Below are 144,179 nucleotides of genomic sequence, written 5' to 3' on the forward strand. Positions count from 1 at the left end.
TAAAATATTTGGATTCTCTAAAGATCATCTGCAACCTTGCTTTTACTACATCATTTATTATAAAATGTATTGTCCTTTCTTATTATGTGACATGCATACAGATCCACAAATGAAGTGGTATTGTATGATAGAATCCTATCCAAAAAAGTGCAACTTTGTAGATGTAAATGTAGATGTAAGAGATTTAATAGACACTCGCATTCAGCCTGAGCCTTTGGGGTATGAAGATCCCCTAGGAGGCTTTGAAAATCTAAATTTCAATAAAATAGCATAATATAAAGTACAATTCTTTTGAGGCTTCCAATTGTTTAGCCCATAAAAATTCAGCAGTAAGGTGCATGACTGCAACAGAATCCAAATCAATGCATGAATTATGCTAGGGTGAGCAAGATTCACAAATTAAGGCTAAAATTTTGGCTCAATTGAAGTCAATTGACCATTAACTTCAGTTGCGCCTGGATTTCACCTTAAAAATGGGTCAGTTTGGTACCTCTTTTGGGAATGAGGAACTGTAAAATCCCAAAGGGATACAAAAGACTGTAATCTCTCTTGGAAAGAAGTCAGGCCATATAGGAAGTGTGAAGGCAGAGAAATTGATAGAAGGGAGACTGTGTCTGGAAGAAGCAATAGCTCAGTAATGAGCATCTATTTCGTGTGCATTTATAATATACTTTTATGTCAATAAGTTGTTCATTAAATAAATCCTGTGGCAGATTCTTTGCTACTGCTAAGAAAAGGAGACACAAAGATGGCTTTAGCTCATCTTTGCACCATTATCCCCAGGAGGGGTCTGTACTGGTCTGGTCCTTGGCAGAAATTAGAGCAGTCTTTGCCTAATCCAGCTATGTCCTGAAGGCCTGGTTAACTCTGATGAAAGCTGCAAAGATCAAGTCATTTAAGAACCCAAATATGGCTTCCACCCATCCTGGGACATCCTGTCCTGGGAGTTCATCATTAGGGAGGTCTCTGTGCTGTGTTCTGCTCTGAAACTCAGTTGCTGAAGCAGTCAGGATGCCAGCCAATATCACATATCGTTATAGCTTGGTTAACATTGCTTTCTTGATGATTTTGCCTGAGGTGCCTTCTCAGGAGTAGCTGCAGGTTTGCATCATAATCAGCTAGCGTCACTTTCTCCTAAAGTGAGGTGCAAGGCTTCGGTCCCACAGAGGCAAATATGGCTGCAAAGGCTCCTGAGAAAATATGTTGAGAGGTTCTGTAAGGTAGGTACTAAAACTGCATATAAGTGATTGTTTCCTGTTCCCCCACCCTCCATATGTTACTCGGTTTATTAGATTGTAGACTTTTCAAAGGCAAGATGATGTCTTCTAGTGTATTTACACAGCATTTAGCACAATGGGACTGGGATCCTGACTGGGGTGAGTGGAAGCTCCCAGAAAGCAAATGATAATAAATATCTCTGAATATGCCATACTTAGGAATATATTATTCCACTATAGCAGCGCAAAGTAGTCTGAGACCCAGTTTAAAGGTCCCAGCAAGTATTTTCTTCTTGTGGCTCTACTGAACATGGTTTTAGCTGAACCTGGCTGAAGAGTTCATCTGCAGCTGGACAGAAGGAAAATTAGAGCTCAGATCTACCTGCAATTAGACCATGTTTATGGAAAATACAGCTCCGGGGCTTTGGGGTGAGAGTACAGGAACAGATAAGACACAAGAAAAGACAGGAGAGAAAGATACCATGGATCTAACAAGGTTTGGACTGGCTACAGGTTTGGACTGTGATCTCTTTTGGCAAGTAGAATCCTCTGTGTGTAGCTCTGTTGGCAAACTCTGTTCAAAATGAACAGACTAAATTAAATTAGGAAATATTCTGACACTCCCTTTGCCACTATTTTCTCTCCAGTGAGAAACTGACTCACTAGAAAGCCCTCTCTCCCACCCTTCCACTCCCCTGTGGCTGCATTTGCTTGGCAAAGGGATAACAATAATAATTCTAATAATAATGAGAGAGAGAAAAATGAGATTATTACACAAATCCAGAGAATTCATTTAAAGGGTTTTCTTTTATGTTTAAATCATTCAAGGTTTTTGTTTTTATTATAATGTCAGAATCTGATTCTGGGTTGATTCAAAAGTTAATTTGACACATCAGTATTAAGGGCATGCTTTATCATTTCGTTGAAGGCATTACTTGTGCCATCTGGTGGTAGAAGCGAATAATGCAACATCAATGGTAATTTTTTGTTTTGCCTAAAAGAGTGCAGTATTTCAACATGAACATGGAGAGAGTGATTTTAGGTCAGCATATTTGATTGCTCCGCAGTCACAAATTTTCAAGCTAAAGAGGGAAGTTCTAGTTTCATTTTTTCCCCAACTAGTTTACTTTTAACACAGACAGTGAGATACCAAACAAAAAATTCTAACCGAAATTCTGAACAATTGTCAAAGCCCAGCTAAAGTGCCAAACAAAGCAACACTTTAGTATAACACCTGAAGTTTTTCTGCATTGTCATAGAGATATTTGGCATCATAAACTTTATTTATGCCAAAGTACTAAAGATGCTTGCTTAACTTGTTCCTGAATATCACAGTAACATCAGTACTTTGCATTCCTGTGCTGATCTAAAATTGAACAACATAGGATCCCAAAGGTCTTTAGCAATCAATTATATAACACAAAGAAGTGCAACTACCTCTGGGGTGAAACAACAACAATTGTAGCAGTGGATAGGAACACTGCACGAAAGTTTATGCTGATGGAATTTGTCAATGAAAAGTAATTACATAAATTGAAATCTGGCCAAGCACATTGGCATTAATGTGTTCATTTATTAATGCTATTATGAGGTATATAATTATCATAAATTTTCAAGAGCTCTATTTTACCTTATTCTATCTAAGCTAATCAATTTTTATTTGTGTTTTAATAATATCCTTTACTGCTGTATTTAGAAGTTGAACTAAATGTTATACAATAGACAAGCGGGGCTTATTCTTATTTACGTTAAAGTACTTTACACTACCCTGACAGTATAAACGGGTCCTTAAAGTGAATGTAAATGTAATTTATGCCACTTTAATGTTCCTTTACATTGTGAGAGCTGTGTAAAAGGTTCTTTGTGTAAATAAGAATCAGGCCAAACCCCTCTTGAAGCACAGTGTCCACTTCCTTTTGTTGCTATGTTGTGACACAATCTTAATACTATTTAAAAGCCGTTCTTGTCCCCTTGACCCTCCAGTTCTAAAAATGCATCTTAAGCATAAAAAAGTCAGCACAAAAGGTTGCCCCATTTTGGAGGGTTTTTCATATCTCTGGAGATGCTCAACTAAGGGTTTTTAGAAAATCTGGGTAACTGAGCTGATAGATATTAATGAGCAACTCTGAGTCCAAACTAGTCCTGTCTGTTATGTAACTATTGTGTGTGACCAAACACAGTGCTCTCTTGGAGTGTTTCTCACAAGACCATCTAAGATGGCAGAAATCTTATAATGGCTCTTAATGAGAAAAATGAAAAAAAAATTCCTCAGAAAATTATCACAATAATCAAAAGCAAAAACAAAAAACCCACTAACCAGCTGTAGCTGTTGTTTGTCTTGTTGATGTTAGACGCTCTTGCTGGTATTCTGTGATCTTTTGAAACACAATTCCTTCACTGCCTATGAACCACAAGGATTTTGGCTGTTCTTTCCCGATAAAAATGCAAAGAGGTAAGCGGTGGTAGGTGTTTTCTTTGGGGAAAGTGTCCATATTTTTGAAGTTTGAACCTCGGCTTTATTTTAGGACACTGCTAATAAGCACACTGATGACTGTGCCATGTTCAAGGTAACAAGAGACCAGAGGTGTCAGACGCTTGTTAGTTTGAGGCTGAAACACTGCACCCTCCTGCTTTCCATGGCTTTTGAAATACCTGTGCTGCTGAACTGAGCTTGTGTAATTGGAAACATTGGCTTCTCCTGAACACAAAGTTCATTTCCAAATGTCTTGGGGAACAGACTAACCTGAGTCTGGGGATAAGTTCCATCTCATTTCATTTAATCATGGGATGGCTAATTTTACACCTTTTTATACCCAAACACTCTTGTTATATGTTGGAAAAGGACCCGCTGTGGCCTGGATGAGATATTTGGCTTTGTTAGAGGAAGCTAAGGTTTTAAATGCAATTGGGTATGTGCAACTAGCTGACCAACTAAGCCAAATTGGGAGGAAAGTATAATTCCTCATGTTTAGTATGGGATGGATTTGGTGTATCACTGAGCAATCAGTAGAACAGCAGGAAACCTCTGGCCCTGCACCTTACTGACTGCTTCAAGAGCATGATTTTGGTTCTCAGAAACTAAGATTAAGAAATAATATTGATTAATAATAACAAAACAAACCCTGAAGTCTTTCCTTGAGCACTACTCTTACTGAAGCCAATGGAGAGTTTGCCTCTGTAAGGACTGAGTAAAAAAAAGCAAAGAGGGATTTCAGGGTTTGGCCAAATCAAAAGCTCTAGCAGCTTTACTGACAGTGTGTTTTACTGAGTGTTACTATAACTATTCCTTTCTCCCTATGTTCTGGTCCTAAACCTGTCATAGATACTTAAGTGACTGTCTCACTTTGGGTATTCTAAAGACTTGTTTGAGAATATAGAAGGGATATGTGCAAAACATAAAGCATGCCTTGTCATGAAAAACACCCATTAAACTACAGGAAAGCAGGGGCTAAACATGAGATCTATGTAAACAGGCAGAAAAGGGTGGGATCTGAGCTCTGAAAATGCAGCCCTATAGCTGCCTGCCAGATATCCTGAGATCACACCAAGTGGAGGTTGGATAACTAATTCATTCCTACAGTGTGTAACATGTTAAGCTCAGCTGTTTATGTTCTTGTTCTCTCTCATTTAAGAGTTTCTCCCATTCTGAACTGTGGGCCAGCCCTCACAGTGACCAGTATCATACATACGCTGTAGGTAGTTCCAGAGTAAAATCAAGGAGTTCTTCCAGTGTAAGGGCACCACACAACATGAGTAAGAGTGTCAGAGTCTTCCCATTTTTGTTCTATTAGCATGCTGACATTTCAAACTTGCTTCTAGTCTCTTTCTTAGAAGGTGTCAGATGAACAGACCTGGAGAATGGTGTCATCACCTGTCTGCCAACATTTATCCACCATAACAGGGACAGGCTGGGCAACAGCAGTGTGATATACCCAACACAATGTCCATCACTTCTCAGGTTTACAAGCTAACCCACTCTTCATGCCCATTCATTGTTTATGATAAAGATTCAGCCTCCCAATATTGGTATCAGTTAGAGCCAGTTGTGACATAGACATCGCAAATCACCAATTCTTTTCAAAACTAAGTCATCAGATATTCATGATTTTTACTTGTCAGCTTCTTTCTAAGGACCCACTACAAAGCCCACTGAATTAATTGCAAAGGCTTCCACTGACTTCAGTGAGTTTTGAATCAGGCCAATAATGGGGTTTTGACTTCTTATGAGCACGAACTTGAAAGTTTTTCGTTAGCCACAAACGCTTACATTGAATTTCTGGGATGCAAATACTTTCTAAAAAATCCCTTCTGGTTCCATGGTTGTTTTCTCCTTCACACTTTCTTCTACCAGGGGACACCTGTAGTTCATGGAAAGAGCACTCCCCAGAGGCAATTTATCTTGCGAAAGCTCTCTAGTGAATCCAGGAGTCCAGACAGTCTAATATTATGTCACCCTCTAAACTGTGTTGGTTTCTTTGCTACCCAAGATAGATTTTCATAGCATGATGCCTGCTTTTTATGATTTATGACAAGAATATTAATCACCCTCTGCATGGTGCATGCCTCATCAGTAGTGTGCATCATAAATCATTGAGAAGTACCTTCACATCTGGTTAGCATTACACCTAAGGTATCAAGCACAGCAGTCCTTCTCAGTCTGCATGGGCATCTTAACGTCACATATACACTGTGCCTTGACTGTTCTTTTCCAAAAAGCTTAATAAATCAATTGCCTGTTATTCAAAAGTCTCCCCACCTCAGTGCAGTTAAGAAGCTGTATTAACAGGCTCCAAAGAGAGCCCCCATCAGTCCTCCTGGACTAGAAGCATGGTGAATAAGTCATAAATCCTGAATGGTAATGGGAGTATGTGTCAACTGAGAGAAAAATAGTAGGATTTGGTGGGGCACCGAAGGGAAGGAATGATAAGAAATTTCTGCAAATTTCTCTTTTGGGACTCAACTATAGGAAGCTTAGTACTACCTTAAATGTAATGGAATCATCTTAGAGAGCATTAGTGCTTATGCAGGGAATTCCTCAGGGACGCAAGGGCTGGAAATCCTTTCCCAATCCATGGACAGTCTGGGACTAAAAGCAGATTCTCGCTAGCTCTTATGAATGGGTTCTGGATCCTCACAAGTGTCAATCCACTCTCTCTTTTGTCTGCTCCCAACAAGCTAACTGAATGCCAGTATGGAGCCCCTTCTTGGCACACATTGGGATAGAAACTCCTATGAATGGCATTCTATCCATGCTTTACTCCCCTGAAAAAGAGCAAAGTGGTGCAAAAGGTCAGGTGTGGGCATTTTGCATGTGAATGAACGCACTCTAAGCAAAGTTGTCTCTAGTTAGTTTTGTGGCCTGATTTTCAGAAGTGACTCTGGGTTTTCAGTACTTCTGAAAATGAGGCCTTATTTCTCCATGAAAAACAGGGTTACTTACCAGTAACTGTTGTTCTTCGAGATGTGTTGCTCATATTCATTCCAATAGAGGTGAGTGCGCGCCCCGTGCACGAGTCTCCGGAAGCTTTTTTGCCCTAGCAACCCTCGCAGGGTCGGCTCCGGCGCCCCCTGGAGTGCCGCGCTTATGTCGCGGTATATATAGCGCCGCCGACCCCGCGGGTCCCCAGTCCCTTCTTTCTGCCGACTCCGACAGCGGGGACGGAGGGTGGGTTTGGAATGAATATGAGCAACACATCTCGAAGAACAACAGTTACTGGTAAGTAACCCTGTTTTCTCTCTTCGAGTGATTGCTCATATGAATTCCAATAGAGGTGATTAATTAGCCATACCTTTGGAGGCGGGTAGGAGTCACTGACGGGCAGCCCTTCTCAATACGGCTCTGCCCACGACCGCGTCCTCTGTAGCCTGCTGCACAATGGCATAATGGGACGTAAAGGTGTGTACCGATGACCAGGTCGCTGCTCTGCAGATGTCTTGCAGGGGCACTCGTTCCAGAAAGGCCGCGGATGAGGCCTGGGCTCTGGTAGAATGTGCGGTGACTGGACCTGGGAGTCGCACCTTCGCCAGCTCGTAGCAAGTTTTGATACACGCGGTGATCCAGGTGGAGATACGCTGGGTGGAGACAGGTGAGCCCTTCATCCGGTCCGCCACTGCCACAAACAGCTGCGTTGACTTCCGGAACGGCTTGGTTCTATCAATGTAGAAGGCCAGGGCTCTTCTGACGTCCAGCGAGTGCCATCTCCGTTCCTCCTCCGAACCGTGTGGTTTGGGAAAGAACACGGGGAGGAAGATATCCTGGTTATAGTGGAACTGAGACACCACCTTAGGTAAAAAGGCTGGGTGGGGTCTCAGTCGCACTTTGTCACTATAGAAAACCGTGTATGGGGGTTCCGAGGTTAATGCTCTGATTTCGGAGACCCGCCTGGCCGATGTAATGGCCACGAGGAAGGCTACCTTCCAGGAGAGGACGAGCAGAGGGCATGTAGCCATAGGCTCGAAGGGGGGTCCTGTCAACCTGGAGAGGATCAGGTTTAGATCCCACAGAGGCACCGGGTCATGGACCTGCGGATACAGCCTCTCTATCCCCTTGAGGAACCTAATGGACATAGGGTGTGAGAAGACTGACCTCCCTCCCAGTGGCTCATGGAAGGCCGAAATGGCCGCTAGGTGTACCCTGAGGGAGGCCAAAGCCAAGCCCAGCGACCTCAAGTGGAGGAGGTACTCGAGAATCGCCTGAATGGGCGAACAACTGGGCGGGACACCTTTGGAGGCCGCCCAAATCGTGAAACGCTTCCATTTTGCCTTGTACGCCACCTGGGTAGATTGTTTTCTGCTACCCAGCAGGACTAATTGAACCTGCGCCGAACAGGCCCTCTCTCCCTCCGTCAACCACAAAGTCTCCATGCCGTCAGGTGCAGGGAGTCCAGGTCTGGGTGCAGCAGGCGACCCCGGTCCTGGGAGAGCAGGTCGTAGCGTTTCGGAAGCGATATCGGCGTGGCTATAGAGAGGTCCAACAGGAGGCTGTACCAGTGTTGCCTCGGCCACGCCGGGGCAATAAGGATAACATTGGCCCTGTCTCTCTTTACTTTCAAGAGTACTCTGAACAGCAGTGGGACGGGGGAAAGGCATACATGAGAGCCCCCGTCCACCGTATGAGGAAGGCGTCCGAGATTGAGCTCGGGTCTCGCCCCCTGAGGGAACAAAACCTCGGACACTTCTTGTTCGACGCTGACGCAAACAGGTCTAGTTGGGGAATACCCCACTTGCGGAAGAGAAAAGTTGTCACCTCCCCGTGCAGTGACCACTCGTGGCGGTCCGCCTCGTCGTTCCTGACCCCAGGGAGGTGAGAGGCAGACAAATGAAAGTTGTGTCTCACCGCAAGGTCCCACAACTGCGTCGCTTCCTGGCAGAGGGCCGAAGAGCGAGCCCCGCCCTGCCTGTTTATATAAAACATGGCAGCAGTGTTGTCCGTCATGACCTGAACTACCTGACCCCCCAGGAATCTGAGGAAGACCTTGCAGGCCAGATGGACTGCTCGAAGCTCCCGTACATTGATATGGAGCGTTCGTTCCTGTGTTGACCAAAGGCCCTGCGTGCTGAGGTCTCTGCTCATGTGGGCCCCCCAACCCACATCCGAAGCGTCCGTGATCAGGGTTATGGAGGGTGTCAACTCTGCAAAGGGGACCCCTTTCAATACCTCTGTGGGGTCCGTCCACCAAATTAATGACCCCAGAACCGAAGTTGGGACAGTGACTACCCGTCCGAGAGAGTGCCTGGTTGGAACGTATACAGAGGCCAACCACCCCTGGAAGGGTCTGAGTTTCAGACGAGCGAGTCTCACGACAAAGGTGCAGGCCACCATGTGACCCAACAATTGAAGGCAGTGTCTGGCTGTGGTCGTGGGGGACCTGTGGAGATTGCCTATGATGGTAGTCATTGCCTCGAAGCGGGGCTGCGGGAGGAAGGCCCTGGCTTGCACCGAATCCAAAGTGGCCCCTATAAAGTCTATTCTTTGTACTGGTGTGAGGGTGGACTTCTGCTCGTTTATGAGCAGACCCAGCCTGCTGCATATTGTGCAAGTCAGTGTCAGGCTGTTCTGGACATGAACTCTGGACCGGCCCCGGATTAGCCAGTCGTCTAGATACGGGAAGATCTGAACTCCCTGGCGGCGGAGGTGGGCAACCACCACCGCCATACATTTTGTAAACACCCTGGGCGCTGAAGAAAGGCCAAAGGGTAGGGCCGAGAACTGGTAGTGGCCACCAGCTACCTGGAATCGTAGAAACCGCCTGTGGCCCGGGAGAATGGAAATATGAAAGTAGGCATCCTGTAGGTCGAGGGCAGCAAACCAATCTCCTGGATCTAGTGTGGGGATGATGGAGGCTAGGGAGACCATGCGGAACTTGAGGCGTCTGATGAACCTGTTTAGACGCCGAAGGTCCAGGATAGGCCTGAGGCCTCCCTTCGCCTTGGGAATGAGGAAATACCGGGAATAGAACCCCCTGCCTCTTTCCTGAAGAGGAACCTCCTCCACAGCCCCCAGAAGGAGGAGGGCATTGACCTCCTGAATGAGGAGCTGCTCGTGAGAGGGGTCCCTGAAGAGGGACGGGGTAGGGGGAAGGTCCGGTGGGAAGGCAGAGAGTTGCAGGGCATAACCTCTTTGAATTATACTCAGTACCCAGCGGTCCGAGGTTATGCTCTGCCACTCGGGAAGGAACGGACGCAGTCTGTTCGCAAAGGTCCGAGTATTCCAGGAGATGGGGGGGGGGGGTGCCGCCCTCGAGCGTCCCGTCAAAACTGCCGCTTGGCACCCTTTTGCGGCCCTTGCTGGGAGCCCCCAGCTGGGCCTTGCCGGTCCCGACGATTGCCTTGTCGGAACCGATCCCTGCCCCGTCTTGACTGAGGGGGTCTAGGGGGTGGTCTCGGTGGAGGCTGCTGCTGCTGCTGCCTAGGGGGGCGTGGTCGACCCTGCCTCCTAGCTGCTTGTGGCACATAGAGACCTAGGGATTTTAGGGTGGCTCTCGAATCCTTTAACGCGTGCAGCTTCTCGTCAGTTCTGTCCGAGAAAAGGCCCGTTCCCGTAAAGGGCAAGTCCTGAATGGCCTGCTGCACTTCAGGCGAAAGTCCGGAGGACTGTAACCACGATGCCCTGCGCATCACTATTCCCGAGGCCATAGCCCTCCCCGCTGCGTCCGTGGCATCACTAGCGGATTGAAGGGCAGCATTGGCAACCAAGGAGCCCTCCTGTACCAAGGTAGTAAAGTCTGCCAACATATCCTGGGGCAGGCCTTGGAGAAACCTCTGGAGGGAGGACCACAGGTTAAGGGTGTAGCGGCCCAGTAGCGCCTGATAGTTTGCCATACGGAGCTGCAGCGGTGCTGTGGAGTACACTTTTCTCCCAAAGAGGTCGAGTTTCTTACCCTCTTTATTTTTGGGAGTATTCGCATGTGCCCCCTGCCTGTCTCGCTGATTTACAGCGTCCACGACTAGGCTCCCTGGGGATGGGTGGCTGAACAAGTACTCAAAACCTTGCAGTGGCACATAATATTTCCTTTCCGCTGTTTTAGAGGTAGGTGCCACTGAGGCTGGGTTCTCCCAGAGAGGCTTAATGAGTTTGAGCACACTCTCATGCACCGGGAGTGCGATCCTCGCTGGACCTGCTGGCCCAACCGCTCCAAAGAGGGGGTCCTCCTCCTCCACCAGCTCCTTGATGTCCAGTTTCTCTGCTCCGTATTGGGCGCGGAGAGGGAGAACGGTGCCGGCTGCGCCTTGGGGATCAGGACCGGTACCGGGAGGCTTGGGAGCGGGACCGGTGCCGGCTATACCTCGGGGAATCCGACCGGTGCCGGGAGTGGGACCGGTGCCGAGCATCTCTAGGCGTAGAGCGCCTAGATGAGCGGGATTCCCGCCGGGGAGATCGGTGCCGGCCGCTGGTGGGTGAGCGCACCGGACTGCTTCCCCCAGAATGCGCTCTCGGTGCCGTAGACTCCGGTACCGAGGCATGGGCTGGCGATCGGCGCCGGGACTGCCGGGATTGAGAGCCCTCAGAGGCCGAGCTGTGATGCCTCCTGCCGGCGTCTCGGGACCGCCCTGACCGGCGCGGTGCCGAGGGGCTCAACGACCCGTGGTCGGAGCTAGGAGGGGAGCTGTCGCTACCCCTCCCTGACCGTCTGGGGGGAGACCTCTCCTGTCGTCTCTGCCACCCACCGGGGTAACCCAGCGCGGGTTTACCCCGAGACGCTATTCCCTGGGCCCTCTGCCGAGGGGGGACGGAGGCGTGGGCATGCCCATGAGGGCCCGAGAAGCCGCAAACGCCTCCGGCGTCGACGGTCCCTGCAGGGGCACTACCCCACCCCCCCGGGGTCAGGGGAGGCTCCCTGCGAGGAGATGCCCGTGCCGAGATGTCCATGGCGTGGGGTTGGGGCATCTCCTGAATCGCCCCCAGCCGTTCCGGTCGCTGGGGGGAGTCCATGAGTACGGCTTTGGGCCGCTTCTTTTTCGCCGGTGCCGTCTTGGTCGGTGCCGAAGATGCGGTCGGTGCCGAAGATGCGGTCGGTGCCGAAGATGCGGTCGGTGCCGGTGGAGCGCTCTGCACCGACGAGACACTCGGTGCCGCCGGCGATCTGGAGGGCTCGGAATCAGGGCGAAGCGCTGACTCCATTAACAGAGCCTTCAAGCGGGCATCCCGTTCTTTTTGTGTCCGTGGCTTGAAGGCTTTGCATATTTTGCATCGCTCCTTGCGGTGCTGTTCTCCCAAGCAGCGAAGGCACCTATCATGGGGATCGCTGACCGGGAAGGCCTTCATGCACCCCACACAGGATTTGAATCCCGTGGATCCCGGCATGGTGCGCCAGCCCCGAAGGGCGAAAGTCCTTAACTATGAACTATTCTACAACTATTTGACTAAAAACACTATTTAACTATGTACAAAAAACACAAGGGTTGCTACTTGCATGTAACAGCAAGGGGCACTAGCGTTCCAGCTACCGTCACGGGCGGAAAGAAGGAACTGGGGACCCGCGGGGTCGGCGGCGCTATATATACCGCGACATAAGCGCGGCACTCCAGGGGGCGCCGGAGCCGACCCTGCGAGGGTTGCTAGGGCAAAAAAGCTTCCGGAGACTCGTGCACGGGGCGCGCACTCACCTCTATTGGAATGCATATGAGCAATCACTCGAAGAGAGAACCAAAATTATGAAAAATGTTATTGAAATGTTATCCAAATTGAAAACAAGACTCAGTAAACAAACGTATTTGTTCATCAGAATGAGGGCTCTGGTAAATGAAAAATGCCAGTAAGCATTTTGTTAACATTTTCAATGGTACATTTGATAAAAATTTTGTTTAAAACATTTTATGATAAATAGTGACCATAAAAAGTACCAGTTCTGAACCCTTTGAAATGTTAATACTTTTTGTGACATTATCTTCATTTTCTAGCCAATGCTACTCACTCCCGACTTAATTTTTGGTGTTTTGAATAAAATGGAACCAGGATTCACACAAATTTTAGACTCTGAGACTTCCTGAATAATTTTATTGCTTATAACCATCTCTCACAACTCTAGAATTAAATTGCCTCAGTTAATGGTTCTTACACATCTGAGAGATCAAAGCATCTCCAAGATAAATATTTGTCAGATACAAACAGTGAACTCCTAACTACGAAGTCAATGAAATTTTGCTGTTGACTTCAATGGGGCCAAAATTTTGCCCATAGTTTTCAGCTTGACAAAATTAATTTTGTGAAGGAATAGAGTTATACTGGGTACACAGATGTCCTTTGCTGTTGGCTCCTCCAGGTTTTGATGTGACAATAAGACGAGGCTATTTTGCAAACCTGTTCTCGAAAATCCCCTCCTGCCAGGAAACAGAAGAGAGGGTTGATGCAAGTATTAAGGCTACACACTGCTACCTCTATAAAGAACACGGTATCTGCATGCTCAATGGACCTACTGGCCTTGGGCCACAATGCTCTTAAGAAAATGCAGATGTTTCTTGACACGTGGTAAGGTAAATAAAGGAGTGCAAAAATAATCAGAGCAGAGTACATGAGCTTGGTAAGCTTACTCTTTTTCTGAAAGTGATGAAGGCCAGTCTTTTGCAGTGTCTTAACACTGCTGCAGTAACAGTAACAAATAGCGGTGAAAGGCAGCAAGCAGCCAGCAACCGTGCAACACATGGAAAGGGGAAGCGTTATATAGGTGGAGCTGGAAAACACATAAAGAGAGCAAATAGTTTTGTTGTCTGGGCATATCTGGGTGCTGGCAACATAGGGGACTGGCACGCTGGACAAGCTAGTCACTGCCCATATGGAGAGGCAAATCAGTAGTGACTGTTGTTTATTTAACAACCACAACGACTTTAGTGGATGCACTATGGCCAAATAGCGATCCACACTCAGACAAGTGACAAAGTAGATGCTGCAGTAATAGCAAATGTGATAAACTGTCCTGGTCATCTTACAAAGAGCATCTCCAAAGATCCAATGCAACTGGTTCAGATGGTAGTAGATCAGGAAGGGGAGGGTTAAGATCCAAGTGATGTCAGCCAAAACCAAGTTACAAAGGAAAATAGCACTCCTGTTCCAGCGCTTCACACGGACAAGGAGGATCCAGATGACGGGCATATTCAAAGTTAGTCCCACAGCCAGGACGAAGAGGAATGTCCCTGGGATGAGAGTCCTCTGGATGGTGCCCAGAATAGTGCCAGCACTTTCACAAAAGTCTGCCTCTGCTTTCTGTCCGAATACAAAGGAAAATGGTTTCATTGGAGCTCAACAATTTCAACTGAATAAAATCTGCTCTCCTCCCATCATATCCTAGAAGAGATGTCTGAGCCTCTGCTGCTTCATCTGGTAATAATGACAAGCGTGAGGAGTAATTCATATCTTGGGAAAATAAACAAATAAATCATTATAGTTCTGATGCAAAGCCCACTGAAGTCAACAGAGACTCCCCCTGACTTCTAGGGGCTTTGGATCAGGGCCCATTATAGTAAACATGGGACTGATTCACCTCTTATGTACACTGGTGTAACTTCACTGACTTCAGTGGACTCTGTGACCCATATGTGCCTAGATTAGCACACCTGAAAATGCCAAGGTCAAGGCAGGCTGCAAAAAAGAGAGTAGATTCTCCCAACACTGGTGGCTAACACTGAAATTAGATTCCCAAACCAGTCACAAACAGTGCTCCTGATTCCCCACACTGGTTATTAGGAAGCCTAAAAAAAGAAATACACAGCTGCCTTTATTGCATTTCAGTCTCTGGCTCCCAATTAGCAAGTAAGTCCAGGAAAGAGATCAGTTATTTTAAAAACTCTATTCACTTTACCAAAATGTTCTCCTGATCCCCAAAGAGTCAGTCACATTGCGAAATCAATATTGGTTTGAATCTTACCCAAAATATCACACTGACAGCCAATCCTTTAGTATCTAAAACTAAAGGTTTATTATAAAAGGAAAGAAACAAACTAGATGAAAGATGTTAAATGATCAAAGTAATCAAAGCAGCCACACAGCACATGGCATGGAAAAGTCCCCTATCCACAGGCATGTCCATTCGTGTCCCGATGACTCATAAAGTGTAGTCTCTGGGTTCTTTCATTGGATTCTTTGTATAGTTGATAGCCCTCGATGAGTCTTCAATGCTGACACCAATCTGCTAACCCAGTAGCACAGCACAAAATTTTTGGATACAGATATATCACACATATCCATAATTTACAATACAAATATGACATACACACACATACACAATATTATCATACTTAGCAAATTATAACCTTTCCAATGGTACCTGACATGGCATATCTTGCAAGAATAATTTCAATTTTGTCATATTGGTATCAAATAATATTATAAATGGTCACCCCAATCCAGACAGCATCACAGATTTAATCTTGATTTAAACCAGTGCAATCTAGAAGCGAATCAGCCCTTTTGACTCTTCTTTACTAGAGCTGGGTCAAAGTAAAAAGTTCTCATTAGTATTCATTTCATAGAATTCACTTAGATAGTGTTCATATCCATGTTGTGTTCGCTTTCTGAGAACTTCCAAGCAAACTAGTCTACTGGTGGGAGAGTTCCCAGAAATAGCAAAATTTAAGCAAATATTGGAGGATAAATGTGGTAAACACATTTCTGGTTTGTAGATGTGAATAACTGCACCAAAACCTATTTACATAAGTTATGTTCAACAACTAGGGGCCAAAAACCATGCTGAGTAACCTACGTGCCAAAACTAGTCAACAAAGCTTGAATTTCATATACTAGATAGTCATGACGAACTACCTGCTTGTGAAAGGAGCTACAGACCAAAATACACTTACAGAAATTACAATTATGAATAGCAAATACATTTGAGAAAACTGTGAGCAGACAGTTAATGAAGAGAAAAGAAGTGAAAATATATTGAATAAGGTAATCAACCACTACTATACATTAAAGTCACCAGCAAGACTTCTTCTTCTTCCCCAACAAGTGTCATTCTATATGGTCTTTTGTTTCCCCCTTGCTGTGACTATCACCTTAGACAGTAAAGAACCCTGGGGACTCCAGCTATCTGTAGTCCCAAACTTGTATTTCATCCTCTCTCACATCACAGAAATCAGTCCCACAGAAATCAGTGAGGGGACAGGACCTCTGTAATGGACTTTTCACCAGTCTCCGGAAAAAAATCTGTGACCTTATTCCCCTCTTACTCCAGTATAATTCCGTTGATTTCAGTGGAGTAACTCTGGATTTACTTCTGTGTTAGAGGTGAATCAAGACTCTTGCCAGAGTCTTCAAATCAGTCCTCAGTATCAAATGATTAGAGGCTAGACTTAGGCACAGTGAGCAGTACATTAATCCACAAGTAGCCACACAGATTTCAAAGGGAGTACTTTTGGAGAAAATTATTGTTCCTCATGAGTACAGACATCACATTTTGACCCTGATTCAGTCCAGCCATAATTTGTTCAACATTTGATTCACTTAGACATCTAGAAGCCCTTGATTTGGGGCACAAAATTGCAGGAACAAAAATGAACCTGCAATTTAATGCCCACTATTATGCAGAAATCTGGCTCGAAAAATCAAACTAAACATCATTTCTTACTATAAGAAATGATCTACTTGTGTTAAATGTACAATACTAAAGAATGAAACAGGGTTGTTTTTTTTACCCATTTCTTGTAAATGTTGTGGATTGTTTTAATTGTTCTGTCACCAACAGACATACTGTCTCAGAACTGCAATGAAGAGATTCTAAAATGAGTTGTAAAATTCCATGTTTCTAAAAGAAACAAATAAAGGATTGCTTTGATGCACTAAGAACTATAAACTGCTGATACCTTTTGCAGTAGTTAACTATAAAGTTCCAGAATTGCCCATCACTGCCTGGACTGTAGTAATTGTACTTAAACACTGAGTTAGGAAACCTCATACATCTAGCTTTATATGAAATCATGAACACCACCTCACCCCAAATAAGAGACATAGCAAACACTTACCTGGCCAGGTGTTCTCCCCATCCTCGTCCCAGATACGTTACTGTTTTGTAAAGCTGTTTGCTCCTGTAATTACCCACTTGCTAAGGTAACTGTCCAGATTCCTGACATGATAAATGTGTGAATAATATCATAGATACAGTGGCTTTGTGCCTGCACAGGAGAAGGGGAGGGTGTTCCATGCATAAGGAGGTGTCTGATTACACTGGGTGGAAATCTAAAACTAGTGTTTTTCCCACACCTGAAAGCGAATTAAGATAGATTTTCTGTGTGGTTCCAAATTCTGCATTTCCATCTAATTTCTTCCAGCTGCTAGTTGCAAAAACAAAAAAACAACCCCACCTCCCCCCACAATCAGCCTTTCGTATGCGCAACTTCAATGCTTCCTCTTCACTACCAATACATTGACTTCTCTGTCTTATTTTGTGTAGAAGACCAGAGTGATTTACTGCCAGCCTAGTTTGAATTTAAGACCTCCTCCCAGCCACAAGATAACAAGCATCCTGTTGGTTCCCAAAACCTTGTCTAGCTTCGAATACATCCCTTGCCACAGTTTGGACATGCCGCCTCAGTTTCCCCTCATTCCCTAGATAATCAGTCTTCACACTGCACATGTTTTCTGAATAGCCGTCCTTTTCGGAGAAACTAGTTCATTAACATAAAGTTGAAACTGACTTTTAATTTCGAGGTCGTTCCCTTCATGTGATTAACTGATGACCTTGGCACTCAGCACTTCTGGTACATTTTAATGAAGTAGGTGTCCTACTGCTTAGCAGCAGTAAGTATAACACTAGCTGTGACTCTTTCTGCAGGATAGCCGGAACAGTAAGTTAGTGTGTTACCCCTCTGCCTCAACAAGCGGTATGCTTTGCTGGGGCTTGAACTATGTGCCAACTCCCTGTCTGCCTCACCAGCAAACTCATAGAGACTCTGCTAGTCTTAGCTGTGCCTTGCGGGTAACAGTCAGTGAACCTGTGTCTCCAGAAACAGCTCTCTGCAGTGTCCAGCCCCTCTCATTGGACACTGACAGAAATTAAGTTGGCTAGAGACAGTGCGTGCTCCAGTCTGGTGGTTTAATCGAGGAATCTCACTTCAACTCAATATAACAGCACTGAAATGGTTTATAGTAAAACTAAGAATAAGTGTATTAATAAAGAACAGAGATTTAAGTGATACTAAGCAAGAGCAAAAGAAGAGGGTACAGTTACAAACCAACCCAAAACACACTTTCTACTGACTAAAACTCAGTCTTAGCAAGTTACAATCTTTACCTAAGCCTTTTTCTCACTTACATCAAGCCTCTCCAGCCCTAAGGATCCAACCTTCACAGAACCTGAGGGTGTTGTCCCCTTTGTTCCCTAAGTGATGGATAACGAAGGGATTCTTTCCTCTTCCTTTTAGAATCTAGCAAACCTTCGAAAAGTCATCTTTGCAAAGTAAATCCAGACAAATACAACCCCTGCTGATATGTAGATGCCATGCTGTTGTCCTCATCCTCTGATCAATTTGCTTTTTCAATTTGCCAATTGGCTTAATCACTGTGTTTACCTTAGTTGTAAATATATCTCCATTGTCTCCAGCCTCACCTTCCTCAGTTTGCATTGGAGACACAGGCAAATGGGTGAAACAACATGCTTTTGCTTATGACAAAGTTGTTTATCCTCTCTCTTCAGAATGCCTGGGCTGAACATATTTTAGGAACATACTTGCAGCACACATACATATTTCGTTACAAACTAACCGTACATGCATCACACAATAATACTAAAGACCAGCATGTCACCAGTTTTTACATGATACCTTACAAGACAGTGTTTGGCTAACTACTCTGATGTCAGTGTGTTAGGTGTGCCTTTTGCTAGTTGGTCTTAGAGTATGCCTACACTGCAATAACACTCCCTTGGCTAGCCTGTATTAGCTGCCTTAGTTTTGTGAGGTTTGGGCTGCAGAGTTATAAAACTGCAGTGTAAACTGTAGACACTTGGGCTTGGGTTGGAGCCTGGGCTCTGTTATCCCATGATGGGGAAGGGTGTCTACACATCACACTAAGACTGGGCTCAGACTCAAATTTAAGCCCCACCTTCCCATTATGTCCACACAAAAATTAGTCTGACTTGGGCCAGGAACCCCTATGGACTCATCCCTGAAGACCTTGCTAGGAGGGTGGGTCAGAGTCCAAGTTCTGCTGTAACATTGGTCAAAGCTTAGACATTTTTGCAGTGTGGACATAGCTCCGCATGAAGTTTAACTTATCATTCAAAAAAACCCAAAACTGCACTCATTGGTTGCAAAAGCCAGCCTTTTAAAAAGACCCAACCACAATACTTGACTGTGACCTTCAAGGCCAGTGAATACTCTGGGCTGTGTAAGGAAATATTTTCTGGTATTTATTTCTGATTTTCTTCACTTAGTTATTTTCTATGACAGAGTCAACACAAATATGTGTTGAATTTGCAGAATTATTTTGGTTTAAACCTCCCTCCTCCCTAACATATCCCCCCCAAAAAAAAATTTTAAAAAAAAATCAAAATGTTTGTTTCAAAGCGAAAAGATAAAACATTACATTTTAAAAAATGTTCTAAGACTTTTCATTTAAAAATTTACTTCATTTTGGAGATGGATTTAAATCTCTTTTTAAAATAAAATTGAAGTAAGTTTCGTTCAGTCTGAAACAATTTTTGTTTTTAAAGTTAGATGTTTTGGTATGGCCATTGAACTGAAAAATCAGTTATTCACACAGCTGTACTTTGATGGTATAGGGCTGGGGCTTGGGCAGCCTGTGTACACCAGTCAGCTGCTAAGTTGTGATCAGGGGGTGTGCGGCACGTCCAGGTGGTGAGCCAGGTCAGAATGCAAGGAAGTCAGGGTCAAGAACCAAGTTGTGGTTGGCAGGCAGATAGCAGAGTAAAGGTCTAACTAGAGTAGGAAGCCAGAGTCCAGGGTCTACAGCAAGCAAATTCTGAAGCAGAAGTAAACAGTCTGCCATCACGGGGCTTCCTGGTTTAAATACTAGGATCAGCCAATCAGTGGGATGTGAGAAGCTACCATTCAGGTCCTGCTGGGTAGGATTTCCTGCAGAGCCTAGCTGCTCAGGGTCCTCAAACAGAACCCACTCTAAGCATCCTGTGGTGGTTCGGCAGTGACAACAACCCTTTGAGCCCAGGTTCTGATCCCACAGCTTCTTACAGATGGGGGTCAGGATTTTGCCCAAAGGGTTGCTAGAATGGATAGCAATAACCTGGGAACAACTAATTGTCTATATTGCTACAATGTTTGCTGATACTCTGCTAATGTCAACTGAAACATTTATTCAAGAGAAACTGATAGTAAAGGGTTAAATTGTTACTATGTGGCAACATGACATAGAATTGTCTCTGCCCTCCCAGCAGTGCTTTCATTTTAGTGCATTCCTGATGGGTTATTATACCTTTTCCATTCACTACTCCTGAAACTATATGCAAAGAGTCAGACAGCATATGGTCCATGCTTCCTGAACATTTTCTCTCTTATTAAATTGCACAAAGCACCAGTTGCAGGAAATCAACAAAGGCCAATGTGATGAGAGCTAAATGGAATAAGGGAAAATCTGCTGTTGAACTAAAAGTTTTTGTTGCTGAGTGCAGGCCACTTCAGCTGCTGTACATAGCATTGATGGCAAGCACATCAGGTATGCTGAGATGGAGGAGGAAAACATGAAGCGTCTCTAAAATATCTGGTTACTTACTGCACGTAATCTCAGTAGAAATTACAATGTCCCTGCCCCAACATATTTCAATGCCATCTCCCTATGCAGAGTTACCTTTGTGTTTGTTGGAAACAGGAGGCCACTGAAAACTTCTGTTAAGTATGTTGTGAGAAATGCCAATCCTGTCTTGGCTGGGACAGGGGTAGCACAGTGGGGTTGACTAGACTAAAGAATAGATGACTGAAAGGCCTGGAATTGACAAAGAAGGAATGTTTGCATAGGAGGGATTCAGGAGTCTTTTTTTTTTTTTTTTTTTAATGTGAGAGAGTCACATAGGCCTGTGGAAATAAATTCTATGAGGATTAGGGATTTAGTGGGACAGATTCTGCTCTTAGTTACAAAGGTGTAACTGTTAAACTTCACTTAGGTTATTTCAAATTTCCACCAGTAAGATCAGAATTTGATCCAATGATTGCCTATGAGCACTCATTCCTGGCCTCCTAAATTACAAAGCTCAGAGTGTGTTTATCAGTACAATGCTAGCACTACACTGTATATAGATCAAGATGAATGGAGCTCATTCTGCTCTCACAACAATTTTGCACTGGAGTTACTCCTCACTACCAGTGTAAATGAGAATAGAATCAGATCCCGCAAAGTGTACTGTCACGCTGGCTGGATAAGGGGGGCCCTTGAAGTATATTCAGGAGCTCTGATTACTCCCTTCTACACCAGTCTCACGTTGGGGGTGTCATGCTGGCTGGATTTGGGGGGGGGCATTTATAATATTGTTTGACATCAGTATGTCCAAATCATAGTAATTCATGTGAGATATGCCATGTCAGGTACTGTTAGAAAGGCTATAATGTGCTAAGTAAAATGATAATGTTTATGTTCATGTGTTATATGTGTTATGGATATGTTTGATACATCCATATTTCAAATTGTGCTGCCTGGGTCACACCCCAGACAGGATGGCTACAGAACAAAAGCCTGCTTGATGGCCCATTAAGAAATTCACAGATGCAAGGGGCCCCAGGGGAGAAACCAGGGATATACCTGATGAGTCACCAGGACTTGCCCATGTGACTCTGGACTCCATTTTGGTTCCTGTGAAATTCCACAAGCAGCACGGCAAGGGCCAGAGGAAATAAAAGACAAAGGCCCAGGGATCCATTTTGTCTTCAATCCTGTTCAGCTTTCAGCCACCTATCTACCGCTGGATCAGTTCATCGGCAACTGAACTGAAGCTGTGAAACAAAGGACTGAGACCCATCCAGGTACTGGATGTACACCAGAGAAACTATACAAGCCTGCAAACTCCACAATTCTTCTAGAAACCTGATATATATGACTTTCAAATCATTTGTATGTATCTGATTGCTTTAATCCTTTAACATTTCTCTTACAGTTTTTCTTTCTTTGCATAATAAACTTTTAGTTTTAGTTACTAAAGGATTGGCTGGCAGCGTGGTATTTGGATAAGATCCAAATTTATATTGATCTGGTACTGTGGCTGACCCTTTGGGGTCAGGAGGAACCTTTTTGGTAAAGAGCATAGAGTTTAAATAACTGGTCTCTTTACTGGACCTAGTGGCTGATTGGGGGCTGGAGACTGAAATGCAGTAAAGGGGGCTGTGTGTATTTGTGTACAGGCTTCTTGATAACCGGTTTGGGGAATGAGAAGCACTGTTTGTGGCTGGTTGGGAAGTCTGACTTCAGTGTCACCCCCAGTATTGGGAGAATCTGCTCTCCTTTTACAGGCTGCCCTGAGCTTGGCATTTTCAGGTGGCTACCCTGGGCACGGAAGGGTCATTTTCAGCACTGTTTGCAGTATGTTACATTAGTAGTTTTCATTAATGACATAGCTATTTTCCATCTGTAAGTAATCAGCCATTACTTTAATTACCCTGTTATTGATTTAATAGTCTTTACAATGTAGCATCCAGACCTAAGGATCCTGGGCTAGGTTAGATTTCAGTTACACCAGTGTAAATTTGAAGTAACTCCGTGGACATAAATGAAATTATTCCAGATTTGACCATGTACCAAATCAACGTCTGGACCCTGGGAATGGAAAAAACACTCCACAAAGAGCTCTTGTACGTAGGAACATAGGAATTACCATACCATTGGCCTTTCTAATCTGGTATCCTGCTGACAGCAATCATCCAATTTAAATCACAAAGTATATCAAAAATCCACCTGAGATTAATAATAAATGGTTATGGTTTATATATATATATATATATAAACAAATGCTGAAAATCTATGGTGTGTGTATTTTATATAAATAATACACACTCTCCATAGATTTTCAGCATTTAAGAACAGAGCTATACAGATTTCTATTCCTTTCCTGACACAGTTAGTGCATAGTACTCTTAAGCAACAGCTGTGACTGTTTGACTACAAAATGGGAAAATCAAGGTCACTTTGTAATCTCCGAGAAAAAGCTGTTATTTCCCTGGTAACTGTTGCGGTGCTGCGTTGCCCATCAGCTAAAGAAACTGAGCTCATTGAATTCACATTTTAAACCATAATTTCTCATTAAGCATGAAGACTCAATTATTGGGGCAGGGGAGTGTTCTTAGGCATCTTTCAAAGTAGTGAGCTCCTTGTCAAATTTTATAACCCACTCATCTCCTAGTTGATTTCTCAATATAAGGCCTTGCACCACTGCAATGCAAATCATAAAACATTTTATGTATGGGCATAATCAAGATTAGGTAATTAACTATTTTAAACCAGAACAAAATCCTAAATTTTCATGTCACCGTTAAAGGACACCAAGACTCTGCTTAAAAACTGAGGGCTAGATTTTCAACTGTTGAAAATTTGTGTTGCTCCTTTTGACTTCCAACCCTTTCAGGGCATCAGGTCCAAAAGCCTCTCTTTTTATGAAAGCAGCTTCTCTTTAATTTTGGACAAGGTACTTTCCAAGTGCAGCTTCTCTGTGTGCTGTTGAGCTCCATTTTGAGACAAACCTGAAATGTGCAGATTCTAGATGTGGTAACATGCTACCGTCCAGACCTATCTGTAGCATCTGCTTTCCCACATACATGGGTCATTACATTTCTACAACTGAAGTACAATTAATTTATGTATAGCAGGAATTTGATTGATACATATGTTCATAACATTTTGTCCATCAGTACTGCCAGGCATCCGAATACATTTCTGTATAGGCCCAATGAGGAACTAAGGGAAGAAGGTTGACAATCCAGGAAGAGGTGCATTGGACAAAACTGTCACTATTTCTCTTCTTGTATCCTATGTAAAAACAGAACAGGTGTATTCCAAGTGCAGCCGTTGGCATTGGGTATTTGGTCATCACAGAAGGTAAATAAAAGCTCTGATCTTTTCCCTGTTTGAAAATTTTCCATTTACATTAATGGGGGTAATACAGGATTGTTGTCACAGTTCAGGGCAATTCTACCTGTATTTCCTCCCTTGTGGTCTGACAAGGGCACCTACTGTAGGCTCCTGGCTCAGCAGCCATCACCTCTCTTGGGTGGAGACCCCCATCTTTCTCCCTCCTGACCACGGTTTTTCCAGGCTGCACAGTTCCCTGCCTATGCTGACATCCCTGTGACAGACTGACACGATACTGAACAAACCTTATGGAATTAAGAGAAATTTTATTGAATAAAGTTCAACCTTATTGAATTAGGGTTAATACCTTTGGGGTACATGGCATTAAAAATGCAATTGTGTATGTGTCCTTGTGTATTCTCTAATAGAGACAGGGAAACACTTAGGTACGTCCTCCATTATCAACCCTTGGAAGCCACTCCATGGAGAGGTGCACCTACACTAGTTCAAACTGAATTCTCTAGGGATCAACAGCCAAATAAAGAGGTTTTGGATAAATAGCATGGTTTTAAACTGGCTCATGGCCTTTCACCTGTTCCAGCAAATGGCCTGGACCCCTGGTCCATGGAGAGCCCCCATCTTTAAGGTAGGGCTGGAAACACAGGGACCAACCATTGCCTCCTATGACCGAGTGCTTGTTCTGAGCTGAAGCTGCAATAAATTTGTCACCCCCAAGAATCCCCCTTAAATGGGGGTTTGAAGGACTACTCCTTCCAGAATACATTTTAAAACTGGGGTTAACTCTGGTGAGTTTATTAACATGGGTGTGGGTTCTTTGATTATTTTAATACAATTTTTCTGCAGTGCTTTTTATCTTGAGAATAAAGTAGGCTTGCATAGGAAGTGCTGTATAGTACCTTATAACTGTAGCAATTAGACTATTAACCGTCTCTAAAGAGAAGGCACGCAGGTGTTCCTGGGCAGCCTGTCTGTGCTTGGAATAACAATGTAGGTGGGGAACTGTGTAGCCTGGAAATAGACCAGGAAGAGAGGTGTGGGTCGCCATACAGAAAAGCAACATATGGGGAGCTGAAAGCCTCCATGTAGGTGCCCTTGTAGGACCACTGAGGGGAAATACAGGAGCAGTTGCCCTGGACTGTGACAATCCCCTGCAAGCCAGACTGCCTAAACAGGCCAGCATCTGCACTTTGCTTTCTCTGACCAGCTGTAATTGCCTGCAGTTATAGTTACTACATAGTCCTATATAAGCAAGCATATTTATTCTTAAGGTGAGAGTATTACAGAGAAAATATATTAAAAAGAATAAAAACCTACATGCATTAATATACATACCAGAGATCACCCCTGTTCCCACCTTCAACAAGGGCTCTGGTAGGAGTCAGTCCTTCAAACTTCACAGAAGGATTTTTCTCCCGTTAGAAGTTCGAAACAGCTTTAGCCCAAAACTCTCACAGCCATGAATAGATCAGTCTTTCCTTTATACAGCATGGACCTTTGATCTTGGCCTCGTATACTAGGTAATCAGCAAACCAAGGGGTACCTTGAAAAGGCTGGGTTTTTGCATAACCGGGGGAGGAATTTGTATTCACTGCCTCCTAGATATTTCTTAGCAATCCACTTCATACATATTGTCCCAAAAGACCATTCTTGTCTGGCACATTGTTCAGTATTGTCCTTTCATCCTCCCAGCCCACAATAATACATTACCTTTGCATTTAATACAATGGACTCCAATGATACTTAAACTTAATTCAATATGGTTTTTCAGGGATATTGCAGGAGATCACTATATCCATCACAACGGTAGACTAGGGTTCTCTGTGAGGTCCCATAATTTGTTTGTATGACTGAACAATGTGCCTCACAAGTTTTTATGAATTTTCCCCATTACAATTTACCACTCTTTGGGTGAAATCCTGACCCTACTGAAGTCAGTAAGTACTTTTGTCATTGCATTAAATATATCCAGGATTTGACCCTTTGTGTCTATACTGTTGGCCTTCAAGGCTAGGCTATTATTAATTGAGCGTGTCGAATGAGCCTGAATTCTTCTTCTTCTGGGAGCTCCTGAAAAATACCCTATCATAAAACATAAATATCATGTATCAAGGCATAGCTACATCATCTCCCTACACTTATTTTTCTGCTTTTCACCTAGCTCACCTTCTCTTGATTTTTCAGTTTATTTTTCTCTGCTGCTGCAGCTTTCCTCCCCCTCATTTTCCTACTACAGCTCTTACTTTACCTTTGGGTACCCTCTTAAGGAACCCATCAAACAGAGGGTTACAGACAGTCAATAGCATGGCAGATAACCACATTGTCTATTTTATCTTTTGTGTGGTATTCTTTGCCAAGCTAGGATCATTTTATGTTTGCATTAAAATGTCGCTGCACCTATACTGATTCATTTCTTTGAGTTAAATTCCTTTGAAGTCTGGACAGAGTCAATTCAAGTGCTTTTTATAGCTCATCTTCAGTTTTCCCAGAGAGGATCTGATAACATCTGATGTCCTGTTTCCTTTTGTACAGTAGTGGCATTATCTGATGAATGTTGAAAATAAAGTGAATTCTCTGGCAAACGATGGACCACACTCTAGCTTCACCAGGGGCAGTGCCACATACACTCTCTACAATGGATTCTTGTCACAACGGAGTTTGAAAGACGAGAATAAAATACGTTCATGTTCACAAATCAATGAGAAAAGCACTGCACAAATTCTTCATAAGGAACTTTACCTTTTCTTTCCTATGCTCATGTCAAAAGTTACTTAACTGCATATACTTTCTCAAGCACTCAAGGGGTCATAACAGTTGACACTGGTCAATCCTGGTGCCTCTTGCAGAGGCAATGGGGGTTGTACAACTGTAACTGAGATCACAATTTGATCCAATACCTTAACAAAAATACTTCAAAAAACGTGAATTACATATATGTGGTCCACTGGTGGTATCTATCTGGAACAGACTCTGGGAGCTGAAAGCAAGTGAGAAAATTGCCTTAAGTTATTGGGTTCAGGAAGAAAAAGACTGCTTCAAACAGTGCAGGGAAAGGTAAGCTGGCTGAGATGAGAGTCTGTTTGTGCACAGTCCTGTTTGCACCAGGAGCAAAAATATAGGAACATGGAGGGTATGGTAAACTTTTTCATGTCATTATGGTTCTGAGAAATAGTAAACAGAAAACATTCAGGGATATACTCCCCTTGGATATGATGTACATATCAGGCAAAGAGAGTAGCATACAAGAAAAATTTGGCCCTTACAACTGGTTTCTTATGAATCATGATGAAGCTACATAAAATCGTACTACGTTGTGATTTTGCACTAGCTCTTTCAAGCAAGATATAGGCCCATTCTCTCTTAACACACACTTTTCTCCCAAAAGATTATAGCATTTAGTATTTAAAAGGAATTCATCAGCAGTATATATTTTTATTGAATCCAAATAGTGTTAAATTTATGATCAAAGATTAATCATCTATAATATAAATATCACTTTTCTTCAAAGCACTGTGAACACACTCAGCCCTTCAACGCCAGACACATGCTGAATTTTACAAAACAAGCTACATTTAACAAAAAAAGTTGACAGTACAGTTGAAAAATAAACATTGCTTTATTCACCAATGCATTTTAAATTTCATTATTGTACACATAGATTAGCTTAATGCAATGTTTAAAAAATTATCCCAGGGTAAGTGTATCATATACATCAGCATGATACTTAACAGTCAAAAATACCAGTCCGTTTAACATGACAATACAGATTGGGAGCAAAACAAGCAAACAGATCAGGAAGCAAATCAATCCTTTCCTGCCACTATTTCCTGAAGTCTGAAACTGGTAACATTATTAAATAATTACATAAAAAAGTAAAAGCATAGTAATAAAATTTGCTAGAAGAACAGTATAGTGTTTTGTGGTAGCACTCTTATTTCATGGTCATTTGCTTGTATCATCACGTTAAATCTTTCTATAGCACAAATATAACCAATATATTGGAAAAAAATTCCTTGATCAGATACTCTTTATACTTAAAAGACATTAATCTTTCTCATGTACTAATTCTATTGAAGCAATCCACTGTTGCCTAAAAGTTACAGTACCTACAATACAGAACTAGTTTCATTTTGATTAAAGGGCACTTTTAGATACATATATAAAGTTATATATATATTTTGTAAATTCAGTATTAATTTTCAACATCAAAACCATATATTCAAATGTACAAAAACCCAACATAGAACATTTAATACTTTCAGATTTCTGGTATGGCTTTTATTTTTGCCACTTTGCAACACGTTTCAGGAAAAAAATATGTAAAAGGTTATGCTAATAAAAGTTCGTTGAAACAGTGCTCAGTGACTAACAAAAAAAACAAAAAAAAAACAGTTGTATTATGATACAGGTTAGACCATCCTTTGCTTATGTAACTTTAGCTGTTAATTACATGAAAATTTACTGTCTTTTAAATAGTATTTTTGTGCATACCAAAAAGTGATGCTTTAAAGTGTAAAATATGTATATTTAAATAAGCTGATCCCAGAGTTTTTCACTTTTTAATATATACTACAGTATGTGAAGAAAACAACCTAATGTTCCTATAGTCTAAGTTTACATAGAAAATGCTCTTAGAAAATGGACTGGAAGTAAGAAATGGGGTAAAGTTTTAAACCAACTTCCTTGTTTTACTTTCTGGTGCTTCTGCACATCAGTGCTGCGATCTAATCTTTAAGTTATTTCTCTGTTTCGTCTTTCTCTTGCTTTCTAAGCCAACACAACTACACCGCTGGGAACTTTTCAAGCGTGGCAAACTAAGCCTTTTTTTTTTTTTTTTTTTTTTTTTTTTTTAATTTCAAAGACTTGGAGTAACCGACTATCTTAAATCTGCAGGAATACAATATCGGATACTAAGTTTTCATATTTGGTTATAAACTTCAAAGCAGGCCTTTTGTGCATCCTGTACAGCGGTTACATCATCATTTGGTATCTTTTCACCTTACTACTTCATACATGCTTTGCCATTTGCTAACAATAACATTATGAAAATAATTTAAACATGAAAATAACACAAATACTACACAATCTCCATTTAATTTACAGTTTATCTGTAAGAAGCAGCAAAGTGCTTGTGGCATATACTGAATTACAGTGATTGTAATGAATCTTTGGCTTATTGCACGTCAGACTGCAAGATATGTTCTTAAGCAGCAGAGTTATCTTAGCTACACATGCAGTTCTACAATGAATCAGAGTTTTCAAGTTACATGAATGTTACAGAGCAATCTCAACTCATCACATATACTAATTGCCAATGTTACATATTTAACCAAGTAGCCCTGGAGACACCCAAGTCAAGGAAGATTCTGGGAAGCCTGAGAAGGAAGCCACGTGAGTATTCAGTCATCAAACGTGGTCAATTGCCACTGCTGTTCTTAAAGCACACCTTGCTGAATTATGATGGAAAGAAATGTACATCTGCTTAACCTTCGTGGCTGATAGGAGAATCATGTGATGTTCATTAGAGGTAAACATTTTACATTAGAAATTCTACCAGTAATATTAGTTATGCCCAAGACACAGATTTAAAATTTTGTTATAATCATCATCTTACTAGCCAGATATTTATTTTTTTCTGATTCACAAGTTTGCTCTGCTAAAACCAAAAGTGGAACCTAAAACTTGTGGATTTAGTAAACAATGAGTTCTTCAGCTGAAATGCAAAGCAGATGATGGGGTTTTGCTCTGGTACTTGTGAGTAAGTAAGTCTAACTTATAAATATCACTTACTCACAAGTATTCGTAAGTTATACTTACTGACAAGTATAACTTATCACTATCTAGCATACTTCAGCTTAGGAAAATTCAGCAAGTCCATTGCTCCTTCAGTTCACAGTCCATTCTACAGTGCTTTCCATTCTTTTGCATAGCACTGACAAACGGAAGTTTGCAGATGTACAAAAACCCAACAAAGAACATTTAATACTTTCAGATTTCTTGTATGGCTTTTATTTTTGCCACTTTGCAACACTTTTCAGGAAAAAAATATGTGAAAGGTTACGCTAATAAAAGTTTGTTGAAATAGTGCTCAGTGACTAACAAACAAAAGGCAAACAGTTTAGTATGAGACAGGTTAGACCGTCCTTTGCTTATGTAACTTTAGCTGTTAATTACTGTAAGCTAAGCCTACACTATGCATGCTATATGTAGGTTTGTAGTTTCATGATGCCTGCAAATTCACTTTTAAGATATGCTATACCATTTAATTATACATCTAGCATTTTCACATCGTGTCAAATGCATATAAACAAGGCACTAAGCATTGTAAGTTTGATATGTCTTTAAAAATGTAGTAAAATCATAAAAATATTAATAATTAAAATTATATAGCAAGGGCACTGCTCATAAACAGCTTTAGCTAACTTGCACAAATAGCTGACAACAAATATACTTCATACTTTTGCAGAACTGCCCCATGACAAAATAAAAAAAGTTTCTTCTTGGCAAGATTAAAAACAAAGACAAATAAGGGTTCCTAGTATAAGGACAATGGCTACATAAATGTACATTACTTGGCATTTTTAAAACATTAGGAATACTTAGGTTTATTGCTGTATAATCACATTCACATACAAACACAATGACATATGTAGATCATTCAGTACTGCAGTCGAGCTTCTCCATACTGCGGTCTGTTCAAAATTCACAGCCCTATGGTTAATTCCTGAAGAATCTCTGACTAGTCAGTTCAAATCATTTTATCCCTTTGCTGTCATTCTCAGAGATAACATGTGCACAGTCAGAAATCATATGACGGGACAGGCTCCTACTAACTTAGCATACAATTTTTCAAATGATGTCTTAGAGTTAAGAAATAGAACTGCTTAATTTCCTTAAAGTGTGTAGTCTAAAATAAAATATCAAACCCTGACCAAAGCACTATAACTAAAAGATTATTCCACATATTTTCAATGTTTAAACTTTACTCTTCAGTAGATGAGAATAATTAGGAGTAAAAAACTACTTTTTTTCTTCACTAGCCTGTATTAGTTCTGTGCCTTAAAAAAATCCAAAGGGGAATTAAGTCAATATATCTTTAAAAAACATGTTCCCCAAAAGATGCATAAAAGTTGTAAGCCTGTGAACAAATATTACATATGATATGTAGTGGATACCAAAAAAAAAAAAAGATCATTCGCCTCAACTGTTAGCTAATTAAGTTGTGATGTTATAGGATACTCATTCTCAATCTTCTCCATAGCAAAAGTTCCCCAATACACACCTTGCCATCTAGCTGGGAGCTAGTGGGGACTGCCCTTCCTTTTCTTCCCATTTAGCAATATGGGAAGGGCAGGGTAATCATAACTCTTTTGCACTTGATCACAATCTCTGGGGGGAAAGGGGGGAAGTGTCACAACCCCTAGGTTGGGAACCAGTGTTATAGGATTTCCAAATAATATTTTGATTTTCAGACACATGAGATTTAACTATCGTCCAGATGGATGGGTAGCTAGAAAACAGCACCCTCTAACAAAACAGGGAAATTGAGAAATAGCATTTACTAATCCTACAATGCTCAGTAACAGGTGTCTTTTAGAAAAAAATGTTTAAAATCTTTGGATTGAAAGCAAAGAGTTAAAACTATCATATGGCTTTCAACATACTGCATACTGAGCAGATCACAGATAAATAAGGATCAAAGTTTCAGGGACTAAAATCTACCAGATAGCTTCTCCAGCTACATTGCCTGGGATAACTCCACTTTTCCTTCTGTGGCAATTACTTCCTTTTCCATGTTTTCATAGGTTTTGCCTTCACACAGCTTCTGCTTCAGCTTATTGAGTTCATATTCATGTAGAATGTTTTGTGTTAAATACTTTTCACGTTTTACTCTGGCTTTCACCTCCGGTGGAACGTCTGGAATCATCCAGGCCACAAAGAATTTGACAACGAACACAATATGCTGTGGGGGAGGGAAAAAAAAAGGCACGGGAAAGTGTGATGATGTACTAGAGAATGAAGGAATAATTAGATCTTCAAATAAAAAAGCACTACAGAACAGCTAGCTATTATTATTATTATTATTATGTATTCTAATATAAAGTTAGCAATTTTCTCTTTTCCTTTAAAAATAGAGCGTATTTTAATATGATTGTCCTGGAACATAACATGTCATGTTCCAAATATTTAAGCATTTATTTTTCTGTATTTGAGAAGCATGCAAATAAAAGGTTATAAAACACCCTTACACTTAAAAACCCCATCTTTGATCCCAGCGTGCTCTATAACCAGTTTAGGAGGAAGAGTGTCACCGCCTGAACTGCCAGCACCTTTCTACTGAAACTAGATGGTTTCTTGGAGACATCCCATCCACATGTTGACCTAGCTCAACTTGTGAGAACTGACAGTATCACAGCAGGAAATGCCATGGATACAGCTCACAAACAATCCCCTTACTCCTTTGATTGCTTGCAAAAGGCTGTCTTACTACTCACAATGATTGACTTGAGCAATTTTATCTACTGCTCATCACCGTAAAACACTTTTAGAAGGTAGTACTGCAGTTCTCTCACAAGCAGCACTCCCAGCTAAATCAGTGGGAGTTACACATATGGGAGCCCTGCTGGTTTAGTTATTTTCTTATTTGCATAAAAAAGTTTAATGCTGCTCTTTTCTTTGGACCAAATCTCAAAGTATCTTGTCTTCACAGGGAATCTTGCCTGAATAACGACTGAGTGAAAATTGAGGGTTTGGTCTTCATTTTGTACAGCTGACATTTTCTTTGTGTTGCTTATGCAAGAAAATATCCTGTATTCTCAGAAGTTCTGTTTGACTTTCATAAAAATTAGCAACTATATACAGAATCCATAATTTTTCAGAATTTCAGAAGACTGAGTGGCACATACCTCCATTGTAATTATAAAGGCCATTTTGGCAGCAAGAATGTGCCAAAACTGCATAGTGTGTAAATACTTCTTCTCGTGGCTGGGTGGATATCGATAGTCTCTATACCTGTTAGATATAAATAAATGTAAAGGTGAAATGTCATATTCAATCTGAGATAGACCACAAGATCAGTGACATTTACATGCAAAGAGAGTTGTCATTGAAGGAACCTTTTGATCTTGTTCTAAATGTTTTGTTCTCTTTTGCATGAAAAGGTTGGCCCTCATAACTTGTTCCTATCTCTGGTTTGCTCAGACACCCTCGTTCACAACAACAGACGATGGCTAGGGATGTGTGAGATACATGGATTACTACTGTATACAGGTGGTGACCATATAATGTTGTATAGCAGGATGGAATGTAGCATAACATAATGGATAAATGTTAAATAACACAATGGAAGTTGATTGAATGGTGTCGGAATGGCCAGATTTACTGGACAAATGAAGGGCTCAATGGGTGATCAGGCATGTGTGTGTTCAGCATTAATATCTCTGGCAGGATAAAGACAGATGGACCACTGGAGCTTTACTCTGAGTCATGATCTATCTGTAGTTTTTTTTTAAAGTAGATTTGTTTTTGCATCAAATCATGTGTTTCTCCTTTGTTCAGGAAGTCTCTGGTGTTCCTTCTCCTACCCACAATTCCTTCATTATTGAAAAAAATCCATCCTTTTTCACCAACATATTGAACTCTTATGGTCAAAAAATTCCTCTGCCATTGGAAAAAATATGTAAGGTAAATTCCATGCTAATTTACACCAGCTAAGAACATGTCCCAATAGGTGTATACAGATATTGTTCTTTCTGTACAGAATGTCAAACACCTTGGCAAAGCCAGCCAGAAGAGTCATTTTGAAAATGCAGAGCTCCATCATGACAGGGTGCAGTACAACACTGCTCTCAAGAGACTTGTGGCCTTATTCTTTGGGTATTTTTTCCACTATGGCTGGGTGGATACAACACCAATTTTCCATAAAACGAGCTGTGCATGGAATTTCTTGCATACTGTAACAATGAACATTTGGTCCAAAGTCCTGGCAAACTGAGGCAGAATCCTTCAGTCTCAAACTCTACGGTTAAAGGAGAACTCTATAATCAGCTGTTGATCTAAACCATTGAAGAGCTAGCCTCTAAGTGACCCCAATTTTCACACTGTGCACACAGGTCACTGTGGTTTTCTCATGAATTACATAATATTAAGCAAGAAGTCAAAAAGGCTGGAGACCTGGTTGTGCTAAAGCTGCACAGCAAAAGTCTGAAAACAGCTCCAGGTCTACCTACAAACATATGCACAGATACAAAAGAAACTACAAGAATCTTCTCACACACAGAATTACATTGGCCAAATCATAGGCAAGAGAACCTTTCTGTGCAGTGAACTGGCTAACTGCTGACACACAAACCCTGTCCACTGCAAAGAAATTGCATCTTACTTAAAAGACAAAAAAATCAACACAATTAGACTGGGCCATACTGAAAGAAGTAATGACACCGGAACACCAGCACATGAGACAGAATTTGATGCCAACATCTAAAGAAAAACTGAAGTATGTCTGATTCATTACTGAAACTGATGCTTCCCTTCGCAACTAGTGAAGTCCAGCAAAAAACCCATCTTCCATCCTAAACCTGATTCGAAGGGGTTTATTTGCATCCAGTCAAGGTTCAGAAGCACACCATATGCACTGTGTGTTCAATCAAAACTCACCAACAGAGTTTGGATTTTGAATACTTGCACCAAACTGCTTGTGAACAATACATAGACCAAAATCAATTTTAGAAATTGAGCCAAATTCATAGGTGATAATGAGTGGTGAGTATCTGGGTTCCTTAGATTTTGTTAGATACTTTCAGACCTATTTCCAGCAATTAACAAAGTGATCTGGCTTTAAATCACACATTTAGTTTCTCCTGTTGGTTGCTTTCTGTGTTGCACCTTTTTTTATGCCTTTGCATGTGTTAGTTATGCCAACCTGGACTCACTTTGACTCAAATAATTTTTTTTTGATGGCTAGTGGGCTCACCTAAATCATTTTCTAAAGGAAGCTATATCTTGCAATAGTTCTGACACTGAAGAATTAGGCTCATCTATTTTCTAATTCATTTAAGTCTCAACTCTCTGTTTAGAAAATTGCATGTAAAACAGAGAATTATTTTTTTAAATCACCACAAACCTGCATGTGAGAAAGTTTTCTGGATTCTTTTCAGGCTTGGTTTCCTCTAGAAAATCTGAGATTTGGAACACAGATAGACTGTTGTTAATGTATCCAGACATGGGCGAATCTTCATTTGTAAAATAGGCATAATAGTAAACTAAGCGAGGGATCATATCTGACGTGAAGGCTACAATAAAGGCCTGAAAAAGAAACAGAACTTGAGATGCTGCTGCATTAGCTGTGACTTAGTGTTTTGCTTTAAAATGAAATATCTGATTCTGTTTGGCAGTCCAATGTGAAGTTGGCACACTAGATGAAGCAGTTTATTTGTTTTCAGTTTATGAAAAGCACCTTTCGCCACTGCTTCAATCTGGACATCCAGAAGCAGTTGAGGATCTAACTGAACCCACAGATTGCGAATCTTATTAACAGGCAGAAATACCATTCAACTGAAGGAATGAGGTCACCTTGGCCATTTCCTATGTTTTCCCTTAGCCAACCAGTACTGTCAATGCCTTATCTGGACTGAGCTTCAGTAAACTAACTCTCATCCATGTCTTAAGCTGGCCAGACACTGAGAAAGTCAAGTGAACACATTACCCTGGTCTAGTGAAATGGAAATGGAAAGCTGCATGTCATCAACATCATGGTAGCACCAACACAGATAGTGGTGTTATACACATAATCAACAAGTTCCATACAGAATGAGAAACAGTAGAAGCTACAAATCCTGGAAACAAAGAATCATAAGAAAATGGACTTAGCACAGCTAGTTTACTTACATTCGTGACAACAGACAAGATGGCCATTCCATTTAGAATTTCTTGCCAAACTCCTATACTATGGGCTTTGGCAGCAACAGGCCTCCTGAACTGAGTGGTAAGCTTCCAGGAATCTATGCGAATCTCCAAGATATTATTCATCAGAGCAAGAAGGGGAGCCAGTGGAAAAGAGGCCACAAACAAAGTAATAAATCCAAACTGAATGACTGCATGGGAGGAAGGAAAATGAACAACAGTTGTTTTGAACTCTAGGGAAATAATCTTTAAGTTCACAATTCATGCTATTGAAACACGAAAGCATTCAAGAGAACTCTACCAAGTGAAAAGTGATTCCAATGGAATGTATTAATAGGACCAATTTTCTAAGTTACCAAAGAACGCTAATAAAAGCATAGTATCCATGTGTTTTCAAACCAGAAAAGTGTGTGTGTGTGTGTGATATAACTCAAAGACTCAGTAGTTTTGAGAAGAGATTGAATACACAAAGCAGTACAAGTCTGACTGGCAGACCAGGGGTCGACAATCTGTGGCACGTGTGCCAAAGATGGCATGTGTGACCATTTTGAGCGGCACGCCGTGCCACTCCCGGCTCCAAAGCAGGGCTGCACGGCAGCTGCTCCCCCCTTCCAGCCCCACCCCTCCCCTACATGTCAGGTGGAGGCCTGACTCAGGACAGGAGGCTGAGGGGCCAGGTTGATGCGCCGGTGTCCACTCCCCTCTTCTAGGCCTGCCCCTCTCCCACATGGCAGGTGAGGGCCGGGAGGCTGAGGGGCTGGGTCGGTGCGCCACTGACCCTGACCAGGAGCCGAATGGCAGCCGCTCACCCCTGCCCCGGCCAGAGCACCACTGGGCCCACATGGGAGAGGGGCAGCTGCCGGGGATGTCAGTGGGGGGTGGCTCCTCAGAGGAGGGCCTGGCCAGTGTCCCCACAAGTATGCTGCTGCCGCAGCAGGGGGGAGGGGCAGAGCAGGAAACTGGCCCGCAGCTCCCCCTCCCCCTGCCACCTCCCCCTTCCTCCTGCCTCACACCCTGGCAAGGGCGCTGGGCCCACGGCACATAGGAGAGGGGCAGGGGGAAGAGCTGACACCCCCATTTCCAAAAGATTGCCAACCCCTGGACCAGACTTTGACTGATGCAAAACTTTACTTGCTGGCCCTTGTGCCCTCCAATTTATATAACTATTTTATAGACCTCTTTTAGCTTTTAATTCATTTTAATTCATTCCCAAACAGGAAATGGTTGAACATTTATTTTTAGCTTCTCCCTTGCGACCCTATTATTCCTGGGTTTATTTACGGTACTATGCATTACATATATGTTTAGTGCCACGGGTAAATTTTAACATGAATTAAAAAATTACTAACTATATACATAAATAATCACTTTAGCTACACCAAAATGAAACCACCCTCTGGGGTGGAATGTGGCAACCTTTTCAGCAGTGCCAACCCTACCCCAAAATAGTTTAGGCACCGGAAGTGAAAAAGAAACACTATATCTGCTTGAAGACACTGGAGAATGTATAACAACATAAAATTTGGCCAGGACACTGGTGTTAAATGCTGTTCCAAAACGGTCATGAACTCTCTAACGATCACATATATGATCAGGACTTCAATTTTCCATCACAGCCAAAAACCAGAATCTCCAACAGCCGAGTGGCCACTAAAACTATGCGGGGGCATTGGTTCAATTATGATTCAGGAGAAAGAAGGATGCCCACTAAGTCTTTACCTCCACCAGCAGCTACTGCAGCAGCTATTTTTTTTTTTTTTTAACCTTGCAGGTCTCCCATTCAAGTACTGATCAGGCTTGATTGCGGTGGGCATGTGAGATTTGATAAGATGTCAGCCCAAGGAAAAATGGCTGCATGACAAGAATGTGGCTGGTAGAGCCCAACAAGATTTCTATATTTACATGCACAGTTTAAAAGTAGCATTAAGAGGGCCACCACCAGGAAACCTTTTCAACACATTTTGTCCTTTCTATTTGACAAATATAGGTTGTTGGTTTTTTTTCCCCTCCAGTGTTTTCTGGATTTTGCATGGCTTTAATTTCTGTTTTTCAGTCACTCAGCTGTTTGAGAACTAGTACCTTTTGTCAGTCATGTCAGCATTGCTTTAGAAATAGTACCAGTTAGTTAGCTTGTGCTCCCTCTGCTGGTCAGCTGGGTAGTATAAGAGCACAAATTAGTGCAGATCCAAATCACAGTGGATTTTCTGATCCACAATGTAGATCTCATATCTGCAGTGCAAATTCTTACAGCACACTTAGCACTCATCCCACGGTCAGTTTCCACTGACATCAGTGGAAGTTATGCCTGGGAAGAATGACAGAATATGCACTAGAGAACTGCAGTGTGGGTAACAGATCCACCATCCGAGAAACAATTCTTGGATATATATAAGCCTATGAACAAGAACTTTGTTCACTGCATTATAATGATATAAAGGCAACTCCATTTATTGGGCTAACCTATTTGATTCCTTTTATCAGTGAATTTTCTGCTATTTACAATCCTTATCAGAGAACACGCCGACCTCCAAGACCCAAGTGGAAAGCTCTGTTCTTATAACCATCATTACAAAGTTTCTTACCCTCCTTTCAAAGCCATGTTTTCAGCTTACCCATTTCTAGATATTCGTAGAATAGCCCCAAGGCTCCAAAGCTCTGCAGATCATGGTCCTGCTCCCAGCGACTATACAAATTCTCTGGGTTACATCTGGCTTTCCTGCGTCCCCACCAATTCCAAATCCAGCTGTGAGTGGGGGGAAATGGGAGCAATATGGGGAGAGAGAGGAAATATGGAGTCATGATTAGAGAATATATTGTGCAGTATAAATTGATCCATAAACATCCCTTTCCACAAAGGAAACCAAACCCGTAGTCCCATGCTGAACAGCCTTTACAAACGTCTCATACAGAAGAGAAGCCACTAGAACTCTAAATATTTGATTTACTTTTCAGTACCTATTCAGTTAATTTACCTACAGCATTTCTCTCAGCTTGGTCAGTGAAACGATGCTACACATAACCCTTTCGTTAATTTCATCCATCTACAAACTGAGCGGCTCAATGTAAGGCATCACTTACGGTACAATGGCCTCCTGTATATTTCCCCAAATCTGTTTGCCGGCCATAACTATGGTGAGCTGCGTCGTCAGTTCAATCAGGCAGCCTGCAGGATCACACTGACCAGAAAGAAGTTGGGGGAAAAAAATAATGCAAGTTACCAAGTTGGCCTTCACATGAATAAAACACAATTTAATGCAAGAAAGAGCTCTTAAAGTGCTCAAGAAAAGAAGTAATTTGAACTCTAGCTCCCAGCTAAAAATTCACCGGCAAGAAGATTATCAGAAAAGACTAAACTGTGTTGTACTTTTGTACAAAAAGGCAATGTGCCAGGTAAAACATTTCAAGATTGAAATATACCGAGCATTTTATAGACAAAGTTACTCAACGGGGTTTAGGCTGGGCCCCTGGGTATGTCTACGCTGCAGTTGGGAGTTTGCTTCCCACCCCAGGAGACAGATTCATGCTACCTGAGCTCAAGTAAGCACACTAAAGAAAGCAGCGTGGATGCTGGGGCATGGGCACTGGCGTGAGCTAGCCACTGAGATGGACCCAGGGGGGTCAGGTGGGCTTGGTCTTGGGCAGCTAGCCTGAGCCATTGCCCATGCAGCACTGTCCACGCTGCTATTTTAAGTGTGCCAGCTTGAACAGACCTAGGACAAATCTGTCTACCTGGGCTTGGAGGCACAGTCCCAGCTGCAATGTAGACATACCCCGCATGGGTGCATGGGGATGGGTCATAAGCGGTCTTCCAACTTCCTCCAGTAACAGTTCCTGTCCTTCCCACTTGAATTCACTGAGATGCCGTTAGGGTACTGTTAACTACAGAGGCCAAATCCCAGGTACTGAACTCCCATTCACTTCACAGAGAGTCATGTCTCTCTCAGGATTTGGCTCTTGCTGCTTGCCAAGAATACTAGATTTTAACATGTCTGCTCTTTATTTGGGCCACCATGAGAATTTACTGGCTCTGAAAATATCTAGAAGAGTTCAGTGCCTAACTTTGCTCACATAGCTGCCCTTTGTTTGCCACAAGCTTTTTTCTCCCTCTTGCCCTCCAGACAACACTTAATACCAAATATTGCCCAGAGGTTTACACATAGCTTCACTGGCAGTCACGCATGAATATCCAAAGCCAGAACTTTCAGAAGTGTCTTGCATCCAGCAGTGTATTCTTTGATGCTAACCCTAGTATTCAAAATGCTGGTGGAGATATCTTAATGCCAGTGAGCAATTCCATCTACCCTGGCTTTAATCTGCCCACAGGAGTATCCTCTACCTGCACTCTGTACTCAGAGCCAGAGGCTCCACCAAATAGAACCAGTACATCACTGAGATAACTAAGGTGCCCATCAATGATTTACAAAAAATAATCTTGTTCATGGGGAAAGCAAGTCCAAGGTCCTCATGCTGTTTAAGGCCAGTAACTTCTCATGGTGTGTCTAATAAAAAGCGGACATGTTAAAGACTAGTATTCTTGGCAAACAGCAAGGGCCAAATCCTGAGAAGTGCTAAATCCATCCAGACCCAGAAAGGGATTTAGCACTTCTCAGGAGTCAGAATCCTGCACCCAGGCTTTTTCCCATTTATCTCACCTGCAGGGCCTGACCTGGTAGGCAGGCTTAGAAGTCGCATAAAATACAGCTGTGACAGATATGACAATATCCTAGACAAACCTTATGGAAATAAGTTTAATACTACTGGGGCCCTTGTATTGAAAATACAAACTGTTTGTGTATTATTGTGTGATTGTACAGAACTTCTTTAGAAGGAAGGCAGGATTAATGAAATCTCTGGGAGATATTAGGAACTTCAAAGGTCTTTTGGGGACAATAAGTGTGAAGTGGGTTTCCTAGGAAATACTTGGGAGGGAGGGGAATGCAAATGACCCACCTCAAATCCATCCTTTTGAAGTGCACTTTGAGCAGAGACCCACAGGCTGATTACCTAGTCACGATCTCTTCAAAGAGCCATGCTGGATAAATGAGAGACTCTCTTACTCCTGAGGGTTCTTGTTCAGAGCAAAGAGTGTGATGAACTTGAAACCACAGGAAAACCCCAGGTTGAAGGACTGCTCCTGCCAGAGCCCATGTTGCAGTTGGGGTGATCTCTGGTAAAATGATTAGCATATGTGTAGGTTTTTATTGTCTTTAATATGTGTTCTTCGTAATGCTTTTAGCTTAAGAATATGTACTTGCTTAGAAAGAACTGTGTGGTAATTTAGAACAGTGGCAATTACACTGTGTACTGCCTCTGAGAAAAGAATGAAAAAGAAATCTGCTTAGGGAGCCTGTCTTTTGCTGGGAACAACACAGTGAAAGTGGGGAACTCTTTATCCAGGAAATACCCTGGTCAGGAGGGAGAGAAACACACATCTCTCCCAAAGAAAGGTAACGGCTGGGAAGCTGGAAGACCAAGACTGGGTGCCCTTGATGGACCACTGAGAGGAAATACAGGTGCATTTGCCCCAAGCTGCGACAACAGTCAAGGAGGTGGTCATGATGCCAGTGCCACCGGTAGACCCACCAGTCCAGTGACATGCAAACTCACCCAGGATGCGAGAGACCTGGGTTCAAATGCCCACTCGGCCTGGTTCAGAACAGGGATTTGAATGCAGGTCTCCCGTCTCCCAGGTGAGTGACCTGACTGATGGGCTACACGGTATTCTGGGCCAGGTCTCTCTCAATCTCTCCTGCTGAAACTATTTCACATTGTGTACAACATTTAAACAGTCATGGGAACTGGAACCCAGGTCTTACAGGAGAGCGCATTAATTGCTAAGCTACAGAGTTATTCTCACACTCTGGTCCAGTGGGTTGGGTGCTCTAAACACTGGGCATTAGGCTGCTGGGCATAAGGGGGCTGCCACTGTCACCATCATTTTTTGGCAAGAAAGAACTGACTTGGCTTAGGTGCCTAACTCCGGGAGAGGGTTCACAGCTGTGAACCCCGAGTGGAGACAGGCACCTCCCTGCAGCATCTAACTCCTTTTGAGCAGCAGAGCTTAGTCTATACCGCTCTCCTCTGCATCTCCTATTGTGTGGTTTAGGTATCTCCCCTCTGAGTTTGCTGGCTTCTGTGAATCCCATTCTTAGCTACCTAGCTCTCCCCTTCCATTGTATAGGGAGCTCGGGTAGCTAATATAGGGCTGTGGATTCTACTGGGTGGCAGGGTGCCTCCATGTTAGGTGTTGCAATGCTGACCCTAACTCTCCTTTAAGGATGCCATTCTAGAGCTTCAGGTGTACCTGAGCTCCACTTTGGAGGAGAGGAAGGAGCTCTAGGTAACCTTCTGCTATCTTTTAACCCCTTTGATCCTGGAAACAGTCACAGGCTGGTTCGGTTCCTAGTGCCAGTTTAAAGCAGCTCTTATTCCAAGCACCTTCCCACATCTAGAACAGCTCTTATTCCAAGCACCTTCCCACATCTAGAAACTTCACCGCCTGCATCCCCTTGAGGCCAGGTGAGGATCTGGCCAGCTGTATTTATTATATATCCTCATCCTGAAGCCCAGATGAATCATACCTCTTCGTTTCTCCAGTGATTAAACATGTATGTGTATCTGGCAGGGTATCCCACAAACTTCCCTTTGAAGAAAGCCACATAGAAGCAGGATGAATAGTAGTTGACAAACTGGAACAGGAACATCTTCATAGTGAGTCTGTTCTCATACTCCAGGTGAGTTTTTGGGATCTCTGTGAAATCAAAACAAACAGATTTAAAATTTCCTTTACCCCATCTCAAACATGCAGATACGTAAATGTTTGTCATCCACAGCACTCGAACATCTCAGGAAAAAACATTAGGGTCAGCAGCTGGCATTCCTGTTGTCAGACAGCATATCCTCTATGCTCAGCACAGTTCTTTGAGCAGGGAGGGAAATGAGACTTATTCTAGAAATGTTAATCAGGTCAGATTCCCCCTTTCCACATACTGGCTATCATCACCAGCTTGACCTTGGGATTTTTCATTTCTAAATTCCTTAGAGCATCTTTGCCCAAACTGTTAGTTGTGCCCCACTAGGGTGAGAAGGTTTCCATTGTGGCAGTAAAATTGACACCTAGCACAGAGAATCTCTCTTGTGTTCTGAAAAAGAATCACTTGCTGCAGTTTTATAGGGCCAGATCTTCAAAAGTACTATGCTTTCATAACCTTAAGTGAAGTCAGTGGAAGCTCTACGTGATCAGCACCTCTCAAAGTCAGACCCACGGTGGGTGAGAGAGCAAGAAGATTCCCTACTTGTCAGGGATATAGTTGAACCAAACAGGTAACACACTGGTGTGAACACCACTAGGGTGCTACTGAGGACTCTGCTCGGTTTGTAATCATGTTTTCCATCATGTTTGCTTTTCTCTATAGTGGAAAGCACTAAATGGCTCCATTGGTAAAATGAACTGTAAAATATCTTTAGATAAATAACTATTCTGAGCAGGAGAGAGAAAAATAAAGCGCAAGAACTCAGAGTGGCTAGCAGTGGGCCAAATCTGCCTGCAGACACACTGGACTAAGCTGGCTTACGGAAAAGGCTACTTTGCAATTCCCTGCACCAATGTTGCTGAATTTGGCGTGACAAATAATTTTTCAAGCCCCATAAAGGGCTTGAAAGTAATTAGACAGTCAAAAACAGGGGAGTCACAACAGGGAAATGTTTGGGAACTCCTGTCTTAAAGCTACCAAAAGTGACACATTTTGTATTTGGGTTCGAATTTTGTCCTCAAACTTTAATTACCACTGGAGTCAAACATGTGCATCTCAGAGCAAAATTTGGCCTAATTGCTACATATAATCCAGGAATGAGTTAAAAGACATTCTTGACAGATACAGTCCATGTTTCATACTCCTTTCTTCCACTAAAGCATGAAGAGTCCTAGCAGAGTGCAGATTCTCTTCTGATCATTAGAGGGCAGTAGCCAAACAAAAGTGAAGAAGTCAGAGATGATCTTTTCTGATTTTAGCTGATCACCACAAAACAGTCTGAGCTAATTTACAGAGGTCAATGGTATTTCACAGACAAGGAATTAGTCCTTGATATTAACTGTGCAGACATAAAAAATATGATGGCTTGAGCTTTCACGCACATCTTAGTGGAATTTAACAGGATGCAATTTGAAGATGAAAAAACAAATTAAATAGGAATCATTTTCTCTTATATGCAAGTGGTTATCTTAGTAGTTTATTTGCACCTATTATCCTATTATTGAACAGAGAGAGAAATGAACGTTAAGAGCCTGACAATCAAATTTAGCCCAAAGAGGGAAGCAACACAGAACTACAGTTCTAGATGTAGTTTTCATGGCCCAGTTCTGGTCACACTGAAGCTGATGGCAAAACTCCCACTGATTCTATCATCCATAGGGGGTATGTAAGCACCAAGCATGTGAAGACAGACAGCAGCAAAGCGAGCTGCACTCTCACAGTGCACAGTCCAGTCCACAGAAAGTCTCTGACATGCTCCAAGACAGACACCTTCCTGTCTTTAAATCTAGAAATATGATGCCATGATTTAAAGACTATCTGGATGCTTTAGTGTTAGTTCATAAACTAACAAGCATGTTAGTGGACAGTATTTTGTTTGTTTGTTAAAATTGAACATTCTGCAACATACTCATTCTCTGTGTATTGCAAAGCACCTTCCACAGGCTGAAAAATAAGAAACCTCCTCCTGGGAAAAACACACAGAGGGGCCGTCAGAGAGGAAACTCCCATGTGGGCGATAGACCACCAGCAATATCCTTCAGTTCCTGGGGAGCTTGGGTGTATTGGAGATGCACTATCAAGGACCCCCACCTGGTCACAGCCATGAGGAAAAAGATGAGACAAACCCTAAGTCCACCTGTTTCTACCCTCAGCCTGTCTAGTCTCCGCTCCCTCCCCTGCATGCTTGCTGGGATCTGCAGAGGTAAGGGAGATGGTATTGTGGAAGCTTTCCCCACTTTGCTCCTTTTCCATAAGGGAGATCCATCTGTACAAATCTGGATGAGACAATTGTACCCAATAAAATTAGGTTAAGGAGCATGCTTATTTAACTTGTATAATTGTCCTACTTGCAAAACTTGATGTAGAAAACAGTGCTTCATTTTTAGAATCATAGTTAATTCATATTCAGGATTTCTAAAGGAAATTCTGCTAAATAAAGATGGCTTGATCTTGCTTTGAAGACTCTAATATTACACAATTATAATTTTTTTAATTAGATGCTCAGAACACGACGACTGCCTTGGTGTCAGAATAATTTAAGCATGTGCAAACATGATTTAAAACAAACAAACAAACACATAACAAGGCAAAGCCACCTATGATTATAGCTATTCAGACACAAGGAGACTGAAATTGCTAACTTTGCCCAGCATAGCCATAGTTACAAAACACAGACTCACCACAAACCTATAGGGCCTGGGTACAATGGGAACTGTTCATGAGCAAGGACAGCAGCATCAGGCCCTGATAGGCAGATTCTACTTTTAGTGACTCCATTATAAGAGCAGAATGTCTCCCTTACAATTATGTCCTCATGCAAGTTGCCTACCCATATCAGTGATCCAAACAGCTATTCTCTCATATAAGAAATTCAGTATCATGATGATGACAAAGTTCAGGCATGATGCGGTGACTGAAGTTGCCAGCTGTGGGGTGAGTAATCCACTGATGGGTTGCAGAGTTTGTGTATTCTCCATGATGCTGGCAAAGGCAGCATAGACTGCAAGACGGTACACTATCACAGCTATCATACTAGCTATGATCAGAGAGATCTAAGGAAAGGACAGATGTAAAGTAAATTTATAGCACAACACAACTGCATGCAAACACTTTAAGAACTGAAATTCATACGGTCATGCTTTAGCTTTTTTTTTTTTTTTTTTTTTTTTTTTCTTTTTGTTTCAGCTATGAGTTCAGTAGGACTGATATAAAAATTAAACAGATGAAATAGCCTGTTATATTAGTTACATAATCCACCAAAAGTATTTTATCAGCTCAGGAGTTTCAGACAATTTAATAATTCTATTCAAAATACACATGAGCAAAGACATTGGACCATAGACTCAGAGATGGAAAAGACCTGTTAAATTATTTGTTGTGTCCGTACAGCATCTAGCACATTGGGGTTCTGCTCCATGACTAGCGCTCCTAGATGCATGGTAGTAGAAATAAATTCATAATAATTATGATAGTAATATATAGTCCATCTCCCTGCAAACTCATTATATATATATAATATATATATAAATTGAAACAACATTTGATCTTAGCAAAAAAAATGCCCTTTTATTTTTAAACATGATAATCCATGCAGTTTTCTGCCTTAAAATAGATTTTTTTCAAAGATAACTGAGTTACACTAGGGTGTGAGCCATGGTGAAATGTGGCCCTAAACTAGCAAAACTCACCAAATCATTAGTTACTGATAGATCGCCAAGATCTTTATCTTCTCCTTATAAATTAAAGTGTACTTTGCATGACAGCAGGAAACATGCAGGATAATATTATTTGGGAGACCTACAACAAACACTGTAATACATGCTAATGTGATAGTGAAGATCAGCAACTGTAATACATGTTAAAGTGATGATTCAAAAAGATGCTCACCCAGAACAACACTGTAGTTCCTGAGATGCAGAACCGTACAGCCTGGCTAGTTAAAGGCAAATAAGGCTCCATCTCCTGAAACAGTCAAGCAAGCACAGCACAGTTCACAATCCACAATCAAATTTCTATCTCAAGCAGCACACAACGCTTTGAACAGCTGTATGAAAGGAAGCAAACATCCTGGGAAAATCATTTTTAACCCCCTTCATTCTGAAAAATGTATGTGGCATGGTTTGCATGTGGTAGCAGGAATCAGATGTGAAGGGGCCAATAAACAGTATCAATAATAAAGCCAATAACCAGGAAGAAAAGTTTAAACAAAATCAGTCACAGCGCCTGAAAGATGATTGTTTGTTTTCTTCAATTACCAGTATTTGATTTTGTGAACAGAAGAGAATTACTACTGTAGAGCCAGGTCAGTTGTAATACAGCTCTGGCTTCAAAATTTCACTACCATTCTCAGTGTTTTTCATGTTAAGGTTTCTTACAATAAATGTTTATTTGGATGTCCTAAGTCGTTCCACACAGCCACAAAGCATCTTACTCCACTCCTTCATATATTTTTTTCCACTGAAGAAATGGTTAAGTTTATTAGTTGCCAATCTAACTAAACTATCATGCAGCTATACATTACCCAGAAGATTATTCCCATATAGCACAAGACCAATTTCCCTTTTTCATGGAAAGTCCTCTTTTTAGCAACCATTTCTAACTCCTAGAATATCAGATCAAATGAATTAACAAGGGCTAATACCAAAGGCACAGAAATTATTACAGCACAAATAATCTGATATTGATGTTACTCAGGCCTGGTCTACACTGAAAAAGTTATACTGGCACAGCTACGTTGATCAAGGGTGTGAAAAAACCATAGCCCTGACTGACATAGCTATGCCAACATAACTCTCCAGTGTAGATACAGGTCTGTCGAAAGAAGACAGCTTCCATTGACATAGATAATTTCATTCAGGGAGGTGGTGTTTCTACACTGGACAGAAAAAAAACCCCTTTCTGTTGGTGTTGGCGCATCTACATGACAAAGCTATCCCGCTGGCATAGTCTCCATAGTGTGCAACCCTTTGGGCAAATACTGGTTTCTCATATGTCTGTGTACAGTGCCTTCCACAATGGGGCTCTGATCCCTGACTGGGGTCTCTAGGCATAACCACAATACAAATAATAATACTACTACCATATAACTACTGATAAATTTGTTTTGAAATTAGGTAGTATTGGACCTAAGGTATTTTCTTGAAATTACTTTATTTCTGTTATACCAAACCACAAAATTTGGACCAACTACTGCTCTCAGTTACACTGATGTAATACAGAGTAATTTTATTGGATTCAATGAACTAATCCCAGTATAACTGGGAAAAGCATTTTATTTTGGGTCACTCGCTCAGTATCAATAATTTTATCTCAGGGGTGCTCATGTCTGAGAAAATGACAACCTTCTTCAAACAGCTGAAGACCAATTTGTCCGTAAAGATACAGTTTGTATTTGAAGTGTACAGTGCTGAACATTTATAGGTGAGAGATCTGACTGTCTCAAATGTACTTATAATGAACTTTTATGTGTAATTCTGAACATTCTTGCAGCTTGGTTGGCATAAAGTTATATTTGGAATAACATACAATCAAAAGGCTTCCTCCTTAATAGAATTATAAAAACAATTGAAGTTAATGTGAGATGTAAACAGATGCTCAAGGACTTATTTAGGCCCATAATGTGCAGTTTAAGCAAGTATTTCTGATAAGGTATACACAATTTTGTTTTAGGAATGACTGTCTCAGAACCATTCTAGGCTATTTGACGCACAGTTAGTTTGCTACTTAAGAACTAATTTCAGATACTGATGCTGTGTAGTGACCAAGCCTTCAAATTTCTGGGCCAAATTCTTCCTTTATTTACACATATACTGAAGTCAATAAGAGCAGAATTTGACCTGCTATGAACTAGTTGAATATTTTCACCATCAACTGTGATGCTAACTCTGCAGAAAAAGCAAGCAAGGTGAAGATTACATTCTCACAATGGGTAATTTCTGCATCAGTGTATTCAGTGAGGAGCAAAGACTTTGAAACATTGCAAGTAGTGATGAGAAATTGGTTTTATAACTGAAGCAAAGCTAGACTCAGTGTTCTGCAAATTCAGTGAACTGTATCCATATTGCCTTTTCAGTTTGCAGAATTAATCTATTTGAAACCAATATCCCTTCTCACTTTCAGTATCACACATTAGATAATGAAAGGAAATTAAGTTGCAGTGTGGCTGAAAACCTGCATAGTTTTCTATGGCTGAACACTGACAAGGATTGCTACAAAGCCCCTGATAATCTGCAAAGATAACAAATGCTCTCTGTCATAAAGAAAAGGATCACAACGTGATTGAGCTTTTAATGGCAACTATCGATATATGCTCAAAGAAAAAAAAACAGTTGTAGATTGATTTCTTGTTCTGTCTTGTAATGCTTTACTGGATTTTCATGTCTGAGACAAGAAAATACATTGACGGCCAACTCCTGGTCTTTTGTACAAAGCCTGAATGAACAGTTTTGTACAGGGACAACCATGCTTTTGGGGGCAATGGAATCCTTTCTCTGAGACCAATGGCACCCAGCAAGTCTGCTCAAGATATGCTGCAACTATAGCCCATAGACTTTATAAGCATCTGTGATTGCTTCATCCTCCCTGACCCAATCCTGGGGGTTGAGGCTAGTAGATGTACATAATCACTGTCCACTAGTCATGCACTTACTTCCCTGTCTCAAACCCACAATGCTCTGTCATGGACAGTGAGAATGCAGCACACTGCTTTGCAGGACACAAGAGTTATGTGACTTTCCCATGGCCTTTTCTTCCTACACAGCAGAACTACAGTGATTCGACTGCTTTGTGGGTACTGTGGAGTTATGCAAGAAGGGAAAGTATTTAGCCCTAAGTACAGGCAGGGACACAGGTCAACATATATTACTAAACAGGCAGATATTCCTTTCCAATTAGTTTGATCCAGTAGGCAAAAACAGTTACTCACCTGAAATGTGTTCTCTAGATAAGTTTAAAAACAAAACCTCCACAGAGCTACAGTCATGGCACTGTGCTCAAGCAGTCATGCTGCATGATCGCCAGAGATCCTCTCGCTATTGGAGTGTATATCACACTGAGGTATAAAAATGACAATGGTGCCATTGCATAAAGGAAAGTAGAAAAACTCTCAGTGAGAAAAAGACCAACGAATATATCCCCTAAAAATAAAGGCGGTTTGAAAGGAAGGGCCATGTTGTTCATATAACACTATGCTCTTTTAACAGCCATGGCTAAATTTGGATTTCTCCCTCTGGAAAACATATATCCACTTGCATGACTAGTGAAAAGAAATTATTTAAAAACAGTTTCAGGGACAAGGTGTGTGACTAAAACAGTCCATTTTAAGATGATAGAGGCTATTCCAGAATGCAAGAAATATCAATCATATATTCTAGAGACCTGCAAATTTACTACTGCTTTAAAAATATAATGATAGTGAACAACTAACAAGCATGTAATACCTAACTGCATCCCAAATTAAAATTCAGACTCAGATCACAGGCCTCAGCAATGTTTACCTCCCAGCATTTAACACAAGCAAGTTTAGCTATCAGTTTAGCAAGCACAACGCCTACCCACCTTTTCTGCATCTTGTTTGTGTGAGGAGTTATTTGTGTTTTGCATAGAGCTTTTTTTGCTTTCTGCAGTGAAGACAACAAATGTGTCTTCTTCAATTTGGAAAAATTAAAGTTTGGTTCCAACTGAAAACAGACAGGAAGGTGCTGTATCATCACTTCTGTATTCAGCAATTCCTTTAAATAAACAAAAATGTGTAATGCAAGGAAACCCCAAAGCCAGCATGACTTTTGCTATCTCTATACCTTGTACTTTCCATTGCTTTGCAGTGTTCCTTATCATGTAGATAGCAAACATCTGTTGATTGTTTCTCCTTAGCTATATTGAGTGCATGTGTACATACATACGTGTGTGTGTGTGTGTGTGTGTGTGTGTGTGTGTGTGTGTGTGTGAGAGAGCGCATGTGAGATTACATTACATTCGTTTGAAAAGTGAAAACTTCAATACTCAACATGCAGCTACTTGCTGCAAGAAAGTAACAAATGACAAGTTATAGGACCAGATTCTGCTCTAGCTTACACCTGAGGTGTTCAGTAAGGTTGCGTGGGGTGTGGGTTGACTGAATTTAGTCCTATAATGTTCCATATGCCAACTCTCTCAGAAATCGTTCTGATGAAAACCAAGGAAAATAATTTCACCAAGTGTTTGCAAAATCTTTTTGATGCTCTCTGTGTCTTGGTTCTTTCTATAACCTTCATTACCATTATGTCCACGTGTTTATCCATTTTTCAACCAGCTCTCAGACATCACAGTAGATGAGAGAAAATTTCACTGACTTCAGTGGATTTACTTCAGATTGCTCCTGGTGTAATAGACAGCAGAACTTGCTTCATTGCTTTGTGTAGATACAGTACCTGAAAGTCTGCTTTGCCCTCATGCAAGTGGTTCACTGCCACCATTATGTAACAGATCTTTACTCAGCAATTAGATACTAACTAGTTCCTAAGACAGAATCATCACATTACAAAAAAGTGTTAGTATGGAATTTTATCATAAGGTTTCATTCATTTAGATGTCCACCCAACAGACATCTTCACATATGGAGCATTTTTTTTAAATTACCTGCGACACATGATTCTTTTTCTTTTTGGTACATTTGGCTTCATATTCTGGCCTCAGTTGGAGCTGTTGCTGTTCCTCTTCAAAATCAACCAAGTCCCATTCGTATTCTAGTCTAGCTTGTCGCCGCTTCCAAAACTCCAAGAAAAGTGTAACTGTGAGTGAAAAGTGTCAAGAAAAAAGAGCAAACCACCTTAGGAAAGATGAACTGACTGCTAGGTGCTACATACCACCCAAATTAAACCATCCCTTTCTCCTCTCTCTCATGGTCTCTATTCTATTACTTCCTTTCTCAATATGATTTGCCTGGTTTTCATTCAGTATGTCAGCTACACAATAAAGCTCAGTGCTAAGAGCTGTAATATGGAATAATTATATGTATTGGTAAATTGAAGTGTAAATATGGATAGAGAGCAGGATAACGAAGTAGCAAGCCCTCATTACCTCACTAGATAAGACACAAATTCTATTACAGTGATTGGCTCAAACACATGAGCAGTTACACAGAACTAACCAATGAGCTGGGATATTTCAGATCAGCCCTTTGGGCACGAGAATCTTTACTATAGATAAGCAGAGCTGCTTGGAAAACATTCTACTGAAAAAGTTTTCCATGAGACATCAGCTGCTCTTTTTTTATTTTGATAAAGATGGGTTATTTTGATAAGATGGCAATTTGAAGATGGTGAGCTTTTGATGCTTCTTAGAAAGTCAAGAGAGCTTGGATTAAGAACTTTCTTTTTGAAATAGGAGGGTGTAGAGGCTTATGTGTATATTTATATAAAAATGATGAGGCATTTTAAAAAAACTTCAAAAAAGCCTTTTACAAACTGATCTAAAATGCTGTACACCTCTGATAATCTGAAATGTCTGTATCTGAGTTGGTAAGAGTTTGTGGGTTGAACACACACAATGAGAGAGTGTCATTCTTCTCTATAAACCTTTGTATTTCCAGAATGCTCTACCACTGTATTATGCCATTCAAGGGACAGTGTTTAAAAGTCAGAAAGATCTTGAGGAACACAGGTTTAAAAAAATCTATTTAGTCTGAAATTTCCTGAAAGATCCCAGTGCAAAAGATGGTGCCTAGATGTTAGGATGATAAATAGACATATGATAGATAGACCTTCGTGGGATAATGAAAGCTCTGTAGTATGGTTATTTTTGTAAGCTAACATATTTGATACATTCTTCCAGGTTTTAGTCACCCAAATACACACTTCATTAACTAAGGTAAATAACAAGAAATAATAAGCATGCTCTCACAGACATTTACAAAGATGCATATGGAATTCAACAAAAGAACAAGTATTCAAGTCAATAGAATTTTGTACCTAAAGTGCATGTGCAAAATGGTATGAATAAAACAATGACACAGACAAGGTTACAGGAAGTCTCATGACAGAGAAGACAACTCTGTTAAATACATCTGTCTTCTGAATATCAAAATACACATGTTGTCTGACCTTCCCTTGTGCAAAAGTGGGACAATGGACTGGTCCTGGTCCTTAGGCTACCTACAATAATGCATCTTTGAGCCTATTTATCACTTTCTGCTTGTAACAGCCATCAATCAGAAGTGGACAAAATTTGCTTCATGAGATCAGAAAGAGAAACTTTATTGCAAGGACCAAGAGAGAGGAGAGAACACATTTTGAATTGCTTACAAGTGTGTAAAACCTGCTGTCATGTAGGGAAGAAATTAGAGTTGTGTTCACAACAAATTAGGTTATTAAAAGAAAATAATTGTAACATTAGGCATGACCTTCAGATAAACAATTATGCAAAAACACAGTCTTTTAATTGTATTGCACAAGGTATGTATGTTACATAAGGTACTAGGTTATGATTTTTATAAAGAGCAATTCCTCTGCAAAGTTTAGATTACTTTTATTCTTTGATCGGGTAAATATTTCTAGATTTAAAGGCAAAACAGAACAGCTTTCCCAATGTCCCTGAAAGTTTAGTCAATATCTCCCTATTGCTTTATTTAAACTTTATTATCAAATGTACTCACCCCATATGCCCATGAAAATTGCAAAAAAAAGTGTTGCCACGTTATCAAACAAATGGGAGTACTGCAAGAGAAACACATAGGGACAGGACAATTCAGTGACTGAAGAGTTTTAAATAAAGCAGAACATGATAAATAATTGCAGAGTTAGATACAGACCTCTGAGGATGCACATGTGGTGTTTAGCTTCCAGTACTCACACTGCTGGTCACAAAGAGGGCACATGATGATCTCTCCTCCAATCGCAGGATCACATATTTCTTTGCTGAGGAGGAGAAGATGGTTTTACATTTTCTTCAGAAGCTCTACATGGCATTTCTTTTAGAAAAAGGTCAAAGCTTCACTTATTCAAACTTAAGTGTTTTTAGCTTTGCTGATGACGTGCCAAGGCTACATCCACTGACATAACCTGTAGCGGAGTCAGGGAAACCTCCAGGAAAAAGCCAGTTGCTCCTGGAAATTGAGTTGGTGATTCACTCGGTGCCGTGCTCCTCTCTGTGTCAGAACTGAATCAGTACTTCAGCATTCTGTTCGGGAGGCACTGTGCTGGATGTACAGTCTTGCAGATGAGATATAAACCAAGGCTCTTTCTAAGCTGGTCACTAAAGCTCTCATAGCACTTTAGGTAACAGCAGAAGTATTAATCTAAGTATCTTTGACAAATTCCAACTTTGGTATTTACATTCTGCTTTTGTAAATTTCCTGCAAATTTAATAAAATTCCATGCCATGGATTTTTTTTTTTTTTTTTTTTTACTTCCTGTTCTATATTGTTGTATGGTGTTGCTGTATGATGTTAAGCAAAGCTTCCATTTTTTAAGTCATAAGCAGCTGTATTTCAGTGGCAGGTAAAGTGGCCTGTGTGTATACCTTTTAATGACCATTTAAGTCTGAATGTACATAGGGATCTTTCAGGAAGGATACAGGATGTTATGAATATAACACAAGTCTCATACTGGCATAATTCAGCAGAACAGGGCATCGAGGCACAAATTCCTGAATGTACTTTCTAGCTACACACTTCAGCGAACAAAGAAAACTTAGAATGTCCACTATATAGGAAGCCAGGAACACCTCTAATGGGGGATACTCTCAGTTCCTGGACATTTTTGGTAATTATTCACCATTGTTGGTCCTCTGAAGCAGGCAAATGGCTTTCACTACAGAATGGATCAAAACTGGAGGGTTTAAGGCACCTATGAACAGGTGATACATAAACACTCTTAATGGAAAAGAAGCTTAAGCAGGGGCAATGGTAGTATCCTTAGGACCCTGCTAACCACAGCATTTCACAGACATGAGCCTGGAGAGAAAACCCTTTGCCAAATTAAAACAAAAACATCAACTTCCATCTATATGTTAGATTTTTACTGTCTAGTGGACAGTTGTGATCTATTTGTGCAACCCCATTTAAGCCAATGGAGGTTGTCTGTGTGTAACAGAGCAGAATTTTCCCCTCTGTTTAAAAACTTTTTGCCCGCTGCTTTCTATAGTGAGCAGAACCATATTCTTTAGTTGGCTTTGTGTTTTCAGAATAATTCTTATTTGTGATTTTTTTTTTTTAACTAAATGCTAATTATGACTTCTCTACATATGTAACAAATTCTGACCATAGCAGTTATGAAAAGGAGATACTGTAAAGACACAGCATACAGCTAGACATTTTAAAACTAATTCTGCTTTTAATGAATGAGGTAAAGATATTTATTTCAATGTAATTTTGGCAGGTGCACTCACCTGCTCATATTTTCATCCATTGTAAACAAACCATAGAGAAAACAAATTAAGCCAACCACTGCTGCAAAGAACAGCATCTCTGTGTAGAAACCCAGCCAGGCAAAATAGATTCCAATCTTCTCTCCATAGTACTTCCTGCACACAAATAATACAATTGGGTTAGGGAAACACAGGAAGACTGCAAACCACAAAAGGCAAAACTGGCAAGACCCAAGCAAAAGTAAAGACAATGGGCCAACTTTTGACCTCAGAGAAGAGTAAATCCAATGACTTATGCTGTTTAAATGAGATCTGAATCTAGCCCATAAAAGAGTTACACACGCTGAATTAGCACACTAGATGGACCTTATTTAGGGAAAGGATGGAGCTACCCTTAGTTCTCCCTTCCAGGAATATCTTGCTTAAGGAACTCTTTCCCCCACCCTCCATGTTATGAAAATGCAGATTTACCTCTGTTATGCACTAAAAGGGGCAAATGGAGTATAAAATGTAATGGTTCACAATGGTTCCAAATGGTTCATGTTAAAAAAACTGGATATTTATCATAACAAAGGCAACAAGGTGTGTTACTAAATGAACAAATGGATTAAGAAGACACTGACTGGATCTCAGCCAGATTTATGATGGGTTTGAGGCTTAATTACAGTTAACTTTCAGGTTCAGATTCAATGTGCCAAAATCTCAATTGAAACATTTCTACCTTAAGCAGTGAAATCTCACAAGATCAACCATTTCACAAAATACCTGCAATCTTGGACCAAAATCAGATGTATACTCCTCATAACATTTTGTTTGCATCTGAAGCAGATCTGGAAAACTGGCCCAACTGCATTCGGCTGGTCTGAATGGCTTTGGATCTGAGGTAAAGAGTTTTGCCTGTCTCTAATAAAACATACACTATGTACTTGCAGCACGTGTCTGTTCAGGTATCTGCTTTTCCTCAAACATTAGAAAGGAATGAAAAAATCCCCAAGAGGAACAAACCACAAACAAACAACAATGAAAACCAATGAAATGTGGCTAGGTGCAATGAACGCTTCCCAGCCCATATCTTACCTAATGAGATCCAAAGGCTGCTCCTTGTAAAACCGTAAAAACCTGGCCCACTCCATGTACAGTGTGTATCTCTCATTGTCACAGTTGGGATCATTTGCCTTCTTCCAGTACTGGCACTGTGTGGGTGTTCACAGATCAGAGAAGAGACAAAGATGTTTGTCAATAGACTAATACATAACACAAAAATATGCAAACCACCACATCCTGGGGCTGAGTTTTCTAAAATTACTTGATGCTCAACATCATAACTCATCCCTACAACAGCTCTTTTAACACACCATATTTTAAAATATATGTATCTATAGACCACTTATCAACATTAAAGTCATTAGACATTAAGGAAATTTGCACTGATAGAGCTATTTAGTGTAACCTCTTAACATAGGGACGCTGCACTGGGGAAAAAGGGCCTTGCACTTCTGATTTGCTCTAGTAAGTTACTGGAGTAAGTTGCACTGGTGCAAGCCATGTTTTACAAAAATATGAGCCCCAAACAATTTCCACCTCATGAAACAAACTCAAGTCCTAATCCCTTGTAAGTTAGAATCAGGCTCTTGTGGTACATTCCGTAGTCAACAACCTTCCACTGAGAGATGCAAAGGTATAAACATAACACAATGTAAAGCTATTTTCTGTTTCTTCAGAGACCATCATACTGTGTTTATCACTGTGGTTTCTGAGGTTATAATGCAAACATCCACTAAAATAAGATGCCACACTAATACATTTCAAAGGTAGGCTGTACTTTCACAGATTTTCCTGTCGTATGACAGAATATGAAGAATAAGAAGTTTTCTGGTCATTTAAGCTTCCTATGAAATTAATAGGATGGAAGTACAGCGATGTTGTCAGTTCTCCTATATTTCATTGCATTTCTTAAAGCCCCAGCTCGTGGAGTCACACGTCTATGTATATTTATGTTCTGAACGGGATGTGTAATTCCCAGTGTGAGAAGACATATTTGCACTAGTTGTAATTGAGCTAGTGCACTAAAAATAGAGTGCAGCTGTAGCAGCTTAAGCAGTGGAAGCAGCTAGCTGTCCTGAGTACAGTCCCGTCCAAGACTTTACATACATACCTGGGGCTGCTAGCCCCTCATGTGGCTCACACCGCCATGGCTACACTCTGTTTTTAGCACACTAGCACAGTCACAGCCAGTGTGGTGATGTCTCCTTGAGCTGGGATTCACATCCCCAACTCTCAGTGTAGACATTCCCTTATTGAAAATCAATGCTCCTGTTTTTCTTTTAAAAAAAGCCTCATGATTGTGGAGAAAAGCTTGAAAATATGACCACAGGGCATCCACCAGGCTCAAAAATCAGAAAGTAAGTAAAAAGAACCCAAAATATTATATTTTAAATAGCTCATGATTTTTAAGTCAGTCAATCTCATGATTTTGCGAGCCTGACTCAATTTTCAAATCCTTAAGGTTGCTAATACTCATATTGTGTGGAAAGACATACCAAAACGTATTCTGGCACCACCGCTGTTCTTTATTATTTGTTTCTGAGATTGCTCACAATGTGATTGCTGCTTCCCAAACATAAAAATGACCCAGGTCCTATCCTGCCAAGCTTCAACTCTGAAAGCCACCAGAATTCCCCTTCACCCAAGGAGCCGGCATCATTCCTTTCAATAGACGTTTCTAGTTTTCAAAATCTTTTTTTCCCCTCAGATTTATCTTGTGACAGAAACTTTTCAAACGATTGTCAGAAACAAACAAGGAAATTAAAAAATAAACAAGTGATTTAAAATGCAACTAAGTCATTATAATTATCCTCAAATTATTATTAAAAAACAAATAAGGAATTAAATTAAAGAGCTTCAAAAAATTAATCATGCTTCTGGGCAAACTTTCAGTGCAATATGCTGGTATTTAGTAGCACAGCTCCCTCCTGTTTATGCTAAGAAGGGCTGCAACAGGGCTATATGCAGGTATTCTGTGTTTAAAACATACCCCAAAGCAAAAACCAGAGAAAGTTACCATCCTTACAGACTTTACAATACTTGCAGAATGCCACCAGAGGGCACCCTGGTGTGGAGAAATGACTGCACCAAACTTCAAGGTCAGATTTATCCCTGGTGGAACTACTTCAGTGGTGTTTTACACCACATATATATGACCCACAGTATCTATGTACAACAGGGCTCAGCTAAAGATATTATTAATTTCCTTGCTTTCGTCGGTCTTTGTAATAATGTTACTATTATAATTTATCTCACAATGAAAAATAAAAATATTTATAAAAATACATTGCAGTGTGCGTGATTGAAATACTTAGGTAAACACAATGTACTTGAGTGTATGGAAAAGCACTGTAGTGCCTACAACAGATATTCCTTGTGCATTACAAGGCAGGAGTTCAGAGTGCCTAGTAAAAGCCAAAGGGGCTGGGGACCAAATACATTTCAACTGGAAACAGTAATGTCATAGCAGGTAAAGCAAATGAGGGAGGAAAGCTGGACTGGGGAATACTTACATCATGGAGAGGATAAGCAGCTGTGTAGGAACCATTATTTAGCAATCTTTTAATCCCAAATTTTGTCTTTCCTTCTTCTGTTCCATAGGAGCACCGTGTTAGAATATAGTACACCTAAGATGCAAACACACAGTGCTTAATCTTCTGCTGTTATAATATGGTTTAACAGCACACCCAACTGATGGATGGAAGGAGCCATTGCTGATGAGTTTGTCCAATTCCCCTCATTGCAGCAATGCACTACAGTATCTGCAATATAGGGGAAATGAGAGGATCCCAAGGCTCCAGCTGGAACAAGGATGCCCCACCCCAGATGAGACGGAAAAAGAACTCAAATGCCATCTGTAACTAGGAAGATACACAGACATCAGATTTCATTACACCACATCCAGGGATACTGTACCATGCAGCAGTCAAGTAATCATGGCTATCTCAGCTGACTAACTGATAAGTGATCACACCCACACCCATCCACCCATGTAAACGGATGGGTTGAGATACGTACTATTCTGTTTCTCATGGATGGTGAGAAGAAAGTGCTCTGATCCCGAATGAGGTAGAGCTCCTGCCGATTTTTGCTGAATGGTGCTGTGAAATAGTCTGGTTCAGGATGCATCACCTTCTCCGGTAGCCTAAATGGTCCAAGCATACAGTCCAATGGGTTCTCTATAGTACAGGGAATATCATTTTCCTTGATGGGCATTTTGATGTTCAGCACTTCAGCGTATGTGATCAGAACCTCCCATGGGGCATGGATCTTCACAAAGTAAGTTTTGCCATCTTCTGATTCCTGCACAAGAAGAGGTAAAACTGAGGTCAGACTGAACTGTTTTTTTTTTTTTTTTTTGCTGTAGGATTCAAATCAAGCCAGATGCTGCTATTCAAAACTTTTCTTCTCTTTGTACTTTTATTATCTTAAAGGCTTACATTGATTCAGGCAATTTCCCTCCACCAGAAAGCTTGTATGATTGATGGTAGTGGTTAAATGTATTATTTGCACTGATTAAGGCTTATGAGGAAATTTTAAACCACATCAAACTTGTACATTAAAAGCCAAATCTTCCAGCAAATACAGGACCACAGAAGGCACAGAATGCACAGAATGTGTGGTTCTACTGGGCAGGGGATGCAGGGTATAGAAAACTGATACAACAGTCCAAACTTCCTGCATGCAATGGTGCTGTGCCATCTCCCAAGCAGAGAGGTCAGTTTTAGGATTGGCCTGCTGAAACTGCAGGTGTATTGACCATGAAATCCATGAGTATGCAGATTTCTCTGCAAAACATCCTGTAAATTAACAGTCAGGGAAGCAATTGCAACCCTGTTACTTGCAGTAGTGGTTAAGGAAAGATCCCCCCCAACACACATCTCTGAAGAATTTCTCTGCACGTAGTATATGTGAGGTCCTGACTCTAAAACTGTAATATTTAACCCATTGCTTACTGGAGCCCCATCTGTGGATCTCATGAAGTCAGCTGGGTTTGTCAGAGGTTATTTTGCTTCATCTGTTCTCAAGCAGAACAGGGATAATGTTGATCAGTGAAGCACTCTCCACACTGTCCCAAACATGAGGCAGAAAAGTAACACTAAACAAATGGACCAAAACTGCCGCCAGGCCCTTCCCCATCCTGATCCTACTCCCACTCAGGATATGAGTAATTCTCATTGACTTCAACAGATGTTATTTGTATGTTGTGTGGAGGGGCTAAAGTGGAGGAAGAGTCTGGTCCAAGGAGAAGTTTCTTTTTTACACTGGTGTCCCTGTGTGAATGAATTTAGAGTTCAGTTATTTTGGGACCATTTCCTTTTCATTAGTAAGTAAAACGCAATCACACACAGCGGCTCTCTTCTCATAATGCTTAAAATACTTATCAAGAAAAAATTGCTTCTATATTAGCATGGTTAGCCTGTTTAACTTCAGTTACTCACATGGTTTGAAGAACTGAAATCCCTTAGAATCACTGATACAATGGTGGATAAATCTGGTCAGAATAGACCAACGAATGCATTAACTAGCAATCTGAAAGTTCAGTTTTTAGGTCCTAGTTTGAATGAAGAGAACACTTTGGTTTTTTACCTTTTTGTCTTCTGTTTCTAGTTCCAGACCAGTCTTTTGTAGATTCTTCTCAAATTCTCGCCTTCTTTCCTGAGGAAAAACAAAGACTTTACTAAAAAATATGAAGCTGAGGCAGTTTTTACGTTATCTGTCAAGAACTTTATCCTTCCCTGTCTAATGGGTCTGATCTTGCTCCCATCAAAGTCCGTAGGAGTTTTAACCTTGCCTAAATAGAAGCAAGATTGGATGCCAAAGAGTATTTTTTCCAAAATTATACTCAGCTTTTTAAAATCACCAATATCTTTCAAAGTTGCTGTCAGAAGGTAGCTGGTCTCTGTGGAGTGACTAAACCTAGCTCCTCTGGACCAGCTCCCCTGGAGCCCAATCCAGCCAATTAAAGAGAGCTAGGCTACACCTGAGCCTATAAAAGCACTATTTATGGGCAGAGATGGATTGTAACAGCCACACTGGAGTGGTGGGTCCCTGGAGCCAGAAGCCCCAGGGGCTCTAAGAAGGAAGCAGCTGACCGAGACCAGCAAACTGCCAGGAGGCTCAGGAATGAGTTAGAACTGTTTTTCTGTTTGTTTGTTAAGCTCTGTTAAGAAAATAAACCTCCTTGCAAAAGACTGTGCGTAGCAGTGCATGCTTTGGAGCAGAGGTGAAGTGCAACCCTGGTGACAGTCACCAGTTACACTACATGCTGGATTCATCATTTAAACTAAAAAAGCAATATCGATCTTGCCTGCTCTAGAAGTCACCGGCAAAACTCCTATTGATTTCAAGATTAGGCCTATCATTAGATGCATTTTTTTAACCGAATAGATATTTCCACAAAATATTTTTGGGCCATGCATCAAAAAATGAATTATCAATCAAAATTTCCTTTAGTCTATTTCTGTATGAAGGCAATTTGTAAAGCAAGAGTGCCGTAAAGCACAAGGAAATGCAGGGTACTCCTTTTCATTTGACTATGTGTCATGGGGATCCCATATCTTATGGTACATCCTAAATAGATTAGTATGTTTATTGATCACAGTAGCCTTGCACTTTCCTCTGAAACAAGAAATTTTTGATTGTACATATTGAAGTTTCTTCAGCTGGAGCAGACCTGGGACTGCACTGCCTTCTCTCCCCAAATGCTGATCAGAGCCAAAAACTCCCGTGTGCTCCAAGTGAAAGAGTATTTGGTATACGAAACCACCATGGTTAGCTGGGAAGATGTGGGGACCAGGCAGGAAGTGGAGTTTAAAAAATTCCTGGGACTTTAAAGGATGGCTGCAGGGCAGCAGAGTTCAAACTGATGGCCAGGGCAGTCAGGATGGGCATTGTAAGACACTTCCTGGAGGCCATTTATCACAACATAACCAACCACGGTGTCTACACTGACGCTTTGTTGCTAAAACTTTGGCGCAAAAAGCTCTATGCCTCTCATTGAAGTGGTTTTATTTTGCTGCAAAATCAGGGGAGTTGGGTCGATGGGAGAGGGGGTGATTGCAGTGTGTACACCACCATTGTTTTGTTCCAAAAACTGACTTTGGTCAACAAAAGTCTGTAAAGTAGACCAGGACTAACACTTCTCAGAGTGGGCCTGAATTCAGAGATTAAAAAGCACTGTTTACATAGACCATAACATTCCACAAGAGTCATTACAGAATCAATAGTAGAGATAATGAGAATCAACAGGCAGAGGAGAACAAATGGCCAAAAAAAACAAAACAAAACAAAAAAAAGATCTGAGTCAAAACCCCAGATGCAAATACTTCCAGACTTTGGGAGGGTTTAGAGATATATACATCCAAACTTTGCCATTCAGGTCTATCCCCCGTTCATTTTGCATGAATGATAAGGAAAACTCTATTAATAAGAAAGCCTTTTATGGGTGTAATATTGACAAATATCTTTCAAAAGGTAATTTTGAGGATTCACCTCAAGACACCACCCTATTCACTCTGAATTGAACAAGCTGATTACATTTTAAGGGCTTGGCTTCGAAAGTATGACCATTTTCTTAACAGCAGATTTTTCACAAGACTTCACTTGGCAGATTGCCTAGTGTGATCTAGAGCCACGGTTCCCAAACTCTACCACATTGCATGCCACCAACATAAAACGCCACCAGCTGTAGTACCACCGTTTATAGCAGCGGGGTGAAAGGGCACGGCTGGGAGGGGGGAGCAGCCGCCGCACTACTTGGGGGCGAGGCTGGTGTTGGAGCAGCTCCTGGCTAGCCGCTTTGTGTCCGAAGGGAGGGGGGACAGAACGGCCAGGCCACTGCGCTGCATGGGGGCAGGGCTGGTGCTGAAGTGGCTCCTGGCCAGCCCCCCAACAGCAGGTGGACGTGTACCATTGGGAGATGGCCTGCATACCACCAGTGGTACGCGTACCACACTTTGGGAACCGCTGAGCCAGAGGGCTCTTGGAGATCAGCAAAACACTAACTCTGCAGAATCTGGATTTATTTTGCATGAAGCTAAAACAGAAGATGCTCGTATCATTTCTTATCTTAAGTGCCTTTGTCTGAATAACAATGTTGAAATGCCATAAAGAAGTTAATCCTACTCATATTTATGCAAAATAAACTTTCCCTGAAGCAAGCATGAGCAGTAGAAACCTGTTGTCTGAAATTGTATTCCTTTCCCAAGAATGTTTCTATTCTTAGCCAGTACAAATCTGCCAAGTCACTGTACTGCAGAAAGAGGAATGCACATCTCTGCCCAGAAATTACAGTACAACAACAAACTGTACTGGATTTCTGTAACCTTTCAAACAAAATCCAATGCCTGAGTCTGCACTTCATCCATATGAAATCACAGTTAATGATTTGATCTCTGTGGATAAAATTCATGCCTGAGCAGAGGGCGGCATAGCACCTATCAATCATGGGGCTTAATTGGGATTTCACTTGTTACATTCAGTTACATAGCTTGCATATCCCCTGTCGACTGCCAGTGTAGATCAGTCCCTAGTCTCCCTGCTGGGAGAATCAGTGAAGGGAAAAAGGCTTGATCTGTTCCAAATTCAAGATCTGATGCTCCCATTCAGTTTTCCTGACGGAGGGGAAGCGGGAGTGAACAGGATGGGGATATTGAATGGGGAAGTAGTAGCTTCAGTGCATATATTTCTAACTCTCAGAGACCTTTGCTGCACTTCAATGGAGTTTGAGGTTCAGAAGAGGGTTTGCTGGGAGTGGCAGGGCTGCGGGAATAGCTTTTTATTGCAGCAGGTTCCCTTGGCGGTTAGGCTTAAACAGTATTAACTCCTGCTCTGCAGGTGTGCCTCGATTTGCAAAGGGACTTAGGCACCTAGAAAATCACAGGAACAACAGTGCGATCCACACAGCCTAGGTTAGGTGCCTAGGTTCCCTATACAGTGTATCAAAAAAGACAGGTGTCTAAGAATGTGATCCACCTAAGCCAGTATGCTAAGCAGGGAGCCACCTAAGCTAGCCATGTGAAGGAAGAAGGTGTGTCTAAGCCGCATACCTTCATGGAGACAGGTGCGTAAGTCCAGGCTGCAGGGAGGTGCCTGTCTCTGCTTAGGATTCACAGCCAGGAACCCTCTCCTAGAGTCAGGCGGCTTAGACGCCGAAGCTGTTTCTTGTGAGAATGAGTTAGGCACTTGCCTCACTCCACACTGAACAGCTGGAGGAGAAGGAAGAATTGCACACCTAATAGCTTTTAGCTCAGTGGTTAGAGCATGTAAACACATCAGCAGTCACTGGGCCAGAGAGAGCAACAGAAAGAGTATGACTCTATAGCCGGATGGTTACAGCACTTACTGGGAGATGGGAGACCCTGGGACCAGGCCCCTTGCTCCAATTACTCTAATTATTTATACACAGTGGACAGCTTCAGGAGACTGTGAAGAAGCCCCATCTCAGAATATCCCATAGCCTTGGTCTCACACTTCCCAGGTGAGTTCTCTAACCATCGGGCTAAAAGTTATAAGGCTGGTAACGGAACCCCCCCCACCAGCCAGATTCTGAATGAGATCTGATCTAATAGATGGTCTCTGAGCACACCCCATAGCTGAAACAGATGCTTCTCCTCCTGTCTTCCCCTGGCTTGTGGACTGCTTTGAGGACATTGGTGTGAGGTAGCAGTGCACGTGCCCAGAGGCAAAAACTTAGGTGGTGAGGGAATTTTTACAGGTGACATTTTCAGCTCTGAGTGAGTTTATGCACTTATAGTACATATCTGCACTTTAATTCTTTTTTTAGGGGGGAGGGGGAAGAGGGTGAGAGAATCTAAAATAATGTGAAGGAAAAGTTCTAATTACCAAAAGGAATAGCTAAGACCAAGCACTGGGAAGGGTCTCTGAGCCTGGGCTCCACTCCGAGTGGGAACGCTTACACTGCTATTTTCAGCCCCCTAGCGCAAGCCCTGCAAGCCCAAATCAGCTGACCCAGGCTCTGAAATTTGCTGCTGCACTATAGATGTACTCCTAGGCTCTCTGTGCCTGTTTCCCCCCCATCTAGTCAAAGGGGTTGGTAGCTATAACACCTACCTCCCACAGACACTAACTAAACATTAGTTAGTGTTTGTTATTACTCTTCAAAGTGATATCCTCAGTGGGGACACAGATAAGAGATGCCACTGAGCAATGATTTTCATTACTGAAAGCATTTATGTTTCCACTATCTTTTCTTGGATAAATTCTTCCCTTCCCCTGCTGATTGAGTTGTACAAAGCAGCATGTTAGGGTTCGTCTGCACTGCCGCTGGGAGCAGCCTTCCCAGTGTGGGTAGAAAGATGTGCTAACTCTTCTTGAGCTACAGCGCTAAAAATAGCAGTGTTGCTGCAGCATCACTGATGGTGGCTTGGGCTGGCCCCTCCCATTACACACCCAGAGGGCGTGGGAGGGTGTGTACTCAGGTGGCTAACCCAAACTGCTACCCATGCTATCCACAGCTACCCTGCTATTTTAGCATGTTTGCTTGAGCCAAGCAACCTACCTACATTGGGAAGTACGCTTCCAGCTGCAGGGTAGACATATCCTTAGAGAGAAAGCGTTGTGTGCAGACTTTCAATTGTGCTTTTGAATTAACTACTGCCTTGGGTTTTTGTTTTATCTTTTTCCACTTGCAATCTTGGCTAAATAAGCCTTCCTCTCCTCCTTCATGTTCCCTGAGGGGTGACTGGTGCTGCCCAATGTGTAGGGGTTTGTGTTTATAGCAGAAGCGCTGAACCATTCATCATGTATATATATCTGTTTCTTTCTTTTCTCTATTGACTGGCCTCCTCCTCCATTTGATTCCTTTTGCTATGTAGTAGAAGAGGAAGCCTCTTGATAACCCTGGCTGGGGAATCATACTGCTGTATATGCAGAAGCCAAAGGACCAATATGAGAATCGAATACAGTGTCTTTAAACAAGCAAGGCCTTATAGGATTGCTGCTGTAATAAAAACCCTGCTCTCTCCAGACACATTGGCTGGGTGGGGCTCTTAAGGAGGGTAGGATTGTAAGATTGGGGAAGTGCAGAAAAGATGTGTTGATGTCAGAAGAAAGGACATTCTCTTGATTATTTGTTTTCTTGATGTTGCTTTTTTTTAGTTTATTAAGTTTACAAGAATAAAATTCCAGGCCTTTGAGATTCAGGGACTCATCTTTCCAGCTGTTCTGCCTCCTACAACTAGAACACACAGGACATTTTTGTTTAATAGGAGAATTAACATTTGCATAAGAGTGCAAGGAGCACAAACTCTTAAACAAGGCATTAATTCCTTAACAAGAAAGTATAAATTTTAGCTAATAATGTATGAAAGACACCAACCTCGAAGTTCCTTACTCAGAAAAAAATATGATTACTTATATAACATTTCAGCACCATATGCTTAAAATATAGTTTAGACCTATTTCTTATTTCAAATGCAACCTCTAATGACTCAAGAAAGTGAAGGCATATTTACAAAAAAGCCAAAATAAGGCCAAACTGACTATATTAAAAATATTAGCATTTTTAGGCCAATCTTGTGATTTTTTTTTTTTTTTTAAATGCCTGTGGTTGGCAATACTGCAGCTTAAAATGAGAACAACCCGAATCAGATACCAAACGTGAAAGTAGACAAAGAATAAATAGAAAATTCGTTTATTGATTCTTTCCAGAAATGTTGCCACATTTGTTATTTTGCCTTGGTGGGAACTTGAGTGTTGAGTTCCAACAGGAACTTTGCTGCAACCCCTCAGCAAGCTTGTACTTAATAGCCTCTTATGTGGAAGATTCCATCTTCATGGACACTTTAAATTTGCTTTTACAGGAATGAGAATGCTTTAATAATAAATATAAAGAAAATAAGTTACAAGTACTTTGGCAATGAGGCAAGATGCCAGAGGGTCTCAGAGCCTAGGCAGAGAGCCTAGAAGGGGCAGGCACTGAGACTGTTGTGCTGGGAGTATAAAGTAAGCAATTAGGAATAAAAGCTCTTCCACAACAGCCTGACCCAGACCTCATCCATCACACAAACCTCAGGAGGATGTGGGGTGATACAAGAGTCATCAATGAACTACACAGAAAAATAGATCAAATTAATTTAATGCTAGAGTGCCTGTAGGAGAAACCCTAAAATTACATTTTAGACACATTAACTGTTGAACAAATATTCTTGTGTTCAACTGCTGTGCAAAGGCAGGGAGGGCTCAGTCATTCAGCTCTTACTCACAGGAGTATGGACAGCAGTATCAAACTTGGACATTGTATCATCAAGTATAACTTTTTCTCTTGGTGCCTGCCTTACTTCGTGTTTCCCAGGCACGTTATTCATCATAAAATGATGGTTCAGATTTACCAGTACACTAAAACATTCTTAGTTCAATGCATTTAAATCAATTTCTTCTATTTTAAAGGGTTAACATCAATGTTTTTAAGAAGCTAGAACACTATTAATGCACTTACTAAGGTACTTATGAACATGCTATTGCCAGGAATAAATGGTGTCCCTAAGATCTCATCTGCTCATAAAGAAGTATTTGGCCAAGCCACTAATTCTTCTGAAATTGGATTTTTCATCCTTAAATGCATTAGTAATTGATTCTGTACTTTAAATAGTGGAAAATCTGAATCAAGATTCTTTCCTTTCCAATGACTACCAAAAGACTAAGTCAGCTCCACTCTCTGTGCATTATCAGCTTTAAGAGCCAAACATTTTCAGTGTTGCAAAGAGAAGGACACAACATTATCCCTTAGGTTGAGGCTAAATTATTTCCACTCCTAAACTAAAATGTTTAACAGAATCTCTTGCTCCTTTAAGTTCCAAAGTACCAAGGCATAGCCATCTTAATCTCAATAAAATCTTATAAAATAAGATTATTTTTATGCTATGCTTCCAAATGAGGAAATTCAGACCAATAGTTATGAGAACCAGCAGCAAACATTTATTAAAATGAAGGAGTTCAGTCTGGTTTCCCAAGGGAAAAGATGGCTACATTTATTTATGTATTTATAAATTTTATTGTTTTAAGGTTGACAGAATGCGCTAATCCATGTCTCTGGGCTCATATACAACACAATTTAAAAGCACATATATGAGATTTTCAGTTCAACTAATGGCCACAATCATGGTCCTTCTCAATCAACAAAACTATATCCATTTGCCATAGCCCCAATCAAACTACATAAGCCTGCGAAATAGATTGGCTTTACAGCATGCTCCCAAGTTCAATAAACCAATGAGCAGGAGTTAGTTCCAATTCAAGGGCCTTCCACAGTGAAGTCAAGCATCAGTTGATCACAACAGCCAAGGTAAAACAGGAGAAGAGAGGCAGCCTGTGTAATAAACTCTGGGCAGACAAATGAGATTTAGCACCAAGTACAAGAAGCTATTTCAGACAAAGTGTTTAAAGAGGAGCCTTATAATGAGGATAGAGTATCTGGAACTCTGAAGGTAGCTGAAGACAGCAATTTTAAAGAAATCTGAGATTTATGTCAGTATCATATAATTCAATCTCCAGTAAGCTAGAGTTGCTGCAAATTGAGTTTGCAAAATAATTCCTCAGTAACTTTAACTCAACTTCTTATGTTTCCACACTGCCTGCTGTTCCATTATCCATATTAAAAGGACAATTAAGCTAGTTCAGTGCAGCATCTAAATGTCCAGTCCTGCTCTTACTGAAGTCAGAATTCTACTGTCATCCGTGGGAGAAGAATCAGGCTGCAGTTCTTCTGTATGAAAGTTATTCAGTTGCTCCTGTACATCAGTCTACTAATTACAGTTCATGCTTCTTGAAAAAGGAAAGGCTTCATTAGACTACTTAGAAACTTTTCACCATCAATATACTAATTATATGGCAATATAATTAAATGAAGAAAATATCATCATTATTAGTTAGGTTTACAAAGCGCTGAGTGTATTCAGGATCTGAGAGTGATCAACACTTTGCTGGATCAGACCCTAATTCACAACAAAATTCCACACCAAGAACTTCAGTACATGACCTTTCTTTCCAAGCTATGAGTTTTTATGTAGTCAAATCAATGCAAATGATTCCAAGGGCTTAGTAATGAGGCTCAGGCCTACATTAGGTCATCAGTCAGAAGATGTCATGAAAGAAACTTACCACCTTCTTTTCCTCTTCTTTATTTGGATCATCCACATAAGAAAGTACAAAGTCAATTCTCCGGACACCATCCCTGAAGAAAACAGAATCTTTGCTTTGGTGTCGCTTGTCAATCTGTGGAGAATATAAGAAACACAATTAAAAAATCAACTCTTGTTATTGCTCTAAAACCAGGCAGGGGGAGGATTGTTTCCTCAGTTTGGTTCAATTCTTCTGTCTTTTCAGATCTGAAGAGATCAGCACCCAAGGTGAAATTTCAACAACAGCTCTACCTGTAACATAGAAGTTCACTTCAAAACAGACTGTATATAGGCATGGCCTATCTAGATAATCTATGCGTCACAAATGTTATATTCAGTATACAATGACATACATTAGTATAGCAATGCCTAGGAACACTGTTTAAAAGGTCTCTAACCATCTTCTGAAATGCTTCTTTTCAGTTTAAAGCTTTTCTGCAAAAACAATCATGGTAAGTGTTTCGATGTCTGTCAGTATGATGTTCACTGTAAAATATTAGCATGCCTCTTTAAACAAAGGCAAACAAGGACACAGTTTAAAAACTTGAAAGCAGGTGGCACAACAGCAACTCTAAAAGTAAAGAAAGTCCTATTTCAAAACAAGGCTCACTAAAGCAGCAGTTGTCCAGAAACATTGCTGAGCAACAATACTTAGATGATCACACATGTAATTAGAACACAAAGAACATATGGGTTAAATGAAATAGGTTATATAACTTAGTACTTGCTTCCTTTTTTTAAAAAAAAAGTCTGGGACCTAGACCAATGCATCAGGAGAGCAGAGAAACAGTACCTTTTAAAAAAATCTAATAGTTAATTTCACATTTTTATTTGCAGGATGCTAGAATGGCATGACTCTCTGTAACTGAGTTACTGAAATTATACTTTCAAATTAATGGAGTAAAGATCACTACCTCAGTGTGTCTGCTTTTGCCAATATTGGTTAGTCCTGGGTAATCTAACAACATTTTGTCTAGAAAAAACAACCTTTATTAAACATGATCTTTCTGATTATCCCACTCCAGAAAATCTGCTATGTGTTGAAAGGCCTTGACAAAATTAAGCAATCTATATAGCCTGACACAATTCAGCCCTGGCCTAAATAGGCGTATATGTCATAGACTTCAGCAACAGTTGCATGTGCTTATACAACGTTTGAGTTTGGTTTTTAGGGCTCAACTCTACATTCTATTAGAGATGAAAAAGGAATCATGTACAAAGGAGGTATGTCTCTGTTAGCTACCGATCAAATTCTGCCTTAAATTACACCCTATGCACCCCCACAGAAAAATGTAGTTTTCTAAAAAATTGCTAAGTGGTTATCTGAATATGAACTTTGCTCCCAATTAACAAAAGACATGACACACTGAAGCATGTTATCACTGAAGCCATCTAAGCCACTAGCAGTATCATTCATCACTGTTTTACCCTGAGACGTCGCTTCAGGAACAGATTGTATCGCCTTCCAATCTGTTGGAACAACCAACAAGGAGTTAGCAAGCAGGTCACCCCTTCAAGGACCCAAATCTTGATATTGTTCCAACCACAGAATTCACAGTGAAGTTAGTGAGAATTCTGTGTCCAAATCAAAGACAAGATAAGGCTCCAAGGATGGGGGGTGGTGGAACTATTAAAATATGCCCTATATGGCTATAATTTATATAATCCTTAATTATAACAAAGCTAATAAAGCAACTGGCATTCATCAAGTAAAAATGAGAAGCCCCCAAATTCTTTATTTTATTTCTATAATTCTATCTGCCGTTAACTATGAGGGCACTTAAAAAGTCAAGCAGACCAAAACAAGAGGCCAACAAAAGGTAATCAGAACACAAATGTAACAGCAAAACCAAGCAGCAGCTCGTGAAAACCATCAAGAATGTTTTTCTTAAGCTTACTTTATTTTGAAGCCATGCAGCACACAAAAAGCAAATGGGTAGCTTTATAAGGCTGTACCTGATAAAATTACACCTCACGGCATAAATTTACCCTTACATGGGAATCAAGAAAGAGATCTCCCTTATGTTCCACAGTAAAAGTAAATCGAGGGGCTGTTGTGTCTTCATTTTCTACTTGTGGCACTGGCAACTGCCAGAGACAGGATACTGGACCAGCTTAGACCATTTGTTCCGATGTACCAATTGCTTTGTTTCTTTAGAATATGCCAACCTTTCAGGGAACTACTGACCATATATTTCAAATTAGAGTAATATACAGAACATACAGAGACAAAGTAATCTTTTTCAGCAATGTTCTCTAATCCCCTCCTGGTCCTCTTCTTAATTAACTGGCAGTACTTGCTTTTGTGTATAATAATTATGCCAGACCAACTAATTTAGACTAATTAGTTAGAGAAGAAACATGGGGAGTCTCTTGGAGAAGGATTTTATTTCCATGTACCCTTGAAGACTGAGAAGACCACAAAAAGCATGCAATCCAAGAAAGGGAAGAAAAGACACCCAGGGTCTGAGTTTGTAAGTAGCATTTGCTTTTTGCACTTATAATTTTGTAGGTACAAATAAATAAGAGGGTGAATACTTACAGATGGAATTATTGTTATTTAGAAACATAATACTTGATTTGTACATACAACCAGATAGCCATCTAAATGGCAACAACTGCACACAAGTATTTGGCCTGAAAAAAGTGCACCAGCTATAATTTATGCACTCAGAATGTGAAGTCTCTTCTAAAAATCAGGCTCTATGGGCTAAATTCTGCCCTCAATTACCTGTGTGAAAAGACAGTGGGAGCTCACTACACTGAATAGCACTGGCTCAAATAACCTGATCAAAATCTACATAAACAAAGAAAAACAATCAAATTCTGCGATCCTCCTTCAGGCAAAACTTCCACTGAGGTCAGCAGTGTTCAGGTATTACAGTACACCTAGGACTATATTTGGCCTTCAATTACAGTGAAATCCACAAGGTAACTGTGGTCAGAGTTTGGTTCCTGGTACTGAACATCATTAAATTTGTTCTTGTCCCTGAAATTTATCAGTTTAGATACCTAAAAATCTTATAATTTCTGTTTGGATCCAATCTAGGAAGGGAAAAGTACTCATATGAATCTGTCTCTCTCTCTTTCTCTGTTAGCAAAAATAGAATTATCTGTAACAGGTAGTGGGTGGAAGGCCTTCTTATTAAGCACATTAATTAGGCCTTTCCAGCCTTCTGCTTTTAGATTTTGCAGCAAAAGCAAGACCACTCTTTCTTAATGTGTGCACTTGTGCCTGTGTGCATTTAGGGGCTCACATATAAAATCAATGAAGAATAATATGCAGCAGTTGTACATGTGAAAAGCAGTAGTTGGACAGATTAATATTTTCTCTTAACAGTTCTGTTATGAATTATGGCAGATATGTTTGATGTGATACAAACTATACATTACATTCAGTAATAGCCTGACTCAATTATTAATTAATTTTTATATTATATATAATGACCTTATTATATGATGTGATTTATATGGCTCCAGGAGGAACCTATAACTGAATTACAAGGTACCTCACAAGTGTTACATATGACTGGTAGAGGCTTGTGAAATGATGTCATCCAGAATGTTCATAGTTTATCAGTGCCTACAAGAACCTTATAAATCCAACAGTTAATAAGGTAGATTAGGAGTGTCAAATATCCGACCTGCGGGCCGGATACAGCCCGCCAACCTTTTTGGTCCGGCCCCTGGCGGCAGCAGATGCTGCCGCGACATCTCATGGCGTTGTACTCTCTGGCGGCGGCGGCGCACGCTGCGTGCACGAAACACAGCACTCGGTAAGTGGCTGCTAGATATTTAAACTTGTTTAACATTTTACTCACTGTTTTATAAATCTGTTTGATGCCTTCACGAGATTAAAAACAAACAATCCCAGTGGGGAAGGGAAAGTTAAAGTTGATAAAGGTAGGGGAAGAGAAAAAGAGATCTTTGAAATTCCAAAAAAAGGAACAAATAACTTGCTTGAATTGGTCATTTATATTCCTATAGGTACTGAAAAATAGGACTTGCTTCCTGATTTCCCTAGTAAAATGAGTGACTTCACACATACTGTAAACAAACGTTCAATTTAATGGTTCTTCAAATTCCTATTCTAATTTCTTTTCTTCAGAAGAGTTGTGTTATTGCTCATTCTTGGCAGAAATGCCAAGAAGCAAATTAGGTTTGATTATATATAATGAAATTTGTCAAACTTTATTATAATACAGTACAATATAATATAATAATTTTAATTAAAAAAATTTCAATTTATGGTATGTATGGTGCACTTGAAGTACATTTAATTCACATCTGGCCCGCCATAGGAAATGAGTTTGACACCCCTGAGGTAGATGAATAGAAACTAGTCTTTTTAAAAAAAAAACCAAAAAAATAAAATATTTGACTTTTTGGTTTCCAGTCCTCACCTACAGTAACTCTCCAATGATACAGTCCAATAACCTGTATGAGAGCTACCTGATTTTATGAGGTTTGGACCAGTCAGCTAATTGAGCATTATCACTCCCCTATTATTAAGGGCCACATTTTCCTTTCATGTAGTTATGCAAGTGCAAGCCTATTAACGTTAACAATGCTTTAATTGAGTTTTTAATTTAACCCTTTATCTTTAACTTCCACCTAAGCATCCATCAGAAGTTGGCAGAAGGGACTGTGTCTTAACAGTTAATTCCAAGAATGACCCTTCTATTAGTATATTGCAGTGTTCATACATGTATGATCTAAAGCCTATATCAATGACTTCAACGCCAAATGAAGGAGAGTTATAAACTGGGTTAAAATATAGGTCTGGAATTAAATAAAGCCTGGCCTTAAAGCTAAGGACAACCATAAACAAATTTCACATTCCATTTTGCCCCCAATGCATTACTGTAAAATGACTAAAAAGTGATTGGTGGTCCCTCCCCTTTAATTGCAATCTAAAAATCCCACCCATTAAAATTCTGTCACACAACTAAATAGCTTCTGTACAAGTCTTGACCACTCACTTCCTGGAGTGGTTCAAATATGCTGCCCTAGATCCAAAGCAAACAAGCCAGCCACCACTAATACAAGAAGGGAAAGCAAACTGCTGGATGTGGCATGAACCACCGAAAAATCATAACAGAAGCTACTTTAGAAAAATGACTTGGCTCTCACCTGGGATTCACACTGAGTGACCGAGACTGTTGTAAATGTTTACTTAACATTAAGTACCAACTAACATGCAAAGAGTTCTGACCTAAACTTATTCTGTCAAATATCTCTCATTACTGTGGCAAAAAACACACACATTCAATACCATTTAACAGGTGATGTTATAATAGCCACCGATGATTGAATCCTGTATGATTTCAGGCAGATTCTAGTATCCTGCATTCCAAGACATTAGCGTGGAAAACCAACATGTACATGCTGCTGGGCGCACCCATCTCTTTCCAATGGCAACATAGTTTCCTCAGCATTCATCCTGCCATTTAACATCTCCCCACCTTCATGTCTACACAGTAGAAGCCAAAGAGGAAACTCTGCCCTGAGCATTAATTTCCACATTTATTTCCAGTCAGAAATTTGTGTGGTCCTGAGGGTGGCATATTTTCGAATCTAGTACTTCCCAGCCTTGATTCGCTTTCAATCTTAGCACACACCCTAACATCCCACTGAGTCCCAACCTTGCAGACTTGGGACCAAAGACGTAACCTCTGCTCCTCCGGTCTACAGTTTTTTAATGTCCCATTTTATTTTCACAGGGGAGGGATACTTTGGGCACTTAATCAACTGTAATCTAAGAAGTACTTCAGTCACTTTCAAATATTTAGGAAGGACGCCTTGTTAATTAACTTAATCAGAGTTGTACTGTACTGAAGAACTATAGGATATGAAAATAATTTGTAAGTTAATTAGCAAATTATGTCAATAATGTTACCCCCAACACTGGCTCTAGGAGTTGTACAATCATTGGCCTCCATTGCCAATACCCAATGTCCCACATTCCTCGGAACTGAAATCTTTACTGCACCCATCTTAAAATAAATTCAATTTTTGAATATTTTGCAGATTTGCAAGGTCACTGCTTCAAATCAAATCTTTAATTTGTTTTTTTTTTATTGCATAGTTATGATTGTCTTACTTCTAGCCTGGTTTTTATCTCAGAGATAATATCATAACATTGTGAAATAAATACACTATAAATAATTTAGTTATTAATTAGTACAAATTAACAACCCACTCCCAAAATATTCCTTGAGGATACTGAAATGCTTGAAAATTAGAGAGATGTGAAAGCTGCATTACAGGAATCAGCTCTCTAATCATAGGGGTAAAAACTCCAGTGGCTCATAAAGCAAACATAGTTTGCACCATACGTTTAATTTTTTAATCTGATGTTTATACGAAAAAAAATCTTTAACAGAATTAGCTTAAATATTTACTTAAAACTAAAAGATGCTGATAAAATTCTTCCATGTTAAAAGAAACCTCTAAAATGAAAGTCATTCCTAAGAGCAAAAAGCTTCTGTAACTGCACTTAAAGGGCACATGCAAATGTATACGTGCTCCACCAAAAATCAATGAGCTAATTCATCGCTGGTATAGCTCTTCTGTAACGCCAATGGAATTATTACACCAGAGATTAGCATAAGGTCCTGTAGCATTTTCTTGCTTTAAGGAATCAATATATTTAATTGGTTATCAATCTGCCAGAAAACCATAATATAAACCTTGTTAATACCATGAATGTCCCAATTTCAAGTTGTGCTTCATACAAGCAGAACAAAGTTGCAATGTAGTTTTCAATTTAAAAAAAAAAGGAACATATGCTTATAAGCATTTCCTGCACTTGCATCACAGTTCTTACGATTTTGAACTACTTAGAAACTGAGATGGTGAGAAGGTACATTTCAAGTACTTGGTAAATAAAATAAGATTTTTGGTCTGAAGTTAAAATACACAGCAAAACTAGGAAGATACAGGGAAACATTTAAACAAAAAAGAAAAAGAATAAAAACTATGCTAAAAGAGAAAATGTGTGTTAATGTAAGACACCAGAGCCCAGTGTAAGTAAGCATACAATTCCAGTGCCTCTCAGCATGTAATTCTCCATTTATAGTTAAACTATTTTTGCTTTATAAAGGGAGTATGTATATTGGGTGTTGTAATGTAGCATATTTGGTGAGGCAAACAAGGAATACGTTTAAGAATTTTTCAATATTAATGAGCTGGCATTTGCTGCCTATATTTATTATTTACAACTTATTGCAATAAGAAACAATGAAATACTTCAAATTATGTCAGTGATAATTTCTTGATCTTTAACGCATTTTAAAGTATCAGACTGATTCTGACACAAAACTATAGATCATTATGGTAGGAGAAAACAAACTTTACACAGGTTAATAACACCAGAATTAGAACACATCCTACATAGATTATTTCATCAAACCAAACAATAAGTAAAAACAAAAGAAAAAAACTTTCCAGTTCTCTCAGTTAACATTTTAATTTTTGCCTATATTAAGTTATAGGATCCTTTTCAACTTACTTGTTTTATGGATTGTAACCAAACACAGCAAGTGCCCATAGGCCAATCTACTGTGAGAATACTTTCAAGACATATTTGCTTTCACATGCTAGAGAAAACATGATTAGCTTTGGAAAGATGTTGGCATATTTGAAAAACTGGAAAATTTTCAGGGGGGCTGTACTTTGGCACACAACAACAGAAGACACCAGAAATTTATGCAAGGAAGCAAGAATACTGCTTGCTGCTTACCACTTGACGATCAGGGATGAGTAAAGTAGTCTCAGTGCTGCTTAGGCCCTGGCAGTGGCATCATGGGAAAGACATAATGTTAGTGATGATGCAAAGGCAGCAGGATGTTTAAAAAAGTTATTTCAGCAGAAACAATGAAGCTTTGGGTTTGTTTTTGTCAAAAGTTGTGCTGAGTGATTGTTGGATTTCAGCCTCAGGAAACAGTACATTAACTATATCATTTCATCATCTTTATTTCTTCAGACCAAACAAGTTGTTTGGATTATAGCCACTGATGTTTTACATGGTTTAGTATAACACAGAAATATATAGTTAACAAGAAGAATACTTTTTAAAAGGTGCCAATCCAATATTTCTAAGCATTTCCATTGTAAAAATGACAATCAATCAGTAAATACTTTAGAATTGATTACAGTCGACCACACGTTAGAGGAAAGCGTTATAGAAACACATTATTTCTTACTTAATTTTGGAAAGGGTTATTTAGGTCCTTCATCAAGAGTTATTTTTCTCATGTAAACTAGAAGTACAACATGCACCTCACAATGAAAACAAGTATGATGAGAGAAATGACTGGGTTTCTAATGCAAATAAGGCAAGATAAATAATGAAAGTGAAGTTAACCATGTGGCCTGATCCCACCAATGTGAGTAAGGCTTGCTTGCGCAAGTGGGGTCCAGCCTGTAAAAATGGAAAAGATAATGGTTTGAAAAACAACTATAGAAAATGCTGTTCTAATATATGATAATCTTTTGTGCCATCGTTTTACAAATCTGTTTCCAAAGCTAAATCACAAAAAAAAAAGATGGCGATGAGCAATGGGATGTGGTAGGAAATAAAGTGGTGCAGCAACTGGATTGGATGACACATGATGTGAAAATATGGCAGTTGTCTACCAATTGGAATTGATGCTGGACAGAGTAGCCTACTTACTTCACATATCTTTGGGTTTTGGTACTGTGCAGTGATAGTATTTCGATAATGGATTTCCCATAACTCATCTTGCATAACATGTATTAAAATAAAGTAAAAAAAAACAAAAACAAAAACAACCAACCAAACAAACAAAAACACCTTGATGTCAGTCAATTGGAAAAAACAGAATTTTAGAAATTGAAATGAATTTACAATGAAAATGAAAAAATTAATACTTTTATTATTACTTTTCACTTTTTTACTTACTAGAATTCTACCTGGGGAAAACTACAGAAATATCTATATAATTTATTTAAAGCAAACACAAATTTTATGTCTGCACTGAAATTTTAAGTCAAAAAACAAACATTTGTCTTTCTTTACTTTGCTAATGAATCCTCTTCTGGATACTTTGTTCAAACAACAAAAAAGAAATCCTTATATCAAAGCCCTGCCTAGACAATGGTATGCAGATCAATCTGTTTGCTTCAAGTGACTCCACAAAGGAAAAGAGCATATGAGCAAATACAAGTAAATGCCATGCCATGATATGGTAAGCTAGGCCTGGTCTACAGTGCCACGCTGGGTCGACGTGAGATATGCTAGTTACATAACGTAACTAGCATATCTCATGTCGACATCTACAAAGCGAGGCATCTTCACAACGTGACGTCGATAGGAGAACATCGCCTGTTGACGCCACCTTCCGCCTTTCGGGGAGGTGGACTAATTCCGTTGATGGAAGAGCACTCTACCATTGTTGAGTGGGTCTACGCAGACCCGCTCAGTCAATGCTGCTGCATCAATGCCTGCCACTGTGGCAGCAGAGACATGCCCCATGTCTCAATTCTCCATTGAGGACTGATCCTGCTGCTGTTAATGCCAAACCCCATTATTGGCAGCAGTGAAAGAAGGCTTGAGAAGCACATTAAATCTCTGAAGTTCTGTCTTCAGTGGAAAAGCTTCCCCTTATTACATAGTTAATATGTTTAAACTGTAAAGTACTGTGCAAGTTTGAGAACAATAAAAGTGCTTATTCTTGCTTTTCTTTGTTCCCCTAAAGATTTCAGCCTCTTCATTTGAAAAATGTCCTCCTTTATCAAGTTTGCACAATTCTACCTGCTCTCCCTTTTGGGGTTCCTTTCTCCATTCCCACTCACACATTTTCCATTTCTTTCATGATCAGCTTTGAACATGGGTTTTAATCCCCATACCATCCTTTATTTGGTTTCTGCAACTGCTTTGTTTTAATAAAATCTTGACTTTAAAAAAAACTCAGATAAATTAATAGCACAGAAAAAAAGATGAAACAGGGTAGGATGAAGCCAGCAACTCAGTGTTAGTCAGGTCATTAGAAACACACACATATAATTTAAGACTTTCTCATCAAGCTGGGGACCTGAGTCTACCTTCACGGTATGCTGGTGTAAAACATGAATAATTTCACTGAACTTACTGGAGTTAAGATGTATCAAATCGGTGTGAGAGCTGAAATACCCTCTCTCATATACTTAGTTTGCAAGATCTTTTACATAGATCTGCTTACACGCCCATGTCTGTGTAAATTGCCTTAGCACTGTCACTATACAAACAACAACAACAGGAAAAAATATGAATGGGGTTTTCAAAAACACTCAGAACTGGCCTAACTCTATTCACACTGAAGTCAAAGATAAAATTTCGATTGACTTCAGTGGCAGCAGAATTAGCCCAACGCTGAGTGTTTTGGAAATCCTATCTTGTATGTGTTTCAGTACTCAACATATATATAGTATTCCTCTAGCAATGTTTCATAGATGCATTTGGCAGAGTTGTGCAAAAAATTCAAAAACCCTTAAAATTTTAATTTTTTAAATTCTGTTTCCAGTTTTTGAAACTGGTCTGATTTCACACTTACAAAAAGTGGCATTTTGCATTTTTTCTACTTAAAAATAGGTCTGTCTAAAATGGGAAAATAATGGGCATTTGATATTTTTTTCAAATAAAATTCAGCTCCTTTTGGGAAACATGCCAAAAGGTGCTGAGCACCTGCAGCTCTCATTGACATCAGTGGGCCAGACAGTCAATTGGTGCAAACTGTGTAGCATCATTACAGGCAATGGAGTCATGGCAGTTTACACTAGCTGATCACCTGGTTTAATAAGAGAAGATGATGCTGAGAGCCTTTCATTGTGGACATTTTAATTTGACCAAAAATTCACAAACCACAACATTTCTGACACACAAAATCATCCAAAACAATGAACATTTTGGTGTCTAAGTTTGCAAAAGAATTCTCATCACTTTCGCACAGCTCTAACAAATTACACTTCAGACACCTTATTCGTGTGAGTGATACCATTGCCTTTTATAGTGGTGGGAAACTTAAAATAACTAACAAACCAAAATAATGCTATTCAGGTAACATTAACCCCGTCATTGACTCTATAGGAGTAGATGGAGATTTAGTCTAATCTTTGTATATCTGCAAAGTACCAACTATATGTATTGTGCGGATATCACAGAGGTCAAAGAACAGTGGGTGATTTGATTTCCCTTGTGCTATGATTTATTCCGCTGTGCTGGTTTACTGACTAGGTATTAATTAAATAAATCCCATTTAAAATCCTTCTACCCAAAAAATTCTGTCCGTTTTTGTTTTGTGTCCTCTTCTCCCCTATTTTTGAAATGAAGGAATTGGAATGCAATAAAGTCAGTAGGCCGGATTCTCTACTTCCTCACATTTCATGTAATCAATTGCACCTGTAAAAAGTGACATAAAATACTACAAAATTGGAATGATAGCAGTTTACATTCACTTTTCACCATGTTTGCCCTCGTCTAAGTGATGAGATAGGATAAAATGCAGCAGAGAATCAGGCTCACTATAACTTAAATCAGCCCTGTTTTTTACTTGCTTGAGTACTATGGGGGACCTTCAGAGCTATTTATGTGTATCTTGGGAGTTAAGGATAATCCAGGTAGATCCCTTGAGCATCTGCCAAGCAGTCTGTTTACAAAGATTAATGTTGGACGCGAATAGTAGGCAGGGTTATATTCTAATCCATGCTATGATTGTGTCCAGTCTCAAACAGCAGAACCATAGAAAGCAAATTGAAACACTGTCCTCTCTGCTGTAGCTATTTACAAGAATCGCTTTCCTTTTCTCCCCAATCAGCTGTTTTCTGGCAACTTCTAAGATCTTCTTTTCCCATTGCACTGAAACCATCATGAGAGATTCATGGGAGTTAATACCTGTCATTTGAAAGTTACTGGTTTGAATTTAAGAAAGGGAGCATTTTGCACAATATTAAAACCACATATACACTATGGGTTAGAAAGTTCAACTCAAATGTTACTGAATTTGCATCCTGCTTGGGAGAGATTGAGAAAAGAAACAAAGTAGGTAAGACTTTTTTTTCCCAAAAAAATACCGAGTGAAATAAGAGGGGAAGAAATGGAGAAGTAATGCCAGAGTAGACCACAAATGCAGGGAGACTGGAAAAATAGGAAAAGAGTCGGTAAAAAAGAAAAAAATAATACTGTAGATATACCATACAGATGGCACCCAATATTGCCAGATGAGCTTTTGAGTGGGGTTTTTTTTTTTTTTTTGAGCTGTTATACATACATGTCTATCGCAGGCTTCATTTAAACTAGAAAAATCACGTTTTTATTTTTCTTTTGTGTTAATTAAATCATCCTTTAATGAAAGTACTGGTATAAATTACAGAAAGAAAAAAAAAGAATTCCATATAAATGTAAAAAACAAAGGAGATTATCCCTCCATAAGAAAACCTAAAATCCTAACATTTCATCTTGATAACTGACCAAAAACAAACCCATAGGTTTCTCTTCCACTGTGATCCTGAGCTGGTCATGCTTTCACTGTAGTGTGCACCTCTGTTCCCTTCCAAACAAAGCAGATGGCCCATGGAGAGTGATGTTTTGATATGCTTGCAAACAAAACCAAATGAAAGCTGGTAGGTCTAACGTAAGGAGTATGTGGTCTTCTTATTTCTTCTTTGATGTTATGATTTAATTCCTGTCTCTAAATTCTATTGCATTGTGGCTCTAAGTGGGACCATTAATATTTTCCTACTGTAACAATTTTTGAGGGACCAGTGCTAAGAAAATTGAACCAACTCTAAGTAAGTATTTTAGTGGTGCTAGGAGTCGAGAAGTTTTACCACCTAAGTGGTTCAGCAGTAGGAGGAAAAAGGCCTACCAATGTCCAAAGTTTGAAGGATATAGTTTCAGCTTAGTGGCTCATAGCAAGCATGTGAATACATTTCTAGGGCAAATATTTCTATTGTTATGACATTTGAAACTCTCAGGTGGTTAGATATCCGAAGCAGCCCCTAAAAAATCATTAAACCATTACAAAAAATGAATGTAATCTTCAATATTGTTTTTTTAAGATTTTTTTTAAACCTGACTTAAAAAGTAGCAAACATATACCTCCTTCTCTTTAAGTAAATAATGTTCTGTATAGACTTAGAAATGAGATACCTTTTGTTATCTCATTACATGGAACTGTACTATGAACAGATGGCTCACATGTGCAAATTAGACAATTTCCTTTACCCTTCTCATAACCATGATTAACAGCTAGCTCTCAAATAATTCCTAGGGCAGAGGAATGCAAATACACCTGTCTCTTTAACAGACCAATATCATAACGTGTAACAAAGCAATGTGCTGTGTTGTACTATGTTGTGTTTATACACGAACACTGTGTTTTCCCAGTTATCAAGGTATTGCACTATGGTTCTCATTTCAGACTGATACTGGAAATACTTTAAGTCCATATTGCTTGCCATATTTTTAATGTTGATATATTATAACACTCTTTTGCAAGATTCACGTGCACAGGGACAATATTAAGATAGGATTTGCTCACCACAAAACCAGTGAAGAAAGAAAATGTTTGCATAGATAATATAAGTATTTAAATCAGGATAGACAAACTAATGTCAATACATCCAAAGGCTTATTATTAAGCAAGTTTAATTCTATCTCCCACAATGGTGCTCTCCTTTCTGTCTACAACAGGTGTTCACAAACTTGGAGAGTGAATGGCACACATCCTGTACCTTACCTCAGAGTTGCTTGGAAGTTCTGATTCTGTGTTTGAAATGGTTTCACACAGAGGTCCATTGCTTTCTTCCCCTAAAAGGTGCAGAAAAAAAAATCACATCAAAATATATATTTCCTATTTAAAATCTTTTTATATTTGAAAGCAAAAGTGAAGCAAAAATTCAATGCACCAAGCTAGAAATACTAATTTTACATTAAAAAAAAAAATCAAAAGCCACATTTGGAAAATAGTTGTACTTCTCAACAACACCCGTAAACTTCCCTCACAAATTACTCCTTTAATCTCCGAGACAAAATACTTCAAGTGTTGTGCTCATGTTCCACTAGCTCATTGTAACCTTGCAGTCACAGAAACAAATTTAACTCTGATAAATGAATCTGTCAGAAATCTCAGAAGATCAAATCCATTCTTGCATAGAATGGCTCAGGTCTATAAGGGTCAGACATTGGGAATCCTGCTGCCTGAGTTCTGAGAGTTCAATTTTTCCTGAGGATGTTTGCTAGAAATTTAAATTGGCCTGTCATTGTTGGGGAATCAATGGAGTACAGGTCTGAAACTTCACAAGATGTCTTTGTGAATCACAGATGCGTGTGTAATGGAGATACGGCAAGAGAATCAGGAAGGGTAACTACAGCTCAGATTACTGAACGCCTTGTTGTTTAAAAATAAATAAGCAAAAGGGACTTCATGGTGTTACTTTGACAGCAGCACTGATCTCTGGCATTACCTACCACATGTACACTCAGCCAGTACACAATACTAGTGCTTTGTGTTGGTATCACTGTTCCATCTGTCGCACCTGCACCTGTGCTTGAACTGTAATACCAGAATGACTGACTGCCTCTCCTTGTTAGATGCTCTGCAGGGGCAGAGTTACTAAGTACCACCATAGAGTTAGGCTTTAAGATTGGTCCTAATTCTAACAAGGAGGCTGTGGACTCTATCCCTGTTTGAGTATTTTTTTTTCTTTTATTAATGTTTGAAGGTTGTTGACATATCAACTTTTTTTTTTAGTATATTCAGTTTTCATTCTAGAAAAAATAATAAAATTAATTTTATAGAACCTCCTGGTATTAAGAAAAATATTAAATGTAGTAAACCATTGTGGTTCCACATTCTGCTACTATGACACCGTATAGTCATAGAGCAAAACAAGTATTCACTATAGGGGTGAAATTTTGTCAGCTCAACATTTTACCTCTGCAGAGAGGCTTTCATGCAAAAGATTAACAGGAGGATTTGGTTTTGGCTCTGCATGGAAAAATATGCCTTTAAGAGAAACGAGAATTATTTTATCCACACATTGCAGCATTTATGCAGAGGGAAGAGCACCATCATTTTCCTCCATTTCCAAGAACACAGATGTGCACAGGGTCTGATTTTCAGAGGTGGTAAGCACTTGCAGCTGCCATTCATTTGAATTTAGCTGTGGGCGCTTAGCATATCTAAAATCACGCCTGTGCAGTTTACCAGAAGCACATGAAGAAACGCCACAGACAACAAGTATTTCACTGACTTGCTTTACAAGATGAAAGCATCAAGCACTGCATTATCAGCCTTTTTCCTTTCCACAAACTGTTCCAAATCTCTGAGCTGGTTTATTTATTTATTTTTTGTTTGGTTATTTTGCCCTCACTAGTACAAACTAAGTAACAAAACTATTACACTTCTAGTGCCTGCAAACGTATCCATATCTGATGCCAAAATCTCATCTGGCAGGGTAAAGCTGTATTGTTTTTTCCACAAGTTAAAATAAGCAATTCAGGGTAAAAATAAATTATTTACTTTAAGAGAAAGCTTAATGCTCTTGAAGTACTATATGTCTATTTAAGCTTGTTTCTAAAATACATTCTTTATATTTTCACTGTCTAAAGTGAGGAGATATTAAACAATGGAAACATTACTTTACTGTAACATCCAAAAGTTTCCTCAATAAACGTCAGCTGAAGCTTGGTCTACACTTAAAGTTTAGGTCAACATAGCTATGTTGGGCAGGGGTGTGAAAAATCTGCATCTCTGACCAATGCAGCTATGTCAACCTACCCCCAGTATAGACGCAGCTATATCAATGGAAGAATGCTTCTGCTGACTGAGGCTATGTACACATTGACTATGGCAAATTCGCCACCATCAGATCAATCTTTCTGGATCGACTCAGTGGTCAGTAAAGACCTGCTCAATTGATCAGGAAGTCAACACACTAAAACCACCCCCTCAAGTGGTGCAGCGCAGTGAAGACACCGCGCACCATGGAAGTTAAGAAGTCGATGGGAGTTTGCAAGCTACTCTGCATAGCTTGCGTAACTCCTGTTGACTGCCGCCAAATTCTCAGGTAAGCGTAGACCTGGCCTACGTTACTGTTGTTCAAGGAGGTGGTGTTCCTATTGTGATGGAAAACTCCTTCTGTAAGTGCAAGCTATGCCTATACTACACAGTTATGCCAAGCATAGTTAAATTTGTAGTTAGATATTGCACAATTTGCACATACAAGTTCTATCTGTGTAACCATATTTGGAGATCTGCACATACACATTTGTTGATGCAAGTTTACAGACCAGTGCTAAGCCATCCTTCAAAATTTAGCTCAGGAGTAACAAGATTATTTTCTTCCTTTCTTATCCCCCTATCCCATAGGTATCATTCTGAAGACCAGACAAAACTGTGCTCCTCCCAAAATAGATGTTAATAACCCCTATGGTAAATATTTGTTTCAAAAGAATAATACTAGATTTTCAGAAGTACAGACAAGGAAAAAGGCTTCTGCACTCAGCTTTTAATTCAAAACATTTTCAGCACAGCACAAATACTCAACACACAACAGAAAACAGACCTACACTTAACATGAGAGGCATGTCACAAAAAAGAACATTTGACTGCTTGATAGTTGTTGATAAAAAGTAATTAGTATTGTTATATTTTGGCCAATATATTTGAAAAACAAAGCCATTCATGTCACAAAATGCCTAAAAAGGAAGCTGGAACCTTAGACAATGATAGTCTTGGATGAAAGCCTTACTATTTTTAATTATGTAGCATTATCATGAATGTAGAGTTGGAGAGTTTAACGCTAAATTCAAGGGAAACTATAAGAAGAGTTCAATATTAAAACTATATAAGAGTTTTAATATTGAACCGATCTACCAGTAATGTAGCTGATTACACATGGTGGCAGTGAAAAGGGCTCTATCATCTCTTTTTTGGCAGCATTTGCATTTAAACAAAAGTGCAGATAGTGTTAATAAGGACCATCTCTATTTCCAATCAATAATTTACATTAGAATGAATGAGGTACATTATAAATTTAACATGGTTCCATGTATCTCACACTGAGCTATGATCTGGTTTTGTTTAGTATCTATGACACAACTGATTTAAATTCTAAATGTCAACAAAGAGAGAAACTGAAAGAATGACAAAAAAAGAGAACAAAGCATATTGCTGGTTAGTACAATACCTGTTGACCATGATGGCTTGAACTTGGTGAGAACTGCGATATTATCTTGAAGGGAAAAAACATTACAATAAGAACCAAAAGCCTGAAAGTCACATCCATTTTATATCATGATATAGTTAATATAGACCTCTCCTGTTGCAGTGGACAAAACTGCCATAACCAGAACAAGCCATTAGAGATAAAGGAATATCAAGGGCAAACAACATGGTTTTTATAAAACACCCTCCTAAAATAAAAATCTCCAGTATATATTTTTGTCCTTCACCCTCTCACACAAGCATTTTATTCAGCAGCCTAAAACAGCATGACAACCACAACGGCAAGAAAAGGATAGCTACATCTACAGTAAACATTACTTTCACTTGCCAAAGATGACAAAAGATGATTCATTTTTCCACACATACAGGGTACAACAACAGCAGAGGCCATGTGTTGCTGTTCAACACTAGATGGTCTAATAAAGGTAAACAGAAATCTAAAATAACTGCAGATTCAAAGAAGTATGCAATGAATACAACTACTGGAAAGTAAATAGACTGATTCATCTTACAATGCAGAATTCAATCAAATAAATTGCTGTCACCCTCTGCAATCGCTCAAGCAGTTAAGAAATAATCACAAGATAAGCTACACCTCTAGAAATCCACTTTAGGAAGATAAGAACACCTTTTTCACATTTAAATAGGAGTAAATGTTATTGCCCCTCCATTGCAGCAACATGGGGTTTCTGAAAGAAAAGCCTTCCCACTGCAACCACTGTTTCTGATAAGTCTTCAATTGTATACATATTGATAAAATTTTCTAAAGCAGCTGTGTGATTTAGGAGCCTACATCCCATTGTAAGTCAATGAGGCTTACGCGTTCATGAAAATGGGACTTATGCACTTTTTAAAGTTTTACCCCGAAATCACTATATCCCCCACCGACCCTTCCGAGGCCAAAACTTCGGTAGCACTAGCAAGAGCTGCAAGTTTGCAAGAGCTGATAGTAGCAATGTATTGCCAATCAAATCACAGGGCATATTTCATTATCTGTATGAATGAGCACTCACAGAATTACAGATACCTTCTATTTCAGTCACAGCCCAGAGAGTCACATGATCAGATTGCTGTACATGTACTACTACTACTTAGCCCATGTAAGTCAATAGTAGGAACAGAAATGTGAAGGACATAGAGCTGCTTTGGCACTTGAGTTGTTTTTTAGACAATATACTGTGCATAAAAAATAAGGCATTTATTCATTAGTGCAATCAGATAATATTCTATAATAAATGTGCAAAAATAAGGATTCTTGACTAATTACAGGAAATTGGACATAGCATTCTACATCTTTATTGAAAATGCACAAAATGTCTTTCTTATCTGTGCCAGGCAAGGAAGAAATAGAGCAACAAGCAAAAACCAAAAAATAAAAGCAATTTCATTTTACATAATTGCATCTCACTGTAAAGAAATGGATTTTTTAGATAATTCAGTGTTTCGGGAATCCAAATATTGGCTTTCTTCCAAAATCTCCCTATTCTGCTTGGCGCCATCACATTCCAGGAAATTCAGTGACAAAATCGTGAATGAGTTTAGACAGCAGTACACTCGCATATTTTCAAACTCACCAATAATGTACTCTTCCAATGAGCAACAGATGAGCTAGTTCAGTGTGGCTGATAGTCACATATTTGAAAAGCAGATACATGAGTGGGAGACTAAATTAATGCACAACGCTTAATATGATATGGCTGGGGGAGACAACATAGATTGCAGAATATTTTTTAATTAGCAAATAAAAAACAAATGCAAGAATTTTTTTTTTTTTAAATCATCATAAAATGTAATCTGTTCATTATGTTGACACGTGTAGTTTAGCGGTATTTATAAAGCTTCACAATATACTAGTAAATGTATGCAATGTTTTATGAAAAAAGTAATGAAGCCTTAGTAAGGCAAGATCTCACTGCCATTACGAACTATTACATCTTTTCTGAGAAATCGGATGAGCCAGCCAGCATACAGAGACAAAGGACTCCATAGGACTAGTGCTGCTATTACTGCTAGCCTATGCAAAGTGTAGGTGAGGGAAATCACCTTTCCTCCACACTAACCAGTACAGCTGGCCAGCTGCAGAAGTGAATATGCTCTGAACCCTGTTTAAGAATGAAATGACAGCTCTGCCATAAGACATAATGGGCCAGACCCTAGTCTTAATAAGGCTCTGACAGTGCTACACATCCTCCTTAACTCTGGCATAACCAGGTACATGCGAATTCTCCTGTCGTAGGCCACCTCATCACCTTCCGGCCACAGTGTCAAGGCATGCTGGCAGAGAGGAACATGACCGGAGTCATGCAGCACTTTAGCTGTCTTCAGCTGCAATAGAGACCTTTGAGGGCTTGTTGTGGCCAGACATAATTTAGAACAGCCTTGTGGCTGAGACCTGGGGAAGCATAATGGTGGTTTAGAGACATCTTTTCCTTCTTCTCCTATCACCCTGACTCGTGTGCACCAAGTGAAGCCTTTAGCACAGCCAAGGATCTAGCCCAATATATCCTCACAGCTCTACTTCACCCCGATATAGGGCATTGTCTCAGACACACACCATCCCTTAAAAGATAAGAGAATTACTATTAAAAAGCTCTTTAGTACCATGTGCAAGCAGTCATAATTTTATTTTACAAAGATACTTTTGTCACATTCCTAATGGTAGCATGGGTAAGATAACAATATTACTTAACCCCAACTAATCCTACTAACTCTCCTGGAAAGTAAATTTGTATTATTAGCCTCAATTTACAGATGAGTAAACTGTGTATGACTCCCCTAAGCCTACAAAGAAAGAAATTGTCAAACCAGGATTAATATGCAGCAACTCCTGCTTTGCAGTCCAGTGCTCAGACCACATCTCCCTCTAGCAGAAATAACTTATGGAAAGAATAATATAGGTAAACCCTGAGCCTATTGTCAAAGTAGGCTGCCTTTTATAACTTTAACAGTTAGTTAACTGTCCCTTTCAATTAAAAAAAACTGCTGGATAAAACATTAGTCCAGCCATACTGCTTTGTGCAAGTTTAGGGTTTGAAGCAAAACACAGGACTATGTGCACACAATATCTGCCACCCTAGGTCACATCCACTGGACTATCTAATGCAGTATTTTGTCTCTGGTCATAATCAATACTTGATGTTTCAGAGGACAGGGAAAAAACATAATGCATCTACTATGAAATAATTGCTTTGTGCTACACTCCCCAGCTTTCACTATGCTCAACTAGTGAGATAATGTTATCCTAGAAGGTCTCTAAGGTAACGGTCTTACCAAATCCTACTGACTGTTCTAGTGGTGTGACCTGTTCTGACACAAAAAGTAAATTAAAATTCACATCATGCTAATCTATCAGTGACTCAATGATTTACTTATCAATAGTTTGTCTTGTGTGCCCAAAGAATCACAGTAGAATCTGTGCAATACTTACCAGTGAATGAGTCATGATCTGACTGATTTCTGTCTTTGACCTAGGAGTCTGATTCAGCACTGTCACTCAAGACAGGCATGCCCAACAAATATTGCCCAAGTTTAAGGTCATTTACCCAAAGAAGTTTATGATGATTACTGTAAGTGCTTGCATGTTTAACAAAACTATGACTGCAGACTCACAAATGAAAGTGAGCAGGTCAATTCTCTTCTAGAAAAACATTAACATAAATGTTTATAGGGAACCTAGATGTACAGAGATAATTCAATAGATTCTAACGCCACGATTCTGAGTCATGAGAAAGAAAAAGCTTTATTAGCTAATACATGCAATGAAATGGCCACAAATTAAAAGAACACTGACAACCAGTTAGGGTTTCAATATGTACTTTCCTTTAAAGAAGATCAGTCAAATATAGCACCTTTTTATTATAAATATCTTTAAAAATATCATGGGGCTAGACTGTCTTTTTGAGTATTTGCCAGCAAAAGAACACCTATGCCCCCCCTTTTACAGGCTACCTTGACCTTAGGTCTGGGTGCATAGCAGGTAGGTTACCCTGGCCCTCTAGAGCAGGTGGGCTGGGAGAAGTGGATCTCTGATTCCATTCAGTGTGCTTAAACCAATATGGGGAGTGTTGCAACTTGCTGCTGGCATAAGCAACAAACTGCTATCTAAATCCCTGCAAGGGGGAAGCAAGGAGTGAATTGTGTCTCTGAGACATAATGCCTCCCAGGATCACGCCTACATGGTGGTTTACACACATTCAGAGCTGTGCCTAAACACGCAATCTATTTCTTAGTAGTTTTTAAAAAAACGTCGTTTGAGTTCTCAGTGATGTCATTATGATTTATTATGCTTATCTTGCTGGGCATGGATCCACGCTTACCCTGGTACAGCTTCACTGAAATCAATAGAGTTATAGATGAATTTAGCCCTTTAACTTAAGCATGTGTCCCCAAACGCAGTTACACATGCACACAGACATACACACACAGAAACTAGGTACTAGATCTACTCTCCTTAAATCAATTTCAGGATTTAAACAAGTGTCTTTTTATAAACCATACTCTTCAGCCCAAAAGGCTGCTGCATAGCCACTGTATCAGCAACCATTATATTCTTGAAAAGCTGGCCCAAATTTTCAAATTAATAAATAAAAACCACAGACAGAGCAAGTAGCACAGCCTCCTTTAAATATATGATTAAGAAGCCAGCACATCTGCACTGACACTTACAAATAATCTATAATAAATAAATAATAATCCTGTAAGAGCAAATGCTAATCAGGTTTTTCAGCATTCCTCTCTCTTTCTAGGGATTGCAGAGATGTCCAGTTAACACAGCCTCAAAAGAACTGAATTTCTATCAGACAATATATGAATTTAATATTGGACATAAGTAAGCTACAAAAAAAATGTTGCTTCTAAATCAGCAGAAATATAAACAAAAGTGTAAGGAACTGAAATGACCTCTTGTGTTCCTCGTGAATTCATAACAGATCTGATGAAAACCCTCTCTTTGCTAGAGATTTCTGTTTTCCTGAGCAGTTATGAAAAATATGCTGCTAGACACCATTTATATCAGTACCGCTATTTTGTAATGCAATATTAGTACTCTACTGCATCTCATCTCCAAAAAACAAGCCCAAATGAAATATAGTCGCTCTCTTTGTTGAACACAGGGATAAATTCTGCTCTCACTCACGCTAGTGTAAATCCAGAGTAACTCTATTAGCAGCAGGAGTTCCCATAGGCATCCCAAATGACTCAGGAAGAGGCCTAGAGGGTGAATATGCTGTTCCTCCCTTTAAAAAGGGGTAGCAAGTGTTACCTACTTGCACGGATACTTTCATTTACAAAAAAAATGCTTTATTTTTAAATTTTTCTACAAACAACCCCCTGAATTGTTCCAAAGAACAAGAAGTTATTCACACACCAGAAACAAAGCTTACAAGAATGATAGTGTAACAAGGCATCAACATTCGGGAGAGAAACATAGGCATATTCCCAGTGCTAACAAAATCTCATTTATCATTTTAAAAAGGATGCCAAGGGCAGCTCCAATATGTTAAAATAGATGCAATCCAGAACAATACATCAGAAAGGAAAAGTCTATTGTACAATGCCTTTGATCTCCCTATATGGTAGAGGTCAAATCTTAAAATTCTTACTCAGTTTTTACTCAGTCCTTATTCAGGAAGAATTCCCATTGCAATAAATGGGAATTTTGGTAGAGAGGCTTTGGATTTGACACTACATGTCTTTCTTTCAAAGGATTATAAAGCTTCCCTCTGGTATAAAAGGCACCAGCTTTTGTAAAGGTCTAATCTGTTTTTAGCAAAAACCCACAAACATGGGTCTAGTGGCACATTACTTAAATGGTATTTTAATGTGGCTATGCTGGCAACTCTTTTCAACAGTAAACAGTATTTGAACAGCCAACAGTGCTAGGAATTCTCTGCAATGTGGGTTATAATAAAATATCACTTTGTACATATTACACTTTACAGGTATAATCAGTTCATCATACATCTACACTGATAATAGCATCAATTACAGTTCCAAAATGGAATATTCTAAATTGTGGTAGTTGGGCATAGGGAGAACCTATGGTATTTTTAAACTGCTAGACATTTAGGTGGTATTTTAAATAAAGGGGAAACAAAATGCTGAAGAAGCCTCCCAAAGGTGGAGTGGCAAAATACCAAACTGTGGAATTCCTGAAAACCAATCTAATTCAGCAGTTCAGATGTAACAACTACTATGCACTTGTTTTCACTGTAGTGTACATCTTCTATGCCTTCAGGACCAGATGTGTCGATTACTATGTGGCTGCACAAGAAGATGCAAATGTTCTGGATATCTGCTCAACTTGAATACATGCACAGTTGCCAAGAACCACCCCAGTCTTCACATTCAAGAGAAGCGGGTCTGTGTGAGCATGCAGCCATGATATCAATCCCCTTCTACACTGGTCAGGGGAGTTAGCCTCATAGAGGAATATGTAACCTTTAAAATGTATAGACATAGCCTTGCTTTCCCTGTGCTCCCAGAAGATCTGGTCTTAAAACCTCAGTCACTACTGCATACTCTCAATTCCCCTCCAATCACTGGAGTTATATTGGTGTAAAAGAGAAGTAACACAGTGGTTATTTTTATTATTATTATTTGTATTATACTGGTGTCTAGTGGTCTCAACCTGGTGTGGGGCCTTATGCACTAGCAACTGTACAGACATACAGTAAATAAGTTCCTGTCCCAAAGAGCTGACAGTCTTGAAGACTCTAACAGGTGGCTGTAATGAACAAGTAGGCATGGATGGGATCACTATAATAGTAAGATGGCTTACACAAACTAAGAGGTGTACACTATTTGTGGGTGTAATACCACAAATACCACAAAGGAGTAAAAACAGAATCAGGTCCAAGATTTATTGTTCAAGTTGTTTGCATTTATTCCATTTGGACATTGAAATTCAACTGGTCGGTTTCACATTATATTTATGGTCTTCTTTACTTTTTGGTTCTCATGCACAAGTTCAATTATGTGTTTTATTTGTTTTACCTGACAGTTAGGGAAATATGAGTATAACCCAGGACCTATGGAAGCCACTGAAGGTTTTGCCATTCACTTCAATGGGGCCAGGATTTCACCTTATATACTTATATCAGCCATAACAGAAACAGAACACCACAAAACTGTCTTTGTTGTTTTGTTTTTTGTTTGTTTGAAAAATACCCAAAGAATCTCATTAAAACCTTCCTATTTCATTTGGTTTTGTGAACTCTCAATTTGCAAAGCTCACGTTTTGTGTCCACGGTATTTTAACAGAGACAGGATGACTTTTGGGAGCCGACACTAAATAACAGATCTGAGAGAGAAATGTAGCCCGTCAATCAATAAGATGAGTCGGGCAATGGACCATGGCGCTCAACATTTACAATATCTGATATAAACACTAGTCTTTAAAACTAAGTGAAGTGAGCACACATCCAACTTGATAATGGCCTTGAAAATGGCTGTCTACTGTACACGTCTGTTATAGTTTTTACTTGTCAGCATGATATATTTACAGAACACTACAAATTTGCCAACTCCAGGCTCTCCAATCTCCTAACTCATAGTTAAGAAAACTCTTTGAAGAGCAAACCACAGGGCACTCTGTTGTTAGAGGACAGACTGCAGAAAAATTAAAGGCCTGACTATGATATATTTGGATGTGCTGCCTGCATACATGTGCCCCACCTATAGTTTTAATGACTTGATGGTGTTCTGCTCTCTTGCCAAAGTGCTTGATAATGCTGAAATTTTACAGCTATCCTTGTAACCTTGCTGAGGAAGGCCGTGTCATCTCTTTAGATGTGGTGTAGTTTTATAACCAAAGAGATTCTTGCTTCTCATAAGAATGTGGTTGGAAGCTTTTAATCAGTAACCGAAACCCAACAGAGTATACATAAAGGTTCTGACCATATCAAGAACTCCATGCAGAACAATCAGTATGGTAAATTAACGAAGTTTTGATATTACACAGTTATGTACGTGAGCAACCCATATGCTCCTTTAAAATGTCCACTTTCAAACTGAAGCCTGAAATTATCACCATTTACACTAGCAAGATCAAATGTGACAGCTGAGAAAATACTATAATTAGTTCCTTACTCTAACATTTATTCTTCATCTATAGATCTGTATGTCACTGTTACATTACAAATGTAAAAACAAATATTCCAAGGGTTGTACAGTAAAGTCCAGATTACAACTGGGAAAGAGGGCACTAGCAAACCTTTCCTATTTGCTTACTTGCATAGGGCTCAGCAACAATCACTGGGAAATACAATCACTGACATTGGTTGACAGTGATTCAAGGATCCCCACAGGAGTTGAGTAGGGAAGGGATGAAAGCAGGCACAGAATCTACAACCAGAATCTAGCCTTAATATATAATTTAAAGTGAAAATGAACTCAATGGCCCAAATTTTGCTTTCAGTGACAATCAGGATCCAGACAGCCCAAGGCGAGAACAGAAGGTTTAAACCCCAGAAATAAGCAGGGAAACCAACTGATTGCATACTGTGTTATTGTACTATAAAAGTATATCAAGTAAGATCTTTTTTGAAAGCTTGTAAAGAACTGAACTTAATAGTCATTCTGAGGTATGTATCCTATATATATAAAATTATAATTGTAACTGTGGTGCAACTTCAGCATCATCTCACAACATGGCGGTGAAGCCATCAGGCTGGGAGAGGTTACCTCCCCAAGCCTATGGAACAGTTTCCACACCAGGAGAGACTAAAAAATTAGATCTGTTCATCTTAGAAAAGAGATGACTAAGGGGAAATATGATACAAGTCTACAAAATTATGAATCATGTGGGAAAAGTGAATACAGAAGTGTTGTTTATTCTTTAAAACAGGGGTTCTCAAGCTGGGTTCATGAGCCCTCAGGAGGTGCTAAGGTTATTAAGGGGGAGTCGCAAGCTGTCAGCCCCTGTGCACACCAGTAAAAGTGGCATGGCATGGGGAGGGCCATCATTTTGAGGAAGGGTCGTCACAGCCTGAAATATTTTCAAAGGGGTCCCAGCAAAAACGTTTGAGAACCCCTGCTTTAAAACAATACAAAAACCAGGGGTCGCCCTATGAAATTAAAAAGCAGCATGTTTAATACAAATAAAAGGAAATACCTTTTCACACGACAAACCTGTGAAACTCACTGCCAAGAGATGCTGTAATGGCCAAAAGTATGAACTGGGGTCAAAAAAGAACTGGATAAATTCATGGAGGATAGGTCCATCAATGGCTATTAGCCAAGATGGTCAAGGACATAACCCCATGCTCGGAGTGACTGCTAGAAGCCAGGAGCAGAAAGCAGAGTTGGATCACTCCATAATTGCCCTATTCTGTACACTCTCCCTGAAGTTCTGGCACAGAGAGGATACCAGGCAAGAGGGTGCTTGTTTTCTTATTATTTCATCTTTGAATCTGTGGGTTTTTTATTAATTAAATATTTGTTTATTTATACCCCAGCCAGGTCTCTGGTGTGACAACTGTGTATGAGCCCAAGTGAATAGATAACTGGAGGACTGGTTTCTCGCTTTCAGGGCGATGAACCAGAGGAGAGTGGTCCAAGAACTCGGTGAAGATAGACTTCAGAACACTCAGGATTACAAGGACTGTTGGTGTCACCCTGCAAAAAGTAACTAGGCTGGTGAAAACTGGGGTGAAACCTTATGCTTGTGGACTAGCTACTTGTGGCAGGGATCTGAACCATAGCCATATGACACAAAGACATCCTGAAGCTACAGGGCAGGTTGTGACACCCCTGATCAGTCTGGGTGATCCCCAAAAATCACAGTCATACCAATGTAAATCCAGATTAACTCCACTAGTTATTGAAATTAGGATGGATTACACACATGTAAAGGAGTTCCCAAGTATGCAGGCTCAAGCCCCATATTTGGGGGGCACTTCATCTTGAGAATGAGAGGTATTTCTGCTACCCGCTCTTGAGAAACACACACAGCCACGGTATTACCTCCCAAAGAAAGCTCCGTCCACCTTAGGTATTTTGCAGCATCTCTGACTATGATATCTAAATACCCTCATTACATGCAGCAACACCACCAGTGGAACTAACTTGAACCCTTTGCTAGCATCTTAAGCAGAGACCCACAATTGAGTTGGGGACACAGTATCTGGAGTACACTTACCCCTCAAGGTGGTTCAGTGGTGGAGCTATGTGAGGAAGCTCATGCTGTCACAGACCATATTAATGCCTGTTCCGTGGATTCTGACAATTTAACCCTTTTCACTAGATTTAAATTCACTTAAAAGTAAATTAAACAAAGTAAACAAAACAAAAACCCAAGCTTGAATGGAAGGGAAGGGTTAAAATAACCAAAGAAATCAAACCTCAAAGTCTGACCATTGTGTGCACATGAAAAAATATCACAGCATAGAAATTCAGTAACAATTAACCACAAAAAGCAGAAGTAAGAACTGCGGAACCTACTTCTATATCTCAGTATTCACAGTATATGAATGATATGTCTGATGGAACTATGCACAGGAAAATGAGCCTGTGTAATCTATTCACACCTTTTGGCAGGTTTCTGAAATGTAATATATTACTAAGGATCACAATAAGGAGGGTTCTACCATCTCTGTTCATATTAATTTCTATACATTTTTGAGAATTATGAAAGAGGTAAATGTTGCCTTAATCCCAACCCAGTGAGCAAAAAGCAAACCTGCTTCCGCTCTGATGTTCCGTGTGTGTGTGTGTGTGTGTGTGTGTCCATTAGCATCCTTCTCCACACATTCAACAAGAGAGCAGCCAATATGATAACACAGTGCATCAGTGGAACTAGCGCTCCACAGCCTGGTAGGAGAGGACTCAAGGTCTGCTTACTCGGGCTTTTCCAGGGGGATTGGGGGAGGAGAGCTCTAAACAATCAGAATGTTATTAGAGCACTTTGTACAGAAAATTCAGTGTTCCAAGATGGATCGCAAATGTGATTTTCTGTGGGCGAGAGAAAGAGAGTTTAAGAAATTATGAATTCAAATTCTCTCATTAGGAATAATGCTTGTGGTAAGTGAGGAGGAAAGGTGTGATCCAGTTCAGGATCACATCTTCCCTCAAAAACCCAGCTGCAAGATTTGGTCTACATTATAAAATGTTATCATGTTCAAACACATGTGTAAAGAGTTGAGTTAGCTAACACAATATGAACATCAATGACCAGTGGCTTGACCCATGACCTGAAGAGCCTAGGGCTAAACCAACCCTGATTACAGAATGAGCCCCACCTGAGGGGAATCAGGTGATTCCTGTATAAAAGGAGCCAGGTTTAGGTACTGAGTGGGCCCTGCTGGAGGGATGAGCTAGGTAGAGAGAAAGAAGGTAGCTGTGGGGAAAAGTGCACAGCAGGAAAAGAAAGCTCTCCATGCAGGGAGGCCTAGAAGAGACCTGATCAAACAGGGACAGGACTGGGAGACCCAGAGAGAAAATAAAGAGATGGAGGGGGGAACCTCAATAAAGCAGCTGACCATAGCTGTGTAGTACAGGGCCTTGGGCTGGAACCTGGAGTAGAGAATTGGACTAGGTTCCCCAACCAGCCCTGAGAATGGGGTGAATGAGTCTGTCACAATGGCTGTTGACCCTAGCAAGGAGGCAGTAGGTTGAACTGAGGACTCTCTATGGAAGGATTTTTGTTTCTGTTTTGGTTTTTCAGTTTGGACAGCTGTGACCCAGGAAGGCTAGACTAAAGACTGTGACCTGGCCAGAGGGCTGAGCCACTGAATGAGTTACCAGGCACAGAAAGTGCCACAGCACTGGAGTGACTGTAGAGGGGGCTGCCAGCCCAGTGAGGAGCTGCTATGTCATGCCTTGCCATGATGGGGGGGATGCCTAGTGGTAAGTAAACTTGGTTATGGTCAGCTTGTTATAATTAAACCTGGATGCTCTGAGGGAGGAGAGTTAATTTGGACAAGCCTTAAAGCTGTTTGGAAGCAAGTGTAGACAGCAAATACGTTATGGTCAAAACAATCAGTACTCCATCATATTTAACTTTGTTCAAATGCATGTGTATATGTCAATTATAAACCACCTTTCCATTAAATACACTAAAACTAGTATTGTACTAACTCAAAAACTTAAACATCTATTATATTTTAATAACCATTTTAGGGTATTAATGAAGACATCTGATACTGGCAAGTGCCAAAAATTAAAAGTGTTACTGTGGTATGTAGAAGTCATCTATTAACATTCAACTACTCCTGGTTGATGCTAAAAAATTTACCCATTGCTGATATGAGGTCAACAATGTGTGCAGATGAACTGGTGCTGAACACAGTTTAACTGCAACTTTAGATCAAGACATTTTGCTCACCTTTAGCTCAGAAAACTATGGTTAAAACCTGTCCCCATCACTTTCTGAAATGGCACTGAACGTGGTTTGTCCTGGTCTACAGCTACTGTTAAATTGTGCTCAGCACCTGCTTCAGTGCATCCATGCTGACATTCGCTATCAGCAATGGGTAATTTTCCTGGTGTAGAACAGGCCTAACTGACAAACAAACCATAGTTTTTTCTGTGCCCAATGTTTAACCAGCTGTAGACTTTTACTTATCTATCAAATGGTTGCATCTCACTGGGAGTATAGTACACTCCAGTATTTCTAAAAAAATAAGTTTCCATCCTTCTATAAATATTATCCCTGACTCATACTGTTCACCTTTTTGTATATTACTGCCTTACAGGGAACATTTCAAATGTTAGACCATACTATAATTGCAACAAATATCCAAAGCAATGGTGAGAGGAAGATTCCCTCCCACCCCTTCTTTCCATACGTATATACATGTACAACTGAGAATATGCTTATTAACTTTAACTAGGGCTGTGTGTGTGATGCAATAAAGTATACCAGGCAACCACATCACTAAAATTCAGCCTCTTGATAATAAAACAGTTAGTATCAATGTTCGTTACATTGCTACTTATCTCAAACAACAAAAGCCTGTAGAAAAAGCTGCTGTGTGTCAGAGATAATGTCACTTCTGCATTGTTAAATAAAGGTTTAGGTAACAATGATCAAACTACATTCTTCCAGCTCCTTAGAACGCTCATTACTCCAATAAAAGATATTCAATATAACAAAAATATCTTGGGCTGTTTACTAAATATTAGCTGAAAACATTTTAGTATAATTTTTAAAACGCATTTTCTGTCGAGTCCTCATTCCTTTGGATATGATTATCTGATCAGCGGAATAAGAGTACACTGCAAGCCTCCTCATCCACAGATGTGAAAGTGTCCTTCCATTTTATAAAGCTGCTGTTTAGGATTTCCCCAAGAAGTGCAAACTTTATACAGATAGCACAGCCAAGAATGTCTGATGGATGAAACAGACTCCTTTAGAAAAGCTTATCTCAGTGCTTAATCTTTTCTCCATGGCAACAGCAACAAACTTCTCATGCTACAATCCAACTTCCTGTAGTTAAAGGGTGTTGACTAAAGCCAACTAGTTTAGAGATAAATTAAATTTGAAAAGCAGTGTATTTGAATTTTTTAATAGTATGAAAAGATTTGCTCACAGGAATTTTGAGGCAGCTGCACACTTGTAAGTCAGAAAGGATTTTTTTTTGCTTTAGCTACATGATGAAAAATTCTTGGCACCTCTGAAGCCAGGGGTGGCTCAAATTAAAATGAAATCATCATGATTCTGCTGTGTGAGGAGAGCTAAAAGCAGAAGTCACAGCTTGTGCTGGGCCTATCAACAGCACCGCACTTGGAGAAGATGCTGGGAATTAACCAGCAAACTGTGTCCGCAAACTGTGTGAATGCAATAGCTACAAACCACACAACTGATGGCTTATACAGTGAAGTACTTTGGTACGATATTTATGTTGCTAATGCAGATGTTTACTGCACTGGTATTCTGCAAATGGAGCATGCTATTGTTTGCTAAGCCAGATAAGAATAGAAAAGAAAAGCGCTGGGAGAGACAAGATGCAATTTTCTTTAGCTTCACTGGATTTAAAGAATAGAATCATAAATGAGACATGCAAATCATAGGACGTCCCATATTTGTGGCCAATCTAGACTATGTGGTATAGGTAAACCTAACTTGCTTCAACAATTTTGGCTTCTAACCTCAAACTGCATTTTCATTTTTAACTACTCTATTTCTATTACAGTTCTCTACACGTATTGCTAGACTACAAAAGACCACTGAATATGATAACATTTGCACTACAAACCTTAAAAGCCAGATTTTCAAATAGTGTAAATTGGTCTAGTTCCATTGAAGTCAATGGAGTTACACTGACTTCAAGGTAACTAGACCAATTTACACCAGCTGAGAATCCAGTCCATAATGTTTACAATGGTTTAGTTTTTTAAACGTACAAAACGTTGCTTTTTGACACTGTGAGGCGATGGACACATCAGATGTACTGTATTGTATATGAGTCAGCTGCCTGGTTCAGTCTATATTTGGTAACAGTAAGCAGCAAAAAGCTCCCCCACCCTTTTCACTGTAGGAAGCTGATGCTTGAATGTGTTCATTAGATACTGAACTAACAGCTTTACTTCAGTGTTTTATTACAGGCCTCTCTCTAATGGTTTAATTTGAAATTTTAGACACAGATGGATAGGGGAGTCTTCCAAGTATGTAATATCAAACATTTCCAACCTCTGGAAGTTCTCATCCCATGTGCGCCTACACTCACCTTCCAACACACACAAACACAAACTCTCCTTCTGAAAATGATCTCTAATACATTTTCTCCAGCCTGAGGCGTATTCAGATTCCTCCCTAACAGGAGTGTCAACAATCCAATACCATCAAATACAGCTTTATTTTGCACAAGCTGACAGCAGTCCACCCTTCAGCCTTACTTGGCTACCAGTGTCATTCACCCACAACTGTAAAGTGCTATTGAAATGGCAGAAATTTCACCAGATAGGCTGGTGATTTTTGATGGCCTCTGATAGAAAAAGTCAAATGTGAAATTTATCATTTTGTTTCTCTTGTACTTGGTGGTGCATAATGAATGACTAGAGGGTTTGAAAAATCCACATGCCGTGGCAAGTAAGAAGTTTTCCTGGGCTAGAATGGAGACTAATGCTATCGAAGCTTTCATTTCTGAACTCTGGCTAGTAGTGAAATGACTACGAATCAGGTCAATTTCACTATGCTTATCACTGGAGAAACTATGAGCAGGAGCACAGACACTGATGCTATTTACTGGGAAGAGGAGACTTCTTCATCTAGAACAGCTTTTGGTTAGAAAAGGGGTAGAGAAGAAGAAACTTCACTCTCCAGCACTCCTGGCAGTGGGGGTTGTACTATATGGAATCTGCAACAAAGATATTTTTATTGTGGTAGTAGATGTCAGGTAATTTGTTTTCAAGCCCTGTAAATAAGCAAACTAAATTTCAAAGCCTAATTTGATAGACACTTGAATTAACAGTCCACAAGCAGATCATATTTTATACAGATTTCTTCATTATTAGAAATTGTGCAATGAACAGGTTATTTTGCAGAATCTTCATAGCAAATATACAATAAATTATTCAATATTCAGAAATTACTATTCAACCTAAGTCAACCTAGTGTTGGTTTCTGTTCCATCACTGAATGATCTAATGTTTGCAAAGTATACTTCTGCTTCCCATCAAGACAAATTCCTTTTCATCACAAAATGAATTTTGTTTCTTGATTAAAACAAATCTTCTCTATGGGTCCATAACTGGCTTTCTGAGAACAGTCACCCAAACAAAATTTTGCTCAAATGGATGTTCATGAAAACCAAATGAAAAAGGTAGCAAGCATAGCCTAATTCAAACGTATCTACAAACGTGTCACCTAACTAAAGTTAACTAGCAATGAATACACTCAAATTAACCAGCTCTACGTTAGACAAACTTGGGCTTATTTTTTCTCTCCTTACACGTGAATTCTGCCACTGAAGTCGGTGAGACTGCTTGCACGTGTAATGCAAACCTAATTTGGCCCACTTCCTGGTGAGCAACAATACATATAAATCATCAAACCACACAAGGCTAACAAAAGCACACAAAGACGGCATTAAGGATGGCACTGTATCATTAACTTATAAAAATTTTGCATATTAGAAATATGCACTATGCGCTGTACACATCTGGGTAAAAGGGCATATCATAGCAATATATTATTTCCATATGCAAAATGGTTATAAAGTTGTAACATTCAGTGCAGGGCTCTCTTGGAGCTAGTATGTGTGTATATTGTATTTGATTATATTACAGAACTATAATAAAACTAAGTCCTGTTAAAATGAATGATGGTGTATGCCAATTATAAGTATTATATACCATATAATTAGCTGTAATTATAAACAGCTTAAAAGCAATTACTATATATACACTACAGCATCTTTTCAAGTGTAAATAAATGCTGGTTTTTAATTTTTTTAAACAATTGTTGTTAATCCACAGTTCGAGCTAATATTATGTTTGAATGACTTTTTATGGGCTAAGACAATTTTTAGTTGAAGGAAAAGATTTAAACTGTTCAGTACATTCCCTGTCTTAATCTTTCCTTTTCAAACTGCCCTCCTGGCTTAACAGCCCGGTCCTAATGTAGTCAATAGGAGTTTTCCCCAAGTAAGAACTGCAGTGGCTCTAAGTTGATCTGCCTAATGTATTTAAAACGGGGGTTATTTTAAATCACATTAAAAGCAAATACTATGGAACTAAATGCTCGTGTTCCCTGCAACTTCCAAAAAAAATCTAAAAGACAATCACTGTATACAAGATAAAGGTTGAAATTTGGGTTCAATATTATGGCCTTGAAAATCAGTTTTTAAGGCTGTACCAAGGTTGTAAGAGACACTAAGTATGCTGGAATACACAATGTATTTTTCTTGTAAAAGAAACTCTGAAATAAAACTAGATAATGATTAACAAGTCCCTTGAACATATATGACACTATATCCTTAATCCTGATTTTAGGTCCTGATTCAGCAAAGCACATGCTGAAAGTTAACATTGTGTGTTTTTAAGTGCTCTGATTAATAGGGATGAACTAAAACCTAGGCCTAAAAGTTTAAGCATGTGCTTAACTGCTTTGCTAAGCTGGAGTCTTGGTAACTAAGGCCCAACTTTTCAAACATGGGTGTCTAAACTTAGTGTGCAACCAATTTTACACCTGAGTGAGCACAAGCTGTTTCTCACTGCACCACATAATGCAAGACAGCATATGGTTTAGGCCCCAATCCTGCAATATGTTCCACAAGGATGGTCCCTGCACTGACACATGCATATCCCACTGCAGGATTGGGCTTTAATCATTGACAATTGAATACTCTAAATGTGTAACATGTGCAGCAATAACTATACTCCAACAGGCTAATAAAAGGCAATTTTCAGTCTTTAAAAGGCAATTTTCAGTCTTTACTCTGACTCCCTTTGTTTTTGTAAGGGAACCATTTAACTGTTTGAAAAGGTTGGCAATTAAATAAATGAGTTTTCATTTAGATAGGATCAGTTCTAAAGAATCTAATTTGAACTCAAGCAAAATGTATGAAACCGTAAAATAAAATATAGTGAAATAGCTGCCTTCCACATGAGCACATCTAATCTCAGTGGAACTCAGTGTGGCCCATTTTCACTATTTTTATCAGGAGTCTTTTGGGGTGGTGTTTCTCTTCACTCCCCAGCTGCTGGAATTCTGGGGAGAATCTCAACTTTCGTTTTTTAAAGTTATGTAAATTTCTAGGCTCATGGTTGAGTTGAAAAGCTAGAAAATATGGCCTGTGTGTGCCCTAAAGGCTCGACGCCAAAAGTAAACTAAAAGAACTGAAAATGCATTATTTTTTTAAAAAATCATGAGCTTTAAACTAATCTCATGATTGTCAGACCTGACTCATAGTTTTTGATTGCTTGAGCTTGACAATATGAAGGAAAAAAGACTGACATGATAGGTTTCTGATACTGATATCAGACTATTGGATGTTGATGGGAAACTACAATGTCTCCATGAAAATCAAAGTTTAAACCAGAACTAACTGAAAGCGTGATCTAATACCTAGTGAAGTGAGTGGGAGTCTTTCCATTGACTTCAATGAGCATTGGATTGGATGCTAAAATGTATTAAAATAATGGGGCCAAATTGGAGTAAATTAGCACAACTCCATTGACTTTAGCGGAACTATATCAATGTCCAACAGAAAAGAATTTGGCCCACTTACTTATATTATGCACTGTCAGGCTGGATATCCAGGACTAATTTTTGGCTTGCTCCCTCATCTCCCATGATGGCAGAGGCCCCATGTAGACATACCTGAGCTAGCTTTGATCTAATCAGCCTGTGCCATGGTCCAAGCTGCTACAGCTATACTGTTGTTCTAGTTACCTTTGATCTAGCTAGAAACATCTCCAGTGTAGAGATACCGTACAGCCTAGTCTATACTAAAAATTAGGTCGGTATAACTGGGTTGCCCAGGGGTGTGACAAATCCACAGCCTGAGTGAGGCAGTTAAACTGACCTAATACCTGGTGTAAACAGCACCAGGTTGATGAGAGAATTCTCCCATCAACCTAGCTACTGCCTCTCAGGGACATGGATTACCTATGCCTATGGGAGAAAACCTCATGTAGACGTAGGTAGCGTCTTCGCTGAAGTGCTGCAGCAGCACAGCTATAACATTTGAAGTGCAGACAAGCCCTAAGAGAACTAAAGAGCTAGCACATTCAGACCTAATAAAAGGTAGAGGAGTGACACTATATGGTCATTCAGCAACACTTTCCAATCCAAGTATAAGATCCCACTGATTAATGACTGATTCTGAAAAGATTCCTTATTCAAATTCCTCAGAATGGAGGTAGGGTAAAATCCTGAAGACCCTGGAGCACACCCCATACAGTGCCAGCCAATATGATTTTAGAAGCACAGTAATTATCTTTTTAATTTGTACTTTTTTCTTTGAAATTAACAAAAGAATATGGATTTCACAATCCAAATCAAAGGACTGAATTCCATACAAATTTATTTTTAAATTGTTTTAGTTTTCCTGATAAACTTTAAATTTAATACACAATCCAGTTCTGGCCAAAAACTTGAGCGAAAAGTTTCACCTCATGCAACTTTCCTCATCCTGAAATAATGGTTTGATGTGGAAAGTGCACCATCCATAACTTGTCATAAGCAAGTCTGTAATTCTTACAATTATTATGTGCATGATACAGAATTAATAACTTTAACTGGCATTATCCAAACTGCATTTAGTCCCTGATTCAGCATAGCACGTAAGTTAGCTGGGCCCAGTTCCAAACTGTAAACTTTCTACTACAAACTACACTGAAGCTTTCTGTTAAAATATAGTTGTCCTTTTGGTTAGTCAAAATGTATTTAAGTTGTTCATCTACTTTTGACGCATGAAGCTACATCTCATATTTTCTATTAACCAAATTCCATCCACAGATCACGTCTACTGATTTTAAGGAGTTTTCTTCTGTGTTCTCTCTTATAAACATATTTTCTGAACTGTTTCTAAACTGTTTGAGGCTTGTTTTTCAACACAAGGATAATTTTTCAAACAGTGTTCAGGTTAATAAATCTTCACTGTTCAATTCTTCTATATGTGGAGAAGAAATTATTACACCTATCACTTCAGTAAATGAAGTTAACTGTAGTACTGAATATAGAACATTCCAATCTCAGTTACATCAGTGTAAATCCAAGTAATTAATGGAAATAAATGGAGTTTACCCTGAATTAAATGAGATCAGAATATGACCCAGAATGACGAGTTATTAGAATACAATCACACATTACAAGTGCACTCAGAGAAATCATTAACTTCTACTGGCATTTTATTTTAATTTCTCAAAGAGAAAAAGACAAATAAGATGACAAGCAATATAAATAAGTGTCCTGGAATTCAAGACACGACTGTCAAGAAATTCTTACTGCTGTGTTGTATTGATTATTGAGAGTTCAAATTGTATTTATGGATTATGCAAATGTTTTTTTCAAAATACAAAAAAACTATTCATGGCAAGTAATACACTCTGCAACATGGCACTGAAGTGTGTACCAGCTTCCTAACAGTCCAAAGCCTGGGGCTATACTCTACAACCATGCTACCTTCATCATTAATTTTTCATGTAAAAAAAAATGCAGAAAGCCAGCCAATACCAGAGAAATATTCCCAGCCAAAGACCACAGTCTCCTTCCTTTGATTATTAGTTTCAGATTTCCCAAGTGTTGTCTGGAATGCCTTTAATTCTTAATATTCTGATACGTTTAAAATTCTTCAGTAAATAACTTCATGTCAGACCCATGAAAATAGGGGGCCAGTACCCTACCCTTTGGTGGTAAACCCACAGGAGTGGGGGCAAGAAAGTCTAGGTAACTCAGTTTCCTTGCAGTGTCGCCCTCAAAGGAGAAGATTTGGAATGTGACTTCTAAACCCAGAGACAGGAAGTTGCACCCCTATGTGAACCCATGACTTTCCACCCCTTGTTTTCCCATTACTCAAGTGCCTGAAAGCAGTGAAGTTGTAGTACAGGCGCTAAGGCACATTAAGGCCTATGCAACTATGAACCAGGCTTAGAGGAAAATATGCTCCAGTTGCTCACCTTGCCTTGCCCCTCCTGACCCACAGGGCCCCAGCCCTTTGAATATAGGATGTATAGATGAGGAATTTTATATTGCCAGCCATCACTGTAGTATTTTAATACCTATAGCATGGAAAAGCTTTTATATGCTCAATGGAAAGCTATCATTATGATTAATTGTATTAGAATAGCACCTGACTCCAATCAAGAATCAGGATCTCTTTGTGCTAGGCACTGTACAAATATATAATAAAAAAAGCCTCTAGTATACGGCCTATTCCGCTGAGCTGTTGCCCCAATGTTGTTCCCATCCAGTTTTATCACTGAACTGGGGCACATAGGTCAAGATCTGTATCGCAGCACACCTAGGGAAAACATTCATAATTCAATGTTCCGAAATGGAAGGACAATTTACATGATCTGCATAAAAAAGAAATATTTTTAAAGTCAAAACTGGTCTTATCCCCCATTTGCTTCTTTTTGAAGAAGGCCTGAAAAGGTCTGTATATGTTGTCTGATTTTTTGTTTGTTTGTTTGACTGGGCAAGTGGTTTTGCTTGGCCTTTCCCTCAGAAGTACTAAGAATGTGATTAGACTTACTGGAACACTCATTGGAGATCTTAAATTGGCAACATTTACACACTTTAACTGAGAGGGGCGAGTGTGCTGATGTGGTGTTTATTTTTTAAAAAATAAAGGACTTCTATCTGTTTCTCAGACAAACAGTTTGAAAGAGTCAGGCTAAATATCTTTTCCCTCTCAGGCCTTGCCTATATTCAAAATTACAGTGGTTCAACTAAGGATGCAATTTTAAACCAATGTAGTTAAACTGGTGCTAAACCCTATGTGGACCTCTTAATTCAATTTATGCCTGGTTTATAGCATTTGATTTAACTGAGTTACTTATTATAAAATAATACAAATCAGACTCAAATTGAATTAAGAATGTCCACACCAGGTTTTACACTAGTTTAACTCAAATGGTTTTTAAACTCATTTTGAAGCTCAAATCGTGCAACTTCTGAATGCTGACATGACCTCAGTTTTCAGTTTCCTACTTTGTGCTATTATAATCCTACTGTTTTCCAGTTATCCAGAGTTCCAGAGGATCCAAGACCTAAATATCTAATCTAAACACAAGTAGGGCTTGGGGTAAGGTGAGGAGCAGAATCTTTGAGGGCTTCAACTGTGATTTTAGTTTTTCAACTCATCTTTATGTAATGGAGTATTCAGGTAACAACCATGATGAAAGTACAGAGCCCCAACATAGTTACCTCACTGGCAAGCACCTGTGGCTATTGATTAATAACTTGACATTTAGTACTGTACAAGTACATTCTGAATGTCCTCAACCCAACAGAAGATGTAACAAGGCCAATACTTGAGGTAGGAACTGTGCTTTTCACGGGACAAAGAAAGTACTTTTGGAGATATCATGACCTTAAATATTACGAGCTCTAACACCCTGGTGCTAGGTGATTATGCAGGTATTTACAAAAAGAATTTTAAGGAGCTGTTTGGATTAACTATATGCTAATGCTTTAAGAAGCACTAAAACCCAATGGTTACAAGTTTCTTTGCAAATGTGTGAAAAACTAATGCAATGAAAGGATTCACCATAATCCAAATCACTTCTTCCAAAAAAGTTTATAAAAAATGTATAATTTTTACCATTTGCTACGTGGTAATGCTTTATATGGTCACAGAAACTTAAACTAGCAGGAAGAGTGTGTGCTTCTCCTTACATTCCCTATTTATGACTAATACAAAACATACAGGAGACATACAGGTAAAAATTAGTGCAATGGGATTATTCCCTCCTTTTAATCATGAGGGAAACTTCATTACAAACTACAACATGAAAAATGACTAGTTGGAATAGTTGATGAAGTACTTTAGTAGTAGGCCAGTTTTAAGCACTGAAATTCATAAGACTGAAATTCACTAGGTGAAGTGAGGGAAAGATGATTCAGACAGAATTCCACAGATGACTCTGATAACATACTGCTGATCAGCAGGTTGATATACCCCACTTCTTCCAGTATAATCAAAAGTGGATATGGACAGATATTCACAGGGTATTAGCTTCAGAAGGACCAAATTTACTGTGAACCCATTGATATGTGAACTGTGTACACAGAAAAGCTGTAACTGCAAATAGCTCCTGGTGGTTAATTTTCAATTTGATATTGCTCACTATCCAACTCCTTAAAAGCAACACTGTCAAATGCTTTGAGGGCCAAGATTTGATTGACTTCAAAACTTTGAATCTGATGGGGAAAGTCCACTAGATTCTCAATAGGTGTTTTGGTGGTGTTGGTTTGTTTTTAGTTCTTATAGTTGCTGTTTTGGGGATGCTCAAACACTCTGAAACAACAGGAAACTAAAACTCTGGTTTCAGAATTCCTCTACTATTAATTTGGGATACTGGTGCACAAACAATGGATCTCATGCTGTCAGTGGACATTTTCTATAACTTCAGTGGGAGTAGAAGCAGACCACTGTTCTAGGCAATAAAGAAAGTTTTGCTGTTAGACAATGACATTCATGTAATTTCAACTACATTCAAAAGGAGAAAAAATATTTGTGGCCAATGCGATATGGCAAAACCTTCCTTTTTCAAGCTTTTCAGAGGGTCTTACTAAATAAATCAAATTAATTTTGTTTATAAATATTCCTCCAGTGGTTTTTATTTTAATAAAAAGAGAGGAGGGTACACACAAGCACACTGGGCACCTGGGAATATCAGCGTCGCGATTGCGTATCATTATAGACACTGGTTTTCAACCTGTGGTCCATGGACCCCTGGGGTCCACAGACTATGTCTAACGTTTTCCCATTTGAAATTTTTTAGGGATCCCCAAATGAAAAAATGTTGAAAACCACCGTTATAAACTAATCCTGTCCTCAAAATGCCTCAGGCTGAAGCGCCACTGCCCATGGCTCAAGCCAGGGGGGCTTCTCTGGGAGTCCATTCATTGGCATGACATGGTCTATAGAAAGCAGAGTGAAGTACACAGAGAGAGAGGGAAGCATCCAGCATCAGCCCCAGGTAGAGTTCTGCACCAGTGGTGGGAGTTGCATACCCTGGGGCTATTGAACCATAGGGTTGGAAGGCACCACAAGGATCAGGTAGTCTAACCCCCTGGATGCAGGCGTAGTTGTATCTAAAACCACTGAGTATGTGTTACACACAGGACGGGGGGAGGGGGACAGCTGCAGTCTCCCCTCTCTGAAGGCAAGGATGGTGAGAAGGCTCCCCAGGAAAGGAGGGGGTTCCTTACTCAGGCTGAGGAGGGCTTTCCAGCAGCCCCTAAAGCACTTCCCCCCTAGGGGACCCTTTCTCTGCCCAGGCCCGGGGGAATCTCCCGCCCTGGAGATCCCCGCTGGCTGGCTCCTGCCCAGCAGCTTTTACAACAGCAGCAGCAATTCAGGCCCCCGGCGCCGCCACAGCCAGGCACAGCCGGCTGGGTAGGGTAGGGTAGGGCAGGGCAGCCGCGGCTAGCTCTGATCACCCAGCGCCCCAGCCCCGCGCTGCCCTGCTAGCCCGGATCCCAGCCTCCTCCCACGCCCAGCCGCTCCTCGCCGGCGGCACCGTTAGGTCCCAGAGCAGGCGCTCCGCCAGCAAGGGAGGCTCCCAGCCAGGCCGCAGCCTGCTGCCTGGGCAGGGCACGCGGGGAGGGAGAGACCAGGGCTTTCCCCCCCCATGCATTGCCCAGGGGCTGGCTTGGGAGCCGCGCAGACCTCGGGGAAGCCCCTGCGAGCGCCTGGCCCTGGGGTGAGGCAGCCAGCGGGCAATACCCAGCCCGGGGCCGCAGGGAAGAGCAAACAGCAGCGCGCCCCATCCCTGCGCCTGCAGGCACCTACCGTCCGCGGCCAGCGACATCTCTATGAGGGTCTCACTCGCCTTTCTCCCCAGCCGGTTCATGGCTGCGCCGCGCGCCGGCCCCTGCCTGCCTGCGACTGAGACAGGCAGACCCGCCGCCTGGGTGCGGGAGCAGGGCGGGCGGTGGCGGCACCCCCACCCCTGCTCTTTCCCCTCCCCTCGCCCCTCCTCCGGCTGCTCCTGCTCCGGGAGGGCGCTGGAATGCTGCGCCTGGTTTCGGGTTACGCGGTGTGTCTGTGTCAGCTTCAGCTGGGGGCCGGGGGGGGGGCGCCGGGTGAGTCAGGGGCTGCGCCGCCCGGGCTGGGCTTGGGTTACCGGGCAGCACGTTGCATGCATGCGCATTTCTAAAGCTGGAGCCGGAGGAGGAGGAGGAGGCGGCGGCAGTGGCGCCTTTGCTCACCGCCTCTTTGCCTGGATGTGCTAGCCGGGGGTGGCCCTCCTTCGCCCACACGCGAGCCCTTACTCATGTGCTGTTTCCGCCAAGGGGAGGGAGAAACCTGCTGGCTTTTGTTCTTGGGTCAAACTGTCTGGGCTGAGCTGCTTTTTAATAGAGAGAAAATGTGACTTGAACGGTTAGTACCTAGAGCAAAAGGAGCACGGAGTCCTGGTTAAGGCAACCAGGCCGTGTTCCCGAGAGCTGCTCAAAGTGAAACCAAGGCAGCCAGAGCGCAGGAGAGACCAATAGAGAGACCCCTTCAGCTGAATCTCCTGTGAAAGAGAAAGGTAGCTGTAACCAGGCCCTCTGATTCACACGCCACCTGGGCCTGGCCTCAAACTCAGAGGCACCACCTTCGAAGTGGATGCTGAGCAGGGGTTTGGAGAAGGAGTGCTCTTGCTGCTTGAGTTTGTGTGATGTGTAAAGCCCAGCGGGGAAGAAAGTTCAGAAATATTTGTAGGAAAAATAGACAAATAAATATTCAAGGTGGGCATTATTGGATGAGCAGGGGAGCGTGGGGGCTGAATGATAAGAGAGCAGAGCAAAAACATAAATACAGATCTTTCCCTATTTTTCTCTTGTACCATAGAGCTGCTTAAAAGTTGGTGTCATACACCAGCTGTTACAGTTTAGTTTAGCCCCTGGGAGTGAATTCCCCCTTAGGGAGAATGAACACTATTGTAGGGTTAAGCATGTGGAATATATTTAAGATTAAACATTTATTATTATTGGCTGCACCTATTAAGGAGGAGTAGATAACCAGATGGGGAGCCCTGCAATCTGCATGACTGTCATGTCTCTGAGTAGTATGTGTATGGTATTTGGGCTGTTTGTACGCCTGATACTCCTATACCAGGTGCTCTTACAAATGGACTAACGACTAACATGGAATTTGACTAGAAGCTAATAAAGGACTAAGACCTGTATCACGCAGTGTCTGCCTTTATCCAAATGATCTAGGTCAGCGGTTCTCAGCCGGTGGTACGCGTACCACCGGTGGTACTTCGAAGAAGGCTGGGTGGTACGCGAGCCGAACCGCGCCGCCGAATCCGCCGCCGAAAGTCGTCCCCCCCCGCCGCCGCCGCCGCCGAACGTCCCCCCCCTTTTTTTCCCGAGTGGTACTCGGGTCAGGTACAGTCATGTCAGGTGGTACTTGACCTGACTGTACCTGACCCGAGTGGTACTCGGGGGAAAAAAAGGTTGAGAACCGCTGATCTAGATCAAGCAGAGCTGGTAAGAATGAGTGAGAAGTGAGCTCCCTGTAAGAAATAGACATCGGATAGTGGGCGGAGATTTTTTGTTTTGCTTACAAAGGCATAACAAGATCTAATGGCTGGAAAATGAAGTTAGATAAATTCAATCTTGAAATAATATGCAATTTCATAGCAGTGAGGGTGACTAAACCTTGGAGCACCTTACCAGGGGAGATGATAGACTGGATGCACCATTGCTGGCAATCCTTAAGATGAAATTCAATATCCTTCTTAAAGATGTGCTTAACTTCAGTTTCTGGGAGAAATTGTACAGCCTGTGTGCGCAAGAGATCAGGTTGTATGGTTGTGGACTTGGAAGTCTTCTGGCCTGGGAGTCTGTGCATCTGTGATTCCCTCCTGTTATGGGCCACGGGGAGAACAGGATTGCCTGCATTGCCCTCAACTTATGCATAACATTTACAGCTGTTTATTAAGACATTGACTATACATCTCATGCTTCAGAGGGTCACGTTCAATGGTTAGGAAGGAATTTTTTTCTCTGATGCACAATTACCCACATGTATTCAGGGGGGTGGGAAGGTTTGTCTTCTTCTGAAGCATCAGAGATGGCCACACTTGGAGACATGGCACTGAACGGGATGAGCTAGTGCTCTAAGGTGGTACAAAGAATCCTCTTTCTCATGCTTGGCTGATATACCTTGCTCACATGCTCAAGGTCTAATTGGTATCAGATTTAGGCTTGGGAAAGAATATTCTCTGAAATCAGATTGTCAGGGACCATGGTGGCATTTCACCTTCCTCTGCAGCATGAAATGTGGATTGCCTGCTAGGATCATCCAGGCACCTCTCTCCTAATCAGTTCCCTGCCATTGCAGGGGCCTTGGGCATTGGTGTCCCCTTGGTCTCCTCCTGTGCCACACAACAGTTTAGACTCCTGAGGATGGAAAACTTTGGTCTGACCCAAATTATTGAGCTCAGTATATAGGAGTAACTGGGTGAAATTTAATGGCCTGTGATATACAGAAAGTCAGACTAGATGACTTAATGGCCCCTTCTGGCCTCAAATGCTATGAAAATATGAATGGAAGGGTATGCAGGATGGGAGTGCCTGGAAAGAAAAGCCTGAGATTATTTGTGACTGTTGTTACAAAATGACTGTAATTAAATAAATGCAGATACAGTGAAATTGTTTTAAGGGGGCTCAGGGATGCCAAGAAGCTTTTCTATAACTCAGTAACTCTGAAAGTTGGGTGCAGTTCAGAGGTATCTGTAAGATACACATGAAGTTTTATTTATATATTTATTATGTGTCTCATTGTCAACAATTGTGTTCATAGTGAATATCAAAATATAACATTAGCAACCTCAAACAATGCCTAGATTAGATAAAGATTTATCCAGAAGAAAGACTTCATGAACATCAGACTTCATTTTCTCTATTTTGCTTCAAGAAGTGAAATGAAGTGAAATATTTCATTACATTTTAGCTAAAAAATTCTTCCATTAATGCATTTTAATGTTTCAGTAAATTACATGAAACCATCAGTGATCCATACTGCATGTAAAGTAATCACAAAGTGTTATTTTTTTTACCCTAGCCATTCAGTTCTACTTATGCACGTTCATTAGAACACTCTAAAGTCAGCGTGGATAACTTAAAAAAGAATAGTTAATTTTTAGTGGATGAGCTGTGGGATGTATTATAATGTGAATGTATTCTGTGTTTGATTGCAATCCCAAACCTTTTTAGAGTCAGTTCTGACAGTTCCTATATAATCTTTGCTGTAGGTGCTGCATTAGATAATGGCATTATATAATAAGCAAAAACACATTTCTTCCCATCCTCTAACTCCATTACCTTCCAGTTCATTTCAGGATTCAGTTCAAGATTGCTTGCTTGTTCTTGAAGTGCTTCAAAAATTTGATTTATATTGATTTCAATGGAAATTAGGTGCCTAACTATCTTAGATGCTTTGGAAATCCTGGTAGGTGCCTAGCTGCATCTTTAGGCAGATGCAGTTGCGCTGCTGTAACCTCTGTAGGGTAGCCTCTCTAAGCTGACAGGAGAGAGCTCTCCCATTGATTTAATTAATCAACCCCCAAAGACCGGAGGTAGCTATGTCAAGAGAAGCTCTCTCACCAACATAGTGCTGTCCACACTGGCACTTTAGGTCGGTGTAACTTATGTTGCTCAGGGATGTAAATAAGCCATAAATTACACCGACTTAAGGTGTAGAATAGACATAGCATAAGTCACTTATGGAAATGGGACTTAGGCTCCTAAATCATGTAGGTGCTTTTGAAAATTGACCTTGTTGATCTCTTATTCACTTCTCTCCCCCACCCATCTAGCATTAGTTTTCTGTTTTGTGTCTCTGTATACTATCTCTGCACTTCTGTCTTCTGGAACAGCCTTTCTGTATTTTCTCATCAGTAAATCCATCCCTTTTCAAATCTGAGCTGAAAAATCTACTCTCTTCTCTTGCTCATATTTCTTCATTTTTCTCTCTGCTTCCCTTATTTAAACTCTACGGTGGGTCATATTGTTCTAATGAAAAATGGAGGTCATCGTTTGGCTCAGTATTATTGAACTTTGATCTTGTTTATACAGTGGGGGCCAAGCATATTAGGGGACAGTAATTTGTAGAGCACTCTAATGTGCTGCACTCTAACTGTCCTGGATAGAGCCTGCTGGCATGAACTAAAAGGTACCTAGTTCATGCCAGTTTAGTTCATGCCAGCAGGTTCAGTTAGAGCACAGCACACCAGAGTGCTCTACAAATCATCACTCCTCTTACGTGCTTTTCTGCACCATGTAGACACATGTTTACAGCTTCCAGTAAAGGATGCTACACAAAATAAGGGCTCAGAACTAGAAACACTACCAAGCATACTACTTAAACTGCAAGCTCACTGTAGCAAGGGCTGTCTTTTCATTATAATCGTATATGCTGCCTGAAACAATTGGACCTAGACTGGGGCCTCAAGGGATCTAGCACAATACAAATAATAATAATAAAAATTAAAAATTAGAATAAGATTAATGTATTTATAACGTCAATGGGACTCCTTTTCATGGAGTAAGCACTATGGACCTGATTCAGCAAAGCATATAAGTACGTGCCCAACTTTAAAGCACGAGTAGTTCTACTGACGGGACTATTCATGTGTTTAAAGTTGCGTAAATACTTTGCTGGATTGTGGCCAATTGAGGAAGGCAATTAAACTGCGTGTTACTACCTACAATTCGCTGTCAGAATATTTTCTTTAAAAAGATACCGTTTTTTTTAAAGCCTTTAATTTAATCACAGTTTCAAATACAAGGAAAATGTTTTATGTAGACAGGGGACACAATTATAATGCTAAGATTCAACAAGAGCAAGGGACTGCAAGAATGCCAGTGGTTACAACTAGATTGCTTGCCTTCTAATTATATGCTGTCCCCTCCCTGCTCCGCCTAACATGTGCTGCAAGTTGTTCTTCATTATAGCCACATGTTATTCTACAGCTGTATAAGCACTGTATCTGGAATTCCAAGAATATTTTGCAAACCTGTAATTGAACTGGTTTATGGTTTATTGAGGTCTGGGGCCAGATAGTGTAAATTACACAGTGACCCATGCAGGAGACAGAGAGCTGTACCATCCAAGAGTATCTTCCAGAGCACTGGGAAAGTGTGTGTGCTGTACCAGCTCTTAAGATGACGTTCCATGCCCATCTGTCCATAGGCAGATAGTTGCACAGACCAGCATATGGGGAGTATGGGACCATCCTCCAGCCCCTCAGTAGGGGTGATTCACATCCCCTTTAGTATTAAGAGAAAGAAATCCCTGTGCTGTAACCCTTTATTCTTTGAAATTGGTTGGATTTAATTGGAACACTTTTACCTGATATATTTGCTTTTTGTAAGTATTTAAGCTTTAGAAAAGTTACCATGATATCTTCTACTTATTTCCATTTTGTGTATAATGTCCAATAGCATCACATGTCAGGAGGGACTGAACCTGGGACCTTCAGTATCACAGCATAGGCAGTGAAATAAAGAAGTAATTCTGATAAATATTAGCACTAAACTTTTATTCTCTATGGGGAAAATTTTAAAAGGTGCCTAAGTGCTTGTTTAGGTACCTAGAGCTGCAGATAGGCATTAATGGGATTTTCAAAGCACAGGAGTTATGCTCTAAGCTGCTTAAGTGCTGTTGAAAAGTTATAAGGGTTCACCACCAACACCACTTCCTCCCTCTTGGATTTTTGCAAGAAAGGACTTAGATGCCTAACTCCAAGAAAGAGTTTGTGGCTGGGAATCCTGAGCAGAGGAAGGTTCTTCCCTCCTGGCCCAGACCCTTAGGCACCTAAGACCTTTGAAGGGGCAGGGCTTAGACCACACCCTTTTCCTTGGCATTTTCTATTGGCTAGTTTTGGCAGTTCCCGGCTCAGCGTGCTGACTTTTGTGGATCTGCTTCCTAAGTGCCTAACTCTCTCTATGCCTTGTATAGGAGTGTGTGTGTGCCTAACTCAAAATCTCAGGCGCTCTGTACTTCTCAAGTACCACATGCAATCAGGATCTCAGGTATTGTGTTCACTCAGAATTTTAGATAATGTATTGTTTAAACAACATAGTTTTGACAGAACGAATCATTCTACCAGTTGGTTTCCTCCAAGGGGCCTGGAAACAATGTTTTCCCTAGTCAGACCTTCTCAGTAAACTTCAGAGTGACTGGATTTTCTAAGGAGGTAGTGTGCGCAAATCTGAGTTGCGAGGCTCCATCTGTACATACAGCTTTGAAAATGTAATCACAAGAATTGAAATAGAACTAATAGCACCAAGAGAGCAGACAATTTCCTTTTCAGTCTATTTTCCAGCCTGCTATATTTCCCCTAGTAATGTTTAACTGTCCCCCGATAGCTAAACCATCCACAGTCCTGTTGCTCTGACGTTCTTCTGCACATAAACTGCACTCCTAAAACTAATATTTTTATCTCCTACTCCAATATCATTAGTGTGCTCCCACCAAAAAAATTAAAGATCCCCAAGTTTTACCCAATTTGAGATCTTAATGATATCTTATCCAGTGGATTCTTCTGAATATATATAGTACCCGGAGAGACACTTAAACACTAATTCTGACTGGAATTATATTGTAACATATTATTGATGAGATGTATTTGTATGTAATACACTACATTTCTGAAGAAAGCTGCTTAAATTTACATACCACTGTTTATAGCTTCTGTAATCTACAGGAAATAGTTATCATGACAGCGCGTATTGAAGGTTTCCTGTATAAAGAGATGTTAGATGTAAATAGCTCTCAAAGGAAATAAAGGGTTCCACCCACTACATAACTATCCACTGTATTCTTTTCAAAGTCAGTGCTGTTCAGTTATCAACTATTGGCAGTTTGTGATTTGAGCTCTGGGTTGAAAACAAAAATTGGGCAGAAAGAGAAAAATGAGATTTTTGTAAAGAAGTAGTTTTTCAGATTATGGGTCAAATTCTTCTTTGTCTAAATTACTCCAGATTTGCACCAGTGTAACTGAAAGCAGAGTCCTAGACTGCACTCTCCTGCAGGGGAAGAAAATTACATGAGGCTGACTTTGTAGACCTTGTTCTGAATAATATCTTTGTGATGGATTGGCCCCAATGAAAAAAACAGGGTTCAGACCCCAATTTCATAATTCTCCTGAAGCTCACCCAAATCATGGAAGGTCCACCAGAGAGCAAGCAGTGTAGCCAGAGTTTTGTTGGGAAGGAATGCAGTGTTACATCATTTTGGGGGGCAAATGGCAGATTATGCTTTCCGTCTGTTTTAGAGAATCACAGCCACTCACTAACTTTTTGCCATTAGCCATAGTATAGCAAGCATATGACTCCTGGAACTCCAGGCTGGCAGGCACAATGCTTCCAGTTAGGAAAGAAGGGCACTGGGATCCTGACTGTTGCCTCATTCCCGTGAAGTAAATCAGGTATGAGTCAACCCAAGTCATGGGAGTTATACTGATATAAGAGAGACAAGATGGAGTCACTCCACGAAGGAGATGTGCAGCTATTTCTCTGCTAATTTATTTTCTCCAACAAACTCTAAAATACATGACCTTTCCCCATCCAAAAGAGTTACTCCAAGGATGAATTTGGCCCATTGCATAGCCTTGATAGGAAAGACTACTGATACATTGCCAGTTCTCACAATTTTACCATGAGTCTTGCAATATTAAATGGTTTTTGTTTTGTTTTTAAAACACCAGATCCTGGTGTAATCTGATTACAGGAAAATCTCTCTGTTTTCAATTTTCATGGAAATGGAAGTTTCTAGCCCTCACAATTGCAGAGAAAAGTTTGAAAATATGCACCCCAAATCTCAGAAACCAGACAGCAAATAAAAAGAACCCTCAAAATCTATTATTTTTATACAATTTCATGACTTTTAAGACACTTGATTTTTTTTCACAATATTTGAATGGTTGGGGTTGGCAATATTGTCAGACGAGGTTGAAAGGGATCGGATAAAGAGAGTGCTTGATATAATAACCTGTCACACTTGTAAGAGCCAATCTGCTGCCAAATGACTCACTGTCCAATTTCTGTTTGCTCAGTGTACAACTAAGCTACATCCTTAAGAGATAATCCCTTTCCATATGAGAAAACAGAGTGCCTGTCTAGATTTCACACATTTCTTGAAACCAATACAGGCTTTTCTGAAGGAAGGAGGGATATTGAATATTGTAATAAGGCTACCACTAACGCGCCTGCTAATTCTAATAGCTGCCCACACAAAAGCCAAATGTAATTGCAGTAGCTGCACTTGGCAGATCATAGACTGCTCGCCTCCGTTGCCAGGAAGTGGTGGGAAGTGACAAGGCAAAGGCTATCTCTGCAGAAGCGTGCAGAACAGCTTGCATCTTTCTCGGATAGTGCAGCCTGAGCACTTTCCTTACACATTTGGGAGCTCAGGGGCAGGGCCTAACTGTGCCTCAGCTTATTATAGGTGAAACCGGTAGTAATGCCTTTAGTGAAAGTTGTCTCATGCTTTCTATTATAAAACTCTTCTCAGTTACTTATAACTTCACCGGACTTTAACTGCTTGGCATCTATTTTCCATGTTGGGCGATAATAATTAATCATTCTGTATTCAGCTCAGGGTTTGGATCACGTAAATATGTAAATAATACACAAGGGCACACACAAAGGAATGAGGATAAAATAAACCTTTAATGGCTAACCATGAGCCATCCTGAGCAAGGCTGGGTTCCTGTGGAAAAAGTGATCATGCAATTAAACACTGCCTTATAATGCATTTATACATGGAGGCCGATTAAGGTTGCACAGAAAATGGGATGTGGCAGGGTGTCGTCCCCTCATGAGCCTCCCCACTTTCCTGTTGAGTTTTGTGGCTGTTCTGTTTTACCATGCTGCACTACTCTCTCATCTTCCTGGCTCTGTAACCACCACTGCACTGACTCCTTCTGCTGCTACATCCCCTCTTACTTCCACAGTGTGACATCCACCATCTCCATTCATTCATCCACATGGTCCCCCATCTGCACCCCTATCTCACAGCTCTTTCCCTGGGCCCTTTCTGGGCCCAAGCTATGTCTGCCATGAGCTTCCATGGGCATTTGGTATCTTTGTATCACCCCATCACTAACTTATATAGACACTTTATGCAATATAAGTTTGCATAAGCACCTATAATTCTGGCATATCCTAAATTTTCTGTTCTTAATTTTTACATTCTTTTAATGTGTGTTCTTTCAGTGCATTTATTATTTATATGGCAGTGCTACTTGAGAGCCCCATTTTGCTAGGCACTTTACAATATAATAAGACACAGACCCAGCTCCAAAGAGCTTATGTTCTAACAGAAAAGAAGTGGGATGGGAATTAGTAGCACAGAGAGGTAAAATGACTTGCTCAAGGTCACAGAGTAGATCAGTGACAGATCCAGGAATAGAATTCAGGTCTCCTTGTGTAGTGCGCCATCCACTCACCATGCTGCCTCTTACTTTTACTTCTCTGTAAAAGATAGAGACCTAAACTCAGCTGTCACAATGCAAGGCCACTGAAGTGGGGATGCACAAACATCAGAGAGTAGAATCTGGCTCATTTGATTAGTTATATAATGTGTCTACTCAAAGGCCAGATGGAACTTCATTGAAATTTGTTGTAACACTTCACTGCATTGTTTTGTTTTTTACTGAGTATCAATAATTAACAAGAAAAGGAAATATAAAATATTTATGATAGAATTACTAGCCAAACTTTTGATGTATTCTCCATCAGTGATATGATAAATTCGACTTCTGTTTAATGAGCAATGCATTTAGCATAGGATAGGTTTCAGTACGTAATACAAATATACGTATAATTTGGTGTTGTCCTCTAATATACCAGAGAAGACTCCCGTTGACTTCAGTCGGCTTTGGATAGGGCTCTAAAAGGATTTCTATCATACATCAGTGGAGTGACATTGTGAGTATCACACAAAGAGTTTTAGGCCCCAGCAATTCTTACTCACAGGAGTAATCCATACTTATACATGTAGGCTTATAGAAATCCATGGGCCTACTTGTGGGAATAAGGACTATTTGCAACAGTGAAGGTTGCAGCACTTACCCAGACAGACTCCTTTGTGTATACTATGTGCAGGGATCCTACTAATATTGTAAATTAACCTGTCTGTATTCTGTTAACAATGGAAACTAGGAGCATTGTGCTCAAATCAAATTAATTTCGTCTATATCAGTCACCAGAGGTCACCTGATCCTCTCCTATCAAAGATTTTGTTATTCAAACGTGACACACAAGCTGTCAAATGGTCCAACTTAATAAAGACTAATAAATAAAACGCTCCTTAGAAATTACCCCGGGGAACCTTTTTAAATTGAAAAGCGAGTAATAAATCTTGGAGCTCCTAATAATGGTGAAATTGTTAATTTGGTGGCCTCTACTGCGTGCCTTCCTGAGTGAAATTCCAAATGCTATCAGGGAGGATGGCTGCTGCTTGTGCTCAGTCTGACACTGTCTGCCTGCAGCAAGAGTTTCTAATCTGGAAGAGCTGTCTGACATGGGCTGTATGTACTAACAGTGTTCTGATGATCTCATTTTTTTCTTTACAGGTCTCTTCTACTGACTTTAGTAATACTCTTAAATGACTGCCTGAAATGACAGATAAATGACAGTGATAAATGTACTGATCAGATATCCCCAGACTACCAATAACTATATATGTACCAAAAATGTTGCTTACACAGCCTGCGGTTAGCAAAGAATGGGTCCAATTTACTGTAGTCCACACTGCTGGGCTAGCATTAATAACAATAACATCCCTTTCTTTACTGCATGCGTGAGGAAGAAAAGGTTTTTTGTTGTTGTTGTGTAAATCTGTCTATTAAGGTTAAGTCTAAAATGGATTATATGGTCTCCATTTATATGTTCTTTTAATCCATTTTCAACTCGGATGTCTTCTTGAATTTTTGACAGAAAAGTCATGTTGGAAGTAAGACTTTTTTCCCCCCTATTGTTGTGGAAGTGGAATCAGAAGTATTGACATTAAACAGTTTTCTTTGTATTTGTTCTTTTCTGCTACAGCTCAAACCTTCCCACGTCTTAAATCTCAGTTTCATCAAGTTCATCATATTACAAATGGCTGATACCCTATTAAGAAAATGTAATGGAACTATTTCAAACTGTCCCTATTTACAAGGTACCCCATCTACTCACTGTTTCTTCTTTGCCTGTTATTCTCATTTCATCCCCATTGTGGAGACAAAGTGCTGACATTAAAGGTGACTGAAAATATACATCTCCACTGTAATCTTCAGCTAAGAGGTAAAAATGATATAGGGATCTGATTCATTTTCTGTGTTTTTGTCATATGTCAATGTGGAATCCCCAGATGCTGCAGCATCAGGAGCCTAATTTGTCTCTGCACTGCTTCTATGAAGTGTTGATTCTCCGTTTTGGCAACAGCAACATTCATCCAATGCTGCTACATGTAGAGTAGTTTTTCTTCACTTTGTTCAGGTATGGGAAGGAAGAGGAGTATTAAGGTCCAGGAAATATGTTGGAGAGGGCACTAAACAGCAATAAGCTAGAGCTGTGGAGGGGAGGACCCAGGAAAGAGGAGATGTACCGTTTCCATAGTGCCTGCTTCATCCTCACATTATGATATAAAGCTAGCGAGTAGGCAGTAGCATGGAATTATGCAATATGCATAGCACATACTGCCAGCTGTATCAGAGCAAATGGTCCAACTTTCTGGTGTACGCAATGTAATTTATACATATGCTCAAAACAAATTTAAACACAAATTCTTTATTTTTAATTTTTATTTATACTACAGTAATGTCTACAGTCCCCAACCAGATCAGGATACCATTGTGTTAGCTACTGTACAAACACATAGCAAGAAATAGCTCTTGTCTGTAAGAGCTTACAATCTGAATAGATAATACTAACAACTGAAATACTATTTATCATCCCTATTTTACAGGCAGAAAAGTAAGGCACAGAGATATAGCATGACTTACCTCAAGTCACATAGGGAGCTTGGGGTAGAGCTGGGAAGTGAACTCAGGTCTTCTGGGAGATGTCTAGTGTTTTAGCCACATAATCATCTTATCTTTCTATGCATGTCCACCTAGGGACCAAACTTGCCTTATGTGGCCATGGTATTTGCAAGGATAAGGCATGTGCAATGGTATGCATGTAGTTGTATGTGTCTAAATTTCAAAATCTGGTTTGTGGTGTTTTCAAATGGAAACCTTTAAACATCTGACTATGATTAATTTTTTTCTTTGCATTCCTAATGGTGTAAGGTGAAAATAACTTGTTTTGTTTACTTTCTCCTTTGGGCGCTGGCGTCTCTCATCATGTCAATAGCTCTCTGAAGAATGTTTTTTGGCGTAATACTACTACAGAACCAGCAGGGGGAGCTCACTGATTGTTTTGTGCATCCAACAAAATGGTAGTTCTCCATGTGTTAGGACAAGCACAGAAGATATTTAGCATGCGCAAATTATTCCTCAAGATATATTCTATCAGTGTTAAAGCAGGTTACTTAGCACCACTTAACATTTTCCCTTTACATGTCCTCTTTAGATTTAAGTTATGTTTACTAATACTGTGCAAATAATTTTTAATGCTAACTGCAGGATAAAAATGGATGTTCCTTTTTATTTTTTAATTTCTTTTTAAGGCCTGACTGAGATCAAAGGCTTAAAGAGTCTCCATAGAATCAAATTTCTATCAAAAGTGATGGGTGTTCTCCCAAATCGACTCAGACTTGATAGATCAATTTTAGCATTGATCATCATCCACACAGTAAATAGATGAACACATGAAATTTCATGTCAGACTTTGTCCGTTACACCTTATTTGCCATGTGAGTTTATGCCGCTTTGGATGATTGCCTCCTTTTTATAGAAAGACCATGTTATGAGCATTGTCACGGTTGTTTTGTGGTGCAGTTGTCTCGAGGTGCCATTGTCTGACTTGAAATTGACTTTGCACAATTTCTCCCATATGCAGTAATTTGCTGTTTACTGCCAATGATGGAAGTAATTTAGGACATACATATTCTTTTATTGTTTTATTACTGACTGTTTTCTTTATAACATATGCAGAAAGTTGAAATTTGAAACCTCTATTGTTTCAGGAAATGCAAAAGCAAAGTAACTCAGCCCCTCAAAAGCTTCCTTTTCAAATACTCTGTGATCATATATTACTTGCTGCCTTCTAGGGGTCATCTTCCCTTCCCCATCTAGCAAAAAGAAAGAGAGGGACAGGTATCCCATGCTTGGGTCAGGAGCAAAGGCCCTCTCTGGAATTTTTGAATGTAACAGGGACAAATGACAAAACAAACACTATGCAGAATCATAGAATCATAGAAGTTTAGAGTTGGAAGGGACCTCAGGAAGTCATCTAGTCCAACCCCCTGCTCAAAGCAGGACCCAAATAAATCATCCCAGCCAGGGCTTTGTGAAGCCGCACCTTAAAAATCTCTAAGGATGGAGATTCCACCATCTCCTAGGTAACCTATTCCAGTGTTTCACCATGCTCCTAGTGAAATTGCTTTTCCTAATGTCCAACCTAGACCTCCCACACTGCAACTTGAGATCATTGCTCCTTGTTCTGTCATCTACTACCACTGAGAACAGCCTAGCTCCATCCTCCCTGGAACCCCCTTTCAGGTAGTTAAAGACTGCTATCAAATCCCCCCTCATTCTTCTCTTCTGCAGACTCAACAAGACTAGTTCCCTCAGCCTTTCCTCATAAGTCATGTGCTCCAGCCCCTAATAATTTTTGTTGCCCTCCGCTGTACTCTCCCCAATTTGTTCACATTCTTTCTGTAGCAGACCAAGTCATGGGCACTATTTTTAATCTGACTGATCAACACTGTGTGATTCCTTCCCATATGCATCAAAACTGCTCTCTCATTGGCCAAAATGGTCCATAATAGTTGGCGGTGCAGTACAGCCTCCTCGCAGCAGCACAGCTTGCTCATTAAAATGATATCAGTAAGACAGCAGCATAAAAAGCAGATTCTCAAGGTGGCACAAAGGGAGCAAAATCCTCACCTTAGTCCTCCGCTTGATATCCCCAGCACGAGGGAGCTGCACCAAGCATAGAGCTGACAGAGCCAGCTCCTATACCTCCCTCTCTGCAGTCTTGAGCATGGGGACAGGGAGTGTTTTCGGTCAGGGAGCAACACTCTTCGGCTATCCCCACCTAGTGTATGGTCTCTAAGGGACCATACCCAATTGGCTCAGGTTAGAGCAGCTTGCAGATTCCTCCTACCTGCATTGGGGCCAGCACAGGGAATCAGGGAGCTATAATTGCTCAGTTGCACCTAGCAGAAGCTGGACACAGAAGAGAAATTGCCCCACAAAGCCATAATAGAATAATAGAAACATAGGATTGGAAGGGACCTTAAGAGGTCATCTAGTCCATTCCCCTGCACTCAAGGCAGGACTAATTATTATCTAGACCGTCCCTGACAGGTGTTTGTCTAACCTACTCTTAAAAATCTCCAAGGACGGAGATTCCACAACTTCCCTAGGCAGTTTATTGCAGTGCCTAATTACCTTGACAGTTAGGAATTGTTTCTCAGTGTCCAGCCTAAACCGCCCTGTGACACTCTGTATCTCAGAGTGGCACCCTGAAACCCATATACAGGGTGCCACTGTCATATAATTATGATATGCCTTGTGAGGTATCATTTCAAAAGTCTTGATCTGTTGAACATTAGTATCCTGTTGGATTGTATGTGAGTTTTGAAGTATTGCTGTGTTACTGAAATATGTTGTGAGGTTGGGAACATCCACAACCAGCCTTTCAGGTGCAACAATGAAGTAGCCAGACAGCGATTAATGGCTCATCAACACCCATCAAGGAAGGAATCTGCTATCCCAGAGACTGTACAATGGAGACTGCTTGACCAATATGGACTGGTCACACATCACACAAAGACCTTTCCAGCAAGCTGGAAGAACATATAAAAGTGACATTATCACTTGGCCTCTCTCCCCCGCTCCATCTGAACACCTGGAAAAAGGTCTGGAAGAAAAAGACTTTGAACTGAGGGAGTTTGATCCCAGACTGGAAAAAGGGTCCAGTCTATGTATTGAGGATCTGTAACCTGCTTTTACCATTTGTCAGGATGAGACAAATTAGTTTGATGATTAGTTTGTGGAATTTAGATTGCAAATTTATTTTTATTTCTTAAATAACCGACTTTGATCTCTATGCATGCTACTAATAATCACTTAAAATCTATCTTTCTGTAGTTAATAAATTTGTTTTATATTTTACCTAAAACAGTGTGTTTTGGTTGAAGTGCTTGGAAAATCTCAGCTCAATTTACAAAGGCTAGGTGTGTCCTCTCCACACTGAGGGAGGAGTGAACTGGGTAATGAATTTACACTGCCAGGTTTCTAAGCTGTGCAGGATGGTACAGTGCTGGGATGCAAGACTAGGGAGCTGGTGGTGAAGTGACTGGAGTCTCTCTAATGTTGGTTCATGAATGGCTGGGAGAGCATTCCTGTAACTCAGTTGGGTGTGTCCCTGCCTGTGTCTGTATAAGTGCAGTGCCTGTCAGAAATTTGTGGCTTGACACTGCATCCTAGTGTGACAGGGATACCCCAGGCTGGTGGGACAAAGGACTCAGTGATCCCATAGTCCAGGCTGCACCCTGGGGACTCCGTCACATGCTCTTACTGCAATTTAAGCCCGTTGCTTTTTTGTCCTATCCTATCTTGTTAAGAAGAACGATTTTTCTTCCTCCTACTTGTAACATCCTTTTATATAATTAAAAACAGTTATCATGTCCCCGTCGTCTCCTCAGTTTTCTCTTTTCCATACTAAACAAACCCAATTTTTTCAGTCTTCCTTCACAGGTCACGTTTAATCATTTTTGTTGCTCTTCTCTGGACTTTCTCCCATTTGTTCACATCTTTCCTGAAATGTGGCGCCCAGAATTGGACACAATACTGTAGTTGAGGCCTAATCAGCATGGAGTAGAGCAAAAGAATTACTTCTTGTGTCTTGCTTACAACACTCCTGCTAATACATCCCAGAATGATGTCTGCCTTTTTTTTGCAACAGTGTTACACTGTTGACTCATATTTAGCTTGTGATCCACTTTGACTCCCAGATCCCTTTCTGCAGTACTCCTTCTGAGGCAGTCATTTCCCAGTTTGTATGTGTGCAACTGATTGTTCCTTCCTAAATGGAGTACTTTGCATTACACATCATAAAAGAACTGGAAAGAACAAAAGCATTTTACTTAGGTAAGGGAGCTTTGTAAAGTTTTCAGCATGTTTGCTCTTGCTGTTATTCTGCTATCATCTATTTTTGGTATTTTTATGGCCTTCATTACCATTTGTATTGTATTGGAGCACTTCATAATCTTTAAATATTTTTACCCCCACCACCGCCCACTGAAGCAGATAATTAATGTTATCCCCATTTTATAGATAGGAAATTTAGGCACAGAGAGGGCAAGTGACTCGCTCAAAGTCACACACAGCTGGAAACTGAACCAGTCTTACAAGGCCAAGTCTTGTCTCCTAGCCACTGGATCATTCTCCTGGAGTCAGTTTCCTAAAACACTAGGTTAGCAGAGCATCTGTTTATGTGGCTGTAGCTTGGCAACTAAAAAGATAAATATTTTGAAATGACTGGATAGAATTATTAGAGAATGCAGCAAACTTTGATACCATGAAATGGAGGTATGTGCCAATTTTGCACTCATGATTCGCTCTTGCTTCTGTTACTAAGGCAGAGTTTGTTCAGTTATTCGTTTGTTTTTGGAGTTTTTTGCCCTGTATTTCAAAGAGATATTTTCAATCTTCCTCAGGTAAATTGTCCCAGAAGTAGCTTGAAGAGCAGCAGCATCTGTGCCTTCAGACCCTTGATCAAATAAGCCCCATAATGTCACAGAGAGAACCGGGCTTCATCAGGCTCTGCCATTGCAGTGGGGTTTTATTATTCTGTTTAAGTCAAACATTATGATTAGTCAACCAATTGTTTTCACACTTACTCATGAGAGTATGCCTCAATGAAGTCTATTTACAAGCTCAGGGCCCAATCCTGTATATTTTTACCACTGACTGCAATGCTTAATGTAGTGAGTAGTCCCATTGATTTGTAAATGTTTCAGGATAGGACTCTAAGCTTCTTGTTTCCAGACATGTATTATCAATGTGCTTAACATATTATATATATATGTAAAAAACCCTAAGGGCTGGATTTTTAAAAGCGTTCAGTTGTCACTTAGGCAGGCACCCAATGAAGCAGGCAGATTACCTAGACTTCAGCACATTACATACTAAACAGAATGGGTCAGGAATTTTCTGGTGTAATAATTTTCCAATGGAAAATGTCCTTTTTGCAAAATAAAAATTTTCCACAGGCTGCCCATCTACCTGCCTGGAAGCATCTTGTCAATTTTACTTGCAGGGAGAAATTTTTTTAATTTCTTCCAAAAAGTGATTTTCATAGAAACTCCTTCCCATGAAAAGCTCCACATTTTTGAGCTTTCATTTTGATTTGGGACAGAAAAATTCAAATTTTTTCACAGGCACAGATTTCCATTTTCTGGACAGCTCTTATGCCAAGCTTTTTTGAAAATCTGGCTACAAGTCTCTGCTGGATGCACTTTGGAACATCGGGCCCATATTTAGAAACCTAAATGGGAGTTGAGCTCTTTTGAATATCTGGTCCCACAACAGTTTAAAGATTTTGCACAAACTAACAAGAGGCAAAAAAATTACCTTTGAGCAAACATGAAACATGGAAAATTTCAGTCCCAAAAGTGAAACGATTGGTGGCCTGCTTCTCCTCAGTGCATGCTTACAGGATGGACCCCCTCCCCACCACCTTTAAAAAATCCCACTTAAGGGCCTCCAGTGCTTCGCTATGAGCTAGGGCTCTGAACATCTTGTTAGCTGTAGGATAGCAGCAATGCTTAGGCTGCTTTGAAAATGCCAACCAGCAGAAACTTTGGTGGCTCCTACATAGTATATTTAGGCAATTGTCTGGTTAGGTGCCTAAATCTCTTTAAATCTTTAAAAATCTGGCCCTCTTTAAAAATCTGCCATTTGTGCCATGATCATAAATTTTATCCACATATCCTAAAGTCTTAGAATGAGATAAAGATGTAATGTAAATGGACCCTCTTGGCTTCAGACAAATTGCATCTGATTATAGTAGGTTTGATTGTGGCCCTAAAATTTTGAAGCAGTAATCTGCTATTTAGTGTTACATATACACACACTATATAGCTAGTCAAGGTATTTTCTAAAATAGATGTATGACTGTCTTGAAATTTAATTTAGAAATATTCTGAAATTTGTACACCTGAAAAAGGATGTCTCATTAATCGCACAAAAGCATTTCAGTATGTTTCCAAAGTCACAAAAGAGAGAAAGCAAGTTATGTTATCACTGGGAGTGGCATAATTTTGGCCCTTCTATTTCCAATTAAACTGAATATTGAAAAAATACTAGGTCCTGACAACCTGCAATATGAGCTGATATTTTGCTACTTCTCTCAGCCCGTGCAGACTTTTAAGGAAAAAATAACAGCATTTTGTTCATTTATGAAATGGTGCTTTGTTCTGTAGAATTACCTGATTTCAGACATTTTGAGGCAATATAGAATTGGGTCACAGTTTTACACACATGCTTGTTTAGAAATAACTAAAAGTCTACTAACGGTAGGTGTTTCATGCAAAGGTTTTGCAAACATTAATGTAGTAAGCTTTGCAACATCCCTGTGAGGTAGATAAATATTATTATACTAGTTTTACAGATAGGGAAACTGTGGCACTGATAGGTTGCTCCAAAGATGCAGCAAGTTGGGGCAGTCCTGGGAAATATTTATTATAATTATTATAATAATTATTATTTGTATTACAGTAGTGAAGAGAGCTCCCTACAGAGTTGAGGGCCCCGCTGTGCTAGGCACTATATATAAACACATAATGAGAGCTTAACATCTAAGAAGACAAGACAGACAGTATAGAACTCTCTCTCCAATACCCAATCCACTTGATCACAAGATTCTGGGAAAAGAAGCTAGGTTGGTCTTGATTTCCAATATCCTTTACCAGTAGACCATACTCCTTCCCAGAAGCTGGACACAGTACAAATCTAAATAAACCTGGACTTCTGAGCAAATAGTCGTTAGCCTAAACCAGGTCAGATTTGACACAATAGGCAACGGTCACATAAAAATTAAGGGAGGCGAATCTTTCTTACTTAACTCAATTTCATTCAAATTTAAATTAACGCATTTTGAGAAAGCTTAAAAAATGGAGTTGACTTTATCCTTTTCAGCAACAATTCTGATGCTTTCCAAGTAAATTAAAAGAAAGTCGCTCAAAACCTCGACTTGCTGTTTTTAGTTCATGTGAGAACCCTGTAGGTATCACAGAGATCACCATCTTGAATTGCATTTAGCATACTAGAGAGATCTGACCACTAACACAAAGATAAAAGCTGGCAAGGTGTGAAGGAGAATAACATTAATTTTAGTTCAATGACAAATTTTCTCTGACAAGGCATCAAATTACTTGTAGTTTTTGTTGTCCCCCTTCTCTGAAACATCCTCTTCTCATAGAACTGTACTGCGTCACCCTTACGAAGTGTGTTTTTAAATTCTATTAGCTTCTTTTTCCACCCTGCTTATTACAAATGGAAACTCAGACGGAACAAATGGAAACAAGCTTGCCACCCAATAAATCTAATAAATCTAATCTAATAAATCTGTGATCTAGATGATCTAATAAAATGGGGTAGAAAGGACCATAAGATCCAAAAAGAATATTTCTCTCTTTAGTTGACATTTCCAGGTGATGTGTCATAAGTGGCTCAATATTCAAGCTAGGTGTCATAGGAATAATTAATCTCTAGTGAAGATTATCAGTTTGATGCAATGTTCTGAGGAACGGTGGAATTGGTGTTCTTCAAGCCCAACTGTATTATAATTCTAGTGATCAAAATCTTCATTAGAATTATTCACTTATTCTGATGGGCTTTTACAGGTGCCATAGAAAGCTGAGTCAGTAACTGCACCTGGGTCTGGGATGAATGTCCCAAATACCAAGTGTCACAGTTTCAAGGCAGCTGAACCCATATTCCCCCCCTCTGTGGTCCACCAAGGGCACCCATTTGATGCTTTCAGTTCTCAGTTGTCACTCCAGTTTGTCACCAACATCTCATTCCCTCCTGACTGGCGATTTTAAGTCTGCAGAGTTTCCTGATTTACACAGTGATATCCCCAGTAAGCCAAACTGTCTAGTGGTACATCTACATAGCCCATGGCAGTTATCCTCACCCAAAAATATCTGTGTAGCTGTTGTGGCTCAGACTGGAGCTCAGATGCTGAAGCCTTGGAAGGGCTGAGATCCATGAACTTCAGAGGCTGAGATCCAGCCTGAGCTGCAACTACAAAGCTCTGTCTATGCCAGGGGTGGGGAACGTCATCATGTGGTCTGGCCCCGGCGGCGGGGGGGAATTTCGGCGGCGGGGGGACTTCGGCGGCGGGCATTGCCCCACGCTCCCCACGGAACCCCGCCGCCGACATGAAACCGCGCCGCCGCCAAATTCCCCCCCACCGCCAAATTCTCCCCGGCCGCCAGGGCCACCATCAGGCCCTTGATAGAAAAAAGGTTCCCCACCCCTGGTCTATGCAGCTGTTTTTAGAGCACTAGCACAGGCCCTGCTAACCCAAGTCTGTCAACTCAGACTGGGAGGCTTGCTGGGTTTTTGCCTAACCAGAGGTGGTGAACTTACACTAGCCTCTCCCTAGGGATTTCCTAGGAAATTCACTGCACACTTATTGTCCCAAAAGTCCATAATTGTCTAGTGCATTTTCAATATAGTCTTTTGAAATATGATGTCTTACATCTCTCACACCTCCCCACAAGAGAGGTTACATACAATCCCAGCCCACGATAATATGTTAATTTAATACAATAAGGACTTTCAACAATAGTGCAGGAAATTGCCATATCTGTCATACCAAGGTTTAGGCTTAGACCTTGTCTGTGCTTGGAATGAACCCTGATTTCAGCCATTGGCATAGCTGTGCTTTTAAACTATGAGTGTAGGCAATGAATGCCACAATTTGCACTAGTGGAGCTCCCCTGTTTGCTCCTTGGTGCAAATTGTGGCTTTCCTTTTCTACACCCAGGGTTTTCACCAATGCAGCTACTTAGGTGGCTGACTCCCCATGAGTGAAACCAGGGCGAATCCCCAGTGTAGACACAGCCTCAAAGGACTCCTCAGCACATTCCTTACTGGCTACTAGCTGGTATGAAAAACAGTAGTGAAATTTCCTGCAATTGTCTAACCAGCTACCTCTGAACTTTATTTCTTCTTCCCCAGGTCTTGTGTTGTCCTTGCACCACCAAAGCTGGCTCTCGCGTGATAATGTAATGTAATCACAGCTACCAGGGAATCCTACTGGAGCATAAATACCGCCCAGGAAAGAAGACAGAGAAGGGGAGGTCATGGAACACCCTCTTCCCCTCCATTTCCTTAAAGAGTCTTAGTGTAAGTGAAAATCTGGCCCCTAAACAATCTAGATTTTGCTATGGGCTATTTCCATGCTGCCATGATAGCCAGGATGTCTCAACATGGTGCACACTAGAAAGTTACATTGAACTAAAAGCCAGTAGGCTTCAATGGATTTTAGTATTTCAGGATCTGAAAGAATAAAAATAAACATTTAGGGAATAGCTTGCTGAATGCTCCTCATTGCTTCACTATTGGAAGCATGCAAAGCAGATGGGTAAAATTACAAAGATTTGGTAATTTACTTCATCAGGCCAAGTTTAAAGGCTACATAATTAATCTGAGTTTTCTCTTATTTACATTACTTTTACCCACTGTGTAACTCCAGTGGGTCAGATCCTCAGCTGGTGTGAGTCAGAGTAGTTTCACTGAAGTCAATGAAGCTTCTCTGTTCACTTGATGATTTGGCCCACAGACTTCAGTGGAGTTACTCTTAATCTACACTGGCAAGCGTAAGTAAGAGTAGAATCAGGTGCAATATTATCCATAGAGGTGGGCCCAAATCAATACCCAAGATCTGAACACACTCCTCCACTTCAGTGGATGTTCAGAACAAGATTAAATTCACTGTAGCCCTCTACCATTATGAGTTGAACCAAAAGTTGGGATCAGACAATACCATACCCTCAAGCTTTGAGGAAACTGAGATACAGAACCAAATCCAGAGTATGAACTTTTCACCTCAGGCCCCTTTCTGATTTTGATACTGATTTGTTCTATGTGACAGGAAAATCCATGGGGCATCACGATACATGTATATATTGAATACATTTCCTGTGCTCTCTGTAATGATTCCTGTGAAATGCTATTAATGGCAAAAGATTACTCTGTAAAGTTTATGATGGTAATCTTGCTGCTACAAGCAAATACCTTCTATTACATTAATGTTCCATTTCAATAACAGATTGCAAGCAACTAACTTTATGTATTATTCCTCCCATATATATGTATACACACACACACACACACACACACACACACAATGTGTATGCGTGTGTTGGATTAATTTAGCATCCAGTATACCTTTAATGAAAGATTATTTCAACATCTCTTTATAAGACTTGTAACTCAATGAATTGCATAGTACTTCATGTCACGCTGACTGGATTGAGGGGGAGGCATTTATTATGTTGTTTAACATCAGTATGTCAAAATCATAATAATTCACATGAGATATGCCATGTTAGGTACTGTTGGAAAGGCTATAATGTGCTAAGTAAGATGATGATATTTATGTTCATGTGTTATATGTGTAATGGAAATTATGGATATGGTTGATATATCTGTATTTCAAATTGTGCTGTGTCTGGGCGACACCCCAGACAGGATGGCTGCAGCACTAGCCTGCTTAATGGCCCATTAAGAAATTCACAGGTATAAAGGGTCCAGGGGGAGAAGCCAGGGATATACCTGATGAGTCACCAGGACTTATTCATATGACTCTGGACTCCATCTTATTCATGTAAATTTCCACAAGCAGCATGGCAAAGCCCAAAGGGCATAAAAGGCAGCTGCACCACATCCATTTTGTCTTCAGTCATCTTCAGCCACCTTCCTAGCTCTGGATCAACTCATCTACAACTGAACTGAAGCTGTGAAACCAAGGACTGAGACCCATACAGGTACTGGATGTACACCAGAGGGACTATACAAGCCTGCAAACTCAGCAATTCTACTAGAAACCTGATGTATATGGACTTTCAAATCAATTGTATGTGACTGATTGCTTTAATCCTTTAACACTTCTCTTATAGTTTGTTTGTTTTTCTTTTTATAATAAACCTTTAGTTTTATTTACTAAAGGATTGGCTGGCAGCATGGTATTTTGGGTAAGATCTAAACTTATATTGATCTAGTACTGTGGCTGACCCTTTGGGGTCAGGAGAAACCTTTTTGGTAAAGAGCATAGAGTTTAAATAACTGATCTCTTTACTGGACCTAGTGACTGATTGAGAGCCAGAGACTGAAATGCAGTAAAAGGGGTTGTGTATATTTTTATTTTGGCTTCTTGATAACCAGTGTGAGGAATCAGAAGCACTGTTTGTGGCTGGTTGGGAAGTCTGTCTTCAGTGTCACCCACCAGTGCTGGGAGAATCTGCTCTCCTTTTACAGCCCACCCTGACCTTGGCATTTTCAGGTGGCTACCATAGGCACAGACAGATCACGCTTCACATAAGTGATGTTTATAATTTTTACTTCCAAATCAGTAGTAAAAGTCAGATACGAGGTTTATTCAGGCAGACTCCACTGGGGAAAAAAAAAAGGAAAATTAAAGTGAATTAGGTCAGAAAACCTTTCAAGTCATTCAGCAGAATGTTATACACCATCATGACATTTTGTCCTGCTCTTGCTGCCGAAATATATCAGCCAAGCTGATGAGCTGTTTCTGCTGGAAAGCATAAATACAGAACTAGTCAAATATCCTTCCAAGCAGTTCACCTCATCACAATCTATTTGACAAAACACATAATCAAGGCCACTGATTTCCCATGATTCCAGAAAAATGGAAATAACCGAGAAGAGCAATAGGTTCTCGAGAATACTCATGTTGCACAGGGTGCAATGCAGAAAGCCTCTTGCACTGCTGTCTTTGTGATGGGCTAGCTAGTAAATAGCCCTTTTGCTTCTGCTGCAACTCCAGACTTCAATTCCCCTTTGTACAGAGATGGGAGGGGGAGAGTTTATTTGAGCAGAGAAGGGAGAAGAGGGGGAGGAGATAGTAAGATCTTTGGATCTAACTACAAGAAAGTGTGAATCTAAACCCAAAGAGATGTAGAGTTAAGTATAAGTCCTTTTAAATCATACATGGAACAGGACATTTTGTTGTCTGACTGCAGACTGTAGCCAACTCAGTTTGGAACATGAGACCACGCTACCTGCCAAAATAAGTTTAATTTTAAAGAAATTATATTATATTATATTATATTATATTATATTTATATTTCTTTATATTTCTTTATATTTCTTCAGGAACTCTGTAGTGAAGGGCCCAGCAGTAAAAAAATATATATAAAATAGGTATTTTAAATAAAAACATATAAAATATAAAACATATATAAAAATATATTGGTAACTGGGTTGAAGGGAATCTAACTGAGCCTGAGCTGGTGTAACTTAGATGCTGAGGGGTTGGCATAGTAATAAAATAGCTTACAGGAGGATGTGAGTTAAATGAATCCCAGTATTGTCAACCATCAGCATAATGAGAACCTGCAATCAAATTAGATGGGGTTAAAAAAAATTATAACAGGTATAAACAGTCATGCTTCATGGCGTAAACCAACTATTCACTAATGAGGGCTAGGCAGGAATATCCCCTATGGGCCGCTTATTCCCAAATTATCTACTGGAGGTTTTTTACACCCACCTCTGAAGCATCAGGTATTGGCCATTGTCAGAAACAGCACTCTGGGCTAGATGGACCACTGATCTGTTCCAGTAAGTGTTTCCTGCATTCCCTCTCCCTGCATTCCCTTCCTGTGTTTCTAGTGGCATTCACAGAGATGCCAATGTCATCTGTATCTGAGAAAGCGTATTTTAAAAAATAACATGATTTTTACTGCAATACACCCTAATTTAAAAGGGTGCATTTAGCACTATCAGTTTAGTTCTGAATTACTCATGCCTATACATTGACCAAACAATCCCAGATTATTATGCATGAAATGGCAGGAGAGAGTAGTGAAAAAAGTCATTGAGAAATCAATCCACTATACTTAGAAGATAAATTTATTCTTGAAAATTCAGGTGTCTCTTACCGTAGACAATGAGACAACTGATAGGTATTACGATAGAATGTTTAATATGTTTTTTTAAAATAGTCCTAACATACATCAATAGCCTCTTATTTCTATTAAGATCATTCAAAACTAACTACGGTAGGAGACAAAGCCTAACGACTATCGTTCCCAGCAGGATTTTGAGTCAAGAATGTATTTAACATGTTAACCAGTGAACTGTGCATCAGCTAAGAGCTGCTTTCTAGATCACTTTAATTTAATGAGGCACTTAAAAGGGGTTCACTGTACATTCCATTTATATTGTACACATTTTGTCCTTCTGCGAGTCACCGCTTTTGGGGCATTCTAGTATTGTTATGAACTTCTCTGTTTGTCCCTCTGTTACATCAGGTTCTGTTTAATCCAGTCATCCTGTGGTTAAAGTAGAAGAATGGGAGTCAAGGCATTTGGGTTATACTCCCAGGTCTGCCATTGACTTCTTTTGTAGTTTGCAGTATTGTTGTAGCTGTATTGGTCTCAGGATATTAGAGAGAGAAAGTGGGAGAGGTAAAGTCTTTTATTGGATCAACTTCTGTTGGTAGAAGAGACAAACTTTTGAGTTACACAGAGCTCTTCAGGCTGGAAAAAAGTAATCACAGCTAAATACAAGGTGGGACAGATTGTTATCATAAAGGGTTAACATATGTTGTAGGAGACCAGTTAAAGTAAAGTGGGCAATTAACATCTCTGCAAAAATCATGTGCTCAGCATAGACACTGGTTTTATGGCTCCTTACAACAGTTTGTAACCTACTAACCCTCCTTTCTCCTATGACTGCAGAGATGTTAATAGGCAGCAATAGGAATGATATTGAAGCAAAGGGGAAAGCATTTCTCTGATTTCTCACCCCATGATGATGATGCTGACAATCTAAAATTTAAAGGAACAAAAAGTGGATCCTAAACTAAAACTAGTCAAGATACTGTTTGCTGATGATATTTTACATATTGTCCAGGGGGCAGACAATTATGTGTCCCCCCACAAAACAACACTTTAAAAAATATTTGTTTAATGATGTATTTGCGCTGCAGAAGTAGCTGTAACTTGAGCCAACAAAACAGAAAACTTGAGATCTCATGCATTTGTATGAAAGAGTCCTACAATGGAATAGCAATGTGTAAGATGAGCTAATAAGTATTTCCCATTTCACTTTACTATGATTTATTTGCAGCTATTGTCTGAAAAAAACAGAAGGTGGGAAGGACTGAGGCACAGAGCTTGAGTGATTTGCCAAAGACCACATTGAATGTCTGAGACAGTGATGGGAATGGGACTCAGATCTCTTCCATCCCAGTCCTGTGCCCTAACTAAAAGGATCTCAGGCAGAGTCTCGCTTGATATAAATGATCATAGTTCCCTTGAAGTCATGACAATTCACAGCAGCATTCCCCCATGCTTCCTCTGCTAATCTACAATATATGCCCCTCGCTGCTGAGAGTTTCATTTTACACTAGTGTCTCTTAAGAAAAACTAAAAAAAACGGTTCATGCCCATCATCACCGATGGGGCATCATGTATTACTCATCATTTAAGTCACTGGATATTTTCTTAAGATTTCTTTTTTCCTTGATGCTATTCAAGTCTCAGCAATGCTGCTCAGTGCTGACATTTAGCTTTGCCTCTTGGCATTCAAGGTCAAGCCGCTTGTTACCTATGAGATATGAATGGGAAAATACAAACAAACCCTCTACTACAGTAATGGGATAAGGCTAACACAGACATACTACAGCTAAGAGCTGAAAAAAATCCTAAGTAAGCCAAAATATCAATTTCATTGATCTTGGTGCATGATTTGTGGTCATCTTCCAAAGCAACTCCATGCACTGTGTACTAGCATAAGAAATTGAGTTGTGGCATATCAGCTCATTTGTATGCATGTGTGGGTGGTGGTGGTGGATGTTATGTTAGGATAAGATATAGAATTGGGTGTATCATGAAGAAACGTATTTGTGAAAATAGTAGTGAATAACAGACTGATTTCCTTTGCTGTTCTTTGTGTGATAATTGTATTACTTATTCAAACATATGAGAGTTTATTAAAGAGTATAACTGACAGTTTATTTGTAAAAATGTTCACTAATACTGAAAGTTTTGCAAATTTTATCATGAATTTATTCATATTAAACAGTGCTTTATTTGCAATATCTTATTTGGCATTCATCATTCTTTATTCTCCTGTTTAAAGAGTTTGTCATTCAATCAAGGAAAGGAAACACCACCAGGTGATTTAGGTGTCCAGTCACACACTATGTATAACCAATAATGAATACTCAGGGAGAATAGTTCACAAATAACCCATATGCTGAAGATTGTTCACACAAACTATTCAGCAAGTACTTAAACATAACAGGCCAGATACTCATTTGATGTACAATGGGAAGTCCAATGGAGCTGCACTGATTTACAGCAGATCAACATCTGGTCCAATGAATACATTCATGAGTAAAAATTCATAACCAATATTATCCATGATGAATAACATGACAAGCTCTCACAAGAAGTGTTTTTATTGATTAACGCTTAGGGAAGCTACTTCTGGCTCTGAGTAGAAACATAAGGAGAGGTTGGAGAGGAATATTACAGCTTCACTTAAAAAACAAACAAGAAACCCATTTTACAGTAACTGTCCAACATAGTGCTGTAAACTCATGATTTTACCATTACAGTAGGAGTTATCTTAGCCATATGAATGGTATTAACTTTGCAAATGATGCATTTATTTCCCTGCCTCTACCTCTACCATTACTGCAACATGTGCCCTTATCACTACTGTACCTTTAATATAGATGTAATCCTACAGGCACTAATAAGCAAAGCCTCAGTGGGAGTTATGTCTGAGAAAACACTGCAGGTTTTGATTCTCTGATTGTACAATCTATTTCCTTTCTCCTATCTCTTTTTTCATAGCTAGAGCATTTTTCTGCCTTTCTTTCTGGTGCCTCATCAGCATTGTAGAAGCATCTGTCCTGCCTTTACTGTTGCTGCCTCTGTCATGATTGCGACAACATCTGGCTCACCAACTGCTTCTTTTCATGTAATTACTGTAACACCTAACTCAAGCTTTTTTGCATAGCCCCTTATTCATTAAAGGCTAGATTCTGACTAGGACTGCATGCTTGTGCAAAGGAGTAAGAATGCCACCTTCTGCTTCTATATAATTTCCTGGATGTAAGCTGTGCTACTGTCCCGCTTTCTTCCTACCTGAAACAGATGGATGGGGACTGGGAGCTGGGCCTTGGCTCCACCCCCTACTCTCTGGCCAAAGAAGTTGAGCAAGCAAGAGGTGAATAATAAATTACTGTTAAGATAGGCTAAACCATGGTGCCCGTAGCAGTACCCACATCACACACAATGCATGCCATTGATCCTCTGCTCCATCCATCATGATGGGGTTGGCAGAGCCAAAATTGGGTGAGTGAATTTGCAACTTGGTGCTCAGTAGCCAGAAGATCACTCAGGTTTGGCCACTCCACCCTTGTCTAGGCTTGTCAGTTTGGTTGGATGTATTCCTGGAAGTTTTGTCACATGACATAATCTTTAATTAAACTTTAATTCTTGGAGACTCCAGGCCAATCCTGGCAGGCTGGTGATCCTATCCCTATCATGACAGGAGGCCTATGGTTTCAAACTTGAGTGGCACTGCAACCCCCGTGCACCAGGTCACAACCCCACTCACCCAATTTTGGCCCCACCACCTCCTCCGTCATGACAGAGGATCATGCAGCCAAACCTGAGTGGGCAATGAGACTGGCTCTTGCACCATGGCTCCCCCAGCTTCAGCAGCCCATGTCCCCTCTGCTCTGCCCACAGGACTCACTCAGTGACAGCCACAAGACGCACTACAAGTATAGAAAGCTGCAGTGTGTGCCTGCAGTGAGGAGCTGGCCAGGAGTGAGGGGATGGGGCTCCCTGGCACATACCATGTGAAAAAGTTCAGGGGGGTTGCCCTTGGGCTAAAAGTAGATTATTATTCCCAGGAGGAAGCAGGGAGGAAATAATACCTCATAGGCGTGTCTGTGGGGCACAGTGCCTTCTAGGGTTACTCCTGGGGTGGTGCAGCTATGCCCTAAGTCACAATGTTGCCTTAAATGTTCTGGGTTTATTAGTGCTCCAGCAGGAGTGAAGCTCCTTCTCCCTGAACCCCACTTCTCCTTTCTCAGGTATTCACTTTTGCCCAGCTGTCCAATTCATGACACCATGTTACTGTTCCACTGACTCGCTATTCAAAGGAGATTTAAACTAAAATAATTTGCTCAGGCTCAAGACAGAAAACAACAGCGATATATACAGATGCTGCCTCTTACAAATACTGCTTATTTGTAACTCCATATACTGATCCTTTCTTGGTTCTCTTTAAAGATCTGGTCCAAAGTCCATTGAAGCTGATGGGACAACTCCCATTGACGTCATTGGGCTTTGGATCAGGCCCTAAATATTTATGGTAGGGAATATGCTGCAGGAGCATACAGTAAGAGGCAAAACTGCAGGTTTATTCTCAATGATCTTGTGTTCTGAAATATCCGCAATGTCACACTAATCAGTGCAAGGTCACTGCGGCCCATGTTTTCTTAGTACTGTCAGACACACATTCTATATGTTTCCTTGTTTGTATAGGTTCTGGGTTCTCGCACAGGGATCTTTTTAAAAAAAGTCAAATATTGATATAAATCTAAATGCTAACATAATTATAATGAAATTGGCTTCTCAGCCAGATAAAGATGAGCCAGAAATGGAAGATACAGATGGACATTTTAATACCTATTGCTCTTATCAAATGACTTGGATGCTGGAAAGACTCTCTGATATTAAGGGCTAATGATGCCTCTTGTGTGCAGTATGCAGAGCTTTGGTAAGAGGAGGCACCCTGGGCTGCCAAATACTGCCAAACAGTGAAGAGACAGGCATATAACTAAGGAAAGGTCCCAGAGTGTGCCGTATACAGCATCTCTTGAGACAGTTGTTGCTTTAAGTTATGCTTACTCCCATGACCCTCTGCAGGCCCTGGCTGGTATATGGAGGGTGGGATAGGGATGTTGGGAGAGTGAGTGAGGTTATGGCTATAGCACTAGCGAGCTCCCCAGGGCAGCCAACAAATGGTCATTGCCTTCTCCAGGTATGTGCTGAGGGGACAGAAGCAGGGGAGGAAGTTCCTGCATCCTGTTCCCCCAGCTATCACAGCCACGTAGGGCCAGCCATAATATGTCCCTACACATTCAAACTTGGTTTAACTCAGAGAGCTCCAGCAATAAATATGAAAATAGATGAAATCAGACTATTTTAAATAAACAGTCTTATTATTCATTCTGCATGGATAACCTCCTGAATGAGAGAACATTGGCTCTGGAATCTAGCCTGGCTAGATCATCACTTTATTGGTTCTCTTTTTGCTATAACTATGCCATATTTTTCTATCAGTGCCCTATATTTAGATTACACATTGCAATATCTTACAATTATCCCCTTTCAGTTTTGGTTTTGCATGTAGTATTCACTTGCTTTTTTTCCTATCAGTTTTTATCAGCAAGGCAAACACCTGTCTTCTATATTGTCGCTATTATTAGTAAAGAATTTTGTGCACCAAGATGAAGCAAAAGTGCCAGATTTTACCATGTAACTATGAACTGTTTGCAATTTTGTTCACGATGGACCTGATGCTGCACAAACGGAACACCCTCAACTCATCTAACAGAATCAGAATAAGTGTTATTTACCCTATCAGCCCGTCACAGGGATCGCCCATTGAAATTAATAGTCAGCAAGTTTAATACAAATGGAGGAAGTACTTATTCCAAAAGCACACAACTAACTTGCCATGGGATGCTGTAATGGCCAATAGCATAACTGGGTTCAAAAAGAGAACTGGCTAAGTTCACAGATGATAGGTGCATCAATGGCTATTAGCCAAGATGATCAGGAAGCAACCCCACCCTCGGGGCAATTCTAAACCTCCGATTGCCAGAAGTTGAGAGTGGAAGACAGGGATGGATTGCTCCATAATTGCCCTGTCCTGTACACTCCACAGGAAGTTGTGGTGTGGGCTACTGTTGGAGACAGGATACTGGGCAAGATGAACCATGGTCTGACCCAGTATGGAAGCTCTTGTGTTTTATGATCCTTGATATACCATGTCAATATGTACTCAATCTGTCTCCCATCTCTTTCAGGTCTGAGTCTGGGTGCCATTGATCATGTAGGTGGATTCAGCCAATAAAGTGTGTCAAGCCCCATCAAATATAATATATTCTCTATATTCTCTAAAATATATATATAATATAATATATTATGCGTCCGACGAAATGGGTTTCTGCCCACGAAAGCTTATGCACAAATAAATTTGTTAGTCTTTAAGGTGCCACAGAACTCTCGGTGTTTTGCTAAAAACAGACTCACACGGCTATCCCTCTGGAACTCATCAGTATATTCTCTGATTCTCCTGTTCTCTTTCTCAGAGTGAAATTCACTCAAGTGCAGAGTGCCAGGATTAGACCTTTTCCCCACTTAAGACTCACTTATAGGCACAGTAGTGCAGCACAGGATTTGTGCTGACCCTCTGTAGAGAGGCGAATATCACCTTATGTGACTCATGGAATCTAGAAAGGTAAGACTTGTTAGGTCAATTAATCCATCTCTCTGCCAATGCAGGAATGCTCACTATCTCATACTTACCAGAGTTTTGTCCTTTCAAGTATTACATTTTCCAAGCAACAGAGCTTCCACGTGTTCCCATGAGAGATTCCATAAATGAATGCAGCTCACTTTCAGGAAGTTTTCCTGATATTCAACCTGAATTTTCCCCATCTTATTTCACCCCTTTACTATGTGAATTTTCCCTTTTGTTCCAAGAGAAAAACAGAAGAACTCGGCAAATGAAAAATTATTTCACTTTTTTCATCTCCCCCATTCTTTTAATGAATCTGATAAAATGGCAACATTTTTTGGCTTTGGGCATTTGGGCTGCTCCAGTGCAGTTTTCATCCTGATACCTCTCTTGGCCCCTCTCAGGACTTTCTGTCTGATTCAAGCTTGCCAGACACTTGTCTTACACAGTCATATTTAAATGGTTGAAACTGAATTCAGCCCAGACTTCAATTAGCAATGACGTATTCCCTGAACCCTAGGTTGGTAAGCAAAAGATTAACAGCAGTTGCAATATTCTTTGCCAGGAATCATGCCCTCAATGCACTGGTTGATGCACAGACATAGTCTCTTGGCTGCTGACACTCATGTCCATCTGCTAAGATGGCAACGTGCCTTCTCACAAGTTATTTGGATTCTTGCCTTAGGGCCATAGGTGCCAGGCAATGATCAGCAGCCTGCACAACAATGCAAGTGTCATTTCTTCTAAAGGAACAGCTCCTTTGAGCCATTACTATAGGTCTGGTACCATGGGCCTCCTAAGGCATGATTACACCTGTTGGAAATTTTGTGCCAAGAAAAGAATACATGAACCATGCCGGAAAGCAATACACCGAGTGCAGAGTCATTTCTGGCTGCCAAAGAGACAGGTTGCATTGCCGCAGGTGCATAGAAACTCATCAGTACTACTTGGGGTGTCAGAAAAGATTGCAGCAGGCCACAGCTGCCTGGAGGTTTGTTTGAAACAGGGAAGACAATGGCCCCAAGTAACAAATTGAATCAAATACCAGTGACAGAGCCCACATGTGAGCTTTTCACAAGGAACAGACAACCAGTAAAAGGCAGAATCCTGACTTAGTCAACAAAAACCTCAGTAACCCTGTCATGTTCTGCAAAGGAAAATGTTTAACTCTGGCCATTCTTTCCCAACTCACTTAACATGTATAATTACACAGGGCAGAGGAGCAAAGATACTATAGGAAAAGGACAAGGTAGTTTATTTTTCTTCTGGCTCTAAGGAAGGACCGCTGTAGAGAAGTGGATCAATGGAGCAGTAAGGCACACCAAAGAATAAGGAAGAAATTGTGGGCCACATACCAGGTGCTCCCAAGCAAACGCCTATATTATGGCATTATGCCATCTTTCAGCCTCTCCATTTGCCCGTGCCCATTCTGGGGGCTGCCAGAGCCTGAACTCCCCCAATGCAAGTGACAGCACCTTCATGGCTCGAGGAGCAATTCTGTCAATTGGGATCTCTGGACCCCAACCTGTTCACTCCCCAGCCTA

At 40.3% G+C, this 144,179-nt stretch overlaps 2 protein-coding genes across 5 annotated transcripts; both read right to left on the reverse strand.

Annotated features, from left to right (window-relative positions):
- Positions 1–12,936: 12,936 nt before the first annotated feature.
- On the reverse strand, positions 12,937–16,694 carry LOC137159598 (P2Y purinoceptor 1-like). The gene is made up of 2 exons (XM_067558088.1): positions 16,674–16,694; positions 12,937–13,917 (listed from the first exon to the last, which is right to left on the reverse strand). Exons 1-2 carry the CDS (start codon positions 16,692–16,694, stop codon positions 12,937–12,939), a joined length of 1,002 nt encoding a protein of 333 aa, XP_067414189.1.
- Positions 16,695–27,285: 10,591 nt separating this feature from the next.
- Positions 27,286–110,638, reverse strand: ANO5 (anoctamin 5). Of its 4 annotated transcripts, XM_067558178.1 has the most exons (22): positions 110,508–110,630; positions 86,063–86,107; positions 82,609–82,679; positions 76,614–76,661; positions 68,850–68,963; positions 60,318–60,386; positions 58,746–59,030; positions 58,241–58,354; positions 55,761–55,876; positions 54,705–54,839; positions 53,128–53,233; positions 52,972–53,032; positions 50,958–51,109; positions 46,230–46,304; positions 45,172–45,394; positions 42,171–42,340; positions 38,668–38,765; positions 38,202–38,332; positions 35,575–35,780; positions 34,811–34,992; positions 32,595–32,700; positions 27,286–31,651 (listed from the first exon to the last, which is right to left on the reverse strand). In XM_067558178.1, the coding sequence occupies exons 1-22, from the start codon at positions 110,566–110,568 to the stop codon at positions 31,427–31,429; spliced, it is 2,793 nt and encodes a 930-aa protein (XP_067414279.1). In that variant the 5' UTR covers positions 110,569–110,630; the 3' UTR covers positions 27,286–31,426. The 4 variants fall into 4 exon arrangements, with proteins under 4 accessions (XP_067414279.1, XP_067414280.1, XP_067414281.1 ...); XM_067558179.1 differs by lacking the exon at positions 86,063–86,107 and having other exon boundaries at positions 110,508–110,638; XM_067558180.1 differs by lacking the exon at positions 76,614–76,661.
- Positions 110,639–144,179: the final 33,541 nt, after the last annotated feature.

This window comes from Emydura macquarii, unplaced genomic scaffold (assembly GCF_026122565.2).
Source record: "Emydura macquarii macquarii isolate MOO-44397 ecotype Brisbane River unplaced genomic scaffold, CSIRO-AGI_Emac_v2 contig_1876, whole genome shotgun sequence".
Taxonomy (NCBI): Eukaryota; Metazoa; Chordata; order Testudines; family Chelidae; genus Emydura; species Emydura macquarii.

Excerpts from the sequence above, each read along its gene's own strand:
- LOC137159598 (XM_067558088.1), bottom strand. The coding sequence starts at position 16,694 with ATGGGGAGAACACCTGGCCAG. Across the intron at positions 13,918-16,673 it reads TGGGGAGAACACCTGGCCAG|AAAGCAGAGGCAGACTTTTG; the intron begins GTAAGTGTTTGC and ends GTATTCGGACAG.
- ANO5 (XM_067558178.1), bottom strand. The coding sequence starts at position 110,568 with ATGAACCGGCTGGGGAGAAAGGCGAGTGAGACCCTCATAGAGATGTCG. Across the intron at positions 60,387-68,849 it reads AAGAAGAGGAAAAGAAGGTG|GAAAGAAGGCGAGAATTTGA; the intron begins GTAAGTTTCTTT and ends GTTTTTCCTCAG. Across the intron at positions 31,652-32,594 it reads CCTTTATAATTACAATGGAG|CATATTGTGTTCGTTGTCAA; the intron begins GTATGTGCCACT and ends CCTCCCCCACAG.